Here is a 137,790-nt window from a genome sequence, read left to right as displayed (position 1 = left end):
GCCATCCCCACCTTCAGAGTCTGATACCAGCCTCATGTTGCTCATTCACGCTGTTTGAATGTGATGGATTGCCTGTCAGGCTGGCCCTGGTTTTATACAGCTATGATCCCATCTTCACTAATAGAGTGAGCAACTGTGCTGCCCGTCAGCTGCTCTGTTGCATAGACTAAAACCTTTTGTACAGTGGATTACTCTGAAAAATGTAAAATGTCACTTTATCAAACTCTTATTTCTATCATTGTCTTGCTTTATGTGGAAATTCAACCTTTTGTTGCATGTAAGCTAGCACACACCCTTATGGGTGTGGTAATTACTCTGTTCTGTGTGTTACCAATTCTTCCTCTGATATTTTCTTTTCTTGTTGATGATTTTATCTAGTTTAAAACAGTCTGGCATTCACACCGGCAACCCATGGCCACCTTACAAGGAGAGGACTCCTCTGCATCCATGTTATAAAGGCCTAACCAAGCTGTTGCACTGCAAGACCCTGCACATTGTGATATTCACTCTCCTTTACAAGGTGAGCCTTTTAACGACTAGTATTCATGTGGTATAATACAGGGCTTCCCTTGTATCTCAATTCGCTACTTGAGCTAAATTAGAAGTGCTTATTTTTGCTATTTTTAATTGGTGCACATGTAAATATGACTTGGCAATTAATTGATAATGGCATGTTACAAGATATAGGTACAAATGAAAAAAGGCATAATGTAGGAACAAAAAGACAATTAATTGACAAACTATTGTTTAACAACATTGGCATAGTTGCGGGGGATAATATCTGTCTGTTTTCAGTATAAACTAATAGTTTGATATGTTCTAGATATGGATGGATCATCAGAACATGTCGGAGCATGTGCTGTGCATGGTGCTGTACCTTATTGAGCTGGGCTTGGATAACCAGGTTCAAGACAACAAGGAGGATGAGGTGAGATGGATGTTTGAGTTTCAACCACTCTCCTTGCTGTCCAGACTTCTGGTGTCCACCAGTGTCTTACAGGGTCTTATGCTTCCAGGAGCCTTGCATTGAGGAGCACTGCCATGACAGCTGGTTCCCTGGCACAAACCTCCTCTCCAATCTGCACCATGTCATCAACTTTGTGAGGGTTCGGGTTCCTGAGACGGCTCCTGAAGTGAAAAGAGAGGCCCCTCCCAGCACCAGCACTGAAGCTTCTTCCTATGGCCAGGTAAGATGTAGCTCTGCATGTAGGCTGACCGTGGATTTCCACAGGATGCAGAACGTCTGCGGACCGGCTCCGCTGCAGAACGGCTACGTGCTCCGCCGTCCGTCAATACCCACCAGGTCCGGATTTGTTGCGTAACGGCTGCGGCCAGCCGACCACGAGATCTCGCGAGTTCACGTATGTTCGCGCAATATAACAGGATGTAGTTTCTATAAACAGAACCACAAAACCAACAACCGTTTGTTTCCATCCAGGGGAGTAGAGGGGAAACAACTCTGTGCTGTGTTTTCAAGGTGTAGTGCAGGAAAATATGACCCGCCGTGAGCACGGTGTATTTTATTTTGAAAAGTAACCGGATGTTTTATTTTGTTTCTGTGCTCGACTTCCTGTCCCGCACAATCTGAATTGTGCTGAATTGCTGCGGAGCTCTCCGTCGTCCGTCAAAAATAGAAGCTCTGCGTATCTGCTCCGGAGGGCTGCGGACTGACGGAACTGGGACGGAGTAGGGACGCAGACGTTCCGCAGTCAGTGGAAATACACACATTGACTTTAATGGAAACCTAATGACTCCGGAGACGTTCCGCATCGAGTGGAAATTGCCGGTGAGATGGATTACAGTACTATTGATTAGAGTGCGATGTCACTGTATTAAAACAAGTGGAAGTGAAACTTCTAGTGACTATACTGACTCCCAGTTTTTTTTTATTGACTGTATGCTTCCTGCCAGCACAAATGGCACTGAATTAAGCTAGTGGCTGGGAAGGTAAGTGAACATCTAAATGCTCAAGACCCAGATATTTTTCACAGGGGATCTAAGCTAAAAGGCAAATGATTATTGAACTGGTGTCCAAAAATACACTTCAATGCCAATGTTGCTGTGTATCTGCTCGATTGTAAGGCAATTGTCTGCCTAAAGGTTAGCCATTAACACTTGATAAGTGTAGAGCATGCCAGACTGCAGGTTGCTGTCAGTTTTCCGTTCTTTTGGTGTCTTTTTGTCCTCCAGCGGTCAATGGACCAGCGCAGTGCCAGTCAGGCGTGGTCTCCAGTCGTTCAGTTTGGCATACAAAACACACGTTTGTATTATGCTGATTTGAAATGATGGCTCTGTGCGGCAAGTAAACAAAACACGATGTGTACCAACAGCATCATAAACAATATAGATTCATAAACACCTTTTTTACATGGCAAGTAGTGGCTAAATCTAAATAGAAAAGGTGCCGTAGTGTCTCTAACAAATCTGAAAGGCTGTGAAAAGTTAGAATTTGCTCCACTGATATTTGATTATCAGCTGATGGGACTAACATGATACCTGCCGCTTCTTATGCCACTTGTGCTTTCATTCAACTTTCAACTTTTCGCCCTTGCTACTACAGTAACAAGCAGCACGCCGGCACAGCCAAAGGGAGCGTAGGAGCAATAAAACATGTAAACTATAATAATAAAATGAACAAAGAGTGACAATTAGTTCAACATAACATTAGCACATTACAGCAACAAAAACAATCTCGTCACATATTCTTTGAGCTCTACCCTGACATGCGTACGGCTTATTTATCATCTTACATTGTTTGTTTGGTTGCCTTCATACTCATATCACTGCTATTATTGTTTGTTTTGCTGTACTTGCTCCACAGAACTCCAGGCGTCTTACAGGGAATTGGAGAGAGGTAGCTATCTACTTCCTTTTATATAAAAAGGTTGATGGCTTTGATGCCACTAGCAGCTGTGTTTGTCTACTTTTTGTCTTAATCATGAAAGGATTTCTTTGCACATTTGTTTTGTGCTTTTCAAAGGAGGTCTGCCTTGGTGTGTTATGGTGTGTGTTCAATGCTGCGCTTCAGCAGTTTCCCTCCCTCTTGACTGCTGAAACTAATTACATTTGAAATGCAGGTTTGGGTAAACGCTTTTTAACCGCATGTCAGTATGATTGATGTTGCCTTGACTGAGCAATATTTTGTATGTTTATTTAACAGTGCAGCTCAGGTCCTTTTTGTCAGGTCAGGTCATGGCTATCTTTTAGAAGGCTTGTGTTCCCATCAGGATGATTTGAATTTTCCCCAGGAATATGGTTGTTCTGTGTGCTATCAGCAAAGGTATTCATGAAACCACGTCAGCTGAAATTTTATAATGGACATTTAATTTGACTTTTATGTGTATTGGGCTTGTCTGACTATGGTAATGAATCACCCCTCCAATCCGTCAAAGTCCATCAGACTACTAGTGATGCCATTTTAGGAGATTGTGTTTGTGCTCAAAGACAGATCTGCCAAAGCACCCAGATGCAGGTGGAATGAAGGGATGTTGGTCACAAGAGTTTTCTCTTCATCTGTTTGCATATTTTGCTGATGTGATGTGGGCTTGATACTTAAAATTGTGTGTGCTGTGACAACTTTTGTATCGGTGGGACATAATTTATTTATGTACCACATGGGTTTACATTGTGTCCATATAGCTTTAATCATAGGGCATGGTATTAACAGTGACAGACTTGTAAAGGTGTTAGATCACCCATACAAAAACAAAGTTCTAATGATGTTGTAAGGCACAAACTAAAATATTCACCATTCGTACTTTCATATAAACAAATAAATTGTTAAAAATGCTTTGCTTTCTTAGAACCTGCGTGAAGCTCAGGTGTTCAGCCTTGTAGCGGAGCGGAGGAGGAAGTTCCAGGAGATAATCAACCGCAGCAACACTGAAGCCACCCAGGTTGTCAGGCCCAAGAGCTCCTCAACACGCTGGGTCCCACCAGGCACACCCCCTCAGCTGGTGACCGAGATCCTGGAGATCCGGGAGAGCATGCTGTCTCTCCTCATCAAGCTCCACCAGAAGTTGTCGTCCAAGCAGAATTCTCTGTCGGCATCCTGGCTGGAAGATATGGACACGAGCCGTCACACTCATGGCGATGGCATTACAGCCATTGAACGCATCCTTACCAAGGCAGCCATGCGCAGCTGCCAAATCAAGCGTAGCATCCAGGACATTTGTGGAAAGGTGTGTCCTCCTGTGCCACCAAAGAAGAACAGTCCCACTGACAAGAAAACCATGGATAAAGAAGAGAGGTATTTAACATATTCACCACTATGGATTTACATTTACACAGCTGCATATTAATTTTGCTCATTTTCACTTAAAAGCGAGTTATATCATCATTTCTAATTTTATTATCAAGACATTCTATAATTTTGTTAACACTACAAGAATTGTATTACAGTACAATTGCAACAATAGCTCAAAGGGCCATGTCATGTGTGCAAGGATAATCAATGTGTATAGGTTTCCAATCACACTTGTTTTTTTTATATATGTGCTGAATGCTAAAGGTTTGAGTCAAATATAGTGCAAATCAAAGGAGGTGATAATTCTTCACTATCCTCTCAGCCTGTCATATTATGTCTTTTAAAAGCATGGCACAATAAAACCTGTTAAAAATGTGTAGGCTTGCTTCTCTGAATAAGAAATCTGAGTAATATTGTCTGGGAAGTACAGAGTGGCAAGAAGCAAATCTGTATAATACAACTAATATTTATGGGTTGTTTTAAGCTAAATTTACTGAATTTAAATGTATTTTACCAGCTTTTTAATTTTGAAAGAAAAATAATCTACACAATTATCGTATGTGTTGCCATTAACACTGTAGTATACCTTTGCACTACCATTAAAATGGAGTCCATTGGCTGTTTCAAAAAAATCAAACTCATATGTTTTGACTCTCCACCTCACATTCACCCACTAGTCCGTGTCTCCCATTTCCCTCCTCTAATCATGATGGAATGGGCTATAACTGTCTAATAATTGCCTCCTTTTGGGGTTGGCTTCACCCCACAGACAAAAGTAAAGGTAGAAGATCTCCTATTCGCACAAACTAGTGCTGTTTCCAAGGCAACCGTCAGGCAGCAGTGTGGTCAGTGGCGGTGAGAAGTGAGAAGCTGCTGCCCATTCCTCATGCTGGTTGTCGGCACCCCTTAGGCCATCAGTGAAAATTATTGAGCTGTGACGCTCCTGTCAGCATTTGTTTATGTCCTCTTATTAGGGACTTAATTTACAGTCAGCTCTCACCCTGTAAGTCTGCAGAGTGGAGTTCAACCCGCCATATTTCAATAGTTCAATAATTAATAATTTCCAACTTTCACAACACAACCTTGTTCAAATCAGACATCTGCTCTGTATGTAACAGTATATTCTGCTTCATGGAATGAATCTGTTGCACATACTGTGATTGATCAGGGTAAGCATGCCCTGCACAACAAACAATGCTTATTTCCACGTAACTGTAGTGCATTTGGTTAGTGGAAGTGCAGTGATAAATGTTTTTAAATGGAGGAAGTGGGTGCCAGGAACCTATTATCTGGAGCAGTGCTTGTTGTCAGTGTATGTAATCCCAGTTTTCACTTACTGAGTATATCTTTTCTCATGGAAATTATTTCATTGCTTTAATATAATCCTGTCATTAGAGTTTCAATGATGTAAAAGGTCTGAAACTTGTGTTCAGTTGGTTTTAAACTTAAGTTAAATACTGCATATTGCTGCATATTCATCAAATAGTTAATCACTCTTCTTTCTTTCAGACGTCAGAGGGCTAGAGAGAGACAACAGAAGCTGCTTGCTGAATTTGCATCCAGGCAGAAGAGTTTCATGGAAACGGCCATGGATGTTGGTAAGAAAAGGCCAGCTCATCTTTTTTGCCAACTTGTTGCCTTAGTTTTATGGTCTTAGAGTTTTAAATTACTAACGCATCATTCGCAGCAGCCACTGCCCAAATTCTGTTTGCAAACAGTGTGTTATCATGGCAGTATGCTCTGTGAAAGCAGGAACACAGCAGCAATGGGGCACACAAGCTTTACTTGGCATACTTACTGTAACGTAGTTGTAAATCCAAGCGCAGTATTCAGTCTACTGTCTCTACCTTAATGCTGCACAGCCGAAAAGGCAAGCCAAGAATAGTTAATGTATTTTTTTTGAGTTGCTGACTCCCCATCGTTGCATAACACATGCATAAGGTAATGTGTGTGGTGGAGGTGCTTCACAAGTGCACCTTCACTTCTCCTTTGGTTCTAATCCAATGAGTTTTAAAACATGCAGTGTGTTAGGACGGTCACTAATTGTGAGGCAGAGTGCTCATTGTCAAGTTTGAATTTCTTGAAAGATATGATATTAGAGATATTTGTTTTGTTATCAGTATAATAGAGAAATAAAACATTTCTATGGACTGTCGTTTATTAACTGTAGGCCTCCAAAACTGACTAAAATGTAGAATGAAAATCTGCAATTTTCACAGAGCACAGTTTTGGATATTTATTCCTTCAGCAACAACTGAGTACAGTGGCAACAACCTCTGAAAGAATGCTTATGCTTACCAAACTGGGTTTGCTCTGACATAGGTGTACAAGACCCTTTTTATTAAAGCACAAAACACAGTAACACTTTTTGTTTGAAGGACATCTTGCTACTGTAGCCCTTGAGGAAAAGCGCTGTTGGCTGAAATAAACATATCATTCCTATACCTTTTTTCATTGGGGCAAGGTGACAGTGGGCCGAGTCTTTGCTTGTGGTCTCTGTAGGCCTGTTAGGAGAAATTGAGAGGAGAGCACTCCTATGGGAGTGTGGGTGGCTGCTGGCTGAGGGCACATAGGATCAAAGCACTAATAGTGGGCTGGACTCCCAGGGCCCACCTTGACACAGCATGGTTAGTGAATGAATTATAGCTGCTGTGATCAGACGGACCATTCCGGCAGGACTCTATTATGACCTCTTCTGCACACTTCCTGCTGAGCAGTAACTTTAGTTGCTTTACTTCAAACTCACTGCTGGCTTTGCATCACCTGTACCGATTTAGATGGGATGTGAAGATGACAATTTAAATCAAGTGAATGCAGTGTAAGTTGTTTGCAGATGTCTTTAAATGTGCCTGCAATATAGCATTTGGTATTATTTTCTTCAGGAAGTATAACATAATTGGGGTATTTCTCCTCAAGGCTGCCATTCTCCTGCACAAGAGGTCTAATAAAATTGGCCCACATCTCAGTAATCTCAGATTACATTTCAGTAATCAAGGTCGTAGGATTTCAAGACGTACCATGTCAAAGGGAGCTGGACTTGCTGTTTGCTCTTGAAGTCTGCCTTGGAACCACATTTTGTCATATAATAAACCAAAGGTCACTAAAGACCTTGAATTATATTTAGGATATTAGTAACTTATGTTCTTATTTTTAACTTTGTATAACTTCTGTGTCATTGGTGTGGCTGATGCAAAAAATTAATCTTAGATGAGGAATTTAATCCAAGAGAGGCAGACCGATAACCTGTATACCCGTTTTTGTTATTCATTCATCTCTACTAGGTAACAAAGGGTCAATTTCATTGTCATTACTTTGTTTTATTTGCCCACCTTTTGAGATATTTTCTAAGATTTTCGCCTCCTTTCCCTTAAATATTTTTTTATTGATCTTTTTTGTTGTACTCATAGCAATGAAAATCTGATTTTAAATTCTAAACAGCAATGTGTCTTTCTTAAATCACTGTCCCTATTACTCAGAATAATCAACAGAACTCACTGAGAAGAGTTTTCATTGTATCTTTAGATATAGTCCCAAGAGTAACCTGGATGCTCTTTCTAGAAAATGTTGCAGTTGAAATTTTAAATGTCATACTTCAGTGCACCACCGGCAGAAATCTCAAAGACAGATACATGAACAAACACCTGAACACATACCAAAGTTATCTAAAAGGAGATACTCCGTGTCATCATTAACCTAACCAGCATTCTTTAAGAACAGACAAATGTGACAAATAAAATATGACAAATTAAAAACCTATTCAGTGCGAACAATACTTTTAAAAGAGTATTCAAAAATGTATGCAGTAAGAGGCATAAAACAGCAGCACACCAACATTTAGTGTGTCCTTGTCGTCTTACCTTTCTCGGTGTGTTTGTTGGTTGGTGACTTTATGTGCTGGGATGGCCTGGGGCTAAAGCTGTGGTGTTGACATCTAATGCATCTTTCATTTCCCCAGGAACACAGTGACCTCTCTTGAAAACATATTTTCCAAAAACGCAATAATTCCATTTCCAACATAGCTTGACATTTGTCCACAATATTTAATTGAACACGGTTCTTAACATTTAAAACTAATTTCACATCAGTAATTAATTTCTAGTGCTGTGCCATCATGCAGATGCAGGGGTGGAGAGTAAATGTATGCATGTCCCCAGTAGGTTACATTCTCCATTCTTCATCCCATGACTGATTGTAGTAGGGAAACTACTAATAGGAATTATTGAAAATACCAAAAGATCAGTCGGAAGTATTGTTCTTAGAATCGGTTATTTTCAGCGTAAATTAGAAAGGAGTAGTGTTGTGCAACTGAGTGTCGTATTTGTCGCCTCAGTAAGAACATGGCTTGCAGTCAGGGACCTCCCTACATCATGGGTTGTTACCTCAGTTTCTGATCTACCTAAAGGAATGCCTTTCAGACCACATTACCTCTAAGTGTTTTTGTTTCTCACACAGTTGGATGCTTTTCATTCAAGCAGAGGTGAATGTAATGCTTACACATCATTGAATATGAATGATACGTTATCAGAATTCTCTCAAAATTGCTTATCCAGGTTTCTAGTAATTATTTGCCTCAGCTGTTTATGTTCTAAGTTTGAAAGTTTTTGTGGGGAAGCTTTTACAAACCTATATTAAAGCAGCCATATTATGCTCATTTTCAGGTTCATAATTGTATTTTAAGGTTGTACCAGAATAGGTTTACATGGTTTAATTTTCAAAAAACACCATATTTTTGTTGTACTGCACCGCTCTCTCACTGCTGCAGCTCCTCTTTTCAGCTGGTCTCTGTTTTAGCTACAGAGTGAGACCTCTTTTCTTCTTCTTCTTCTGTACTATCTTTGATTGCACTCGCACATGCGCAGTAGCTCAGATGTAGATCATGTCAGCTAGCTAGCTCCATAGACAGTAAAAGAAAGGCTGTTTCTACAACTTCGGTCAGTTACAAGGCAGGATTAGCTGGGAGACTTCTAAATGAGGGCGCACATGTAAGTAGTTCTTTTGTAGATTATGGTGAACTTGTGTGTGTTGTAGCAGTGCTTTGCTATTGAGAACGAGGTAGCATGCTAGCGTTAGCATTAGCGTTAGCATTAGCGTTAGCATGCTAACGCTAACGCTATGAGCTAATGGTTGCGGTTAGCCTGCTCGTTTCGGCTTGTGACGTCACAAGCCGTGCCGATTTTGAACAGCTCACCCAGAGACTGAAGGCAGGACACATTCAGAAACTGTATCTCACTTAAAACAGCATGGATGGATTTTTTTCAAAGTTTGTATGTGTGTGGAAGCACCAGAGACACGACATAACACCCCAAATCCCAGAAAAAGTGATTTTTTCATAATATGGGCACTTTAAGATTTTTACTTTTGGTACTAGAATCCCCTGACACTGAGGCAGCCATGGACCTAGGAGCGTCTGAAGTGATGGAGTCCGAGGTTCTTTATGACTGTGTGATCTGTGGCCAGAGCGGACCCTCCACCGAGGACAGACCCACTGGCCTCGTAGTCCTCCTCCAAGCATCCTCAGGTACTGCATGTCCCATCATTCTCCCCTTCCATTCTCGGATGCTAAAATGAATAACTTCACCTGCATTTGTTTACTGTCTTGGTTTGGAGTACAATTTAAACAAGCACACATGATTATTTTATTTCTCTGTTGGAAATGTTGTATTTTAAACCAAAACAGTTATTCATAGCACCTTTAATCCACCCATATTGGAAATCATATTTTTAATAGGTGGGTTAACTATTTTTTTAATTGGTTTAATTATTCTTTCATGTTGATTCCTTCTCACTTGTGCATGAAACCTATCATTGTAAGGATCACTCACTGAAATTGTGATGGCTGCTATTCACTATTTTTGGATATTTTGAAATCTAAATGATTAATCAAGAAAATAATCACCAAATGAATCAATTATTTGTAATTAATCATTAGTTAGTAGCCTTAATAATGTATGAACTCTGACCACAATCTCAATCCTTGACTTTTATGTATGAATACCAAACAAGTTAGACAGATTTATAGTCCTCACATCATAATTCATAACTGACATCTGTGATTGGATTTCAGTGCTTGGGCACCGCTGCAAAAGCAAAGAGGCTAAGAAGCTACCGACTAGTGATGAAGAGCACATCTACGCTGCAGACACGTGTGGAGTGGCTCATGATGTCAGGCTCACGCTCATGCAACAGTTCTTCAAAGATGTAGGTGTCAGAAAATATTGTCAGCTTTACAGAGGACAGGAAAAAGGCCAAAAACACTTAGAGCACTATTAGCGATACATATTTTTGTGTGTTAAAATTACAGCTCTACCATCTCTAATAACAAGCTATTTAAATTTATTGACATTTAGTTTATAATGTGTTCAAGTCAGCAATGTGAGCATCTGCACTGCTGAAGTCCCTTTAAGAGACTGTAGGATGTTGGATTGTCTTGTTATAGAATACATTTCTTAAATGCTTGTGTGTTTTTTTTTTTTAAAAGATTCTTTTTTGGGCATTTTTAGGCCTTTATTTGACAGGACAGCTGAAGACATGAAATGGGGGAGAGAGGGGGGGAATTACATGTAGCAAAGGGCCGCAGGTCGGAGTCGAACCCGGGCCCGCTGCGTCGAGGAGTAAACCTCTATATATGGGCGCCCGCTCTACCAATTTAGCTATCCGGGCGCCCAAATGCTTGTAGTTGACTACCACTGGTGGTTGCATTATAGACCAGGCTGTCACGTAAAATCACTTCAAAGACATTGTGTGACAAACTGCAGAATAAAAATGCATATACCAGTAGGCAGCATTTCCACACAAAAAAATTCAAAGACATCACTAAAAAGTAAAACCAAAAAGCGTCATTAAAAATTGCTTTGACTTAGTTGCTTTCATTTGCTTCTCATGCCAATGTTGTGTATTGATTAGCTTGCAACACAACTCCAAACCAAAAATGATTACACTAGTTGAATTGGATATAGTCTAATAAAAAGCAGGTGATTCACTCATGTAGTCTAATTGTCCGTTAAAAGACGCTGGCTTTAAAATACCTCATCAATAGGTTGTTTATTGTAGTTTGTTAATTCACTTTGAAGAATATATGTATCAGCACCACAATATAAACAAAAGGTCTAGAGGGTTGAATGTCTGAAGACATATTTGCATACTCTAATTGATGTGGTTTTTCTCTTGTGAATTCTGCAGAGCTCTTGTCTGCAGTCTGTGTCAATAGGTTGGGATGGGGGCGTCTATGTTCAAACCTGTGGACACACTTTGCATATAGATTGTCACAAGTCATACATGGAGTCTCTGAGGGTAAGACAAAGCTTGACCTTATGGAATTATTAGTCATCTAATTGCAGTAGTTATTTAACAGACAATCAATGACAATTGATTCATTATTAAAGTCATTAGTCAAGTGAATATACCCAACATTTCCTAATTAGACCTATATAATGTGAGAAGTTTCTTACTTATCTGCTTCTTGCTATAATAAATGTAATACCTTTGCATCTTTTGACCTATGATTGTAAGACAGCAAAACAATGGCATTATTTTTTAGCTCTGGTAAATGCATATATGAGCGCAAGTCCTTTTTTTTTTTTTTTTTTTTTTTTTTAAGAATTGCTAAGACTAAATGTTGAATTGATGAAAAGCATTGGAGTCTTAGATCCACTGTTCATTAATGTTTTCCTTGTGTAGATGCAGTATGGACTAAAGACTATATATTCAGAAATTGTGCAATCCTACCTGTCACGTTCTACTTATAAAAGGTCGTGTGCCAGTTGCCTCTTTCGAGTTTTGAGTTTAGATTGTATAGGTCAAATTTAACTTTTATGTGTCTTTTCAGAATGACCAGGTCCTCCAGGGTTTCTCTGTTGACAAGGGTGAATTCACGTGCCCACTGTGTCGACAGTTTGCCAATAGTGTCCTTCCCTGTCGCCCTGGGCGGGAGACAGAGGCTGGTGCCTGGCACACACCCACAAACAAGAAGACATTTGTGCTTGTAAAGGAGGTGGAAGATCTTCAGGAGAAACTTGGCCCGTTCCCAGTAAGTTTTACAATACAGCCAGGAGTTTATCACTAAAAGCATCATGTATTTCAAACACACTGTCAACCTATTACTGGCTGGTGGTAATATATATAAGCTAAAGTTATCAGCTTACTCCAAATTGTAGGGAGCGTTGAACTTTGATGCAGATGGAAACAGGGCTGTTCTATATAAGAGAGACGGTTCTTCTAGTGGAAAATTCATCAAGGGCCTGACATTCTTGAAGAAACTACCAGCGGCACAATTTTGTTACTTTGTTCTAATTTATATCTTTTCCATTTCCAGTCTCATGATTGGCGGAATGCTATATGCTGTATTGATTTGCTCCAAATGACATAAATTTCCAGATCAAAAAATTACTCTGCTTTACACCTTCTGTAGCCTTTATTAAACACAGTTAAGAGGTTAAAGGACTACACTAATGTCTTTGCCTGTTTTGCCATAATTATTACAAATCCCATATTCTTGATCAGTAAAATAACCATTTTTACATCATGGTTTAGTGTTGTATTTGGATCACGGTCTCTAAATGAGACAACGTGATCATTTAGTCTCCTTTCATTGTGTTCAGATGTGCTATTTTTGCAGTTCTAAGTGCAGATTGATTCAAAATCTCTACATGGCAATACCATGCAATTATTAAGTCACTTTGACAAACTAAAATTATTATTATTAATTAAAGTTTTGTGAAAGGAAGAGCTGGAAACTGCTTTAGTAAAAGTTACGAATGGCCATTTTTCTTTGACTGTATGTTCCTGTATTACAGTATGCTGTCTGCAGTCTCTTTGTGAGGCAAATAGCTGCGGCATTTTGATGCTAGAAGCTCATTGTATCAACTATGCCTAATTTCAGTTTAAACTTCCTATGGAGGATAATAAACAAGAGAAGGACATGTCTATAAGATACATTGTACTAAGTCACTTTGTCTCACCTTGCTGATAGCTTATAACAGAAAAGCAAGTACTGTTATTAGATATGTTTGATAACACCCTGTTTGACATTTACTCAAAGTCTCCTTTTCCAATGTAATGCATTTTCTTTTGCCAGATCTTGAATTGTTTATGTAAATGAAAAATGTTTTTCTTAGCTTGGGTTAGCTTCCCAAAATCCATTCAAGAAATCATTTTGACTTAATTCTATTATTTATTTTTTAGACCGAATCCAACTTGAGTAAAGAGATGGAGCTGGTTATTAAAGACATCAAGAATACCACCCAGAAGAAATACATGGACTACGGCAAGAACCCTGGCTCCCCTGACAATGATTTCCTCTTCATGTACTCCGTGGCAAGGTGAGGCTGTGGACAGTCAAACTGACTTTAGATGGGGCTAAGCTAATAGAACCCTCCTTAACAGTGATTATTTAAGTTTTACATTAAATGTGGTTCACAACTTCTTTGAGGAGATAATAAGGCGTGTAATCACTCGAGTGTGGTCTGTTCCTTTACTAGGATCCTGACAAAATATTACCTCAGAAGTTGTTGTGCATGTGTATGTGTGTGCATCAGTGAGTTATGAGCAATGACTTGGTCATATTGGGTTATCTCTTAGCAAGTCTTTGTCTACTGCCCTCTGTGTCTGCAGTCCTTGAACTTGGAGGTCCTCTTTCTGCACCACCTCACACATTTTTACACACGTGCATATACCACTGACTGCTGAGACCAGTGGGATTGTCTGCCCTTTCTTTCGCTTGTCTGTAATGCCAGTTCCTCAGCCTGAATAACAATGATTGCAAAAAGACAATAGTGCCCTTTCTCAGTGTTAGTCTTACTTTGTTAGCATTTTACTCCAGGAAGGCGCCTTGAAATGGAACTGAAATCCAATACTGCAGTTGTTGCATAACACTTGCACCAAATATATGGATTGGGTTGCATTTTTTAAAACTTGTTCAGGGAGCAGTGAAGGTGTGGTTGTTTTTTACTTCACACTTGTCATTATATTGCTGCATTGGTCCTGGAAGTAGCATTAGCAACTTTGTCACTCTAGGCCACAGTAAAATGGTTTTGACTCTTGCTCTATCTTCACTTATTAGGTCTGACTGAGTATGGATTTATTCCACCTCCTCTGAATTAATTTTAGTACCACTGGTCTTTTAAGTGGTCCTTCACACAATCCCTTTACATTAAATTGTTGTGGAGCATCTAGGGGTGAGCTAGTGGTCTAAGACGCATATGATGCAACTGAGATGTTCCAGTTGGGCATCTCACCCTCCCCTCACCCTCTGGCGAAAAGGCCAGAAACATAATCTTGAAAAAAAAAAATTGCAGTCCTTTCTCAGGTATTTGTATCTTCTCAACAAATTGGTCACAGGTCAGAGAAATGACTGGCTTTCAGTTCACCTTGGGGTCTCTTAACTTCTCGCCACTCCCATTCCAAAAACTCTCCCCTTCCTGGAGCGTAACCATTCAGACCTTTTGCCCACCCAACGCTGTGGTTCCCTCAGCCCTCCACCCTGAACAGAAAGATCCCCTGAGTGTGTCTGGATGCCTGTTGGCTCTCTGAAGTTCAATGAACAGCGCAAATTGCCTGAGGAGTGGAAAATTCCTTTGTCACAGGGGCACTCTTATCAGCAAAAGCCAGATGGAGCTTCACCGTGGTTGCATTATCTATGTGAAATTGCTTTTTCTCCCAGGAAAACCAAGGATTTGCCCCCACCTCTCTGGCCCATAGAAAGAAAAGGCTGGTGGTGAGATGAAAACGGGCCCAGATCAATCTTATTTTAGAAATACCTATCTGTTTCACCATCTATGTACTTTGTTAGAGCTTTTAGTTAATTTTTTCACTGTTTTGGTATTGGGGAATTAAAATTCAGGAGTGAAGTGTGTTTGGATATGCATGGAAAATGCACATTGGGGATTATGCATGACTTGTGGTTGGAACAGTTTTTATGCTAATGGCCCAGTTTGTGTAAAATCAGTCTTGGAAAGCTGTCAATTACTCGATACGGAATTGCTGCTGCAAAACAGGAACATTAAATGGCAAATGGCTTGACTAGGCAGCATCTTTCATCTTCCTAATCAAATTGGTAAAAGAGGTAGGCTACTTAACCCAAATCTGAATATGATCATATACCAATACCTCCATCCACTCTGTCACACATGCACAGTCTCTGCTTTAATGGCTGTTTTCTAAAGGAATACTGCACACAAGATTGATAGTTTTTTGTGTCACTGACCATCCCATGTCACCTGTAATACATGTCAAAGAACTTTTTACTTGCTTGGTCGATTATGGAGATGTTTTAAACCAACCGTATAACTTTTAGAAAAATAAACCTATTTACCAAACCAATTGTGCTCTGTAATGCACATCTGTTATAACTTTAATACATAGACATATATTTTGACAGAAATATTTAGATGTAAACATTTCCAAAAACCCTGTAATGTACAACTGCGTAGCACACTTGGGCCCACTTGAATAACCGCTTCCAACTTGTTCTTTGGCAAGAAGTCCCACACATTGGTTAATGATTCACTTTTACTGTGTGCATTAACATTACATTACATGTCATTTAGCTGATGCTTTTATCCAAAGCGACTTACAGTTGCTATATATGTCAGAAGTCGCACACCTCTGGAGCAACTAGGGGTTAAGGGTCTTGCTCAGGGACACATTGGTTGATGTATCGCAGTGGGAATTGAACCCAGATCTCCCACACCAAAGAGGGGGGCGTGTGTGTCTGTCATATGCACCTGTTTAACTGTATTCATATGTGTAGCTGCTACCTCATAATAGTCATGGCTCTGTCTTCTCAGGACCAACCTGGAGTTGGAACTTGTGCACCGGGGAGGAAACTTGTGTTCTGGAGGGGCCAGTGCAGCCGCCAAACGCTCATGTCTCAGTAAGTAGTTACTCCTATACATCTTTATCTTTTATATCAATACAATTTCTCCTCAAAATCGTATAACTTCACAATGTGTAAGTCTGATGCATTATTTCAAGTGGAATACCTTTTTTGGTCCCTTTTAATTTTATGCAGAGTTTTGATAACCTGACTCCGCCAGATGGATTGCTTCGCATTTGCTCGGCATATCCATCTGGGAACTGTCCGTTGGAGAACTTTTGGGAAGGGGCGAAAATACTGGTTAGCTGATTGGATAAACCATCTGTCTATCGTCACCTATGTTACCACCCATTTTCTTCACGACTAGCGGAGCCAGTTGATATATCAAACTCTTGCCGAAACCAGTCGGGAGAAGAGCAAAAACATCTTTTCCTCCGAGAAAAGCCTCCAGTGCCGTTTTTTGCTCTTCTTTCAATGAAGGAATACTTTCTAATTTGGATAAAACTTGCGCGAAAGCTACGCTCATCTCATCCGTGGAAGCCGCTATGTTGTTTAGACTGAACAGTCGCTTCTCGTTGCATCACACCTAAACCCGCCTCAAAACCAATGCTGATTGGTCGATAGGCGAACGGCTCCAAATTTTCTCTATCTCAAGATGCCAGACTGATCTGCGAGTGGAAAACTGGAGCTCGCGAGATCAGGTCAGTCTCACGAGGCTAGAGTTTTGACTGTTTAACCATGCTTTGTCTGTTGCTTTTCAGTGACCTGCAGTGTTTTCACTGTTTAAAAACAAAATGGTGTTGTGGTGCTATGTCAGATGTGTTCTGCTGTTAGGTTGACAGTTATAGTAACATGTGTTAATGCAGGGAGCTGTATATATTTCCCATGAGCCCCTGTCTAATAAAGTGTCTGACTTGAGATCAAACCCTTTCTTCCGTGTTACAGCTGAACCATTAAAATCAAAAAATCAAAGGGTCGCTTAGCAATGGCAGGCAAGGATAGATGCTGTCCCAGGTGAGCTGTTGGGAGCAGTCGGGGTAAATGAAGCAGACAAATGGGTCAAGTGCTGTTTTAGTTGATTGTGTCATAGCTGACAAGACCATGCATCAAGGGGAGGATGAAAACTGGGATCTTAGTTCCTCAAAGACAAAGCTGAACATCAACCACTACCAGCATTCATTGTATTGTTGACTGATTAAAATCTTACTAAATATTTCTGCATGAAGGCTGGGATATTGCAAAAGACAGTGTATATGAATGTGTCAGAGTTAAGATTGTTGTACAGACTACACCCCATTTTCTGTTTTGTTTAATTATTCTGTCAAAGTTGGGGCTGCTGCAGTGAAATGGCCTGTCATCCTTGAGTGGCTGAAAAGAGATTTCACACTGGAGGTTTGCCATTTTTTAGCTACATTAACCACGTAGCCATGCCGACAGCCAAATTTACTCAGATGCAGTACATTAGTGTTCGTTCTTCTTAGGGAAATGGATTTGAAGGAAAACGGCAGACGTGTGCTAACTGAGAGCTCATGGGGTTCCTAAGCCTGTTTCCCAGTAGGCACTTTTTCTGTTCAGCTGATGAGGATATGATAGACCACAGAGGCAAGCTGCCTGCAATTCCCTTGAAAAGGGCTAAATCAACTCTATTGAGAGTCAGCCTCCAAATAGCATGTCATTGGTTCATTTAACTGCAAATATTTGAATCTTGGGGACTATGTGGCTGCTACTGTGTAGGAGTTTAAAGGCAGTTATTAATGTTGACCTCAGTCATGCAAACTTGCAGTACTTGGTGAGTGCTGAACAGCTGTATTTGCATTATTTAACCCCCCTCATTCTTTTGTGTAGCTGATATTATTTTACATGTAGACCACTGTATGATGACCTGCCCTGAAAGGACACATGCAATTGTCAAATATTTGCAACAAAAAAAACACACATTCAAATTGTATTCAGTAAAAAAAGTGTATGGTGATGGAGGACAGGCCTTTTCCATGAAATGAAAGCAATATATGTCACAGTTTGAAAGGCACAGGTTTAAATAATTAAATGAATGACTGTTGAATTCATCCTCATAGTTGAAGACTCTCGCACAGAGGGCACCTGTAATTACTCTAAAATGCTTCCTCGTTCACTTTACTATTTTCTCTTTTCCTTTTGTTGCCCAGTGTCTTACAGTTTTCCCAGTAGTGTAGAAAGCAGAATAACACATGTTGTTGTTTGATTTATAGCAACTTTGTCAGAGCAGACTTATTGTAACCTTTTAGAAAATGTTTTCGCATTCTACGACACCAGTGTCTTTGAGTAAGCTCTTCTAATGGACTTTTAATGAAAACAAGCTATTTTACTTTAAATTGGTTTGGCAGGACAGCTGTGATCAAATATTGGACCTGAAACTTGAAATAAGCCTTTTCCATCTGTATATATTTTGCAATTTTATGACAATAGCAGGAAAAGACATGCCTGATTTTATTCACCTCTTCTCTATTTCTCATTTACTATTTCTCCCTTCCCCTTCCCTCCTGGTGAGTGGTAGTGAGGGAAGAGAGGAAACAAGCCGTAGAAAGGACAAATGGGATGCAACGAAGGACTGACACTTTGCTTTCTTTATGTCTTTATTTACCTGTAGAGGGCAGTGTTGCATTAAGTATTGGCAGTTCACACAAGTCAAGTAGCAGAGCTGATTATTTGAAGCACTTTTGCAGCATTAGAGCATCATAATTCCCTGGAAAACTAAATAAAATAGGATTAGTGTTGCTTATTGAAAAAGGTTTAGGTTATACAGAAGGTTGTTGAGTTCACCTGAAGATGAAACTGATCAGTTTAGTGCCGCTGGTTTCAAACACTGTTGATATGTGATTTAAATCTATTGCTCTTGTGCTCTTTTAATTTCTGGCTTTTAGAGGAGGTAGATTGAGTTCATAATCAGAATACATTGTTAAATAATTTTCTAAATTAATAAGAAAGACAAGGACCTTTCTTCACTTTGGAATATATTACATCTAAAATGACTCCCTGTCTTTTACCCATGTTGTGGTTTTCTATAATGTCATAAATTTTGGTACTTGTAACAGGTTTGCTCTGGACAAAGACAATCAAGGTTGTAAATTGTCCTGCTATTAAAAGCTAGTGTGTACACGAGAGATTGGGCGTGCACAGGGGGTCTCTCCTCATGTTCCATTAGTTTCACAATGAACAGGTGTGACCTGACCAAAGAGTTGCTCAAGGCTATCAAGCACTCCATGTATCCATCTGGCTTGGCCTGGTTTTATCAGAGCCAAACCATTAGCCTGCAGTCAGTTCAAGTCAACTGCTTTCATCATTTGAGCTACACTGGTTGCTGGTGGGCTATGACAATGAACACTGAGATGAACAGACACCTGCTAGTTTTGTTCCTGTTGGACCTTGTGGGGAACATAACAATGATGTGTTTTTTTTTCTTTTTTTCTTTCAGATCAGCTATTCCATGTGCTGGCCATGCACATGCGTCTGTACAGCATTGACTCAGCCTACAACCCTTGGACTAAGCTGACTCAGGTTACACAAAGCAAAGAGGCATAGTGAGTGACTTTCTCTGCTAACAGTAAATCTATAAATATGTTCATACATTTGTGGACCACCCAGCCACCCCCCACCCCCACCTAGTCTGTACTTTCCCCACACACCTTTCCTTCCTCACATAAACATGCAATCAAAGGGCCACTTTGTCCCCTTTCTAAACGCTACCATTTCATCCCGCCCCCAACAGCTCTTTCTCCACACAAAGAGGACCTAAAAACAGAAAAGGGACCATGCGTGGTTTCCATAGATACCAATAATTGCTGCATCTTGCAAATTACTGGGCACTCCACAGAGAGCAAAACCGCCCTGTCAAATACTCTGTACAGAAAACGACTGCACCACACCAACACTACTCCAGCACGACATTTACCAGTAGTTAGTAAAATACATAGTTTCTACCACACACACATTCTTTTTTCGTCTTGAATCGCTACTGTACATCAGAACATTTATTTTATGCACAAATGTGTTTGGTTGTCAGGATTGATGGTGTTAAAAAAAAAAAAAAAAACTACTGGCAGCACTTAACAATACAAGATGAGCTTAAACAACCTTTCCTCCCTGTTAGTGTTGTAAGACAGCTTCTACACCTGTTACTATTAAAGTGCTCACAGCCCTGCAGTATTCTCAGAGGAGCCATTTGGTGTTTAAAAATACTTTGTTTGGGTTACGGGAGGGAGCACTGTCATTGACACCCTTAGGCAGTCAACCTGATCCAGCCCAGTTAAATAGGACAAAGAGAAATGTTTCTGCATAGACGCAAAACATTGCTCTTGCCTTATTTTATTGGATGAACCAAAGAGGAATGCATGGATGTTTTATAGCGTGCAAATAGTTTGTATGCAGTGGTCATAGCAGGGTTGTAAGCTCCATCCTCTGAGGCTTTCCTCCGATGCACAGTGGAATTAACCGGTGAGTGCTTTGGTAATGAAAGGTATTATTCTTTAAGTGCAGTTTCTCTTATTCCAAGCCGCCTGAGGCCTTTCAAGAGTAGAGTGGAGATTGGAACCTCGCTGAATTGTCAACAGAACAAGAAGACATTTAAATAGAGAGGGCACTCACTGCAAATATGTAACCAGGGCTACATTAAGGAAGTCGGTGCAGCAATGCAAGGAATGGGCCTTTTCATGCCATGTATTTGTTAAGCAAATTTAAAACAATATACACTGCAAGACACTCCAATATACACTCCTTAGCTCTCATGCCTTTTTAAAGACCTTGCAATACATGCCATTGCTGCCTTCATATATATGAGAGAGAGACATATTTATAAAGGGTGTGTAATTTATATTAAAGAGTACCTGTATTTCACTATTTGCATGAACTAATTGGTTTTCGTTGATAAATAAATACATGATTCTTGTTTTTCCATCACAATAGCTATTTGATATGAGGCCAACTATATACAGTACCTTCTGATTAATGAAAAGCATTTTTGCATATTTTGCAGTGGCTTTGATGAAAAGAGACCTGAGGTACCCATGCTGTTTCGAGATGTCCCATCCCTCCTGATTATCTTTGTGCTAACAATGCCACAGCCTCTGCGAAAAGGTACAGTTCCTATGTCTGCATTATGACACTACAAGAGAGTAGGGAGTGTCTCAGTGGCTGCTTTACAAGGCTCCCATTATCAGTAGAAATCAGGGCTGAGAGCTGGAAAGAAGCATTTCACATCTCTTATCTATGCTTTTGTTGCCATTATTTGGCCTTGAGGATCAGAGAGACACGACCCCAGTGATGAGAGGGCTGCCCCTCCTTCGCATGCCCCCCATCTGTGGCTGTCACTGTATCTCCTCCATGTTAGCCCTTAACCAGAAAAGGTAGAGGGCCACCTAAAGATTTGGCCCAATTCACTACAGTCATGTTTAATGAGAGAAGTGTCACAGCAGGCAGATCATTTAGTTGATGACTGAATTAAGTTGACCGCTGGCAGGGACATTTGAGATTTTTTGGAACATAGTAAATATGGATTTATTGAAAGTGTAGCTTTTGACTAAAACAGGTAAGGTTATAGTAATATGTAGTGTGTATATATAGATATCCTTTGTGTGTGTTTTTTTTTTTTTTAAATTATGATATAGAATTCATCAAGGAATGTTTTTTGTTTGTCAGATTGTTCATAAGGTGGTGCTGTTTCATAGCATGTAGCGTATCATTGTTACAGGCTCTTTTTTCTTGTTAGAGAAATAGAAAGGTTGAGGCATGATTAGTCCCCTGAGGAGTCATTTCCACTGGATTGCTATAAAGGGGATGGCAACCTTTTTTTAGTTCTACCGTTTAATTGTGTGTACTGACACTTGTCACAGTGACCAGGACAGTGGAGCTGTCAGCAGCCCTTTGAGAAGAATAAAGCACAGTTGCACTCTTTTGTTGTTCTTTTTAAACCAAACTTAAATATCCTTCAGGCTACATTTTCCACCTGAAATGCTCTGCCACTTATCCTGCATACTGTTCGCTGAGGCTCTCTATGCCGAACTGAGAAACTAAATAAAATGCCCCGGCTGTGAATAGCTGCCAGCCCACTTCAACTGGCTTTTTTATGCTAGAAGATCTTTTAAATTCACATATTGAAGTAATGTTGTGAATTAATTCTTAATTAATTAATTAATTAATTATTTATTTCATATTTTATTTGTGTAAATTGTGCTTCTCCACTTCTGTTTGTTCCCACTTGGTTTATATAATCAGTGTCACCTTCTCTCCCTGTGTAGAGCACTTTACCTGTGTGGTGAAGATGCTGTACAACCTGCAGTTCACCCAGGCTCTGGCTGCACTTTCAACCAAGTTCAGCCCAGAAGAAAGGCAGGCCTGGAGCACATCTGGAGCACTCAAGAAGGTAAAAGTGAGGTCACATCGAATTAGCCTGATTCATAATTACATTATGCTGGTGCTAAACTTCCTTATTTTCCAGTGTCTAGCATACAGTAGGTCTTTTTTTCATTTTTCTTTAATCACTGTAATGTTTAGAGGCTTAAATGATGTAGACGAGGTAATATAGTCACCTGGGTTGTTGTGACCTCGCTGATAGTGATGTAATATGCTGCCTATTACCTACTTCTTTTGAATGCATATGTATTCTCTTTTATTGGTATTGTGCTTATTTCTGGGCTTGTACTTATTTCTTGTTGTTTCCGATTTGTGTGGATTGCCTACATGGTCCTCTGTAGTCAGTACTAGTGGTCGACCAATAAAGGTTTTTCAATGGCTGTCGGTACACTAGTCATTATATCTCAGTTAATCCCTAATCAGTTTTAAACAGAACTAAAGAAATTGTCAAAAAAAAGGTCATACTGTAAATGATATAATGGTCCAGCACTTAAGACAGCATAAAACCTTTAAGTACTGCTGAAATAGTTGTGTAAAGAGAACCTTCACTGTACTTCCTGCTCTCTGTGCAGTTCCAACGCTGCTGGGTACGCTGCTGAGTAACATTTTTAAAGGGTGTTAAAAGTCTGCTTGTGTCCCCTGCTTGTTGAACCAGTTGTATCCTCTGATTGTTCCCTAGAACCAGTCTACAACAACAGTAAATCATTGCGTATGACTTAGTATTGAGATGAATTGAGCCCCTTTTGGTTTCATTTACATGATTTCCACAGTCGATCTTCATTATCTTGAAAAGTGTGATTGCTGGAGAGTGTTGCATTAATTATCTATCTGTCTTCAGTCTATTAAATCTGTATTAGTGAGTAGCTGGCTTGAAATTCAAAAGACAAATAGCTGAAACCATCCCCTTTAGGGTGTTTCTATCTGTAATGGAGGTTTGGATTAGTTTCTTCCTACTACACTGTCATGAACATTAGTGCAGGCATTCACAAGCTGCCATTAAGATGGATTTCAAATCCACAATGAGGACGGCATCCATATTTGGTGGAACGCCATTGTAATTAAACTGAAGTTGTTAAAAATGATGCAGTCTGAACAAAGATCCGAGCCTAGAGGAAGGAAATCCGTGGACTTGAAATTCCACCCCTATAAATCTATGACAAAGGACAGCAGACGAGATAAGACTGCTGTTTTATATTCTACCACCTTCAGCTTGATAAATGCATGCAGCTTTTTTCCGATATATAAAATACTAGCTAAACCAGTTGAATTTTTTTATCAGAACACACATTCAGTAATGTCTTTACCACTTATCATGTTATATTGTAAGGAAAGAATGATTGTTTGCTGCTCTTTCTGCATAGGTCATTATATTTTACAGTGCAGCACCTTTTATACCTACTGTAGGAGGAGGACTACAGTGGCAAGATGCACCCGTGAAGCTTTCTGATATGCGGCATTCATATATTTGAAAACTGACAATAGATTGATAATACCATGACTATTTTATTTCTTTTTATATGTTTTTGTCCCTGGCTAAGGGTCATTTGATTGTCTTATCAATTTTATCAACAGCGTGTATCCATCTGTGAAATCATTCAACGGGATGACTAAAGAATAACTGTCTAATGATGAATTCCGGGATGAAGGGCTAATTTAGACTGTTGCAGACCCATATTTGTCATGGCTTTATCAGTTGGAGTTCATGTTAATACCTAGTTTTATAGGTGTACCAGAGTGTTACCATCCTCCTTTCCTATTAAAAGACAATGGCTTTTTTTAAACATAGATAAGCCTTGGGAGGGACTGCAACAATATGGAAAGAGTTTTTTTTTTTTAATCTGCAGCTAAAAAATACTTTGGTTTAATGTTTTCCCCTCAATTCAGTTCAAACAGGCAATTAATTGACTGACGCTGATGCTTTTTCACCGTCAGAGGAAATTGTAGGCTAGATTAAGTGTAAATCTTGGTCTTTTAATGTTTGATTACATATTGTCAACGTTTTGATTTTCTGCCACAGAATGCTGCAAATGCTGAGACATCTTTTGAAGTGCTGCTAAGTCACGTTATCAGTGAGCTCTCGAAGGACAACAGTGTCTACAAGGTGAACGCTGAAGAAACATTAATGGTGAGGCACTAAAATGACTGTTTAGCACTTCGGCCTCCAGGAGAGTGCTCTCTCTTCCCTCAGTCTTGTCTTTGCTCTGTTCCTTTTCATTTTCTTTTAAACAATGAATTGGCCATTACCCTGAGAGATAGTGATCTAATATCTCCACTAATCTCCAGGGGAGATATACATCACAATGTTATCAGCAAGCCGTTGGCTGGTTATTGATCAAGTGTTACTGTTGTTTCCCTCTCCAGCTGATCTCCAGTGTGTGGTCTCCACAATCTATCGAGTTTAGCCTTCAACAGTTCTGCCTGCCCTTCCTACGTCTCTCCTGCCTCCTGCAGCATCACCTCTACGGAGACAACCTAACTAGCTGTCTGGTATGTTTTATCATAAAAGTCATCCTACCTGCCGAAGCTACCCTACCCTTGTAGCCTTATATGGTCAGTATTTCTGCTCATCTGATCTTGTCAACAATTGTTATAAAATTTCTCATGATGATGACATGAAACCAGCATGATTGTTGTCTCAATACAAGACACATGAGGCGTTTCAGCCAAGTGGCAACCTCCTGAAAAAATGAACGTTAAAAAATAAAGCCAATGCTGAAGTGCCAACAATTGCAGTTCCATGAATGGCAGGCTCCAAAAGCAAGTCAATCCTCCTCCAAAGTGCGCTGAAGGAGGGTTTGGCTACCACACATATCATTCGGGGATGGGAGGAAAACGTGCTCTGGTTTAATGGCATTTCTTTAAACCAATCGGAATCGTCAGATAGCTGTCTCAATTTAACATGCAGAGATCTGAGGAGCAGTCAACAATAGCCCTCATAAATCCACCAAATTTACAATTCCAACCAAAGAAAGCGGAAGGAAATGGAAAATACATGCATTCGGCGGAATTTCCTGCAGCACCGGAGCAATCCCAGTAGAAGTAGAATGTCAAGGATATAGACTAATCCCCATAGACCCCCATGTTTAAATGCCCAACTTTACAGCAGAAATAAACATGTTACAAGCTGGTACAAAAAAACATATTTTGGTCTCTATTGCTAATTTCCCCCTTCATGATAACTGTGACTGGTGAATTGATTGTATATCTCACCCGTTTAAATTATATCAAGGCTTAAAGTTATGCATAATTAAAGGGATGCTTTGCTGATTTTAATTGTGATCTGTGTCATCTTTGTGTGGGCAGTGTGTTTAGATGAAAGGCATGTGGCTTCCCTCTGTGGCGCCAGTGCACGTAGCTCGGAGCAACCATGCACGGCCAGCAAACCACTCATCTTATCACACTGGCCACACTGCCATGACACAGAGCTGGATTTTAATCAAAATATGTCTTCAAGGGTGGGCCCTTTAAGTGACAGGTGGATGCAGTCACAGGTGGCTAGCATAGACTGTAGGCTTCATTCGGCCCGCCTCAGCTCCTCCACGCTTCACCTCTTTGCCCATTTTTGGATTAGCTGGTAGCAGGCAGCATTAGGCACTGCCAAGATGGCGACTGCCCAAGCCACCCACTTTGAGCTACATTTTTGTTCTTCAGAAACCTGTAGTGGAAGTTTTTCTTGTTAGCAGCAGGAGTGCGTATCAAAAACACCAGATGAAACAAATAAGGACGATTTGAGGATTAAACCAAAGTTTGGTCTTTGAGTATTTATTTACATTTGCAAATGCAGGAAGCACACGGTTCACAAAAGGCACGCAGCGCTGGTGTGAAAGGTCTCTTCAACGAATAACAAAAAGCACACAGTATATATGCATCTCCAGTGAGATAGAAAAACATGCCCCCCCCCTTTCTAAACATGACTCAACATTTCTTACAATCAAACATAGTCAGACATTCAGGAGCCACTTCACTCCTTCCCAGTACCTTCTCAGTACCACTTTCTACCCCAAGATTTAGACATCCCGTTTATCTCAACTATGTGAGAAGTCTCAACTATTCAGGGAGAAATAACAGACAGTTTAGGGTGACCTTGTAGTCCCTATCTGTTCAGCGTACACATTACGTTCCCAGACTTTGTGGCTCTTACTTTCAACATGTGAGAATAAGAAAAACTCACTTTCAGCATTGTGAGACAAAGTAAAACAGAAATAAGACAAGAATATAAAGAATCATGCTTAAATATAATTTTGCCACTACAAACCAATGGCTGACGTCATGGAGATTACTCCATATTTTATACAGTCTATGGTTTCAGCACATTGTTTCAGTCACATTTCTTTTGTTTGTGTGTTCTCAGGAGGAGGAGGAGTTCTCGTCCTTGGCTGTGTGTTTGGGGCTCTTATCCTCGGCCCCGCCCTCCAACACTGTGCACAGTGCCTCATGTCTGAAGTGGGCAGTCAGCACCTTTGACTTGGTGTCACAGTGGTGCACTGAGGTCACAGGGCTCTTTCAGATGCAAGCTGAGCAATCATTGGTATGTGTGTGTGAATTTCAGACCAGAGGATTTACATATATGTATTATATATTATGACATAAGACAGCAAGTATATACCAGTAAAATCACATGTGGATGAGACATTGAAAAAACTCTTATTTACTCTTATTTAGCAGTTAGTCTGTCCATATGTTCTTTTATTTAAATTGTAAATCTGGACTCAAAGCTGAATTTGAACATAAATCACCGTTCAGTATGACTATAGTATTTCTGCCTCTAACAAACTAAAGCTAATTCCCAGTGGATTTCATTGTGCAGCATGGGTTTAAATTCAGAAAATATAAGTATAATGAGAAGTTTTAATTGGCTTTGAAGTTTCAAATAAATAGTTTGAATACTCTGCAATAAATATGCAAACCATGTATTTTGAACTTGATGTCCTATAAACTACTCATGAAACTCAAGTGCTATTGACACTTTGAAATTAGTTTCAACCTTGGTTGACAAGGTCCTTAGCTGTTAGTCTCTGAAGAGAGTGAGTGCATAACTAGCCATGTGCCTTATGCCCTTGGCAGTCAGCATTGCAGTAATATTGGATGCTGTACACCATTTGGTGAAAACTTACTGTCTTGCATGTCAATTTAGGTTGCTAATACTTAAAAGGACGTTATTTATTATAACATTTCAGAGCCGAAGGAAGTCATTAAAAACTGGGAAAGCTGAGACCTGGTGAATTATTTTAATTCAGTGCAGGCTAACAACAAGTTTGATTTATTTTTTTTTTGCTTAAGATATTGTATCTTTTGTGAGCAGTCAGTCTTTTTACTCAAGAGTTTTGGGTAGAGCAGGGAAGAGTTTGAGGACAAAGTGTATTAATGACTGGTGATGATTTTAGTGCATTTTACATATTTCTGTCTTTCTTCTCCTCTGAAGACCTTGCTTGTCCAGGAACCTCAGTGGGCTTCCCCCCGCCTTCTCCAGCTACCCGACAACTACAATATCATCTTCCAGTACTATCACAGGAAGGCCTGCACTGCCTGCAAAAAGGTGCCAAAAGACCCCGCACTCTGCCTTGTTTGTGGCACCTTCGTCTGTCTCAAAGGCGTGTGCTGCAAACAGCAGGGTATCTGTGAATGTGTTTTGGTAAGTTTCTCAGTGCTTCAAAAGCAGGCCCATAATGTTATTTATTGTTGTTTTTTTTATTATTCCACGTGAGGGCCAACAACCTAATTTGGAGCAAAAGTAATAATTGTAGGCATCATTGCAAGCTGAATTTGCATAGCTGTATGACAGTGTCAGGATCATTTGTAAATCTTTATATTTTTTTTTTTTTTGACAGCACTCCCAACATTGTGGCGCAGCTACAGGCATCTTTCTACTGATAAATGCCTCAGTCATCATCATCATCCGTGGACATCGTTTCTGCCTGTGGGGTTCTGTTTACCTTGATGCCCACGGAGAGGAGGACCGCGATTTACGGTACGACACAGCCACACACACACACACACACACACACACACACACACACACACACACACACACACAGTCATAAATGCCACACAGTATTATGCGGTTAACTTATACAGTTAAAACATTTTAACACTCATGTGCTGTGTCCCAGTTCCATTATACATACTATGCAGTATGTATCTGTACTGATTGTCATAGTATACTATTTTTGCAGGTAGTGGACAATAACATGACATCATCATAATATGCTTTTTTTTTTATGCATACATTTTTTTAGTACATGTAAGCGTTCAAGTTCAAACATTCAACATACTCAAAACCTTCTTCGAATTAGGATCTAGTATGAAAATATATGAAAATGGGACTCAGTTTGTTTTTAAGAATGTGTTGCTGGAGAGAAAACAAACTCTCACACTTGTTTTCCCCTCTGGCTTTTCTCCAGCCGTGGCAAGCCTCTCTTCTTATGTGAAGAGAGGTATCGAGTGTTGGAGCAACAGTGGGTTTCACACACCTTTGATCACATCAATAAGCGCTGGGGGCCTCACTATAATGGACTCTAAGATCTTCCAAAGTCCACTGAAAACAGCAACCTGTGACGGAGAAGATTTCTTTTTTTCTGGCTTATGTGTCTGCCTCGATTTAAATAAATGGGAACTCATAACGTGATAAACACAAACATCCCAGTGAGGGTATTGCTGCCACAGCCTTGGTTTATGTGAAGTTTGGTGTACAATCATGCCTAAAGATTAACACGTGTGTGTGTTTAAGTGATTTATTGTGTGGTTTTCAACAGGGAAAAACAGAATTCGGTAAGATCAAAGTAAAAAGCACAACTTTGCCCAGAGGTTTTTTTTTTAAGCCTGTCATATTTATTTGGGTTAACTATATATATATATATATATATATATATATATATATATATATATATATATATATATATATATATATATATATATATATATATATATCAAGTGCTGAATGTCCCTGCAAAGTTTGATTACTATTTGCACCATTTCTGATGATGTTGATGCATATCCCTTTTATTTATCTAAATGTGCTCTGCTGTGCTGGCATGAGTTTCAAGCTCCTGATGAGTGTAGCGGTGATATTGCAATGTGCACTCATTGTCTGCTGACATGTGAGGGTAGGCAAGACAAGTCCACCCATCAACACACTAGAGTTTTTTTGCAGACATGCAAAGGCTCTTTTTAATGGGTCTAGTTGCAATCCATCCTCAGGAATTTCTTTTTGTTTTTGCTGTTTAAAATGTTTTAGATATTTAAATAAATGCTGCTGCTCATTGTTCAAGTAAGTAATTTTAACTTTTGTGACAATTTTTTTTTTTTTATGGTTGTGCTTTGAGTTTATGGTAGATGGCTGGAAATGTTGACTCAAACTCACTTTGTTCAAGGAGGTATGCGGTCACCTCATTACGCTCACTACAGATCTTGTAGTCCTGCCCTATCGCATAGAGCTTCTTGTTTCTGGTTGGTTCTGAAGAAGAAATCTAATGCTAACTCTAACAGCTAAAGCTACAACCGGTCTATGAGAGTCATTGTCATCGCTCTACAGAAACCTGAAGTCAAACATACAGAATTTAAAGTAGCATACATTTTAAAGAAAATGTCATTGCACAGATAGGGTGTCCTGCTGCACTGGCAAAACTGAACACTATATGAGAGCAGAAATATTATATTGGTTCTGTCAAAGTTTTCTCTCAAGATATAAAACTCCATGAAATTCAATGAAATGTGAGTTGCTTTTGAGAAGAAATGTCAATACTCATGTCTGTGCTGTCAAAAAAGCTTTTTTCCTTTTTATGCTTTTGATTGTCAACTGTCGAGTCCTAACTTGCAGCACAGAGCATTTATTGTGATGACTATCCCTAACTCATGCATCATCCAGTTGTGATTAATAGTTGCATTCCAACATAACAAGATTATCAGACTTGAGTATCCGTTATACACTGTGCATGACATCCTTTAAGCCACCATTATTTAAGTGTCTTAGCTACTTCATTTTCTGATTATATCATCTTTTTTTTTTTTGGAAGAGAGGAAATGTATCCAGTCGTGCCTGCAAGATAAATGTTTTTGAGTGATAAACAGCACACTGCTGATATCCCTGACATCTGGCTTTAGAATTCTGGGCCACATCGTGTTGCATCAAGGATTTTTTAAAGGAACAAGTTAACACTTGAAAAACCTTTTCTCTTGAATTCATGCATGCTGCTTTTCTGTTTACCGAGTTTCTCCTCTCTTCTTTGTTTTGCAGTACCCACTTTGTAAATGACCGCAACCGAATAGCCAATGAGTAATGGGTGTAAATTGTAACAGAAAGCTCTTGTGTGTTCTCCTGTATGAATGAGGAGAGAATACAGTACATTACTGTAGGTGCTGACTCAAACTTTCTGAGTTTGACCAGAAAGTATGATTTGGACATTTAATGCAAAATGTAACATATGTGAATAAAATATAAACACTGATTTGTGTCCTTTTTATTGTTTTTTTGTTTTGTTTTGCCAGTTTTTGAGCACGACAATGAATTACCTTCTCTACTCCTTATGTCCACTGTATGTGAGCAGTGATGCTATATTGGTTATGTCAAAGTATTCTCTCAATGTCATAGTTGCTTTTGTCAGATATCAAAACCACTCCTCTACCGGTGCTGTCAGAAAAAGCAGATACTATCATTTTGTATCTAAACATGACCATAATTTCTAGCAGGTGTAATTGAAGTAATTTCCAAGAGACATGAGTGCTAGAGGGACAAGAGGAAAAAGAGGGTTCCATGCCACTGCTACCATCTCAGCTCCACAAAGCTCAAATATTACTTTCTGTAATGACCTTTCTCTGGTCTCAATCCACTGGTGTGAGCTGTAGTGAGGAAATGTGGCTGGTAAGAGACAGACATCCAAACTGTGACCACCAGGGGTCTCAGTTCACTGGAGCTCATCAGATCATCATCTGCACAGACCAGTCCTGTGACCTTTTTGAATGAATAATGTGACTAAACAAGAATACAGCTTGTGTGAAAAGCGGCTAAATATTTTCAAAATGCAGCTGAGCAGATGCATCAGTTCTGAGATCACTGAAATATCAAAGTGTGCCATTTGTAAGTGGGTTGGTTGCTAGTTTTATTTAATGAAATGAAAAAATAAAAGAAAATCTCATGTATACATGTATGCTGTATTGGTGATTTCTGTATAAATACTGTTTGTCCTACTTGTCCACTGCCCTTTTCTGAGTACCAGAAAGAACTTTCATTGCCATGTGACTGAGCACTTTGAGGATAATTGGGTTGAAGTTGCATAAACACGGGAGGCCCTCTCATTAATGACCAATGGCCGCACAAATCCTCTCTTTTCTGCCAAATTAGGCAAAAAGAAAAAAAAAATAGTGTGGGCCAGCGGAGGAATTTTATCCGGGTAAAACCACCGAGAATGTGCGAACAGTTTCACGCTGAGAGATGCTGGAGTGAGAGGCGGTGCTGCGGCGAGCATCACTGCACATTTCCTCATTTACCTTATCTTCCCTTGATTTGCCTCGTGTCCAGTTAGGTATACTGCCGCCTCAAAGATCATGAATATACAATTGAAGGTGATATTGGTCAGCTAAGAGCTTCCGGTCAGCAGGACAACATGCTCAGATATCTATACTCTTAATAATTAAAACCCTTCACTGAGTAAACCGGGAAACCCGTTCGGATTTGTTGCTATGGACGGTAAGGTGCACACAGAATTGTTAGTTAAAGTAGCAGACTAATTGTAAGGTTTGTCTAAAACTATCAACAGTGTTGGCTGTGTTGACCCCGATACACAGAGATGGATACAAGACTGAGCAGTAATCAGCTGATGTCTAAAAAACTTTCCCCTGTTTTGCAGATTTTAGAGATGGAAATACAGAGGCTGCAAACTCAAGGTAGGACTCGTGTTTTCTCATAAGTAGGCCACACGGTCATCTTCTGGACGTCTGGATTACTGTAATTTTGGTACAACTTCTGGTACACTTAGTGTAGGCTATAGGCTTTACGTTGTGAAATAATGGCATACTGTGGTGTTCACAGTATAAGCTGCTTTGTTGGTAACGAGTAACTGAAAATATGGGATAATGGAGAAAAAAAAAATCGGTTTGGCTCAGTTTTCACTACATTTTAATTTCATAAGCAGAACTTTGAAAACAAAGTTATACTCCGCCAGTAATATTGGCCTCAAAATCTCAGGTAGCACACAAATGAAAACTGCTGTATGATAATACATTAGCCTACATAGTAAGTTTAACAACGCATCAAAACATTGCGTATGTTTATCAGTGAATTTAGATAATTGCTGCATTTCAAAGTAAAAATGTTCCTCATCAAATACTGCTGTCAAACATGAACTAATTCTCATCAAAACAGTTTACAATAGTCATTCTGTCAGGACAATTAGCAATGACAAAATGAGTGCAATGATGTAGGGTACAAATTACTTTAAATGCTATTTTTACTTATTGAGTATGCTGTGTTGGTGTAAATACAGTCTACAGTCAGATTTTACAGAAAGTCCTACATTTATAAAGGCAAAATGATGTATTTCACTGTATTAGTTTAGTTTTTCTGTTCAATATCAACCACAGAGTTAGTTTTTTTTTCCAAGACATCAAACAATAAATATTTCAAACACTTGTAGGTTTAATCATCTTAACTCCAGAAAGCTACGGTGATGATGTAATTCTGTAGAACATAATATTAAAACCACAATTTACATGACCATAACAAACACTCAGTACAGTGCAATTTGGAATATATTTCAGTGGTGGTTAAGTAATCTTGAAATCACCAGGGCAATGCTGTTACATTATGAATAATATAAATAAGCTAACATGAGGTGGTGTTTACTTTAGAATTTGTATTTAGAGGTAAGATAAGAAGTTATATGGGCTCTTTGCATTGAAAGTTTTGCACTTTGAAACCATATTTGTTGACAAAAATAGACTTGATTCTTTGAAAAATATTCATCTTGTATATCACTGTATAACAGTCAGTCGGTTAGTTTTGTTTCATTTACACAAACAGTATTGCACTGTACAGTATTGCACCACATTATATCACATTCGCTGCTAGAACAGCTATGATATTTGTGATTAGATGACAGAGATTCATTGCTCCGTTTTTTTTCTTTTTTTAAAGGTCCCATGGCATGAAAATTTCACTTTATGAGGTTTTTTAACATTAATATGCATTCCCCCAGCCTGCCTATGTTCCCCCAGTGGCTTGAAATGGTGACAGGTGTAAACCTGGGTATCCTGCTCTGCCTTTGAGAAAATGAAAGCTCAGATGGGCTGATCTGGAATCTTGCTCCTTATGAGGTCATAAGGAGGAAGGTTACCTCCCCTTTCTCTACTTTGCCCGCCCAGAGAATTTGGCCCGCCCATGAGAAAGAGAGAGACATCATGGCTTTCAAATGAGCAAAGTGGCAGTTGGTCAAGGCCACACCCCCACCCTCCACCTTACCCCCCCCCCCTCTCGCCTCCTCAATAGCTACAGACACAGAAATGGGACATACTAAGGAAAGCTCATTGTAGGACTGGCTCTAGTGGCTGTAATTCTGCACCAAGGCTGAATTTCGGGAAAGAGACTTCAGATACAGTATTAGGGAACCACTAAGGTCTATATAAAAGCATCCAAAGAGCACCATGTCATGGGACCTTTAAGATATTTTTTGGGCATTTTAGGCCTTTATTTATATAGGACAGATGAAGAAATGAAAGGGGAGAGAGAGAATGACATGCAGCAAAGGGCCGCAGGTAGGAGTCGAACCCGCGGCCGCTGCGTTGAGGAGTTAACCTCTAAATATGGGCACGTGCTCTACCAGGTGAGCTACCCAGCCACCGTTGTTCTGGTTTTTAGATTGATTAATTTAATGCTGACATTGGCTTCTTCTTAATTAGGTTAATGTTTAGTGTTTCCAAAGTTGGAGATTATTAATCATGAAGGTGGACTGCTGAGATTCGGGGGTTAAACTACAAAAGAAAAAGAGGTTTGTTTCTGGTCGTGTGAGGCTTTGGTTGTCCAGGGTTACAACAAGTGCACAGTGCTTTCAGCCTGGCTCATGGCTAGTGGTTTACTGCAAAGCCTCTTCATATCCCCTTAAAAGGGATTATAGTCCAGAGTTCTTTCTCTCCACAGATTTACCAAAGGGTTTACCAAGTGAAGTTCCCGCAAGGCTTTACCAGAGAGGGTGGGATTGTGCAAGTTTGATGGAAGCAGAAAATTAGATTACTCACTTTCACTTTCCACTGTTTCTGGTGATAAAGATGGTCCCTGTGCTGCAGCTGTTCACATCATCTAAAGCTGTTACCACCTCCAACCATCACTGAAAGTTGGAATTATGCAGATGCACCGTAAATGCATATGTTGGGGGGCATATTATTTAGCTCAAGAGGCATCTGCATGCACTATTATCACAAAACAGCACGTAACACATAACCCAGTTTTTACATAAATCCCTGTGATTTTGATGTGTAGTTTGATGATGTTGGATTTTTTTTTTTTTTACTATTTCAGTGTGTCAGAGAGGAGCTCTTGATCACCAGATACAATGTTCCTTTTTCAGGTATGCTGACAGTACGGTAAACAAAGGGTAACCTGAGCGCTGCCATCTAGGACCAGTGGTGTCCTGTTTCTAAAGCAGCAGTGATGTGTCTCATGTCCATTGCAAAGAACAGCATTTGGGTTTTATCTTTGCTTTGTCACAAAAAGACAAAGCATGTTTTTGTGGATGGCAACCAAAGTTAGTGAATCTGATTAAAATCTAAATAAACAAGAGTGCTCTGATGCTAGCAAGGCTGTCAAGACTCAGGTTAGCAAACACATCATTTAAACTGAATTGAAAAAAAAATTTAGTGGTTCCCAATTGTTTTTGTTTGTGACCCCTTAAAACGATACTATGTCTACTTGCTACCCCTCTGCAGGTTGCATATGTCTACAGAATATAACCAGGGCGACCAAAGATTAATAGTCAATTCAGATTCTTTTTTAAAGGAATATCATAAAGAAAATGATGCAGTAAGTAGGAACATTTCTGCTTTCATCTTGCGAGACCCTTAGATTTATCTTATGACCCCTTAAGGGGGTCCTGACCCACACATTTGGCATCACTGCCCTAGTTCCCTGTCAATATACAGTATATAGCAGAAGAGCCTTTTGTGTGTAAAAACACGTTTTATTTGCAAACAGACACTCATGCATAAAAATAAACATGTCCATGTTCTTTAAAATGTTATTTCAATGAAATTAAACTCAACTTTTGTTACTAGTTTCTCCAGCATTGTAACAAGCTAATACATTATTTATTTGCCCAGGCAACAATGTGCTTCCAAAGGTGGGGCATGATAGAAAAAGTTTGGAAACCACCAATATAAAACATGTATAAAAAAAAAAAAAATTCTAGGAGCATGTTCTGGCGATATTAACACTCTTTACAGCTGGTGTGACTATCTTCCACTTCATTAGATCCCCAGGGCTTTAAACTCGTGGAGGTTCTGTTGTTGTAGATATAGGTATGGTTAAGGTTGCCAGATTATAATAATAATATAAGATCCTACAATGAGTGTAAACATTGGAGTTCTGGATTTATATTTGATTTTATGGACAGTTTGTTCTTAGCTCAGTGGAATACTTTTGGCACAACACCGTCCCAGCAGGCATGTGACCTAGCAACTATCACGAACTTCCTGGTAACCTGCATGCAACCTGAGATGCTTAATATCAGCAACCATTATGAGTGGATACATCTGCCACCTGAATAAGTAACAGTGCTGCAGATCAGGTTGCAGATTACTGGTGAATTATTAATCCCTATAGATTAGCATGAATTAGACTGGAGCCTTTCAGTGTGAGTGAGAGACAAACACTCTGACAGAGACAGGTATGTGTGACTCTTGGTTTTATGATCTGAGCTTTATCGATCTTTAAACAATTATTTGAATAATGAATAAATGTGCAGAAGAGAAGATGACCACATTGGTTCTTTGTGTGTGATGGTTGCAGACTCTCGCTATGAGGTAAATGTTCTTTTTTATGATTGATGTTCAAGCAGTAGGTGACATAATTTGTGCTGTGTAACTTTAAATTATGTGTAATTTTATGATTGACTAACACATATCCTGTTGTTAAAGTCTAGTTGTTGTTGTATTTTGCTTTAACAGCTTGTACTTGTTACTTCTTTGAAAGCTCTTGCAGAACAAGACGCTTGTACAGTATTATACATCATATGATCTGCAGCTGCACATTCGAGGCTTGAACGTATGTTTTTAAGTCACAGGAAAAAGTTGATATTTTAATGCAAGTCATTGGAGACAAAAAGCTGCGGTTGAGGAATATGAGCTGTCAAAAGTTGGTGAAGGTCTCATGGCAACAGGTGACTGGTGATGTGTTCAAGGCACAGTGTAGATGCAGACACATGTTACAAAACAGGGCAACAGTTATAAGCGGCAGGTAAACAGGTTTGGATCTGGTTGATTAATAAGGCAATCATTATGCATTATTCAGAAACAGTTTAAGATGGGCGATTAACTTCAAAACAATCAATGATGGATTATTGGACTGAAGATGAAACCATACTTGTAACTAAGTGATTCAGTAGTCACCTTGTGTAATAATTATTTAAATGTGTGTCATAAAAACGCACAATTACAAAAGGTACTTTGGCTAGTGCGCTATCACATGTGTCTCCCTGAAGGACACGGTGAAGGATATCAGTGCTGCATATCTGATCGTCCCCCCAAAAAAGCGGCATATCCATCGGTTATCTACCTGGATGCCATTGCTCAACCTGCATGCACAACAACTGCGTATAAATCTGTCCTCACGTGTGAGTGACCACAGCTCCTGAGGGTTAAACATCATTCACGTTTTTTTCACATCAATCTTCTGATCTCGTCGCCCCTCCCTCAGGGTCACACAGTCTCTGTGATGCATAACACGTTTATGACAAGTGGCGCAGCTGTGAGATCTTACACAAACAGTCCTCTCCATCATGCTAATCTGGAACAGGTGTCATTTAAAAAAAAAATAGGATGCATGTTTCTCAACATGGCTATATCAGTTCCTAAGCCAACATGTTTTTTTTATCTCAGCTGTTTTGACACTTAATGTTTTGCATCGTTGAACGTGTTCTATTTGTTCACAGAAACATCACTTGTAGACTTAAAGGATGACTTATATTGGGATTATGCATCGCTGTTCATTGGTCCTGATAACCTTATAATATATAGTGTAAATCACTTTAAAAAAAACACTTAACATACTGATCATTTCACAAAACAGTGTGGTGCCGGTTCACTGCTCGTTCAGGAGGCCACTATGTCAAGTTAATCTCTGTCCAATCCAATTGATCTTGGGGAGATTGCACTTCTTAGTGGGCAGTGACGAGGTCCCTATGGACATGGCTAATTCAGTGTCTGTGAAATGCCACTTGTTGCACGTCCTCTTGAGGAAGCAATTGCTGTTGCTATTGGTGCTGTTATATTATGATCACAAGAGACTCTTTAGTTGTAATTTTTCTCAGCTCTGATGAGTCAGAAGGAGATAACACTTGCCATGTAAGTAGAGTACTATCATCTACACCTTCAGCTGTCTGCCTTGTTTTTACTTTGATTTCCCCTGCTTTAAACCTGCTCCCTTGGCGGATATAGTCGTTTCACAGAGCTGAATGAGAAGGCTCATGGGAATAAATGTACTGCTCTGTGCTATACATAAACCACTCAGTTCATTCTTTATTTTAATTACTTCTCTGTGACGTTAACCAGGAAACAATGTTTTTCTGTCTTGTCGCGACATGTAAAAGTCTGTTCAGGCTCAACTGTTAAGTTATTCACAAGAACCTTTTTTTGTAGGACAAAGTATTAGGTATTAGAAAGGGATTTACATTTTTCATCTTCATTTCTATTGAGTTTTCACTTCACTAAAGAGGTATTTCAAACAAGAATTAATTTGTTATTTTGTCTTTGTTATTGATTTGAAAATGATCTGTATTTTGAAAAGTTTTTTTTTCATCTGGGATTGTGTTAATCCTCTAGGAGGTCACTGTATGGACTGTATCCTCACAAGCCCAGCATGATTGGCATGGAGAACCTGGGCGATCCATCAAGTAACTGGGATATAGTGGAGACCATTGGTAAAGGAACGTATGGGAAAGTCTACAGAGTGACCAACAAGAAGGATGGGAGTCAAGCAGCTGTGAAAGTGCTGGACCCAATCAATGTAAGTCATGTTTACTGAGAAACCTTTTGCAGAATTCGAAATCCCTGTCGCTACTGCATGTCGTCTATTTTCAGTTGTCTGCAAAAAAGTTGATTTGAATAAACTGCATTTTACACTTTGCTTGCCAGCATAACCCTAACCCTAATAACCATCACCTTGCAGACCACACAAGCTGTTTGAACTAACCCTTACTGTAGGGGGAGAAGAGCTGACTCTATGGATGATGCAGAACCAGCTAGGGATTCATTAGTGTATTCTAGTATTTATATAGTCCACCAGAGTATCCAGAAAGTCATTCACTCAGTCGTTTAATGTCCTCCTGGTTTCCAACCTTTTGGGTTTTTAGCCCCATCATCAAAGGTTGTATGGGTTAAGACCAAAACAGTTATATTTGATTCATATTTAGACCTTGTTTTTAGGCCAGAATATGAAAAATGTTCCTATAATTATTAAGACCAAAAGCAAAGATTAGAGTAATATCTGTTAAAACTAAAAAATGAATATCATTTTTTGTAGCAATATTTTTTAGCCATGCTAGTGGTTTGGCTTCCATGGAATTTAGTACAGATATCAATGGTGCTCAGATAATGAATCCTAATGACTTTGGTGACCCCTGCTTTTTCATCTAGCAGCTATCAGCCTTGTGATTTGTGTTTAGTGCTAATTAGTAAATGTTAACATGCTAACACGCTAAACTAAGATGGTGAACATGGTAAATATTATACCTGCTAAACATTAGCATGTTAACATTGTAATGGGAAACATATTAGCATGCTGACTTTTGCATTTCTTTCAAAACACTGCTAGGCATAAGTACAGAGTCGATTGCATGGCAGTAGACTCTTAGTCTTGTTTCCTGCTTTACTATCTCTTAATTGTCTAGTGAACAATTGGATTTATCTTGTGACCCCTTTTGTGAGTCCTGATCCCCGGGTTGGGAACCACTGATTTAATTTAAGGTGCATTATTGTTGTACTTGTGCCTCTATGTTGGATCTCCTGCATTTAGCTTCATAACAAGTTTCGGGCTGCATGTGACATGACCGCTTGTGTAAAATTAGCAAATCTGCCACTGGTATAAGGCAACAGGGAAACATAAGATTTTGGGACAGCTTTTTGGTTAGTGCAAAGTCACCTAAAAAACACCTCTGTATTTACTGTGACTTTTCTCATTTACTAACCTGCTGCTTTAATTGAGCCTTTACCTTGATCATTGTCTAATATTCTGTTGTCTTTATGACTCAGGCCAACCTATCCTATACATATAATAGTATATAATAATAAAACTGCTTTCTTACTTTGTAGCTAATTTAATTGAACACTTGATAGAACAAATGTAGTGTTTACTGTTTTGTTGGCTAAATTAGATAACTGGAACACTAATCTGACATCATTCTGTGTGCTTCCCCGTGTTAGAGTACCCCATAACCATTCATTTTGACAGTTTTTTTCATGACTGCAAGAACTCATAATATTGTGACAAAACAAAAAAAGCAAAGACTAAAACCATTGTGTTTTTCTTTATAACTATGTGACTTGTCTCAGCATGCGAGCCATTCAAACAGAGTAAGTTGCCAGATCTTTTTCCTCCTCTCCATCTTGATGCAGTTGTACTTGTATTTGCTCCAGTGATATATATCAACATATCCCGTTTTCATTTATTTCCTGTCATGTTAAGTCTAACACACTCTCACCAGAAAATGTAGCTGCTGCATTGGCTGTATCCTTTCTGTATATCTGTTAATTTGTCTGTGTGATAAGACTTCTGTAGCCTCTGCATTGGCAGCGCATTGTGCTAGTGAGACTTGGTCTGAGACATGGCTGTGATTGTGTCAATGGAAGAATCCCCATCCTGGCAGTGCTATCCACCATGATGCTCCCCTGATGGCCATGAAGATGAAGATGCCTCCTCTCTCATCCCTCTCCCTGATTAGACTGCTGACACTATCACTCAGACGTACAGGAAGAGAAATTCTGCCTCTCTGACTGCTGCTTCTCCCTTCCTCTTAGATTTACTTTGATAGAAAAGCACTTCCAGAAATAGTTTAGCACCCGGGCTCGTCCCTTTCTTTGTTACTGACTTTATAACCCTATCTGTACGAGTCTAATTATAGTCAACCTATTATTGGGTTTTCTGCTGTGTTTCAAATGAAACCCAACTTGAAGTATTTAGGCATAAATGTTATTTGTTATTACAATCCTCCTTGTTATTTGCTTCTCATTTGCATAGCATCGTCTCTGGCAATTCTATGTTCCAACTTGGTCTGTTTTCTGTTGCTGTTTAAAGGATGTGGACGAGGAAATTGAGGCAGAATACAACATCTTGAGGTCCCTGTCCAACCACCCTAATGTGGTGAAGTTTTACGGCATGTTCTACAAGTCAGACAAAGTATCAGGTGGACAACTTTGGCTGGTCCTTGAGGTGAGCTCTTTTTATCTCTTAGTCTCTCTATCAGTGCCCTAGATCACAGTTTTCTGGTTTCCCCAGAATGCATCTTTGATTTGAATCCTTTACAAACTACAGTATATAATTTCAGCATTAACAGTGTACCAGTGCTAATAGTTTTGTATTTTACTTAAAGGAATAGCTTGACATTTTGGGAAATGCACTTGTTTGATTTTGTTTTTGCTGAGAGTTTGATAAGAAGATTGATACCACTCTCATGTCTGTATGGTAAATATAAAACTACAGCCAGCACAGCCTTTACACACCAGGAAAAAATATGCAAAATTCCTTGACTATTTTTCATGTTAAAACCATAGACTATATAAAACAGGTTAAAACCAAGCAACAACCTCTGGTGCTGATAAATAATGCCAATGCCTAAGTGCCAAAAACTGCTGTTCCTCAAATGACCACTTGAGGCGGGCTCCAAAAGCAAGTCAGTTATGTTACAACGCCCAACTTTACAGCAGAAATGAACATGTCTACAGCCTGGTACAAAAAAGGTTTGTAAAAAAAAATAATAATAATAAAAATAATGCTGCACTGCGAACTACAAAAACAAGTTTTGGTGTGGTCAGGCTCATAGAAATAGATGGCTTTGAATTTTAAAATTGAAGTAATTATTTTACCAGTTGGCTGTAAACTTTAACTTAGAGATATGAAAGTGGCATCAATCTTCTTATGTAGCTAACTCTTTGCAAGATAGCAAATATCCAGATTTCTCAAAATGTCAGACAATGTCTTTAAAGGTACCCTGTGGAGTTTGACCACTAGCACTATGGTTGCCTGCATCCAGACCTCTGAAAACTGCCGGTCTTTTGATTTATTGTTTTGTGCCATTGAAGGTTGTTTTCCAAGGTTCAAAAAACAATTAGACCAATCAGAATGGTGATGTCATATTTCTACATAGCTAGCTTGCTAGTTATGTAGGACAGAACATATGTTCATGTAGCGTTAAAAATAGCAGCAAAAAATGGAAACAGGCTTGGGTGAGATTGACGCAGTTGTACAGGGTGTTGTAAGTCGACTTACAGAAATATAGTTACTTTGTATGTAATATCTCATGCTCTACTAGTATATTTACGAGCATGTGGGTAACGCCATCCATTTCTGAAACTGCAGAGGGCAGTATTGCAAATATGCAGTGCACGGAAGTTGTAACAAGGAAGAAGAAGACAAACTAAATGCCAAGGAGAGTTGACTAATGTTTTAGGATATTTTTCGTCAGCTGGAAACATCTCATTGTTTGAACTTCAATTTGCCACATGTAATGCTAAATAAAACTGGCATGTACCTCAAAGACTGGCCAAGAATGCAGCGGAAACTCTAGTTATGTGCTAGGAAATGGCAAGAAAGAACAAGACTGCTAACCGATGTATCTGGATGTAAATGAACAAAATATTTAAAAAATAAGTTTTACAAATCTCTTATGAGGAAGAAACTGCTTGAAGAAGACACTCTGAATGTAAACATAACTATTTGTTTACTAGACAACTCCACAGGGTACCTTTAACTCTTGCATGTCCAAATACTGCATTTTTGTGAGCCCCAAAATATTCAAAACTTGGTTGCTTAATTGAAATTAAATACCTAAGTAGTTAAAAAAGGGCCTCAGTTTGTCACAATAACCCATCTACATGAATGTTGATGCTATCATGCTACCATGTGATGCTGCATTGCTTCCTCTGACTTGTGTGTGTGGGCTACCTCTCCCCATGAATCATAATCTAGAGTGTTGAGTGATGGACGAGTCACTGGAATTTCTCTGTCTCCCTCCCAGCTGTGCAATGGCGGCTCTGTCACAGAACTCATCAAAGGCCTACTCATGCGAGGCCAGTGTCTGCAGGAGCCCGTTATCTCATACATCTTATACAGTGCCCTCTTGGTAAGATGGCCCGCTGCAAAGCTGCTAATGTTAGGGAGGAGGTGGGATGCAAACATGCAGAGAACGTGCTGAGCATTAATTTTCAGCAGAGGAAGTATGGCAGACGGTAATGAATGTCCCACTTCTGAACAGCTGTGGGAGTTCTTTTATATAGTTTGTACTGCATAACCTTTTGATGCATCATATTCTAATTTATACTAATGACAAATGACTAATATTTTGATGATGATTCATGCTGAGCACCTTGTGTTTTTTGTCCTTTAACTTAAAAGGGTCTTCAGCATTTGCACAACAACCGGATTATCCATCGTGACGTCAAAGGCAACAACATCCTCCTGACAACTGAGGGAGGAGTCAAACTGGTTGACTTTGGTAATGGTCTTTGAAAGAGGCAATTTAGCCAATTCAGGGACTTCTGGAAAGAGACAAATGGATCAAGGTCTGAGAAATGTCTCTCGGCTTTATCTTTTCTCTGAAGTGCATTGTCAGATAAATAAAGTATTTTTGGTATTTGACTGATCTATGGGAAGTGTCAGCAGCACATCCCTGCAACGCTGTTTGTGAAGGAGAACACAAGCACAAGATAAATCATTTTATGTGCTCCACACTTTAGTCCCTTGCTCACCATAACATCTTTTTATTTCATGGACCGTAGCCTTAACCCAAGGCTATTATTGCTCATTTAAATTGCATTATTTGATCCTTTGCATATTAAAAGAAAGCTGTTATGGCAAATGACTTTGAGTCACCCCTAGGCATGTTTATGTCCTCTGTGTCATGGAGATGAAGTGGACTCATGCTGATAAAAATCTGTCCTACATAATTTGAAATGATTATAGCCCATTATTATTGCTGCTTGGCAGGTTGCCACACTAAATTATATGCAAGGATTTATTGATTATTCAAACATTTAGTCTCTATCACAAATTGTATTTTTATTCTGAGCAAATTCACACTGATAAACATACTAATATCTAAATCTGAATTACTATTAGAGGTGATTCAATATTACTTTTGTTTTTTTTAGGTGTTTCAGCTCAGCTGACCAGTGCACGATTGCGGAGGAACACATCAGTTGGGACTCCGTTTTGGATGGCTCCTGAGGTCAGAGACCAATGCCAATGCTGTCTACTGTATACAAATGCAAACAGTTAAACAGCACACATGTTTTTGTGCCTAATTTAACATTTAAAATGAGCAAAGTCTCTTATACTGTATGTGTCACAAAGAGAGAGGGAGAGAAGCTCAGATATTTCAGTGTGACTTTCCCCCTGTGTCATTGTGTATTCCCCTCCACGGGTGCAGCTCTTGCGGTCGCCTCAAGGTTAATAGCTGGGAGGCTGTGGCCCCTCGGCTTACTCTTTGGCAGAAATGAGCTGTGGTGATTGGGCTGGTAGGAAAGGACCTCAGGGGCGCTTAGAATAAACTCAGCTGTAAAATGTAATGTCAGTTATAATTATTGACTGTGGAAAAGAGAGGCTCGTAGCACCAGCAACTGAAGTGTCCTACCTTTTTATTGTTTAAATAGTCCATAAATATAGATTGTAGATAGATATAGATAGATGTTTGTATCGCTGCCGGATTTTAGGCAGCAAGTAAGAGAGTTCTATGACAGGAAGTCAAGTTCAGCTTTATGATCCTTTTGAAAATAATTTTCTTCATATTATTACTTAATTTATCTAAGGTGATATTAATAAAGTGCTTTATTTCAAGAATCTGACACAATGTTCACGTAGTAGTGAATTCAATGTTCACTGTTGTGTTGTATTGCCAGGTCATAGCCTGTGAACAGCAGTATGACTACTCCTACGACGCCCGCTGTGATGTGTGGTCGCTCGGCATCACAGCCATCGAGCTGGCAGACGGAGATCCCCCGCTGGCTGAGATGCATCCAGTTAAAGCCCTCTTCAAAATCCCGCGGTGAGTCCACTAGAGGGCGCTCCTACCACACAGCTGGAGGCTGCCCACACAAGCGTGCTCAAAAACAGCTTTCCATTATGTCAGGAGGACAATGGGCAAACTGAATTTGACAGTATAGGTGATGAAAAGAAAAAAATAACAGTGGCTTTCTTGACAATTTAGAAACAGAAAACTGGATATTTGTGGTTTGATAAATGTTTGTTGTTGCTATTGCAGTTTCATTTATTCTATCTGAAAGACAGCATCTGCTAAATAATCAGATGTAGTAGTGTTTGGCCTTAAAATTAATACAGTGATTCAATCTGTAAAAATATTCACTGCTGGAGACGGTGTGTGTCTGATGATCATTTGAGAGCTTAGTGGCTACACGCGGTTGACCTTTTGTTATCAGCACAATTGCGCAATTATCTCTCAGTTAGGTAGAGATATGCCCTTCTGATTGCAATTTGCATTGGTGATTAGCTCCATTCACATTGAGATGAGGCTGTCACCTCCTCCCCGTCACAATGTTATCTCCTCCCTGCCAAGCCAGGGGAGGAACATGGTGACTTGTGTGGCAGGAATTATGGAGCTAACGCAGCATTTCATCAGCACCAAATTCATCCAGAATTTAAAATAATTACAAGAGCAACTCAATAAAATGAATGCTACTAATTCAGAAATAGGTTTTTCTCAGATATGCACCTTATAACACATCACCTTTTTGGAGGAGTGGATGTAGCTTAGGGGTAGTAGGTTTGAGAACATTTTAAAAAAGTAACCTGAAACTGGATAAGTGGTTTCTGTCAAGTAGCAAGCATGTCTCCTTATCAAACAGCAGCCATAATAAGAGGGGGCATATGCATTTCCCATGTCAATGTCCAATCCTATTTCATTACTGCAGATCTTATTACTCAGACTCTTTGACTTTGGGGATAACTAGGATGTTGATAGAATTGGACATATATCTTTTAACTGACATTCCTCTGTCTCTGTTTGAATCAAAATAGATATTTTGCCCTTTTGATATGAATTGGGACCTTAAAGGCTTGGCGGTTGTGGTATATATCACAGCAAATGTGTTGAACCATGAAATGATTCTGTTAATATGTCATTTATCTCAAATATATTTTCCCATCACTGCTGCTCGGCAGACAAAATCATGAGGAAAATGTGGTGTAAATTATGACTCCTGTATGAATTACTTTCTAAATAGGGAAATGGGTTTCACCTTTGGGCTTTTAGTGGCGGTGAGAGTTATGCATGATGAAATCGGAGAGATTCATCTTCGGTTTTGATCATTGCAAAGTTCCAGATTGTTTTTCTCTATTTAATACGTAATAAACCATTACCAGAGAAGTATTGTCCTTGGGTAGTACATGTTTTATGAAACCATACAAGCACTAAAACATGCAATAAGCATTTTCATCATTCGGATATTTTACAGTTGCACACAGTAATGCGTTTCTAGGCTCTAAAGGGTTCACTGTCATGTTGTTAATCTTGTGTGTATCATCCACTTTATCATCCCTCCTCTCTAAACACATCTAGATAGTAAACAAGAAATATATAACATATAATACAAGATTATATTCCATATACGAGAAACATTCACCCCAGTTTTGAATCATGATATACATTTTCTTACATGTTCAAGCAGTGTGTGGTCAGCTCTCTGTCATTGTACTATTTCACCTGTCCATGATTACTTTTTTTTTTCTGAGAATACCACTGTAAGATTTTTCCCTTAGCAAGCTAAAGATTGAATGGCTCCTGGTGACGACCAAATAAACACTCTATACACTATCACCACTTTGACTACAGGGGCTAGCAGCAGATAACCATTATGTCACAGTTTTGGTTGTGCTAAGGGAAACCTGCACAGGTGAAAATGCTTCTCGTCCCAGCCGGCTATAAACGATAAGAGGAGCTCTGATATCTGTCAGATGAGCTCCGTGAATTAGGGTCACCTTGATGCGTGGTCTGTTTGTGCTTCAGAAATATCTGATACTTGATGAGCTGTGACATACCACCGATGCATGCATATGTTTAAATCCCAGGTAGATCATTCTGATATTTTTTTTTAGCTTCAGTTTTATTTTTAAGATAAATTCAAGGCTTTTATGAATTTATTCTCTATGATTAATAGCAACTGAGTGTGTTACAGTGTGTATGACAGATACGTGATGTCTATGGTGACCATGAATAAAGGCAACTGAGCATGTCAGAGGGTAAAGTTGTTAAATCATCAACTGCAAAATGAATTATGCTCAAGACAAAGATGCTCTGTGATATTTAATATGCGGTAAGAGTAATTGCTTGCACCAGTGCCCTCTATGCTAAACAGGCCTTGAATGTCCATGTAAAGTCAAATCAAAGTGTATGTAAAATGCATTGTAAAGGTTAGAGGCAATTGCCAAAGACATCCCAAGGTTGTGTTTATTCGGCCAGATCCCTGTAGATATTAGCCACATATTTAAAAGTACGTGTATCTGTCTGAGCGGAGACCAGAACGAGCGAGATGAAAGACAGAGGTAAATGATGGCTTGTCAAAAGCAACAAAGGCTAATCAAATCATGAGGCTCAGGGAGAGAAATCCTGACCAGTGTGCCTGTAAGAGACAGCTCTTCAGTGAAAAAGCCAGAGTTAAAATCTGTGGAGCAGAACAGCCAAGGGTGAGGGATATCAGTGCGGTTTCTGGTGTTTCTGACACAGAATGAAATCTTTTAAAGGGGTGAAAAATCAAGTTGGGACTAACGTTATTTCTTGCCTTTGTGTTGAATGATACGTTAAATCCATGCATTACTGAACTACAGTATGTAGATATATACTGTAAATTGCAGATTTGTTTGCATTTGCTTGACATGTATTTTTAAATACTCTCCAGGCAAAATTGTTGTTCACAAATCTTTTATTCATCAACAATACTAGGAGTCTACAGCCATGCTAGCAGCGCTAAGGTAAATACGTCAAAACGCAAAGTACAACTGAGGCTAATGGGAATGTCATTAGTTTTGCATGTATTTGGTCATAAACCAAAATATTGAGCAAATTAGAATAAAAAAAAAATACTAGTTAAGAAATCCTCAATAGTATTACATTTCATGAATATCTGAATGCGGTCCATCCAATAGTCCACAAAAATTTCACTCAAAAAGACAATGTCATTAGGTCAGCAGATCATCTAAATCATTAGGATTCATCGTCTGGGGACCATACATGTCCATACAAAATTTCATGGCAATCCATCCAATATATTATATATATTTCAGTCAGGACCATAGACTATCTATCTAATCTAATCTATTAAGTGGTGGACCGACCACCTGACAATGCCAACTATTTCGCCATGGCGCTAGCATGGCTAATGATTGCAGTTTAGTATACATTTGCTTTCTCTGAGAGTCTTTGGCCAAAAAAAATCCTTTATTCATAAACAACAGTGAACATTTTTACTTCTGGATGATTATGATTGATAACTTGTCGGCTTCTCAGTCTTCTCGGCTATCTTTAAAGAACGGGCATGCCTTTGATTGTCTACATCTCCATTTCATGTATACAAAAGTGTCTTTGGATAGATTTACACCTTACAAGCCCTGCAATACACCATACACCTTAATGTCACAGATTTCACATTATCAGACACTTATGCAGTCTTGATCCTTGACAAGAGATCATTGGCTGGTTGGAGGATTTTTCCAATCATGCTTAAACATCTCCATCTTTGATGATGTTGTTTTACTGCTCTGTGTGGTGTCCAGGATGGCAGCATTTGGCGATGTGGCCGCCAGAGACATGATAAATATAGCAGTAGTTCTGTGTGTTCATGCATGTATGAGCAAAGAAGTGCTGGTGCTCTGGCTACGGTGATGGATGAGCTGAAATTTTAAGTGGGTAGTCCATTCGCTGAATAAGTCTTTATTTTGGACCCTTGTAGTCATTCTCTGTTAAGCCTGATGTTTCTGCTTTAAGACACTAATTCTCTCTTTTTGCTGAAAACAGGCCAACAACCAAAGATATACATGAATCGTTCACCAGTTATTCACAAGGTCATTTTAAGATAGATTTACAGTATATTCAGTGATTTTCCCTCATAACTAAAAAGAAACAACTCAACATTGCTGTGTTGTTTTGGTAATTGAATCACCTTTATGTTGTCTGGTATAGTGGAATTTGAAGACTGGAGATCTGGCAAAGAAAGAGATATTTACAGTATGTCTCGATGTGAAAATAGAGAGCTGTTGGAGAGATTTTAAGTAAGTGAGCACTGACAATATTGAATAAAGTGGAGCAGTGAAAGTTTAAGTGTCACACTAAAGAATTTCTTGAATGAAAAAACTGTTTTGCTACATATGGGAAGGGGAAGAATTATAAATTCTACATATGATGTATTCAAATATTTCATTGGCCTGATTTTTGTCATCCTTCATGGCTTAGTTACAGCTGTCAAGTGCTGCTGACACCTCTGTGATTTTGCCTCAATCCACACTGAGTAACGTCTGACAGTACACGCTCTGCCTGGACCTAGATTTGAATAAGCCATTTGTGTTTACAATATGAGCCAGCACTCTCACAAATGCTGAAAGAAAAAACTGCCTGAATTTGCTAAGCACAATGAGGGCATTTGACAGTGTTATCAGCAGTGTGCTGCTATATTGACTTTCTAATATATAAGCAGTATGCTACAACATCAAGGCGAGAACGTGTCTTCAGGCTCATATTAGAGGTTGTATTGAAGCAGTCAGTTACTGGCTTTGATCTGCACTTTGGAAAGGATTGCCTGTCTGAATCCTTATCAAAGACTCTACTAACTTAGTGCAGCGGAAAATGACAGATTTTGCACCCCAACGTTCTCTCCTCCTTCCAAAATAAAATTGAAAAAAAGATGTTAAGTATGTTGTCGTTTAATGTCTAGATGCATCTACCTCTGGTTTGTGATAAACAAAATGAACCAAATTCATGCATTTCCTTTTACACAAAGGATTTCATATTCTACCTGTCTGTCAGCTTTGTGAAACAACACGTGTGAACTAATTAATGCAGTTAATAAATGTCTCGACCAGGTCTGACACTATTTGTCTGACAGTGACAAAAGGCTCAGCCTCCAGCTGTCAGACCTGCAGCTCCCTGTAAAGATGACTGTACTCAGGCCCGTCCAGCCTTGGCTCCTCATACAGACCTGCCTCCTGTCATCGTGCACACTTGAAAAGTATTAGCCTCATTATAGATGGCCTCCATAAATGCTGCTGACAGAGGTATAACTAGCTCCCATAACTTTTGGCTCCCAATGGCAGATGCTTGCTGCCAGACAGTGGAGGAGCTGTTATCATTTGTCACTTTTTCTGTGGCTGCCACAGACCTGGACCCCGACCAGCTCGTCCTCGGACCAAAAACTCTCACAGGAGTCTGACGGTCACACTCTGCTTGCCAGCGATCATTTGTCAACTTACTCAGGAGACGAGTTTAAAGTCTTTCATTTTCAGCGATGATCATGATGTCATTTGAATGCATTTAATGAAGTCAAATTTTTTTTAAATACTATGCTGACTTTTGTATGTGTGATTTTTTTTTCAGAAATCCCTCCCCTACATTACGAAATCCAGAGCAGTGGTGCAGAAGTTTTTGCCATTTCATCGGCCAGTAAGTGTCCTCTAACTTCAACCTGTCAACCGACCTATTCTGATGAACTGAGGCTGATTCAGATTTTTATTATATATATATATATATATATATATATATATATATATATATATCAGTAAGAATCCCACACATTAATGTTAATTAAGACTTTGATTTGGTTACTAAATATGAATATGAAATTTTAACTGTTGTCACTGGGAAACAAATTATTGCAAATAATAACCTGAACCACAGTAAAATATAATAAACATGAAATAAGAAAAGTTCAACATCAAACATTAAATGTACATACAAATGTGGCCTGTATATCATTTTCAACACCAATTCACTTTTAAATCTGCTTGAAACTGTGACTGAAAAGCAATGTTGAACATCTGCTGTTGATGCTATATGCAGTACTTAAGATGATACACATTCACATTACTGAGCAGCTACTCTTGAACATATTATAAGCCAATTCTTTTTTTTTTTATATAGCATTTGTCCAGCATGAAATGATAAAACGTACATTGAGATAACTTTTTTTTTTTTATCAGGAAGAGCTTAACATTAGCTTTAGTACATTGTCAGCAGGCGGTAATGTGCATGTAAACATAAAGGGAATTGAAATTGATATTTTATAGCCAGATTCTATCAACCCTCTCATCTTCCTGTTCATTGACTTTCATTTGTGTAAATCTGCCGCAGAGGAACAAGCTAATTCACCTGAGTTATCAGTTCTATCTGAGGTCCATAACTTATCATTTCCTTCACTGTGCAAAGCTAATAATGTCAGGGGTGGCTCGTAATGGTTGCTCAGAATATACAACCTTAATATATACCGCGCAGAGGTGTGTGAGGCTGAACCATAATGAGAAAATGAAATTCAATTTGTCTGGAGAATTATTTGTGTGGGCTTGGTTTCCAGCTAACATTTTTGTTTTAGGTTTACATTGAAATGCATTAACTGAAATGGAGTAATTGAAAAAAACAAACAGACCATCTGTTTTGAAGGCCTGTTGGCTTTTTTTTGTGTCACTTGAGTTATTAACTGGTCAGGACAGAGTCAAGGCATATTACCCCTTAAACAGCCAACACACATTGTAGTGATATTAGTTTTTTCTACTTTTTACAAGTGTAATGGCAATGGTGTTCATTGGATACTTTTTGGATTGCAAGTCTGTAATTTGTGTTAATGGATTATGTGATAGCATTTCAGAAATAATCTCCCTGAACAAAGCCCAGCAGAGTTTAATGTTTGGAGGCTGGACAATGCTATCAAGCTTTGCAGGCTGTTTGTGAAGCCTTTTCAGCCCTGTGTGTGTGTGTGTGTGTGTGTGTGTGTGTGTTGTGTGTGTGTGTGTGTGTGTGTGTGTGTGTGTGTGTGTGTGTGTGTGTGTGGTGATAATAAATCCATCACCAGTGTCTGCACTTGTGCAGCCAGGAAGCTGACTTCTGTGACAAAGTGGCCTGCCGTTCAGCATCCCGCCAGCACAGCCCTGCTAATAGCAGCAACCTCTGCTTAATGTCCTGACGCTAATGAATTCATGGAATTAACTTTCAGAGCCAAACAAACTGATAAAAGAAACAGAATTCCAGTGTAGATTAAGTTGTAGGAATTAGATTGGTGTTTTTCTCCTATCTCGCCTCTGCCTGCAATTGTTGGTGTTGTAGTGCTCATGCACACATTCAGACGTTTAAAGTCTTTAGCTGAACAAGTAATTGAACAAAAAAAGTGAATTGTTGATGGATGAATCGTTGCGTTCAGGTGGGAATTTAAAGTGTTTTATTTTCATAGTTTTTGTTTCACAATATAGCAAAACTGTCAGAAATGAAAGCCAATTTTGTTCCCCTGGGTGAGTGGTGCTTAACAGTCAATATTTTGCAACCATTTGTATCAGCAGCTAAATAATTGTGGGCATGGGGCAGTATCACAAAGAGACATCACCTATTGGCAAACACTGCACATCACAGATAGGAGTTACTGCTGTGCCATTGCAGGGCTTGTTTGGACTTGGGGGGGGGGGGCATCGTGATAGTGTCCATGTGGTATTTAGACTGAGAATGACAGATTAGTGACCCCAGACTTAAGAACACAAGAAGCTCCCTACCAGATGTCTGTCAGTACTGATCCAGACAAACCAGCGTTCTGTCATGTTCAGGTGAGGAGACTGTTTCTCCTCAGTAGTTTAATTCATTCTGATTTTAAGATAAATAACAGATAGACAATGTTGGAGGCTACGTCTGTCTGTAAGTGTTTAAAGCTTTCTCTATTTTTGTGATTGTAAGGTGTCTGATAAAGGATTTTGAAGCACGTCCATCTGTGACGCACCTCCTAGAGCATCCCTTCATCAAGCAGGCCCACGGCAAAGATGTGGTACTACCACAGCAGTTAGCTGCTCTCATCCAGGAGCAGCAAGAACTCTGCTGCAAAACCAAAACCAAGTAAGTCCCTTTATATTACATTCTAAAATTGCAGAGTAAATAAAATGCTGCAATGACAAAGCTAGTTGCTTCATTTGTGTGCTGTCACTGGAGATCTGTGTTGCTGCAGATGGGCACCGACTGAGTGGTGATATTCTTTCTGTCCAGTAGGGGGCAGGGTCTCATCTTCTTACACACAGTGATGATGATGACACCAAGTAATGGACATTACAGTATGTGATTAGAGAGAAGTTAGGGGAGTGTGACTAATTCAGGGGAGTGATTGTGCTGACTAACCTTAGATTAATAAACGTCATTTAGGCCAGTGGATGGAGCAACCATCTGATGGGGAGTCCTTAGTACAGAGCACTTTCCCACCCATTTGATTAAACCAATGATGGAGCAAAAATTCTGTTCAAGATTGATATACCTTTGAAAATAAGTGACATTTCAACTGTACTACCTTCTTTTTGCTTGGTTTTGAATAAGATAAGTTGGGTTATTTTCTTCACAGATTTTAAAATAGCTACTGTACAAATTGCTTGGAATAAATAGATAGATATGAAGAGGCAGGGACAGTGATTGCAGGAGTTTAAATCCTAAAATGTGTAAATATGAATAGTTTACCCAGACGGAGGAGTTCGCTGAACCTGCCCTTGACTGAGAGTCTTGATGTTGTGCCAGCTCTGTTTACTCCCGAGAGTGTGCAGAGTCGGTGCCTGAGCCTGATCCCGAATTCCTGTCCACAGTGGAAGTGGATAATGGGATTAGGAGCTTGTAGGGCAAAAACTGGGCTCGCCTGGTTTAGTCTCTCATGCCACAGATCAGCACACAATGACTCCAGATAAGAATAAAGACAGAGAACTTAAAAGTAGCTGCCGTAGGTGGAATAGTGTGATTTACTTCAAAGCAGAGAGGTAGAGGCTAGAGGTCTCAAGTCCTTCTCCAAAGGGACACGATGACTTAGAGGGACCACATATTGAGCATGCAGCTTATATTTCTGCACTGTTGAATTTACACTATATTCAGAATACAAAATGAATACAACGGCAGAGGAGGAAACAATTCCTAACCTGAAGCTTGAATATTGTTTTTCATTATACGATTGATTATTTATTGTAATAGAATATAGATACATCTTGTGAATGAGATATTTTATTTTTTTGAGAAGTAACAAGAAGTGTTCGGATGCTTTTTCAGTAGTTGCCATACATACCAACAGTAAAAGACATTGATGGTGTTTTCTATTTTTATCTTAATTGTCAACAAATCCCATGAAAAGACAAAAGCCAACAATTTGTTAATCTGTCTTTAACTACTTTCTGACTTCCCTACACTGTGGCACTTAGCCCCAAGCCCATTTATTCCTAGTGAAGACATAAATCTTTAAAACAAGTATGTAGTTTATTTTTTTTAAAGTAACAAAGTCATTTTTTTAGCAAACATTACTCAAATAGGAGTAAATGCTATTTCAGTTGAGGATTAATACACAATCGCTAGTATTGTGTCGCCCTTTTCAGTTTCCATTGTGTTGCCCATGGTGCTAGCATTTAGCCATGCTGCAAGAATGGCAGGTCTATCAAAATGGTGGTTTCCAAACTGGTGCACAAGGCCATATTGAGTGACTATACGTGAAACATAACGTTACACGCCGTTGTATTTTGTGTATAGATACACGTGATGTCGGGTTGTGTTTCTCCAAAAGTTTAATCTGTTTTACCTTTTCCCCGCAGGTCGCTTTGTTTGTTTTTTCACTGTTATTCAAAACTGTTATTTTTGGCAGTAATGCTTCGGTTTTTGCTGTACGGGGACTTTCTGTTTACATAAGCCTTTATTGGTCCTACCAGATTTAATAAATTAAAACTAGCTAATCATTTCTAACGTAGGAAGGACTTTATACACAAATGTAGTGATGGATTTACGAATAGATGATGCAACCCAATCCTGCTGAGTATTGACAGCAGCAGGACAGCGAATGCTCGATTGACTCAAACCAAACTACATGTTCATCATATTGACACCCAGTGTAACTATTTGGCTCATTGTTGTTGTTTTGATATGTTTTGACAATAATTGAGCTCTTTGACAGATGAATAAGCTATATCAGACTTTGGCTACACAGACAATACATGTTTGTAGGATCAACTCAGTGTTGGTTTGGGTCTTTTCATTGGATTTGATGAAAATAAGACAAGTATAGAATATCACCAACCTTATCCTTTGTACACACGTGTAAAGCCGTAGGCACTCACAGACACAGCCCTCTTTCACACACTCTCTGGTGTCCCCTGAGGTTTTCCACAGTCCCTTGGAGGCAGCTGGCTCTGTGTTGACCTCTGCCCACAGGGGCTCTTTGGAGAGTGATAGGTCAAAACACAGATGAAGTGCAATCACAGCCTGTGATAATGGGAGATGTGTCCTCTGGGAGAGCTTTAAGGGCTTCACACAAACCTTGGAAGTGACTGGGTCTTACACCAGCCAGTCAAACTACTGTTTCTCATTTGGAGGTCACTTTACAGCTTTCTGAGGCATTATCATGTGCTTGGCTTCATACAGGCAGGAGCGAATCAATACTCGTAAAACCCTCATAATAGAGAGCTGTCCTGATGATGATCTGGTAAACCTGGAGTTCTTAGATGAGGTATGGTATAATATGTTCATTTCATCATGTATTGATCAATCAAAGGCACAATGTTCTTAATGCTATGTGTGTTTTTCTTTTCTTCTCTTTAGGAGACAATAATCAGCCATCTCCAGAAGCGGTATGATGAGCTGCAGGTGTACACTTACGTTGGTGACATCCTCATTGCTCTCAATCCTTTCCAGAATCTCAGCATCTACTCTCCCCAGGTTGGTTATTACAAATGGTCACACAAATGTTCCCAGTGGTTTCCCAATCAAAAGGGAAGTGATGTAGGGCTTCTTTTTAAAGTCAGTGTGAATCAGTGTTTATTTTTAAATATTAAAGCAGAATAAGAGAACAACAATACATATAACTAAAATGTAAAACAAATATACTGCTTTCAACACAAACACATTATTTATTTATTTTCATACTAGTGGCACGTCTCGAGGGATAGCAATGTCATTCAGTTGTCCGGTCCACTACTTTGGTCAAGACTGAAATATCTCAACTATTTAATAAATTATCATCATCAGCTTTTTCTTTAGCACAACCATGAGGTTGACATTATTTGTTTTTAGTTAACTATCCCGAGCTATTAGATGGATTGTCCTGACATTTGGTGCAGAGATCCTGTATATGATCCCCTCGGGAATTATGATAACTGATGATGATCCCTCATCTAGCACCATCAGGTCATAATTTCAGTTTGTCCAATATTTCGGTTTATGACCAAATACCTGTGAAACTAATTACATTCCCATCAGCCTCAGTTTTACCTTGTGTTTAGTGCTTATTAGCAAATATTAGCATACTTAGCATACTAACATGCTAAACTAAAATGGTGAACATGGTAAACTGCTAAACATAAGCATGTTGCATGCAATTGTAGCACACTAACATTAGCATTCAGCTAAAACACAGCCTCACAGAGCATGGCTGTAGACTCATGGTGTGTTCACACCTTTAGAGTTAGTGTTTAATATAAATAATAACAAACAGGTGAAAATTGAGTTTGCATAATTATAACAAAACTCAAATCTTGGATCTTTTTTTGTAAAAATCTGTAAAATTGAAAATAATGTGCCTTTTGCATGTGCCTTCTCTTAGTTCTCTAAGCTGTACCACGGTGTAAAGCGGGCTGACAACCCTCCACACATCTTTGCTACTGCAGATGCAGCCTACCGAGGCATGGTGACGTTCTGCAAAGACCAGGTACTACTCAAAAAACATTTGATGAATGGAGACTCAGATTGTCTAACAGATAAAATGATGATGGAAATCTGTAAAGGAAATTATGTTAAACAATTTACTGAAATGTTTGGGAGGGATGTTCTACACATTTTTGATCACATCTAGAGGTTGAATAAACTTTGTAGCATATGTACTCACTTTTGAACAAAAGCGGTGAGGTCTGTCTTGAAAAATAGATTTCATTCTCTACAAGACTTTTACATGGTTAAAAAAAGGGAAAAAGTATGTGATATAATGTAACTGTTCCTTGTTTGATGTTTTAGACACTAGATTTTGTTTCCTTTTGTTTTAGTGTATCATAATCAGCGGGGAGAGTGGTGCGGGGAAAACAGAGAGCGCTCATTTGATTGTTCAACATCTTACCTTCTTGGGAAAGGTATAGTAGCTGTGTGGCTATCCTTTTATTGTTAAATTGGTTAATACTTATGCTGAATACTGAAAGAATGTCAAAGTATAGTTCTATAATAATTATGGTTTATTAAAGAAACATGTTGCTCTCAGGCTAACAATCGGACGCTGCGAGAGAAGATCTTGCAGGTGAACCCCCTTGTAGAGGCCTTCGGAAACGCCTGCACAGCTATCAATGACAACTCCAGTCGCTTTGGCAAATACCTGGAGATGAAGTTCACACCCACTGGAGCGGTCATCGGGGCCAAGATATCCGAGAACCTGCTGGAGAAGTCGAGGGTCATCAAACAGGCTATGTATGTGCTGGTTTGGCTTGGTCTGACTGGAGTTCTCTTTGTCACACTTCTGACTGCTCTGTTTGTTTTCTTTCAGCGGGGAGAAAAACTTCCACATATTTTACTACATATACGCTGGGCTTTACCACCAAGACAAGCTGAAGACTTACAGGCTACCAGACAGGACACCTCCCAGGTTAGCACAGCAGTTTGACTTTGACATGTTCAGAATACATATTTCCATTCCCATCATGTTGGAGCATCAGCATTAATACTCATGATTGCATCTGCAGGTACATTGACAGCCAACACCGCAAAGTGATGCAAGACATTGTCTCCAGCAAACTGTACACGGAGCAGTTTGACGCAATTCAGGAGTGCTTCCGAAATATTGGCTTTACTGAAGAGGTACTTTAATACTCGATCAAATACAGTATTTGGTCGCAGATGAATGAAATGCTATAATATTTGTATTTTTTCTTCTCTTTTTTTTTTTTAGGAGGTCAACTCTGTTTACAGAATTCTCTCAGCCATTTTGAACACCGGCAATATTGAATTTGCTTCCATCACATCCCAACACCAGACTGATAAGAGTGACGTGCCTAACTCAGCGGCCTTAGAGAACGGTGAGATACAATACATTAGGTGATGTGTTTTCTAATACTCAGCGATGCTCTTCTTTTAGCCAAAGAAACAGGTAGATCTAATGGTCTTCCTGAAGAAAAAAGAGTTTGTAAATGTGATTTAGATGGGATTAAAAAAGGAAGCTATTCTATGTTTCAATCCTCCTTGTGTGATGATTTAAGGACTGCACTCTGTAGCAAAATGTTTTAAGAAGGAAACCCTTTTGAGAATTGTGTTCACAAGGTCTCTGTGTTATGTTGTTTTGTAAAGTAATGATTTATGTTTTGTGTAATAGTTATTTTGTGACACATGTTGTGACTTTGTGGCCACTTGTATGTGCAAAATAAACAATCTATCAATCATGGCTTGTTACCCAGAAAATAGGGGAACATTTTCTGTAAGCAGTAACTATAATATATCTGAAAGCGCAGAACCCCTTGCCATTTACATAAAACATGTAAATAAGCTGAAAGACATCCACAGTAATGATAAAGGTAGATGAGCTCCTGATTATCAAACTGATTAACTCTCGTCTTTTCTCTCAGCTGCATCTCTCCTCAGCATCGGCACTGAGGAACTCCAGGAGGCGCTGACCTCCCAGTGTGTGGTCACCAGGGGCGAGACCATCATCCGCACCAACACCGTGGACAAAGCTGCTGACGTCCGAGACGCCATGTCCAAGGCCTTGTACGGACGCCTCTTCAGCTGGATAGTCAACCGCATCAACTCCCTGCTGCAGCCTGACATGAATATCTGGTGAGCGTGTGCCGATGGTGAAGATCTGTGTGGACGTTCACTGTTTCTCTCTCTTCTTCGATTATCTTGAGCGATTGCGCAGAGTTTCTGCAAAGCTGATGACCTTTATGGAAGTCTGTAGAGGTAGACGCAAACATGCAGAGGAGAATATCAATGGACAAGCACAAGACAAGCAAAAGGAGAGCAAAAAAAGTTTTAATAAATTTTTGATACAGAGTTGCGTGCAGGGAAAATAATGTTCAGATGATTAAAATGACTTCAGAGAGACTGCAAAGAGGCTGTTCATTGATCCAAAAGAATTCCATGATAAATATGAGCGTTGACTGTCAAGGAGTCATATAAAAGCCAGAGTTCCTGTCCGCATTCCAGTCATCTTTGCTGTTTCCTTATTGCCATTAACAACCCGGTAGCACAGGCTAAAGGTGACCTCTACATACAGCGGGTAATGACTGATCATGAAAAGTAACAGCTCCAAGCACTGAATATGAAATTCAGGGTGTTAAGTCTTCATGCTGTGTCTTAGAAATAAGTACTGTTTTTGCAGATATTGAAAATGACTCAAGGTTAAATCAATAGAGATTGAAATGAACCCATTTAAGAAGCTCTGACTTTTTGAAAACTGATGTTTATGATTTCTCATCAGACTACAGGACTCTGTATTTGGGTTGAGCTTGGATTATCATTAAAGTTTTATCAATTAATATGCCTGCTGGGGATTTGCTTGTTCTGTAACATAGAAGAATAAGTTTGTTTGTCCCCTTTTTCCTCCTTTGAAGTGCCGCAGAGAGCGTCATGAATGTAGGAATCCTGGACATATTTGGATTTGAAAACTTCAAGAAGAACTCATTTGAACAACTGTGCATCAACATCGCAAACGAGCAGATCCAGTTTTACTTCAACCAGCACATTTTTGCCCTTGAACAGGTACGTTTGACATATAGAGGGAGGTTATTGATATAGTATGTCTGTGCAAATACAGTACATCATGGTTATTCATGTCATGTCATCCACACAACACTCCTCAGCAATAATACTGTGTATAAACAATCCCTTTAAAACACTTAGAGAAGTCAGTCATTTTAGTATTATTTGTGTTTTCGAATCCATCAGGGCAGAGATGCTCTCTAAATGAACATTTTGCTTTTAGCCGGGCTGCGATGTGTAAAGGATTTCTTATACCATTACGCACCACCAAATCACACTCTTAATTGATTTAATGAAGTTGTTTACCCTGAAGTGTGAGAGGTCTTTTTTTTTCTTGATGGAAATGAATAGACATTAATCAAGAACCAGTTTGCTATAATGCATTTTGGTCTGTGTAGTTTTAACTTTGCAACAGTCCTTCTAAAAGGAAAAACTAGGTAAAGAAGGGCAAATTTATTCTTTTACTGTAGCATACAGTAACACATGCACTGAAGAATACACAAAATAAAATACAAATGAGATAATTTATTGAGGCAGGATTTCACACATAAAATCTGATAATACCCTGCTCATTGATTTATATTTTCCAGCTCTCTCCAGGACCAGAACTGGAAGCAACATTTACCGTTTACAAATGAATCACAGCAGATAATTGAAAATAAGGCCTTTAAGCCTGTGGAAAAGTTTCTATTCTACAAAGAAGTGCGAGCTGGAAAAGGGATTTTTATTTGGTTTCTAGTCTTGCTGTACACAGAAACTGATTATTCTGAGTTAATGACTAAAACATGAGGACAGTTTAGATCCATTGGTTCCACTTTATTAGTAAAATATATATTTAAAAGAACTTTTTGATCCAAAATTAAATAGATGCAATAATATGATAAGACTCGGGGTTATTTGCAAAGTGAAATAAATTATGAATAAGTAAGTGGCTCTATTTGTTAGTTCAGAGCTGTTCTGTTTTATGCATTCAGTAAAACCCTCTATTATGCTGTAAACTTCAGCAATAGACACACTCAGCCGACTGCAGCTGTTTGGTTTTGTTGATTAGAAACTTTTTTTTTTACCCCCAAACAGGCAAAAAATAATATTTAGCCCAGATTGTTTAATTGGGTCATTTAGAGAAATCATTAACTAGATTGTTCTACATTCACTGGTTCTAATTAGATGGAATACCAGAGTGAGGGGGTGGATGCCAGCCTGGTGGACTATGAGGACAACAGGCCCATCCTGGACATGTTCCTGCAGAAGCCCATGGGTCTGCTGTCCCTGATGGACGAGGAGAGTCGCTTCCCTCAGGCCACTGACCAAACCTTAGTGGGTAAGACTGGAGCTACTCCTGCAACATGCTCAGACATCAAACAAACAAAAATCATGAAACATGAATATAAGAGTTCATAAGGTCACTCCTTCTTTGAATGTAGCTGCAGTTCTTGCCACACAGCTTAGATACTTTAAAATGTTCCTACCTGTGCTGCTTAAAGCATCATTTTGTATATTTAACTATTTCGCCTTTCTGCCAACAGATAAATTTGAGGACAATTTGCGCTGCAAGTACTTTTGGATACCAAAACATGTGGAGCTTTGTTTTGGGATTCAGCATTATGCAGGAAAGGTATCAAATTAGTCTATGAATCTGTGCAACAAACTGCCTTGTTCGTTGGTGTGATAAAAGATTTACCAGTGTATTAATAATAGTTAAAATGTTTAAATGTCTGTCACAAATGTCACTTGATTTCATTGATATCAGAAAAACACAAGGCCTTATCAGAGGTAAAGACTAATCAGATTGGCTCCTTTAAATGTGAGTAACATTTAGAGTTTATGTGTAATGTTGTGTGTCCTTCTCGACAGGTAATGTACAACGTGAATGGTTTTTTGGGGAAGAACAGAGACACTCTTCCTGCAGACATCGTCGTAGTTCTGAGAACATCAGAGAACAAACTTTTGCAGCAGCTGTTTTCCAGCCCCTTAACTAAAACAGGTATGCTATGATATAGGCCTCAGTGAAAAATATACTGTAGCAATGTGAAACATCTCAGCCACTAACAGGAACATTATTCTACCGCTAACCACAATGGAAATGGTAATGAAAACTTTTCTTTTAGAGGAACTATTGTTAACAATGCAGGGTTCTGACTGTGGTATTCTGTGAATTGTGCTTGTGTCTACTGCTTCCATAAATGTTCAGGTAAGTGGGTTTCTTAAAAACGCGGCTCCCAGGCATCTCCTGGTCCCCCTTCGTTTCAAGCCTCTGTGTGCCGTGCTCGGATAAATCTGCAGTCTCCATTATCTCTTGAGAGGCTCAGCTCTCTGCACGGCACTCTGTTTTTATTTTCACTAAGCTGTCCCTCTTGGTTTCCCACTGCTGAATGCTATCTACAGATTGTGGGTGCAGTGGGATATTTTTATGATAAGGTTTCTAAATACCCAGGGGATGAAGAAACAGTATTTAGAGAACACAAAAGAAACTCTTCCCACCGCTTTTCTGTTGGTTAAATGAAGGTAGAGTAATGTGCTCGTCATTAGCCGTGGCTGAGGCCTCCTGGTCACTTGACTTAGCTGAAATGCTAATAGATGTGTTACATTATCAGAGTCCCACTTCCTACTTTATTTCAGCTAAGCCACATTATGTGATTCACTTCCTTTTTAGGGACCTGTAAATGCCTGCTTTCAGTCAGTGGCATTAAAAGGAGCTTCAATTCACAAAAGGCACCTTAGCTGAGTAGAAATCTGTGTGATGTGTCTGTAAACTTAAATTGCAGGTTGTGCACATGGGAGCCTTCAGCCATTTCCTTTTTGCAATTAACAGCTTCAGAGGAGTACACTCTATAAAAACAAATTCACTGAACACTTCATTTCAGAACACAAAGGCACTGAATAGATACTAAGATGCTGAAATGTTTACTGCTGCTGACATAGTGTCTGTTAGATCTAAAAGCTTCTTTATTTCCTTTTTCCTTTACTACACTTTGTGTGTCCTGCCATTCAGACCAGTGGATCAAGTTAATGTGATGATTTGTCACCGAAATAAACTGTTACTGTGTTGTGCAGTTCGAGCCTTTTTTATCCTAAAAAGTTCTACCAAAGCTCACAGTAATTATATAGATTATTTTGCATGTTCATGTAAAGGCAGTATGGCTGCTATCTGCTCTTTGGAGTTGGAGGTCCAATTTTCTTATTGCAGTTTGTAAAACTGCAGATCATCTCATTAGATAAAAGCTATGAAACGCTCTGCTCTGGCTTATCATTCAGATACAGTATATCATAGGAAAATTATAAATCTATTCTTCAGGGTAAAATTTGTGGGGGGATTTAATTTGCATTTTACTTCACATTATAGATTTACTGTTATCTGTGAAATTACCATTATCTGGAGGGATCTGATGGAAATCTGGTTTACAGCAGGGTGGTTTTACACTCTGGATCGCCTCCTCACAGTGTAACCACTAGGGGACACCCTCGTAGACCTGCAGCCTGACACTGATGGAAGTAAAATAATGGATCTGGGATGTCAAACTAGACACTTACATGCAGTGAATGTTAATGTTTCTGCTGGCACACATAACAAACAGTGCAGTGATGCAGGAACAATTCCTCTAAACCACATATTTTTCCTCTGTTATATTTTGTTTAAAAAACAACAGTTTAAAACAAGGACACACAGTCCACATTTATGTAATATTCAGTAGACTACTCATTTATTCCACACAGTAGATTGAGAATGTGATAGTCTGAGTATCGATGAAGTTAATATTTGGAGAACAGCAGGAAACTAGAAGGGCCCCCACAAAGTATAACGCTCCCAGGCGGTGAATAGAGAGTCCACTTGAGCCTTGCAGAATGTGGGTCCTTGAGGCTTGGACATGGTGGTGTTTCGTCAGAGGAAATAGGATGTATTTGCATGGACAAATTCATCAGAGCCAGGGCCTTTCCCAGATCAGGGGGATCACAGTGTTTGAATTGGCTGAGCTCAGTAGGGCCTAGCAGGGCTTGGGCAGCCACTGTGTGTGTGTGTGTGTGTGTGTGTGTGTGTGTGTGTTGGGGGGGGGAGCAGAGGGCTGCCTGGCCATGCTGCTTGTAGCATAGCACATCTGTACACACACACACACACACACACACACACACAGCACCTCGAGACTGTCAGTCCTTTGTCAGAGCACAATGACAATGGAGGATGTCCAGAGTGATGTGTACCCTGTGAAAAGTTCACAGACAGTGGAGTATAAAGACATATTTTATCTTTGCCAGGGTTTCGACACTTTATAATGGATGCTATATGTAGAAGGAAAATTCACTGGTATGAGCAAGACCTGCACTACACTGGTGCAATTTGTTGTCGTTTTTGGATTATCAGTACGTATACTGTAGGCCAGCTGAGCATTTCACATATTCATGGAGCATCAAAGATTTTTTCACCTGGAACATAGTATTATTTCGATTTAAGATGACTTTCTGTGGGGACTTAATTTAATATCTTTACAACTGCGTCACAAATTGGTTTTATCAGGCAGAAAAATCCTCCCTGAGATTTTTTGTATGTATGCTGTTATTGTGTTTTAAAAAAAAACTCCTAAAGCCATAAAAAGCAGACAACCATGACTTAAATCTGTCTCATTAAGGAGGGAAACTGAATGCTGTGAATGGATGTGGCTTTACTGTATATATATATATGTATAAAAAAACGTGATTAGGTTGTGATATAATGCACCATCTAGCAGCAAATAAAGTAGGTAAATCAGCTTCACTATGATCTGCTATACCATTCATTTACACAGTAATGCATAAGTAATAATAATTAACATGACATACGTGATATAACTGACATTTTACTGCTAACTAAAGATTTTAAATGCAGAACTTTTACTTGTAACAGCTTATTTTTGTTGTTGTGGTATTGCTACTTTTACTTAAGTAAAGGATAGGAGTACTTCCTATACTTTTACTATAACCCGTATAATACTGACCCTTAAAGCATTTCTTATTCCTATTTTACAATTGTACCACTAGGTGAGTTAACAAAACAAGCTCCACAATATTCTCCAGTGGGATATCAGGGTTTATAAGTTTAAGACCATCATGTATGTTGAACAATTTACATTGTTTTTACATCTTCACATGAAGCCACAGTTGCAGTTCTGCCATCCTCTGCATCTCCCTCCATCTCCCTTCATGTTAGGAGATCCTCCTGTGTAGAAATGACAGGCATCTCCCAGCGATATGACACATTTGGCTCTTTGTTCTCTCCCAGTAGAAGCCTTTTTCATCCCAGTGGGCAGACACCCCAGTCTTTCACTAGACTTCCACACATTCTCACTACCAAAAGAGACACTCACCAAGTGATACTTTTGTTCAATTTCTCCCCTAATCGTGGTATTGGAGAATGTTTTGAGTCAGCAGTGGGATTTTTGACGGCCCCACACATCAATAGCTAGGAGCCTGCTCTCCTAAGTCACATGGTACAACATCCTTTGATAAATGCAACACTGTGTTGTGTCACTAAAAGCCAATTACACCATGCTTTTGATGATTGATCTGCTCTGACAGTAGTGGATGGCATTTAAATCAACAGCCCCCGGAGCCATCTCTAGGCATAAATGGTGGTGGTTATGGAGGGTGGCGGAGGGTTATGGGTGCTTTAATCTCATTTGCTTGGTTGCTGAGTTGAGTTTCTAGATCACATGTTTTCAAAAAGAGAGCGGGAGAGTGGCGGAGATATCCAGCAAGCCTCTGCTCACTCAGCTCGGGAAGGCTGCTCTCTCTTACAACTTTGATTGTCCCCCATGTCGACAGCTCGATCCACAGCTTCTGAAGTACAAGGCGCACACTGGCACTTATAAAAGCATGTTGGGAGGTGTCATATTGAACGCAGGATTGCTTTTTAATCCCAAGCACATTGACTATTCTTGTCAATAGAACCCCAATACAACTGCCAGCTTGAGCTTTTTTTCCTACAGGATTCTTGCTGGGCTTAATTTTCAAAGTGAATGCACAGATGCCAAGGAAGGCTTTTTCTTTCTCTGCCCCCCCCCCCCACATCTCCCCCTACACACACTGCTCTGCCTCACTCTGTGTTTGTCCTGGAAGTCTATGCCAAGAGCAACATGCGTGAAGCAGAAAAGATCAGTGGGACGCTCCTCCACCGCCTGTTTCTCAAGACTGAATGACCTGATGGGAAATATTCCCCTCACCTGCTCCTCTTTTAATTAATAAGCTTTTATATTAAAAACTCCTCTCTTATTTTATTTTCATCGTATGTCTATTTAAGAGCATTGACAAAAGTAAAAACTGCCTCAGTAACTAAAACATATGTGGCCTTCTTCTGAAACTGAATCCACTGTCAAAGAACAAGTCTTTTTTTTGTCCTGCTCGTCTCTGTGTTTGAATAATTATAATCCACATCATTAGACAAGTTTCCCACTGTATCTAAATTAGAAGGTCTTCTTTCAGGCCGGACATCACAGGTGTTCCCTTGGTTTCAAGTCTCAGGAGATGGAAATCTTTGAGGATACTGACTATTAACCCATGCTCTAATCATCTAGTCAGGAGGGGGTATGAAACCCGCCAGAAGAATGAATTAATACGACCCGCCAAGGAATACATGAAGAAAGCAGTGAGTGTCCATTTGCAAGGCTTAGGTACAACTGTCATAGTTTCTCTCATCACGGCGCAGCCCCTTCATCTCCCCTTGATGGTGTCATGGAAGTGAGAGGCGTGAAAGCACAGTGACACTCCATGAGCCCGTTCCACTCGCAGCCGCTAATTCATCATGACAAATGTGCTCAGATGATCTGGCCCAGCAGCACTAATGGGGAGAGGAGAGAGCGCACTTCATTTGCACAAGACCCACTCCAATTAATCCATCCAGCTTTACTCTGGGCTAATTGGAGCGGGGCCCTCCCTGCCTGTGTGCTGGTAATATACCCGACACAGTTTAATGGCTCCTGTTCTCAAAGATCATACTTTTTTTTGCATGTGTGTGTTTTTTTTATGTTGATTGTGCCGAAGGGGAGTTTGAGGATGTAAAATCTGTCTCCGTGATCCTAAAACACAAGGCCCTCTCACAAACATGTGTTCATAATGAGCAATTAACTGCTCATATTTCCATGTTATCATATTTTACACTTTCCTTTCTTCTAGTTTTAGGTTGAGATTCAGAACCTGTGGATACTCTTTCAAGCACATTATTAAGTGCATATTTTATTGTGACAAAATATCTTGAATTTAGTTTGTTCACTAAATGCTAAATGTATTAATGGCAGAATAAATGAGTGGATAAATAAATAAATACATATTAGCAGATATGTCATATGCCAAAAGCAGTATCATCACTAGCTTAAAAGTACTCTCTCGTCATATGTTTTGGCTTGTTTTGACTACAGCTCTGTGTGTGTGTGTGTGTGTGTGTGTGTGTGTGTGTGTGTGTGTGTGTGTGTGTGTGTGTGTGTGTGTGTGTGTGTGTGTGTTGTGTGTGCGCCACATTGCTTTGGCTCACTTTAAAACCTTTGGCACAAGTAGGACGTTCTTTGTCTAAAGTTAGAAGTGGTATTGCTGTTAATTAATCCATCATAAATGGATTTTGATCTCTCCAGTGTTTGATTGATGCTTCTAAAACACACTTGGTAGTGCAGAGTCCTCCGAGAAAGGCAGGCGCTGATCCAGTGTTTAAGTTTTTGGCTCGTTGTCAGACCATGTCTTTAAGAACTGACGTGAGTCTTGAAATGATATAGCAAAAGCCGACTACATATTTGCATTTTAGAAGTTCATCTGTGTGCGGTAGAAAATCTAGAACAATTGTTGGACTGTCACTTCAGCTTTATCTTAAAAAACGTACAAAGGTTTTCCTCCTTGCCATACACGGCTGCTTGGGTAATGCTGCCTCCTGTGTCTGCAGACGTATTTTTCTAAAGGTGTGTGTGGCACATCTGTGCAGCTATTGTTTATTCATGGAGTAAACCCTTTGAAATGTGTTAAGATACTTCCCACTCATTATAAAAATCCTGCCACCCATGGATTAGGACTTTGATGTCACCAATCCTGCTTCAAAGGCTTCTTTCACTGCTATTAATCACAGTTTAGCCTCTGAAGATATAGCCAGAGAAAACATTTGGACATCTTGTGCAGAAACTTTGAAATGTTCAGACTGTCTTGCATATGCTATGTTCATATCCTTTCCGCTGTGTGTGGGGCTGTTGGACTGCTGTGCACGCAGCTGCACTCCTGAGTCCATGGGATTCAGCTCAGATTTAGGCTCCCTCTGAAATGTCTCTCATACTGTGCTGCAGTATGAACACTACTTTTTACAAAGTAGTGTACCTTTGATTTCCTTATATCTTGTATGTTAAAAAGGAATATCACCCCAAAGTGTTTATTGTGTCTACATGTTTGATAGTTCACTCTCAAGAATGATTTCTTCCCTATATTTCACACAGCAGTTAAAACTTTTTCTCAGCTTTCAATAAGACCTGACAAGACTACTTGATTACTGTTTTCATGTTTTGGTATTGAACAGGAAATCTGGCGATGTCCAGAGCCCGAATCACAGCTGCCTCCAGATCTCTGCCACCACAGCTCGGTTCCGGGCGCACCAAGGTGAGGCTCCTGTTGCACAAATCATCACATCTGAGAACATAATGTTTTTTTATTTGTTGCTCAGAGGCATTGCACCATAAGAAACCCAGTAAAACTTGTGCTGTGAAGCATAGCCACATTAATTGACCACCCTGTTATGTTTGCTGTCTTGCTTGTGGTAATGCAGCATGGCCATCTGGCATTTGGTATCTACAGTATAAAAGTAGTTTTCAGAGTTACTAACTACTGTTGTTTTGTTAATGTGCACTAAAGTATTTGAAAAATGTGTAGGTCCTCTGAAATCAGCTCAAATAACTACATCAACATACTTAAATAAGAGACCAGAATAGTTTTTATGAGTCGTATATTCCACAATAATTCTTGATGTAGCCACATTCAAAGGACTTACTAAGAAGTACACGGACAATGTTTGCATCCAATATTGTTTATCAGTTATGTTCTTCATGCAGTTTCTTTGAGTGCATTTTTATGGTGTGACACACACACACACACACACGCACACACACACACACACACACACACACACACACACACACACACACACACACACACACACACACACACACACACACACACACACACACTATACTGTGTTTTAGTACAAGAAAGCTAGCCAAAACGTTTCTTGATAGCAGAACTTTCTCACTCTTGGACTCAAACTCCAACAGTTTCATTTCACTGTCTATTTTACTTTATTTAAGGGGATTCATTTGGTCAAATCATAATGTCTGTATGAAACTGAAATATCTTTGTCCATTGTGGAATTATTTTTGGTTGGTCTTTGTTAAACAGAAACATAATTCACATTATGATTTACAATGGAAACCCCCTTAAAGGTGAATTTCAGCTTCTTGTCTTTCCACTTCTCTCTTCCTTTATTTGCATGTTATTCACCGACGTGGCATACTCAAAGTCTCCCAAATACCTATTGAAGGTAAGACTTCTGTTTAAATACTAAATTAGTCTAAATCTAAATATGTTTCTGAATCATAGACCAGTTCCAAATTCCAAATAGTCTTTGAAAAACATAATTCACTGAAATCAACTGATCATCATTGTAATCCAAACTGAAACTTCAGTCATTTTGAATTGTGTGTGCAGCTTCAATCCTGTGACATCAATCACAGTCTGGCTTTGAAAAATGTAAATCATTTCCTTTCAAGTATTGTTTCACGCAGCCACAATTCTGCAGCAATAATGTAAACAAATGCTCTGTTTTGTATCTTTTTAAATTATAGAAATACTTAATATGGAAGACAAATACAGGCCAACATAACTGTGGAGAAACTTTGTTGAACTTCCCCTAAGCACCTACTCAGTTAGTCTTGAACGAGAAAGGGCTTCTTAATAACAACTCAGTGTGATTGATGTAAAATGTATGCAGTCATGTTCTCAATCAGAGTTGGGCAAAAGTTTACAGAAACTGACACTTACAAAAAGTTACCAGTACGACCAGATTAAAGAAGTGTGACAGTTGTTCGACTAGTGGAAGTGAGTCCTGGATAACTATTTCTGTGTGATCTGCTTTCAAAATAAAGTGTAAAAGCATCCGATTCCTCTCTTCATATAAGTCAGAGAACGTTTGACGTACCTTTCTTTCTCTGCACTGGGATGGAATAAAGAATTAAAATATGCACTTTGCTACGTAGACTTACCATAAAATATCCATTGCATCATTAATTTTGATGAAACCATGAACTGCAAAGGCCATTAGAAAGCTTATATTGTGTCCTCGTTAATCCGTCGTTGTCGGGATGACTGTCTGCTTGGTGACGGCTGGTCTCATTACTCAGAATGCTCTGCAATTTCCCCATGCCCCACAGCAATGCAGAATTATTCTCTAGATTGTTAGCTTTAAGTGTTTATGGGGCTATGCTATACAGACGGCACAGTTAGTACAGCTGTGTATTCCCAACTGGCCCATTTAGAGGAAGAAGACCTGTTGTAATAATACCTTTATCTCTACAGAGCCCACAAAGGATGTCAGGTTGCAAACAAACTGAATCTCGTTTGTATCTGCTGCTTTTGCAGTGATGCTCTTGGCCTGAGTCAAGGCAACATGTTCATTGTGACTGTTTGTGTTCAGGTGGACACCATGGAGATGATGCGTCACCCAGAAGAAACCACCAACATGAGGAGACAGACTGTAGCCTCCTATTTCCGTGTAGGTGTTTTCTCTTTTATGCTGCTCAACTGTCTGACAACAACCCGTTTAAACATGTTATGAACTCTTCTGTTCAATTTTAAAATCATAATTGTGTTGACTCACACAAACGGTTCCACAATTTTTCAGAAATAACAATTTGACTCTTGAAATAAAGCAGAAAAGGGCACCAAACGAAATGAGTTGTGTCAATGTTAGACTACTAGCCAAAATCCATTGATAGTGTTGGTTGAATCATATGTTTCTATTTATTTCAGTTTGATTAATTTTAAATTAGAATCTGCTAATTTCTTTTAATGTATGTACCAATCTGGGAGATGTACAACATGACGTGTTCAGTTCACACATTCTTGTTTGCCTCTAATGATGACATGGAGATACCCAACCTAAAGAGAGACTGTTAGTAGTAGTATTAGTAGTTCATACAAATGTGATTACCTTCAACCTACTGTATATGCTTAATCTACGGTAACACCTGATAACAAAAATGCATAGCAGTAACAGCAGACCATAACAAAGCAAACAGGAGCTCAGGGTGAGAACAGAAAACAGGGAGGCTCCGTACCATATTATGATCAAATATATCTTTAGAAATAAAGACTAATAATCAATATTTTTATTCTAACAGATTGAATGACTACAGTATGTGTACGTCAAAGATGTTGTAGTAATGAACAAACGGAAAGTGATCATCCAACTCTGCAGTTCGCCTCAGCTCTACTGAGCGTTTTAGCATCTTTCAGCTTATTGTTTTGGTTTTCTGCCTTGCAAATCTGTTGGCACCAAATGGCAGACAGACAAAGTTGCAACTACATCATGGAGCATTTAGCAACTAAAGAGCCAGAAGTTTCCTCAGGAGTTGGTGGAGACCAAAACAGAGTTAAAAGATGAGTGAACATTGGGCTTACTTTTGTTAGGTGGCCAGAATTCCTTCTACAAATGATTGCTAATGTTGGTCTGTGTCTGCTGGATATGTAAATAAGCAACATTAGCCATAATAACTTTATATGGTGATGATATGTTGATAAGATGATATATACTGTATGCTCTGCTGCCTCCAAAGCAAAACAACTTAATGTATGCAGCTTTAAACAATCAGTTTTTGTCTTGCCTCACCATTTTTAAACATTACCACAATTGGTTATTTGACTGTAAATAACAATTGCAATTAAAAAAAAAAAAAACTCTGCTAATTCAGTTATTTATGTTTGTTATATGAGAATGAAAAAAGACAGATCCTGTTGGGACTTATTAATACTGTTAATTACTATTCGGCTCTGTCTGTAAAAAGTTGAAGTGCAAATCTTTATAGCTCGACTTACACCACCGGACTGTGATAATGTGAATTCATATGATAACTTATCTTTTTTCTTGCCTTGAATCTGCCCACTGTTTATCTTTTTTTTTGTCATTGTATATCTTTAGTACTCCCTGATGGACTTGCTGTCTAAGATGGTGGTGGGTCAGCCACACTTTGTGCGCTGCATCAAACCCAATGATGACAGGCAGGGACTGCGCTTCTGCAAGGAGAGGGTGATGTTGCAGCTGCGCTACACCGGAATCCTGGAAACAGTGAACATCCGTCGGCAAGGCTACTCCCACCGCATCCTGTTTGAAGAGTTCGTCAACAGGTAAAAGCGATGTTAAGACAGGCAGTACCTACACTCTGCAGCATGCATAAATGTGGAGCGCCGACTCAACCCCAGAGTGCAGAACAAGTGAGCTGTGCTCTGCATCACACACAAACACAGGTTCTTTAATTAGACAGGGGTACAAGTTGAGCAGGGCAAAAGGCTGACTAATTGGCAGTCATTAGTGATAGTGCAAGACAAAATTCTACAGCTCTTTTAACTGGGTGGATATTCCAGTCTTGAAAATATGGATAAAATTCAAACAGGGAGGAACTGTGATTATAAGGGGTGATGCATTAATGGATTTCCTTTTACTATTCATAAACAGTTTGTTCTTTAATTCAGTGACCTGGAAAAGCTCAAATGTAGTCTCATATGTGTCCCATTGGTATTACATTAGAACACAACTAAAACAAGATTTCATCATTAGCGGGACTTTACGTAAGGGTGTTGTTTTTGTTTTTAAAAATGTGGGACAGGATATGTTAACGTTAATAAGTGTTACGTATCCCTATTCAGGGTGCAAGATCCAATACTTTATTGCCATTTCATTTCAACAAAGTTGATATGAATTTGGTTTGGTGAGCTCAAAAACAACAAGAACCCCACTCACATACTGTGACCAGCTCAGGACATAGAAATAAAGTAAGTAATAATAATAAATAATTAAAACAAACATTCCCATCTGGATGCTGTCAGTACCACACCAGCTATGATCCATACCATTGTATACAGTACAATACATACCGGTACATACCCTTGCATTGTCTTACAGACGTGAATAATAGCAGCACATTAATAATTAAAGGGATACTTCACTGATTTAGCATTGAGCTTTGTATCAGTAGAAACACAGTATTTATTGTATTGTGTTGAATTTTTGAATGACTGTGCTTCCCTTCCTCATGTCCCCCTGAGACGAGAAATCTCTGTATTGTGGGTCTGGAAAAAATCTTCCAATGACACAAAACGACGATTTTTGCGTCATCGGAAGATTTTTTGCCCAGAGGCAATGGACTACAGCCAGTAGTAGGAGCTACTTCCGCATGTTTTCAACCCGCCCATAGGGGGTTGGACTGTCGTCTTCAACCAAGCTTCCCGAAGGAAAACAAGCGTCAGCCATCTTGAAGCTTCGCTAAACAAAGCTCCGTCTTCTTAGCAGAAAACTTTTAAAACAATTATGTGCATTCAAACTACCGCACATGTGTACCACCGGGATACATTGGTACAGATCAGAGAATATGCAGGAAACTTTATGACAAACGGAATACTCAACACACTACGCGAGCTTCGCCTGTTACGGAGACCAGCACCTCAGCCTGCGGTGTCGCCCGATGGTTACTCAGGCAGCGGTTCGACCTCGGTGGAAAGCTAACGTTAGCAATCCTGCTTGCAAGTGTCCGCTCATTAGACAACAAACTGGACTACATCCAACTTCAACTAAACTCCCAACGCGAGTTCAGTTTATGGAAACATGGCTGAACAACAGTGTACTGGACTATCCAGCTAAATGCAGAAATGGGGTGCTTGTATCCAACAACTGCTAACCGCTGGTAGAGTTTGTGACTGTTAAATGCAGACCATTCTATATTCCACGCAAATTCATGGCTGTGTTTATACTCAGTGTTTACAGCCCACCAAGCGCTAATGCTGTGCGTAAGCTGAACTTTACGGAGCCTATAATGTGTGTGCACTAAATGTAGCCTGTTTCATATGTCGTTTTTATATAATGTCGTTTTTATATATTTTAAATGTGTAACACCACTTGAGCCACAGTGAAGCGTTGTTTCGTGTATATGGTTGAAATGACAATAAAACACACTTCAGTTGAGTTGACCATCTCACTGTCTGTCTGTCTGTAAACGGTAGGTGTGGCTTGGGAGTGGACTCTAAAGCAGCGAAGCAAGTGCATTCTGGGATTTGGTGTCTTTTATCCACATGAGCCAAAAACACATTTTCTGGCTTTTCTCGGCCTAGAAGCCACCAATTTCTAAAAAAAAAAATCACATTTCTACTACATAAGTGACCTAATTTAAAGATATATTCATAGCAAGGGATGACGGCTCCTTGCATATGACTTTTTTATGCTGTGTGTACCATTTTGTCCAGACGTTTACTGTCTTGTGCTGAGGTGTTTCCATACCACACATCAAATGTCCAACCCCAAATTTAAAAAAGTGTATGCCTACACATCCCAAGGCCTGTTCAGGAAAAAAATACACATCCTTAAGACAAGTCTGTGGGAAAATGCAGGGAAACTTAAGTTTGATCAATTCTCCTTTGAAATATATTCTCGCCCCTTCTAATGTGGAGACTTTAAGATGATATAACATTTAATTAACTTGGGCTTGTGGCCTGTAGGGAAAAAAACTTTGAGAGGGATAGTTAGTCTCACTGCTTTAGGAAGGCTTTAAAAATTGTGCCTAATTTTGGTGTCCTAAAATTTTGAATGTCCTAGTTTTGGTTACAATATTTAAAAGTGTTTGATTATTGAAAACCATCAAAAACCTGAACGATCATTTTACTGTTTTCTCTACAACACCTGAAGTGTTTGTGAATGAGAGTGTGTGTTACCACTTCAGACTACATTTTAACCTTGCTATTGAATCCATAGGATGCTACCTGAGCCAGGCAGAAGTCATACAGACGGAGCTGAACGGCTAAACTGCACCTTTAGTGAAAACTGATTTAAATTTGTGCTCTCATATCAAAGGCTCGTCTGATGTTGCCAAGCAGTGCTTTGTATTTACCATCAAAGAAATAACAGGTATCAACAGGAATTAGAATGAAAGGCTGTAGACTGAGGTGGGGAGGGGAGTTCAAAGAAGTTTTTCTTCATGTTGTTCTTCTTTTTGACCAACGCCAGAACACAAGAGATGAACCAGTCGTTTTTGGAGCCTTTATGTCCCTGAGCAAACAGTTAGAGCCACTTTGTCCTATGCTGGTATTTTGTAAACTACAACAAGAGGATCAGTGGACGGATCCAGACAATGTGAGCGATAAACATGCAGTGGAGCTGATGAACACCGATAGGCCCGGGCTGATGGGCATCTTCTGTGGCCACTGAAATAAGAGACGATGATCCATTCAAAAGAGCTCAAACAAAGGGCCTCTGTTGAAGACTCATGTCTCAGTCAGGCTCATTTTTCTGCCCTGACTGAACAAGCGATTTTCCAGCTGTGGCGATGCTTCTAGTAGTTGTGGGGGGGAAATGCAAAGATTTCTAGTCTCTCCTTGACCAATGTTAGATTAAATAACTTTCAAACGTGGTCAGTTACTACAGTGGAGCTCCATGTTTGTAATCAGTTATGTAATCGACTGTGTGACCAAAATACTTGTAGTTTACCTTTGGATTATTCACCTGTACAGTAATCCTAAATCTTCCAGTTTATACTAAACTACACTACACTTTTTTATGTTTTAAACAAAGAATATTTTTTTTTATTTAATGAGCCGTACAGGTGCTAGTAGGCAGATATTGTTTACCTTTGGGAATTGCCAAGCTAGCTGTTTTCCCCAGTTTCCAGTCTTTATGCTAAGCTAAGCTAACAGGCTGCTGGCTGTGGGCTACTATTTACTGGACAGTTATGAGAGTGTTATCAATCTTCACATCTAACTCGAATCGTGAATAAGCGTATTTTCCAAAATGACAAATTTGAAATTGAAAAATTGTATTTTACTGGCAACAAGCAGTAATCCATTACTAATCAATAATTAATAATCCAATGTGTCTTTGTTATTTATGGATCAATTTCTTGTTGCAAACACCAAATGGTGTCAGAAAAAGATGACAAGAAAATTGGTACACTTGAAAATTAGTAATAGTTTAGTAATCCCTAAATGGTGATTAGATATATATATATATATATATATATATATATATATATATATATATATATATATATATATATATATATCATAATCTTTAAAGTTTTTTAAAACTTTCATTTTATGATCTGATCACAAAAATCTTGCTACAACTCGACTCTGCTCTTGAAGTGCTATAACTACATTAGATCAAACATTTCATTGTTTTCCCCTCTGCCTGTTCTCATAGATATTACTACCTTGCGTTTCGGGCTCACCAGATGCCTGAGACCAGCAAAGAGAACGTTGTCGCCATACTGGAGCGGGCCAAACTGGAAGCCTGGGTGCTGGGGAAGACAAAGGTAATGTAGTTATTACACCAATAAATGAATCAATAAATACATTTGTGTTTGTATTATACATTTAACCTAAAATCACCAATAATCATGTATAGAAACAGCAGTACAGAGATCTAGACTGAGATACTGGGGATATCTAACCTGGGCGAAACATTCTGTCAGGTTTTTCTTAGGTACTACCATGTGGAGCAGCTGAACCTGCTGCTGAGGGAGGTGATAGCTCGGGTGGTGGTGATGCAAGCTTACACTAAAGGCTGGCTGGGCGCCCGACATTACCGAAAAGAGAAGCAGAAGAGAAACCGTGGGGCTGTCATCATCCAGTCAGGTACACTTGTATTAATTAAACCGTAAACAGAGGAACATAACTTGAAAAAGTAAAAAAAAAATAATACAAAAATGCAAAAGAATGTGAAAATCCTGATGTATTCTTTTATCACGTAATGATGAAACAGGTGCAAATTTGATGAATTTGAACATGTGAATCTGACTGCTGGTTTCTTAATGACCTCTAGTCTATTATTTGCCTGTGAGTCTTCATAAAAGAGATGAGTTTGATAACCACAGCTTGACCTACATGGGTTAAGAGCAATGCTTCAGAGCAGACAATAAGACCTCAGAGAGTTCAAAGGGATCCATCCATCTGCCACCTGGTTTAGCAGTGTTTTGAAGTGGGATCTTGTGTAATATGTGAAGTCTATTTTGTTTCACAGAGGCAGGTCAGCGATCTCTTGCACACACACACACACACACACACACACACACACACACACACACACACACACACACACACACACACTGTCTCTTTCTCTTTCTCTAGCCTGGAGGGGCTATGTTGCTCGGCAGAACCTCAAGCAGATAAAAAAGGAGCGGGAAGAGGCCGCTATCTGCATTCAGTCAGGTAAAGAAATTTGTACATGTTTCTTCTGAACTTCTTTATATTTCCAAGTGCAAACCTCTGGAATTTCCCATGGGTCCGGTGGAAATACACGCCACTTTTTCATCAATTTTCAAAAGGAAAATGGATAAAGGCCTGAAAACCTTACGTCTTTGTGAAACACCTTTTTGATCTCAACGAGTGCCCTACGAAACAGTGATAATTAATTAATAATGCATAAAGAAAAGCTTTTGAAAGTTTGGGCAGCATTTGGTCCCCATGTTTCAGAAGAACAGTGCATACTGAGATCCTTTTTTTTCCTTTCATCTCTTTCCCAGTAAAGGCAAGAGAGGGGCTTATCCCTTCTGTTTCCTCACGACTTCCTCTCTCAAATTCCTGGCCTATTACACAGCTCTCACATACCAGAAACAAGATGCCTTTTTATACTGTCAACCTTTTCATCTGAAATGTAAATTAATTCTTACTCAGTGTGCCTTGACGAAGATCAAAGTGGGCACATTAACCTTCCCGGGCCCCCCCCCCCTTCACCTCCTCCTTGGAGCCTCTGACTGGAGGACAAGGGAGGGTGCCAAAAGGGGCAGGAGAGAGGAGGGCAGGGGGAGGAGATTTGGCATTGTTTCCCCCGGCTCTCCTAAGGGCTGCCCTCATCTGGCACATGGAGCATCTCAGTCGCCTGCACACCTTGTGTAAATGTCCTCCATTAAAACCCCTTGTAAATAAAGCTGCAGAATAGGTAAACATGGTTTTGGTGTGAGAAAAGCCTCTCTGTCGCCGCTGTCTTTCTCTTTAGAGAAGTGTGTTTGTGTGTGGCCGCTGGGGTTCAGGGGGGGTGGGGGGGGACCTGAACCTGACATAAGTGGGGCCTCAGCCCCCCGGCGGAGCACTCCAGCACATTCACATTGTGTGTTCTCTGCAGCTTATAGCCTTTGAGGTGGGCTGCATTTGCATTCTGAAAATAAACAGATGCCTTTCAAATGTATGAGCCTGGTGGCTTCTCAGATCTCAGCGGGGCCTGGGGGACATGCTCACCATCGATCAGATTAGACCATGCAAAATAGAACCATGGCTCAACAATGTACTTGAGCTTTATTTTCCTGCGCATATAATTTTACAAGAAAAACACAAAGCCTGTTGACGGAGTAAGTCATCAGGCTCCGTTTACTATCCATCTGAACCCAGTGTGTCTTAATAATCACACAGTGTTTTCCCACTGCTACACTACACTCCTTTAATGGATGATAAATACATTTCACAGGTTGTTTTAGTGCTTTAATACGTTGCTGTGAATTGTGTTAATTGCAACAATTATATTTGATAACTGCCTCAGTGGACTATGTGTATGTTGTTTAGATGAATAGCAGAGGGTTTTCTGACCATGTGAGCGCATGTCTGACATTCATATCCTGTGCAGCTTACAGGGACCATCGGGTGCGTCGGGACCATGTACCCCAGGGGCACATATGCCAACCTGAGGCTGGAGGAAAGACCACCAAAGAGGAGCATACGGGGTGAGCCTTGACATTTTTTGTCCTTCAGGATCGATTCTCATTGAAAGAATGTTTTCCTGCGGTTTTGATTTTTGTAATGTCTTTATTGTTTCTTCTTACAGCACAGACAATGGGCTTCACATATGACCTAAAATGAGACTATTAGAGACGGCTTATTGAGCAAGAAGTCTCACATACCTGTCACTCATATTCAGCCCTGCTGGACGGGCTCCTCTTGCACTGTAATGTATTGTTGTTTCAAGCAGAAGAGAAAGCTCCTCCCTAAGCACCACCTTTTTTCAGTTTTATAAACGTAATAAATATCTTTCCACCAAGATAGCACACTTGTCTGACCACAAAAGGGGCTGTGGCTGCGCTGGTCTCCAGATGTACGAGCTGAAGACTTTGTGTTTATTCAGCATATGGGCAGGCCAGTCATTAAGAAAGTATTTGCTAAGCATGAGAGCAGCCACCGACTGAACAGCAGCGGTGGTGTTGATGTCGGCTTTTAACTCCGTATTTAGCTTTTCTCCGAACCACAACTTACACATATAATTTATTACAAATACCCTAACGTTAGGTTTGAGATGACTAAACATGTATCTATAAGGAAAAGTATAAAATTTTTCTTTATGCACAGGAGTTTCAAAAAAGAACACAAATAAATTATGATAATGACAAATGTGTGTAGAGTTGCGTTGCCTATCAGCGCTCATGGTAAACCAAGTCATGCTTATACGAAATATCGTTCAAATCTTGGGTGACTTTTGGTCAAGCTGTGCATCTTTCTTCAGACTCAAACTCCAAAATACTAGATTTACACATCTGAAAATGTTATGCTTGTTGTATACTCAAATTGAGTGGAGCCTCATCTGGGATTTTTCTCTCAATGTTTACAATCATATTCCTTGGTGAGAAAAACTTCAAACCTCCACTTAACAATTCTGTTTAATCAGTGTTGGAATCTCTCCATATAGATTTATTTTGACATGATCTGGCCCATTTTCCTCCTGTAAGATCTATGTTCTCACCTACATGCTGTTCTTTTCCCTTTTGATATCCCTCCTCTCTGCCACGCATGAATTCTGTGTTTGCATCCAAATAACAGAGCCTCCGGTTGCATCACCAAGTCCAAACTGGATGAGATTTTGTTTTTCTGGACTTGAAGCATGACTGGCATGCATCATTGTGTTTGCAGATGTCTCATTTGGTGTTTTTTTTTCTTTTTTTAAATAATGCAACATTGAGTGATCATACACAGAAACATGTCTCTGTCTCACTCTCTGCAAATTGCATAATCATAAACCAGAGCTGTTTTTAACCATTAAACATGGAGACATATGCAATTTGTGTTCATTTCAGTTAGAAATGCTTGTTACTTTTACAGGTCAAACAACTCAGAAAGCAGGGAGGCACATACGGATCACATACATAGAGGAAATGTAAGTAACAGAATATCAATGAGCATTTTCTTATGCCTGACTTTAGCTGTGTATGTAAAATGCTGCTATTCTACAAAGCAGCTTTAACCCAGATTATTCTTTGGGAATTTTCTGAGTCCTTGAGACAAAAGACTTCTCTTGCTCCAACCTTCATCTCAGCGGAGAAGACAGGGTGGTACGGGAACGAGAGAATCAAAAGGCTGGAAATTCACGGCTGAGAATAAATGCTCGCTCTTCCCTGAGGTGATTTGTCTTTGCGCTCCTCTTTCTACAGATGTTAGACCCCTTTTTTAGTAAAGACCTGAGGTTCTTTGGTAGCACTTTGATATCCTACTCGGATTCAATATGTGAAATAGAAGAGCCACTCCGTGACTTGGAGCACATCACAGTCTTTGAAGTCTGATCCAATTTTTGCTGCTCACCATTTGATGTTGAAAGGATGAAATGAGGAAAATGTACAGTTTTTGCCAGTAACTCTGCTGAGCATATGTAAGATTAAAAAAGCAAAATCCTTTGGAGGATGTACTTAGAAATGTTAAGCAGATTAATACTTTCCTATAGCTCTTTTATTCAAAGATAAAATTAAATATGAGAGGAAGTCTGAATGAGCTGTTTTTTACCCTCACAATTAAGTCAGTGTGGTGCTGTTTGCTAGGAGGTAGGGCTAGTAAAGGGGGATATGCAATTGCATTAGCATTTGATTAACATTGCAAAGCACATTAATGGGTTTGAGTTATATGAGTGCCAAATTGTAAATTGTAAATAAATGAATACAGTGTCTACATGACTAAATTGAAAGAGAAAAAACACATTACAGAGCTTCCTTTAACTTGTGTCTATTTATCCGCTGCTTTCATTGACATTGCTCTTCTGGCTGTGTTTACGTCTCTTTCAAGGTTGGCCTCGACAGCCAAGACAGACAAGTGAAAGACTTCAAGAGAGACAAAGGCAGAGCAGAAGACAGTGTAACCAAGCCTTGCCGGGAGACAGCTAGACTGCGAGACATGCAGTGTAAACAAGGTAAGCCCAAGCAGAGCTGGCGGGTGCAGGTAATTACACAAAGAGACAGCAGAAATCCCGCCTTAATGGATAAAGTGCCAATTTTAATACAGGGCCCCTTTCAACCTTTCATCCCAGCCAATCCTCTGTTGCTATTCTTTGTTGACAGCAAAAAGAGAGCAGTGTTATGGGTGATCATTTCTGCGGTATTTTAATAACCCGGGTCAGCTCATCATAAACGTCTTATGGCATGTGTGGGGGGGGAGGGCTTTCGAAGTGGCAGGAGCACTTCAAAGCTTTCATTCTTCTGCACGGCGAGCCCTTCACTAAGGATCTCATCAATGACTCTAATAGACCTGCACAGTAACAGTGACAAGAAAATACACAAACCCTGATTTGTTGAACATATGTTTAGTTTGCTTTTTGCCCCAGGCGATGAATTACATTAATTCCTGCTGCCTGGGAGGCTGAGTGGGTGGCTGTACAGGGGGCCTCCGATTACGGCCGTCACCTAGCCCACCACTGGGGTAGCCTGGGTAATGGGAGCCCGGCCCTTCATTAATGTTATTAAAGGGGTATGAGGTAAGAGACGGAGGTGAAATAGCATTTAGTGGCACGGCTGAGAGATTATAGGGATTAGACATGAGAATGTAACACAGACAGGGCTCTCCAACGGGCCTGGGATTAGTGTCAGCATGCCACAGCAGGTCTGGGTTAGATAGCGGCTAATTCGGTAATGCTGCATACAGGTGACCCCCGCTCCCAGGCATCACTGCTGCTGAAGGGAGCCAGTGTTTGATGAATTTGTAATGTCAGGGTGATTATAGAGGGAAATGTTGCAGTAAATGCCAGTATGAGGGCATTTTGCTCAAAAGTATGTTTTGTCCTGTGTCACTGGAGCTTCCAGTCATTTTCTAAAAGACTTTTTAGATAACGGCGGAATTACTTTCTTGTTTTAATTTGTAGTTTGACACCCAGCTACCTAAGATGAGGATGTAGGATGTTTAATTTGATGTGTAAAAGTCACATTCCTATGCACTTAGGATCCCCTCACCATGAAATGTAGCCCAATGATCTACTTTTTACTGTATCACCTAATGCATTGATCCCCCAACCTTTTAGTCTGCTTGTGACCCCTGTTTATGGGCTGTGGCCTCATTGTGGAAATTACTTTTGAGCAGTTTAGATTGTTTAATTTGAAGGATTTTTCAAGGCAAGGTGAAAGTATCCAGAAAAAAGCATCTGTATTGCCTTGTTCATAACTAGTGCAAATCTCCATCATAAAATAACTTCAGTGTGGAATTGAAGATAATTTCAACCTATTTCCAATAGAAATCAGTTTGTTTTTACAATCATTTTCTAGAAATAAGGCTCTGTCTAGAAACAAGAAGTTTCTGCTTTAAACTAAAGAAAAATGATTTTTTTTTTGACAATTTATTTTTTTCACAATTGGTAAAGTGAAAATCTTCTCAATGCACTAGCAAATAGTTTCACTTGTTTTAAGAACTTTAAGACTTTAAGAGTGGTTATTGCATTGGTCAGGGACCCATTGGGGGTCCTGACCTCCAGGTTGGGAACCACTAATTGAATGCAACCTAAAACTTTTCTAGTTAAGTCTCACTGGCATCATTTATTGCAGCAAGTCAAACACTCCCAGACTTCTTTTTGTTATTAGGTAAAATGAAGGTTCTCTGTACTGAGTAAATTAGCCTTTGGCACATGAATAACGTTTCATATCTGACAGTTATATTCTATTTAAATGTCCCGACAAAAAGAAAATCCTCTTCCTCTTCTGCCATGGGCTTATTCTGTGTGGAGAGCACACAGGTTTTCAGGTATTCACCGCCGCCCCTTCTCCTGCCTCGTTTATGTTCTGAGGTCTGCTTGTGGCTCCAACTTCTTTCAGGAAACCCCATTTGAATATGTTAAGGGAGGCCACAGTGGCTCAGGCACCCAGGGCACACTTTGATCGCTGCAGATCTGAGGGCCTTTTTTTTCATCCCGAGGTTGAGCGAGTCATGGAAGCCTTGCCCTGCCAGATGTTTGGAGACCAGGCTCCTTCCTGTGTCTCATCCTGCTGTCGCCTCTGGTGATCGCATCGGTTCTCTCGGGCTGGAGCTCGACCTGGAGTGTTTGAGGACACCAGTGGAGAAAAACAGAAAATTAGCCATGGAAATCGAATTACCCCACCCCTACAGACACATGCACGCTTGCACACACTCTGTTCCCATTAATGCCAAAACACCGGGGCGTGACCTGGAACCTCTCAATGTGTTTGACGGACGTTGGGTCTTTTCTAAGTGATTTAACAAAGCCTAGTGTTGCACTCAGTCCAATTTACTTTCATGTATGAAACAAAGCAGATTAGGGAGTGAGAAAAATAGATAAAATAATATAATAAAATCTGTTTCACTGCATATGTGACATCAGGCTAGGCAACTATTCTCACTCTTTAGCAAAATACCTGCAGTGTTGCATTTTATGGTGGGAAGAGAGCATTAAAGCACTTTGTACTCCAGGCACTCTCAGATGTCTGCAGCACCAATATCTTTGATTTCCAGTGTTTTGTCAGTGAAAAAGTTACACATACACAGTGAAGTCATGTAAGCTGCACTCTCGAGACTATGTCACCTCTCGTCACCTGTCTCCCGAACCTGAATACATCATGTTTGGAAATGAGTCACAGAGGCGTGTGTAGAAAGAAAGCCTTTGCTAGCAAGCAGCAGATATGATCAGAGTGCTGCTTATGCTCCTCGGCGTGGTAAACAGGATGGTGCTGGGGATCAGTCAGAGCTGACTTTATGGTTTATGAAAGCTGAGCTACTTATGTTAACAGGCTTTTTGAAGATTATAGTTGTGGTAAACATACATGTCAAGAGAGAGACAGTGATAAAGTGGAGCAACAACACAGAGACCAATTACCTCTGCGCCTTGAAGATAGTTAACCTGGTCGTTTGAAGGGATGAGAAAAGAGAAAAACGAAAAGGGGGCTAAAGTAATTGAAGTTCATGTTGACTTATTGGTTATAGTTATGTCCCCTCAGTGCATAAAATGTTACAGTCAATAGGAATTGATTTTATTTGTAGCCCCGAGCTCTCTCTGGGCTTTATCACTGCAGCTGGGAGAGCTCATTGGAAATGTGAACGCTGTTTTACCCACACTGAGGTCAAACCCACACTCACCAGTACATCTCACTTTCCTCTCTTCTCGCTCCCTCCCTCAGCTCTTAAACGTCTTCCCATATGTCCTCCCACAAGGTTTGCAGCCACCAGGTGCTGCTCCACAACATACCACCACCACCACCTTCAAAGCAGCAGCAGCATCACCACCACATCAACATGCATCTGCCAGACAAATGATCCACCCTCTTCATGTTCTCTAGACAAATACGCTCCCACCCTCTCGCTGTCTCTCAGCCTTTTGATTGATCTGTCTGTCTCCACATATCGCAGCGTCTCAACCGGATGCCTTCAGTTATAGGCAAATTACAGGCTCGACATAGCGGCAGCAGAGATTTGGAAGGGATAGGAAAGACTCAACTTAACTGAAGGAGTTGCCTCTGTCTGACGCTACCTACGTAATCCTCTTAATGTCAGTGGGAGTAGTTAACAGGATGTACTTCCAAACTACTCATCATCACAATTCCAACAGAATAATCTCCTCAGACATAAAATCTAGGTGGAAAATGATACTCCAAGTTCTCTGTCATTTCACACATGTGGATTGACTCATTTGATGTAGTTAAACTAAGTTTTTCCAAACACAAAACCTTATGATTTTGTTATTGCTGTTGAAATACAGTTTTATATAGTTACATTTTTTTTATCTAATAAAATTACAAAGGATCACACCAATCAGAAGAGAAAAAGCTTAATGCCATCATTTACATATTTCATCTATTTTTAGCCTGGTTTCCTTGTAATTCATGTCTCCCTCCTCACTACTTACATGAATTATGTCTGTGACAAATGTTTGACTTCCACAAAGTTCCGAGATTTTTCCTCCACGCAAACATTTCTTTAGAAGTCAAAGTTCCAAAACTGCTGTCAGTGGAAATGATTGATTTCAGTGTGAAAAATTGTTGTAAGTAACAACATCCTCTGTTTGCATTAGTGAAAACAGATGCAGGAACAACTTTTTTTCAGCATTATCTGCAGGACTTGACCAGTCTGTCTTATAATTTAAAGCACATGAGTTGCTATTTTAGTATGATGTCCAAAATGACGAGAGCGGTAATAAATCTCAGGAGCCCTAAAAAGTTCTGGAAATCCTCTATAACCCTCTACAGTGATCTGTTTGCAACTGAGAAATTGTGTGTGTGTGTGTGTGTGTGTGTGTGTGTGTGTGTGTGTGTGTGTGTGTGTGTGTGTGTGTGTGTGTGTGTGTGTGTGTGTGTGTGTGTGTGTGTGAAGAGGCGGTTGTGAGGTAAAGAGAAGGTCTGGGTTGCACATGCCTCATTTAGACATCAAAGGCCCCTGCTGATGATTTTTCCTTATAATCCATGCCTTTTGGTGCCTCTGCTCCCTCCATCTGAATAAACAAAGCCCAAATGGTTCTCTGTGGTCTGGGAGAAGTCAGGTGATTGCAGCACGTGATTTGGGAAGTAAATCGATACATCTCTAATTTATTCCACTAAAAATCTTTTAGCAGCTCTTTTATCTTGTTTCTGAAGAGCATTCTGATTTTGAAGGGATTTCAAAGTGGTATTTAGAGATGTAATACGAGTCATCTGATGCTCTTTGAAAATGAAAGAAATACCTATCTCAAAAAGAATTCTAGCCCTTTTTATCTCAAGAAGAAAACATGTACAATATGTAAGTTTCTCACTGAGAAGAGCAAACTCTGCTTGGCTTTCTTTTGATATGGAGAAATCAATATTGTATGAACCGCGCTGCCTCTGTATACCCAGTTGACCATTATTCCTCCCCACCCCAAACAGCAGACATTACCCACCATCATTTAGCAAACCCCCGGTGTGAGCCACTGATTGACCCCTTCCCAGCTCTGCTGCTCATGTCCAAGCCGTGCTCCCCTGCCAGAGGCCAGTTTGGCAGCCTCCTTGCCTGTAATATATCTGTGGGAGCAGCATTCCTCTGGGGCTGGCCTGGATCAAATGGCAGTGATTTCCCAAACAGAGGCACATAGATGGGAGTTCTGACCCATCCTCTGATCTGCTACACGCTCTAATCGCTGCAGGTCAAAATGGATAAATGGTGATGCTCAACCCCCGTGTGTCGTGTTTCGGGCTCCAGATCTGCAGCGGTATATCCAGCAGCTGAGCTATTTTAGGAAAACATCTCAATTGCGATTTTCTCAACCAATATTGCAATAGTGATTTAAAATGCAAATATTTTTTATAAACGTAATTACAGCCATGTATTTGTGTTTTTAAACAAAATATGATCGTACTAACCACAATCATAAATTCATCTTGTGTCTATAAAAAAACAATAAAGTAATGCAGTTGAATGGTGTTGAGCTAAATCTTAACGGCAGCATGCTGACAATGACCATGTCATTGCTAAACATCAGAACCATAGACTGTTTTACAGTCAATGAGCAGAACACACCATGTATCTTAGTTTGGCATGTAGGAATGTTATCAGTTTTGCAAGTATTAGGTCATAAACCAAAGTATTACCCTAATTCAATTTTTGACCCGATGATGATGAAAAGTCCGGCAATCACCAAAGATATTATAATTCATCCAAATGTGTTACCAAAGTTCACGGTGGCGCTGGAGGAAAAGTCAGCAGGATTCATCCTCCAGGGATAATGGCTATCTGACAATCCATCTAAGAGCTGTAGAGCTATTTCAGTCTGGACCAAAGTGGTGGTCCGAGCGACAGGCGATGTCATCCAGCAATGTCGCTAGTGGTTAAAAATGATGGTGGTGTTACTTCCTCGACTAAACCATTTTAACTAAAGTGTACAGACACCAACTTGCAGAGAGCATATTACTCTAGAAACAGCCATAACTTATTTTTTTTTAGCTTAGTAAATTTACCGGCGACAGTCGTCATTACATAGCCAGAGAAAACAGATTTCATCTTTTCGGTACAGCAAAGGGTCTTGCTTGTACTGAATACAGTTCAGACTCTTTTATTTTTGTGAAGTTGCTATTATGTTATAGAAAAACAAGACAAATGTTGGTTGAAAACACAGGCTATGCAGTCTATTTTACAAAGCGATTGAATTTTGAAACTTTGTTCAAGGGCGTTAAGATTCATTATTAGTGATTGAGTGCTTTGATGCAATTTCAGGGGAATAAAACATTTGCTTATCAAATCCATTTCTGCATCATTAGCAGAACAATGTCCTACATACAGATACTGTTTAACTTAAATGTAAGGTGCAAACATTTTATTTGTGCTGGTTTCTTTTCTTTTCATCCCAACATGTCAACAGAAACAGTAGCTCTTTTAGGTCTCTCAAAGCAGTGACGCTGTACAATTTATCTCAATGTAATATTTAAACCTAAACGCTTTTGATGCAGCCAAATCAAGCTACTTGTTCAGAAGAAAAAAACACAGCTGTTTTTTCCTCAGTACATGAGATCTATCCAAATATCCTCTAATACTCAGGGGTGACAAGGATTCACACAGTGGACGGTTAGCACCTCTGAGGCATGGATAAATAAGATTCACGGTAAAAGTTAGCTAATATCTCAGAACAGACTGGAACTTTCTGGGCATTTACAAAGTGTGACTTTAGTAAACCTGCACTGGTTTGAATAACATCAAGAAAGCCGAGGAAATATGGGGGGGTGGAGGTGGGAGCTTGCCCTTTGATGTATAGGATTGAGATGTGATGAGGTCTGTTCAAAGTGAGTACAAAGTAGTGTTAAGATGGAAAAAGCAAATGCAGCTTTAGTCAAGGTAGAGAAGCCGAGGTAGCAAGAGATGATGAAGAAATGTCCTGTCTCACCCGAAAACGTAGGCAAAGAAGATGAAACGTTATCTGACATTAAATATAGATGCTTCCTTGTAAAGGTGTCTTGGCTTTAAAACACACTTTTGTAACCTATGAATTTTGAAACCCTGGATGTGCTGTAGTAGAAGAATATAATAAGCCTTTCTAATTGACTTATGTTTGAATAATCAGGTTATCACGTAGCTCGTTATCTTTAGTAAGTCGTCATTAACTTTTCTGTGGGGAATGAATAATTAATTCTTTAGTACACTGTTTTGAACAATCAGGGAAAACGTCATTCCGCCAAAGATTCGGGCATCTGCTGGAAGAAAAGCAGCAGAGAGTAGAGAAGAAGTCATTCAATGGGTGGGCAGTGATAACTTAATACTTACTCTGTGTAACAGATTAGTCACAACTCACATTTGTGTCTTTGGGTTCAGAAGTAGGAGGGTGAACTTCTACATCTAGAGTCCTGTAGATCTGCTGAGTCAGCGTATGATTTTTTTCAGGTCCTTTGTTCAAATGTGAATGGTTGTCACTTCACTTTAAAGGGTCAATTTATCCAAATCGCCACAAATCAAATTCTAAAAACTTTAATTGAATTGGGGTGGCAGCAAACATCTCAGATACAGATATCTTATGACCTCAACAATTAAACCAAACCTATAAGAGGCACCACAAGGCCCATGTGGAAAAAAACATTTTGATTTAGGTGAACTCAGCCTTTAAACATACAATATGTAACTTTCTGCTGCTAGGGGTCTCTCAATCAAAACAATGTATGGTAATCACAGACTTTTGATGACGTTGTGAACAGGGTTCAAAATTAACTTTTTGGTCCACCACCCGAATGGCTAGTGAATGTTCACATTTGACAAGCCACTCTATAGATTACCATTGCTTTTTTTGGCTGGTGAGTGAATCAAATCTACCAGCCACTTGCATACTTTACTAGCATTTGGCTGGTAGATGGTGCTAATTCTGAACCCTGGTTGTGAAGTTGCGTGGAATTATGGGAGTTGTAGTTTTAATTGCTAAACACTATCGCCGATTAGAATGCCTCTGTTTACGGAAGAGTTTACGCATTCAAGTTTATTCAAGTTACGTTTATTCATGTCATTCTAATAAAATATCTATATCTATTAACATATTTCACATGTCAATGTCACCTTTTGGATGTTTTCAACACCGGGGTGAAAGGGGTTTGTTGTAACGTTACCCAACGACTTTGAGAGACGGGTTTGGGTGGGGGTAAGTGGCGCAATCTCCGGTCTGGCGAGGATGGCCGATGTTGTGCAGCAGCGGAAGATCTCCCAGCTGCCCAGAATTATCTCCCTATTCACTTTTTTGTAATCTTAACTAGCTGGTCATTTTGGTGCCTAACCCCCGTTTTGTCGGGTTAATTTAGCTAACTGTAAAGACAACTAAACGCGAAGGGTGAAGAAATTCTGCAGGGAGGAGATTTTCGGCATGCACACCGGTAACTCTAAAGGAGAAGTAACGTTACGGATGGCCGCTGTTCTGACACGGGTGCCTGCTGATATGGTCTGTTTCCCGACGGTTCATTAAACTGCCGTTAGCGCTGGAGTTAAATGCTGGCCAGGTTTGGATTGCTGTAATGATAGTGGCTTACTGCTAGCTGGCTGAGGACTAACGTTAACTAGCTATTGGGGATTAATAAAGAGTATAAAATATGTCCCGGGGCTGTTGTCAGCGCTCATCCCGACTGAAGTCTCTTAGCGCTGCGGGAGTGAGGCAAACAGACCGGGGTGTGCTAGCTGGCTAAATTAGCATTAGGTTAGTCATCTATCTATACAGCTAACGTTACTGATGAACTTATTCGTGGGTTAGCCCAGTCCTGTTAACCGTGGTCAAAACAATTATACTAAAAATAACTTTATGAGCGTGTTGAATGATGTCATAACCTTATAATGTTACCCACCAAGCATTAGCATTAACTGCCTCTCAACCAGCACATTGTAGTAGCCTAACAGTAAGCTTGATCGATTTATATCGAAATCAATCAATATCAATAAATAAGGTCTCTGCTGTATTACTGTGTTGTAAGTGGCATGTAATCAATGAAATAATTATGCCATGTGGCAGAAAAAAGCAGTATTACAGTAACTGAGTGTAACTCTTTCTGTGAGATTGTATGATTTACAATTACTCTCGAACGTATCATCTGGGTGCCGGAGTTTTGACAAAAGTTACAGCAAAGAATTTCTAATATGGGAAGAAGTTCCACTCTCTCGTTACTTCCGGCTTCTGAACTGGTTGCAGTTCCACCAGAGTTCCATATAGGGGGCGCTCACAGGCCAGTGCAGAATGAATGGGACTCTATGGAGCTATACCCCTCAAAATCCACTTTTCTCAGGATATAATTTTTTGTCTAGTAATTTGAATGTTGCATTTGAAAGGGGAGGCTAAGAAAATACACACTGCTGGGTGTTAGATTTTTTTAAAGTGGCTTTTTTGTTCTAAAAAGCCTTTTAAAATGTCAATGACGTCATACACATATACGGCCAGAGATTCTGCTTTACGGCAAGCTCTGAGTCGCTTCCTTTTTTCTCTCGAGGCCTCGACAACACAGCTAACAGGTAAGGCTCTCCCTGTCAATACACGTGCTAGAAAGAGGTTTGCTAATGTTTTAAAGACCACGCCGAAATATTCACTCTGACATTCTGATTCTGATGCCGTCAAGCGGGATCTCCGATCGTAATCAGTCCTTCACTGACCAATCAGCATTCATTAGCAGAATGCTAGCGTGTTATGGGCAACAACGACTCAACCTGTAACAAATCGAAAGGGCATAAGTACTCGTTCATTCAACTTTTGACCTATAATCCATGTTGAACTTGCAAAAACTACAATCAAATCTGAGATTTCTCAACGACAATCAGGCGAAAGAGACAAATTTAGCCGTCTAGTTCCATAGAGTCCCATTCATTTTGCACTGGACCGTGATCACCCCCAGTGGAACTCTGGTGGAACTGCAACCAAAGTAGGTACAATGGGGCTTAATAGGGAGTGGAACGGCTTTCCGTAGACGGGCTTTGGTTACAGGAACCACAGGGGTCAAAGGTTATATGACGCCACTGACAGGCGACTAAACGAAAAGTCCTGTGTCAAAAATAAAATAACAGATTTCTCTGGGTTTGAAAGATGTTGGAAACATTTGGGATAGTGTAAGTACACAATTCAACAAAATATATAACATGGGTATAGTCATTTTTAGACATTTTAATGCAGAAATGTTACATATTGTACCTTTAAAGGAATAGTTCGACATTTTGGGGAAATACGCTTATTCACTTTCTTGCTAAAAGGTGATGACAAAATTGAAGATGACAAAACTGATACGATTCTCATCCTGTACACTAAGTATGAACTAAAGCTGGCAGCAGGTTAGCTTAGCTTAGCTGCGTTGTACTGCTGTGCAGTGATTTCTGTTCCAATACATTAAAATGTGCAACTTGACCCTGATCTTGTTAATTGGCAAATAATTACTTCCAAACCAACAATATCCCATATTGCTTACTGTTGGCTCTACTTTTGTTGAATATATTCCAGAAAACTGTCTTCAGCAGAAAAACTACACCTTGTAAAAGACTAAACAGCCACTCTAAACAACTCCCTGCAAACTTCCTCATTAAAGCCTCCCACCACAGCACATACTAACTACTTCTTTAATTACAAGATAAAAAATAAACATTTAACTCCTCACTGAGACAAATGTTTGATGCATTGGAAATAAATCCTCTACTTAAACTAAATGTATTGAATTGTCTCGCCGATTATTAAGTGTGTTTAAAATACTTTATTTACTCTCAGACTCTGACTACACATCCACAAAATATTATTATAATATTACAAATACGATTATCAGCCCTTTTTAAAGTTGCCACTCTTTTTCAGTGTCATCACTCTGCAGTCAATGTTAATTTTTGCTAGCTTGTAGCAACTTTTGAGATGTCACAGCTGTAACAGGAACTACATTAGTTTTCACTTGTTTCTATTGAAAAGGAGTGGTAAGATCTGATCTGAGCCTCAGTGTAAACACATTCCAGTCTCACCTCTGCCTCCTCCATTGTAGCTATTTAGCATATTGAACTCTTGCTTGTTGTTCACCTGTGAGGAGAGATATAATTAGATGTGGTTTATATAATGTTAAACTGTTATTGAGTCAGCTCATCGATGAAATTACATAATCTTAAACCTAAACCGAATATAAATTTAAAATATGTTTCTACCACTTTGTCACACTAGGGTGCAGATTTAAAAAGTGGAGGGCAGAATCTGTTTACTGCTCCTGTCATCACCATGACTATCATGTCGGTGCTTGTTGTTGTTTTGCTTGGTTGGCTCCCTGCCCTCATTTTTCCTCTGTTGCAGGTCCAGTGATGAAGCTGCAGCAGAGAACTCCTCGCCGGCGGGGCCAGCAGCCCAAGCTGCTCAACAGCCCCGAAGACAGCCTGTACTACAACCAGCTAAATGTGAGTTCAAAGTGCCGATAAAGGCCTTTGTCTGACTTTGGTTCCACATGATAATACAATTAAACCTACCTGTGCCAGACCCTGGAGCCCCACCCCCACGCTTCTCTGCCTCTTGTCTTGAACATGTGCTTATGCTCTTTATCTGTTGCTTTCATGTCAGGATGTCTGCCTTCACGGTGAATAATTGATGTGGTTTATCAAAGCTGAGCAAGATGCATGCTTCATCAGACTCACTTGAGCCCTTTGATCAGAAAAAATTATGCTGTGACTTCTGATATTATCAGCATCTGCTCGCATTCAACACAAAATCACTTTGAATTAAAAATTAATGACTCTCTGCTCATCTTTTGACTGTGTGCTCTTGGCCCTTTCCTCAGAGAACTCTGGATTACCAGGGGAGCAAGAGGAAGCCGAGAAAACTTGGGTAAATAACTGCTTTCCTACTTACAGCAACTCTAAACAGAGCAGGCCCTTTGTGGAATAGGAGAATCCAGAAATGGAGTTGTTTTCTTATAATGTAAATGGAGAGCCGAAAATAACAGGCTTTTTATGAGCAGTTGCTCTGCGTCATTAGAGAGGGGGTTACATATTAAGGCTTTGTCAGCATGCTAATTTTAATTGTTGAAGGTCTGACTTGGATTTGTACTATAAATTACATCGTGGTTCAGCTCAGTATACTTAAGAAAACACATGTGCCTCATCGCTGCATCTGCAAATATTGTTTTTATTCTAAATGTCTAGTTTTTCACATCAAGACTGTTCTGTATCACAGTTACTTCTCACCACTTTCTTTCCTATCACAGTCAAATCAAAGTGCTGGATGGAGAAGACGAGTACTACAAATTACTGTCAACTGTGGAGTCAATCCCTGAGGAAGAGCATGCGACCGCCCCCCCCTTCCACTCTTTCTAGTGGGCCTCTCGTCAGTCAGAGCTGAGCCTTAAAACCATGTCAACCGGTAAGACAGACGCACAAGACATGCAGACAGACACTCCAAAGAACATCCTCAGTGTTGGATGTGCTGTGGTACTGTATGTGGAGCAAGTAGCTGCAGTGCAGAATAAGTGACCTATACAGGTGATGCCCTCAGCTGTTAATCCGAAGTGGTCGGAAAGTGTTTACAGGAACGATTTTCTCATCAGTGAAATTATTACAACAGTTTTCTCTAAGCATTGTCCTATATTTTGTGTAGTTAGCCACCACAGTTTCTCCATTTCAGCTCAGGTTTTATAGCCATAATGCTTGCTTATAGATGTCTGCAGATGTCTCTTATCAAACATTTTTTCTATTCCTGTGCTTGACTTGCTGCTATTGTGCTTCTCAATGTGGCAAAAATGTGTAATGTTATTATGGTGTTTGTCATTTTTCCAGAGGCTTTTTCGGAGTCTTAAAACCTGCATCAAATAAGAAATTATCAATCATCTTACAAACTGCTGTGAAATGGTACAGATGTTGTATCAATAAAAGAATTAATGACAATCCATGTAATGTGAGGGGAGGTTTCATTAATTAAAAACATTTTGCAAAGTCACAATGAAACACTTACATGCTGAGCACCATTTGTTTAGATGTTGTTAAAGTTTTAATGTCAGATGTTTAAGCTCTATGCCAGGGCTGCAAGAAATGATTACTCTTATTAGCCGTGTATGTACTAATTAGTTATTGATTGGTTATTCAGTCTATGATATGTTGAAAACAATGACAAATGCCTGAGACAAAACAAATGTCTTCAAATTGTTTCTTTTGACCGTGTGTTTGACCATCAGTCATACTATTACATTTATAATGACGCAAACTGAAAAAAAGCAAACAAGTCCTTTGATTTTAAAGCTTTACCCAGCATATGTTTGGTGTTTTATCTCAATAGAAGACAACAATATCAGTTTGTTTCTTAAAATTAAAAGGATCATCGGTTATTTTCTGTCAGTTGACAAATGTTATTGTTTCTGCATTGCTCCACATTTACTCTGAGGAGCCCCTCATCTTGCAGGCCGCACGTTTCTTGTTAAACTCAGTGGTGTTAACTTGACTTGGTAACATGTACCTATTTTTGAGCATTATGTCTATTGTTTAAGACGGACCCAGAGACAAATCCTTCTGAAACTCCAAACTCTCCCTACGAGTTCTCCCACAGCGAGCCGCTGTAGTTAGAGGGGCTTTGTGCTGTCTGAGTGCTGGAATCACTACATATAGCCTCACAGAGGCAGAACTAGACCTCACTTTTAATTTCACCCTAAATACAGGAATTTTCTTTTAAGATATGAAGTGTCGGAAATACAGGGCTGGCGAGTTGATTTGTAGAGTTTTTTTTTTTTTTTTTTCAATTTGCATATCATTTACTGCATCTCCCTTTGTTGACACCCGAGGGCCTGAGAGGAGATTTTGATCTTAATAGGAAGAGTAGGGTGGTATGACTGAGGATCTCATCCTCCTTACATTCAGCGGGGAAAACATTAGAGCTCTGCCTAGATAGCGAGACAGAGATAGGGGCTTCACTTAGGTTGAGGTTCACACAAATCCTCGTGGGTTTAAAGAGACCCAAAGTGTTCATCAAATCCCACCGCTCAGTATTGTGAGGGTCAGACTCAGGTTGAGACACTGAGGAGTGATTCATGACTTCAACATCACTGGTTAAATGTGTTATTTCTCTTTTTTGAAGCATGTGAAATATACGGCATTTCTTTACATGACTCTTTAAGATGATAGATGGTTTCAAGTCCACCGGTTTTATCATTTGCCAACACTTGTGGTTTTAACGCTGTCATTTTCCGACCATAATTATGCTGTTTGTTGTGTTGAAATGCCATGATGTGTTTCGTGGTAGTATGGTTAATCCAAAGTGTTTTAAATGTTACATATATCCTGGAAGTAATGTAACCTCTACACAGTGATTGAAGAAGTATTCAGATACTTCACTTTAAAAATAGCAATTTAACAATGTAAAATACACCAGTACAAGTCCTGCATTCATGTCACAAGGATGTTATAACATGTACAAGAGTACTATCAGAAAAAGTTACAGATTTCTATACAGAAAATGGTTCCTGAAATTGTTACATTATTATCTACTCAATATTAGATTATTATTACTGATGAGTAATTTATGTAGCAGCATTTTATGTAGCAGTTGAGGTGGAGCTAATTTTACTACTACTATATACTGTTGGGTAGTTTATTCTATAACAATGCATGCAAGTTCATCATAGGTTTTGTATATAGCAACTTCATATGCAAAGGAACTAGTCGTGTTAGTAAAAAGTACAATAGTTCTCTCTGAATTGTAGTGAAGCAGAAGTATAAATTTAATTTAAACTTTTTATTGATTTACACTCTGTTGTCTCTCCGTGTCAAATGGAGGGATGTCAGAGTGAGTAGGCTGCCAGTGCTGGACCAATGCCCTGAGCGGTTGGGGGGTTGTGGTGCCTTGCTCAGAAGCACCTTTGCAGTGCCCAGGAGGTGAACTAGTATCTCTCCACATACCAATCCACACTCCGTACTTTGGTCCGTATGGGGACTTGAACCAGGCACCCTCTGGTTTCTAACCCAACTCCCCTACGGACTGAGCTACTGCCACCCTACACCCAACAATTGTACTTAAGTACAGTATTTGAGTATACTAAGTAAAGTACATTTGTAAATGTACTTTGTTACATTCCACCACTGCATTGACAAGACTTCAAAGAGATGTAACACAAAAGCAGTCCTTCTTTATTGAAATTTTAAAACAATATTTATCTAAAAATTGTCGTTATGTTCCTCTTGTGGTTGTTGGAGATATGGTTCCAGTTATCTGTGGACAAGTTTTTCTCAAAAAAAGACAAAGTAGAAATCAGCTGTTTTCATGCTCACATAATTAAGCTGCATGGATAATAAAGTCCTAGTCTTATATTTAATATTGTCATATATAACTCAAAAGAAAATCCAAAGAGTAATACCCTAGACCACTATCAGTGTTATAATGTGGTGTCACAGTTAGTTCAGAAGCATTTCACCTCCGGTCGTAGCCACAGATCCTGCAATAATTAAAATCCTCGTTGTGCATTACTCCCTTGCTGGGATAGTTGGTTCCTCTGAAGAGCAGTCTGAAATAGGTCACCCCAGCACCCTGTAGTGCATCTTAAAAGTACACTGAATCAATTAAGTGTGATCATGCTCCCTTGATTATTTTGGCCCTGTTTTACCACAGAGAGGAATTTCAAATAGGCTCACTAGTTTGAATAACAAGGTTGGACTGTGGTGACAAATGGTTCCAGAGTGGGTGTTTCTTCCCCTGTTTTTCTCTGCCAAATTAACTCCCTGGCTGATTGCCTGCTTTAGCATATGAGCGGAGGTGTGTACGTAATTACCTTGGTTAGCTGATTATGTGTTGCAAAAGGCAAATGTTATGAAATACTGTTGTCACTCTCATGAAAGATGTTCTGACCTAATGAACTAAAGCTTCTGTTTGCTTGGACTCCTGGTTGTCTTACGGATCTGTAGGCAGGACGCTGAGGGACAGACGCAGTGTCAAGTTAGTGTTGGAGGCCTGACACCTGTGTTTTCTTTAATACGTCTGCGTAAATCCTTCTCCCTCTTGTTTTCCCTCATTAAATCTGACAACATCTGGTGTGGGAGAGAGTACTCCTTTAATGTGGCTAACGTTACGGCTGTTGTTATTCTTGCCATTTTAGCTATTTGCTTCATGCGCCGCACTTTCATTAAAGCTACATCCAAGGTAGCCCCAAACACTGTTGTCCAAAGTTTTAAACCACCTTTATGAAAATCGCTCGAGCTGCACCCTTAATAAATGATGAAAAGCTTTTATTTTCTAAAGAAGCATACTTACCTTTTCACCTAATAGTGATGTCTCACTTCAAAGAGAGAACACGATTAGGCCAACATTGTCCTGTTTCTATATCCTTTGAGTTCAAAGGAAGAGTTTGAATACCAGTATTTCACGTGCAGCCTTTTCAAATACTGTTTTAATGTAGTTTACGTGCTTTTGATACCCCAATGTCAGATTTCCACCACAGCAGAATATATCGCAGTACATTATGATTGCATGCCACAGTTTTATAAGTAAAGAATTAATGGCAAGTCTTGTTTTTGTAATAGTTTTTGTTCCTACCAACTGTGAGGCCAGGGGACGAACAGATGCCAACCTGCAAACTTAGCGTTATGATGCTCTTTGCTAGCAAATGATTGGTGCCAAAGAAAGCGACGTACATGAGTTTCAACCAGATGTCAGATGTGTGTTGAGGGCTCTAAGCAAAAGAACATTCACTAAAGACAGCATTAATAAAGAAAACTGGTTAAGCCGGGTAGAGACAAGGAGAGTAAGAGGAAGAAGGAGATAAAAGAGTCTGTTGAGTACATACATCAAAGGTCTCTTAATGACAAGGGATGCCATTAGGGTTACAGTGGCTTTTGTTTCAGCTTCCTCACACCTGCTGTTTGTTGAGGGCACTCTATGCACTGTTTTGTTGTTAACATTTGCATGAATATAAAATGCATGCATGAGGAGATAAGAGTTTGTTCCTGGCTGCTAATCTTGGTGGAGACCAAATGTTTTGGTCAGAATTACAGCTTCCTTTTCATTTGCAAAAAAAGAAAGTCAGTTGCTTCCTTGTGTAAAAGCTAGTATGGAAGGTTGACATAGAACAATAAAAACAGTATGGAAAAGCTGTTATCCTGTACGCCATGGAATTTATTGGCTTAAAAGTTTTCTTGGTGCCTCCGGTGCTGGAATGGGATTTGACAAATCAGAGCGTGAAATTGTGATTAGCCTCTCTCAGTTTGTAGACGGAGTGGGGCACTAGCAGACTTGGCATGGCCAAAGGTGTAACCTGTTTTGTTTTTCCCCGGTGCTGCTTTCCCAGATGGTGGGACCAGCTGCCATTGAATAAACGCTGGACGGGTAACAGTGTGAGAATTACCACGGCCTTGTTTCAGTTTTGGGATGCATTGCAGAAAGCTTGTCTTTTTGCCACTGCCAGGAGGAGCAGGGACGTGTCACCCGGTGTTCAACCTTTTGATTAAGGTCACAATAAAGTAATGCCCAGTATTACTGTAAAAAATAAATAGATTTCTCTTATTTGTGTAGTTGTCCATGGAGACCCCCCACTGTCATTTTACAGTATTTTCTTTACATGCCCCTTAAGATCACCTGCTTACATAGTTCCTGCATGCTCTTTCCTTCTTTTTTTAACTTTTTCCCCTTTTTTAACCATTTGTATTGATATTTTAAAGCTAAATAAGTTGGTTGACATGGACCAGGAACAGGGTCTTTCACTGACAGATGTAATGAGTTACATATATATATATATATATATATATATATATATATATATATATATATATATATATATATATATACAGTATATGTGTGTATGTCAATTCCTTCCTGTATTTCACATATTGTATGATAGTGTTAAGATAAAGGTTACATTTCTCCATACAGTTTATTTCACTCTCTTGTGTTTTTATTGCTTCTCCAAAAACGTAAAATTTATAATTAAATACTTACTAAAAGGAGCACATTTAGATTAGCTCACTACAACATGGAATTGTGTTGTAATGTTAAAAGAAAGTTACAAACCTGAAACAAATTGATGTTAAAAGTATCACAAATAGCATTTTGCAAATATTTGCCGTTCTTATTGTGTTCTGGAGCAGCAACCCCCTGGAAAGTAGTCACTAAGTGAACGAATATTTAAAAATGTAAGTATAAATAACCACCTGTTCTTAAAAGGTGAAAACATGAGAATCGTTTTGTTCATGGCATCACAGTATATATGCTGATTGGGGATCTTTTTATTGTATAACTCCTGGGAGAGCGCTGCAGGCTGTAACCTTGTACATTATCAATAGAGGGGGAGAGTTTCCCTCTTTAGGGCTGGATTAACGCATCCAGGGTGGGCTGAGAGAAGGTAAAATGACCTGTCCCGCCTTACGTGACCCCAGGCCAATCCTGCACATTGCCAAGGCTTTGCTCTTTGCTCTTGAATATGCAGAGATCCCCAGCTTCATAGGCTCGGAAGAGAGAGAGAAAGAGAAAAAGAGTTGTATCGCATTGCAGAGAAAATTAGTGAGACCAAAGTTGGAGTTTCTGTGTGTTGGGGGCTGCGAACAATGGCAGCTTTCTGTCAGACAGCAACTTCAAAGGTCTGCTGAGTGACTGCTCTGAGTTATACATTGTTATAGATCACTGAGGAAATTCACAGATGTTTTCTCATACGAGACACCATTATAGCTGCTCAAGTACCCAGTAGCCTCGAGCATTTCTCCCTCTCCCCCTCTCTCTTCCACACACTAGAACTCACTCTCACTCTCACACATGCACCCTTACCACCTTCCCTACCACCCCCGTCCTCTCTGATATCTCTCGTATGAGACAGATGTGGAACCTGTTTTCTCCCCAGCTGTCCAGAGAATATGAAAAGTTAAAAAGGGTTCGTGTTGTGGAATTGCCCCCTGACTCTGTCAAATCCACAGTTCTCACTGTCAGTTGCTCAAAATGTCACAATAACATGCAGCTCCACTTTCTCAGATCCCTTTGGGGTCAATAAGTAGTGTATAATTTAAATAAATTGATATGAATTGAAAACTGCAACGGTAGTGTTTATTATTTAGAGTGTGCTGCATAATGAGAATTGACAATGTAGTTTTTTCCCTTTTCCCTTTTCTGCAGATTGCCTTCTTCAACTTTGAACTGCACCTGAACCAAAACAAACTCAGCAACACACATTATATCTGTTGTAAATGTATATTTATTTCTAGTAAATCGACATTTTATATGAGTCAAATAAATATGTTTAAACTACTCACTTTGACTATTGGTGTATTTTTTCTTCTTCACCTGTTGAATTTGAAAATGTTTCATATCGTTTTAACTTCAGGAAATTCAGATTTCTGAGGATTATGAGCCAAAAGTGCAGAAAACCAGAAACTGACTCATGGTTTTGTCTGACTATCATATAGAAAAATACCTGCTTCAGGTTCCTGCCCTTTAGATACAACAACTGTGTGAGTTTTGTTTCCTATTACAACTGCATTAGTCCCTAAATGCAGCTTCATGTACATCTCCACTTCTTAACAGTATTTCCCTTGATCAACTCTCTGTGTTATGCTTTTAAGTACTGTATAAAATAGATAAACGGTACATACTGATTCCATGTTCAAACGTATGTACAGGCAGAAAACTATTGCGTCGGGGGTTCCTCTAAGTTAATTTTGCCATCAAATGCAGCAGGAAAATTTTCTTTTAGCCAACCACTGCTGAGGTGATCCTGTATAACTTGAGGCATTGCCACAAGACGGTGAAGGTTTGGAGAAAGTGAATTACCTTGGGGACTGGACATTGTGTCCAGCACACAGTAATGAATTTCTTACAAACTATATCAAAGTCCTGCTCAGCCAAATCCATCTCTCAGCTGGCGTCCCATTGAGATTCATTAAAATGTAAAAACTTGCATTTAGGGCTGAACCGAATATCTCAAAGGAAGATATCAACAATTTGGTAACGCTGATGGTTCACAGAATTCAGTTGTCACCTATGTCTGAATTTTGCTTTTGCATAGCATGACAGCTCACATGCAAAGCTGATTTAAGTGAAAATGCACCCTAAATCAGAATTAATATTACCTACTTTAAGTTCCTCAAATCAGTGCTGCTGTTCAGGATCATGGAAAAATCTTAGTTCTGTTTTAGGGTGGATTTCCCCTTTATTTTTAACAGTGGTCTGGTTTGACATAAGTGAGCAGATTACAACATTTGACATTTATCTGACATTTAAACCTGCATGCAGAAACTAACTGACAGTGCTTTTCTGCACAAATAAATACTTTTGGAGTCGAGGAATGGAGTAAAAATGTTTACTGTGGGAGGTTTATGCCTCGACGCAGAGGTCCAAGGTTCGCCTGTGATGATTTCTTGCATGTCTTCCACCTCTCTCTCTCTCCCCTTTCTCACCTAGCTGTCCTATCAAATAAAGGCGGAAAAGCCCAAAAAATAATCTTAAAAAAAAAAAAGTTTACTGTGGCATCTGAGCTGGTCAGTAATTTAGTTGCTAACAGCAGGTTAACTAAGTACACAGCTTTCGGTCATTTTATAATCCTCTTTTCGCCTATTTTTTTAGTGTCAAAATTCTGTATGCATGAAGTGTACAAATGTACACCAATACAGTACAATTCACAGTGAAATTATATTTTGGTACCACCTTCTTATCATCCTGAAGCAGTAACTAACAGTTTTATAAATGGTTAATTAATCATTTAAATCATTTACTACTGCTTTATGAATCAGATATAAGCCCACAATTTAGGGATTGCCAATGTAACATGGATTATTGTAAAAACCCTTTATTAATGAATTATTAACATACTGCAGACTGCTGAAAAGAAAGTGAGAAACTGCGGTAGTATTTATATTATTAACATTTACAACCAACATCACTCAAATAAGAAAGGATGAACACCAGTCGAAGGAATTTTTTACAACCTGACAACCCAAAACATGTTGTTACTGATCTATAAACCATTTGGCCATTTTATAATACTCTTTTTACCTGTTTTGAGCTCCTTTGTATCACAAATCCTTTCATACCAAAATGCAAAAAGTGAATTCATCCAATACCGAACAATTCACAAGTATTAACTAACAGCTTTTCAATGGTTAAAAAAATAGTTTCATAGATCATTCAGAATCCCTTAATATGAGCAAGTGTTGGGTGGCCAGATTGAGCAAAAATCCCTTTGGTGGTTGTTTATCCTTTCTGTCTGGTAATAATTTAGTTATAAATGTTGGTATAACATTAAGAAATGTTCATAGGTTTCTCATTTTCTTCTCACTTTTTTTCGTGCTGGAGGAGGATTTATCAGCAAAAGTGGTTTTTCACAACTTGGCAACCTGAAAGTTGTTCTAGTTGCTTATAACTGATTTATAAAGCAGTGGTATAAACTATTAGTAAAGCAATTAGTTTTAAACTCTGTATAAAGGGTTTATTAAAAAGTGATACAAATATTTATTGATCATGAAAAGACTTCCATCCATCCACATTAGAAGGTTGAAACCATTTATAATATATTATAATATGACCTCTGTATAACTCTGGTAACTTATAAAAGTACTCACACTCTTGTAAACTGATCTAATACGATGCGGCTCAGGATTCAAAGTAGTGACCTTGCTGTTTTCTGCATATTTTTATATGCTCTACACAATAAACTTCGTCATCCATAACTTGATGTAAACAAGGTTAATCTCTACTAGTTTTTTATCAGTCAACAGTGTGACTACACCACTCCTGTAGCCAGTTTTGTAGTTTAACATGGCTCCAGTGCAGCTCAGCAGGACCCCCCCTTACCCTCATGACTGTGTGTAAAGCCGTGGGAGAGGACTGGGAACATTAATCCCTTCAAAGGAACAGATCTAATTCAAAATCTGCCGCTCCAAACTAGTTGAGAGGACAGTGATTGTTTCTTCAGGGAAGTCAGATAAAGATCAGAGAGTTGATATAGAAAACTACAACTTCCATTCCGACTACTCTGCCACAAAAGTTTGAGTATTATCTTAAGAAAACTGCATACTTCTGCCTTCATTAAATGTTCTGAAACAAAAACACGACAAAAATATGATATATGCCAGTTTAGCCTTTGTGCGGAAGACCCCTTACATTATAAATACCTCTGTTTAATGCTTCAGTGTGAGATCCTGTGCTGAACTTCCTCCCCAGACACATTGAAGTTACAAGCAAAGAGGTTATAACCTCTTTGTTACAAGTTTAAGGAAATTGAGGCATCACCATTTCAAGTGCTGCTTTTGTCACCTGATTTAAAACAGAGGTTTCCCTTTTGTGTCATGTTAAGTAACATGTTATAATTTGAATTAGCTGCAGGGAATTTACCCTAAGGCTCTAAGCTTAGGCTACATGTTGATGCTCAACAAAGAGAAGAAAAAAAACAAAATTAAGAATAAGGTTCTGATAAAACAATGATTGAAATGGGTGAAAGGGCATTACACATTTAAATAATTCAGAGAGGGCATAATTAAGTGTTTAATGCCATGTTGTAGTTAAAAGGAACAACAAAGGAAATTTAATTCAAATTACAAATGTAAAAGAGACGCAGATTCTTGAGAGATGAGAACTTTGTGTTGAGTCACTTGATTTGGTCTCTTTCCTCCATCAAACAGTCAGGCAGAGCTGGAGATCTCCAGAGATAACAATGTCACATTGTCACATAGGGTTCTGCTACAAATCCTTAATTACAAAAAGAGGATCAGATGACTACAGCATCCAATTCCGGGGTCTCCAGGCGGCATGGGGGTCTTTGATCAAGAAAATCCAATTATTTGTGTATATACATTTCCCACATAGTGATTACTTCATTAATTGTCCCGCCTTTATCTCCTCCCTTCCCATCCCCCCTAATAATCAGCTCCTTTATCCAGACCAACAAACACACCATAGGAGCTTTGTGGATTCAAAGGATTTGCTTTCCCCTCTCAAAGAGCCGCTATTCTTTGATGATTGGGCAGCGGCAAACTTCAAAGTAATAAATCTTATTTCTGACTGGCTGGCGGCCCACCAAAGTCCTTATCAAATTCTAAGAAGTGATCCCTCACTCTTCAGATAGACCAAGGATATCTCGGAGAGAGGAAGCACTGGAGAGTGGAGACCTGCTCGACGCGATATTTTACTGCGAATGCACATATTTAACTAAATTAGTGCTTTTATTTTTATTTGTTTTCATCGAAGAAGGAGGAGGACGTTTATCATGGCAGCAGTGGCTGTACTGCGGAATGAAACACTCCAAGCTTTTCTTCAGGTTTGTGCGCAAGTTTCTGTTTACTTTGACGACTTTAATAAGTTGTGAATGTACTCATCCGAGTTGATTTACGTTTGGGTAACGAGTCTTTTATAGTTTACAAAGATAAAAGCCGTGCTACTTTGAGTCCAGTGTCATATAATTGTATTACTAACGCTAATTGTTTGCGTCTTAATGACTTCTGCTGCAACATAACGCCAACTTTTATGTCACATCATCACGATTCAAGCGATAGGATCGATTTAGTGCAGATTACATTTAAACAATTTTTTTTAATAACGTAGCACGTTATTTGTGTTTTTTACCTCATAGAGTGTGGTAGGCTAAATAATGATTGTAATATAGAAAATGTGTGTCTCGGTTATCCAGGATCGCACTCCAAACTCTTCTCCAGAGAACTGTAAGCACTCTCCGCTGGCTCTCCTGGCTGCCACTTGTAACCGGATCGGGCATCACCACGGATCAAACCACACAGATTTCCTCCAGGTCCCTTACGACCCAACTCTGGGCTCCCCTTCGCGTTTATTTCACCCGTGGACTAACGAGGGAACCCCTCAGAGCAGCCTGGCCAGCAACTCTACTTTCGGACTATCCTCCAAACCCCAGCTGTCTGCGCACATCCAGAGCTCCTTCAGCTCGCACCACGAACTGCCCCTCACTCCTCCGGCGGACCCCTCGTACCCCTATGACTTCTCCCCTGTGAAGATGTTACCTTGCTCCATGCAGTCTCTGCAGTCTTCCTGCCCTCCCACCTACGTTCCCGCCGTCAGTTACGCAGCCCCGACTCCTATTCCGCCTACAATGCCAAGTTTTGTCACGGGACCCTCCGGCCTTGTGCATCAGCAGCAGAGACAGTTATCCCCAAACCCTGGAGAGGATATTCCGTGGTGGAGCCTCCAGCAGGGGAACCATGTCAGTCACTCAGCCTCCCTTGGTCCCCATCGTTTCCAGCTGCAGAGGGGCTTGGTTCTGGGACATACGGACTTTGCGCAATATCAGACGCAAATCGCGGCTCTGCTGCACACAAAGTCCCCTCTTGCAACTGCGCGGCGGTGCAGAAGGTGCAGGTGTCCGAATTGCCAGTCTTCCACGTCCAGCGACGAGCCTGGGAAGAAGAAACAACACATTTGTCACATACCGGGATGCGGGAAAGTTTACGGGAAAACTTCTCACCTCAAGGCGCACCTGAGGTGGCACTCTGGAGAGCGGCCGTTTGTGTGCAACTGGCTGTTCTGTGGCAAGAGTTTCACCAGGTCGGATGAGCTGCAGAGACACCTGAGGACTCACACGGGGGAAAAGCGCTTTGTTTGCCCGGACTGCTGCAAGAGGTTCATGAGGAGTGACCACTTGGCAAAACATGTCAAAACTCACCAGAACAAAAAAAGCAAGTGCCACGAGAAGACACTTGACCATGTCAAAAGGGAGGACACGAGGAATATGTTGTAACACACCTTGTAGTCATTTAAAACAGTAGAAATCACTAGTGCAATACAGTCAGTCTTACATTAGCTAAGTACACAGTGAGCTGCATTTTTTTATAGGGTATTTTGTTTATTTTGTTGGTTGATTTCTTACATCCTGACAATAGTCTCAAACATTGCTGGTCTGTGTAGCACATATTTGTATATAAAGTTTCATAATTTAATTTGGGACCATGGAGAAGTTATAGCTCATGAGTTTGAATTCACTGTCTATATCATACCAAGGAAGACAAGTTTTCAACTTGTGTTTGATCTTTGTCTTCGGTGGAAGATTTCACTCCCCTGTAAATTATATTTAATAGCTTTTGTTGAATGAAAGTGTCCGTTTTTTGCTCCATATGGGGTGTTTTTAAGCATGCTCTTGAAAAGATCTGCTATTGTTGATATGACCCAAATACTGTGTGAGAATAAAGATTATAACATTTTCCTCAACTCTAAATGTGAAAAATTCATTTGATTAGTTATAGGTGATGAGACAAGCAAGTTTTATATTTAAAGAAATATATTCAGTATGACCTGGATTAGTGTGAAGTGGAAACCCCAGTTATTAATTTCCAATTACTTTATTTAGTAATATCTAAAATGTAAGTGATATGAGGACTTGCAGAAAACTGTGTGCTAATATTTAGCTTCCAGCTGTTGGTTGTGGTCTAAAAGAGTATTTCAACCAAAATAAAACAATGTTTAATATTACTTTGACTACTGAAAATGAAAAAAGATGTTGCATTTTTTTAATCCAATCTTTTGACCTACTGCTGCTGCTGTTTAACCGTTAACATAAGCTAAGCAATGTTTAAGTAGTAACAGAAGATTAGTTGGTCTGGACTGTATTTGAAAATCTTTACAGAAATCATTAGAAATGTACATACGCTGTCTAAAAATCTACAGTACAATGTTTAACAGTAAAATGTAGTTGTGCGAACCCTTAAATGTGTCCGCCAACTAAGACTACAACTGACATTAAGCATGTAAGAGATCCCTCTCTATCATACGTAGACCTGAGCGCTTCAAAGGTGTATACAGGTGTTAATATTCTTCAACATAATTTAAATAAACTCCAAACCCTACCTTTTCATTAAAGCGGTATTAACGTCAGTAAATTATGAGGTTAGAGGTTTTACTAAAATGTTGCTGCTTTTCAGAGACATACCTCAAAATAAATATAATTTTACATTACGTTCTTTGGAGAATACCACACATTTTCTTCAGTTGATGTTAATTTTTCTACTATTAGACTCAACTGTGGAAATGCTCTAATTTGTTAATGCACTCTAATAGATGTGGTGTATTTGTTTTTTTTCTGCCACAGTTTTTGCGTTTTACATTTACATCTGAGGACTTTGAAGTGACACCGTAGACTGAGATGAGACCCATTAACTAGAAGATCACTGGATTCATGTTACACACTTGTACATACAGTATGTGCAGCAAGTTTAAAGTCTCACCTGTCTGACTAAGTCAATCAGAGCCTTAATGGGCAGTTGTCAACAGTCAAGTTTTTTGACCAAACCAATTGGCGAAGAACTCTTCATCTTTTTTTTGTCCAACAGAGTGAAAATAATTGCATTTGTATGGCAGATTGCACACTTATTACACACAAACACCTACATTAAGTTTCATATAACATTAAGTAAACTAACTACTACTTGCGGATCAGTATTTTATGTTGATTTCCTCCACCCACATGTTCCCATGGCGACTGGGGATTAAAAGTGACCTTCTGGGGACGAAATATCTTGATTTTCTAACCTTGAAGCAACTACTTCCACATAACTAATCAAAACAGAGAAGTGATGAACTCTTCAGTGTCGAATAGATCTGAACGATGACACAATGATCCAAACATCCAATTCAGTAACTTAATTATTAGAGAGCAGCCTTGCTGCCTGTCAGCAGTGACACTGTCTGTTGTTCTGTCTGTCTTATGAGGGATCAGTGAAAATGTCAGTATGAAGAGAACAACCGCTGCCATTCAATGGCATTTTGAACTGTCGGTTTTCTGCCTCAACAGCGCCCCCTTTTGTAAGTTGCCTCAGTGGTTCATCAGAACAGACAAATATTTGGACCACTGTAAAGGTCCTTTTATATTCAGAAAAATATCTTTTTCCATTTTTTGCATGTTGTCGTACATTATATCCTGGAAGGTTCAACAGGTTTAAATCAATTTGTTTTACTCAATTTTATTATTACGCTTAATTGCTCAATCTTTCTTTAACAGTGCAAATATAGTTTGTTTTGGCTACCTTGTTGAGTTTGCTGCATTATCAGCCAGAAAGTTCTGCCTGTTGGAAATCCAGGTCAGTTTACTTCATTATCTTGATATGTTATATGCTTAAAAGGTGCAACCAAGTGACTTTAGAATTCAATTTAACGTCCATATGTAAACATACAATAGTGGTTGCCTCCACACCAAAATTCAAAATATAGGATTTTAACTTGCTCACTCCCAAACTGACTTCAACCTGAATTTAAAGGCCTATAACCAATGATGGATGCTGCAACTTAGCCTCAGCTAAACGCCCCATAAACCTTATATCTGTTGCACCACTTCTCTTTACAATATACAATGTTGTCCCTGTTAAAAAAAAACTAACACATACATTATAAATTCAAGGACCAACACTAAACAACAATAAAAATACAAGTTAGTATGTTAACTAGTGTTGTTAAAGGTTTGTTTACATCAGTATTATTTGTGAATAGCAACAAATCAGTTCTATATTTTTTTTAATGATCATTAAATAAAAAACAAAATACAGGTTTTCGTCTATGACTCAGTTATATAATGAATGTACCTATAATTTATATGGTAAAAGATTACTGATTGGACAAAACTTTGTCTGCTGCAGTTTTATGTTATATTTAGCAACTATAGTACTTGGACCAAATTTGTCATGTCATTCCGCATTGTATTTGTGTACATGTATTTTATATATTATATGCACTTGGTAGTAATGGACTAGTGAGAGTTTTCAGTTTTACCACATTCCAAGAATAGACAATCTGCACGGATATTAACATGCATTCATCACAACAAGATGAGCTATGAAGGGAAAACCTAGTATGATGAGATGTGACCCTTTGAACTGTAAAGTCTTTATCCACAAATGTTGTGATCCTATTAGGAAATGATGCCTGTGGATGGATATGTTAAATGCACCAGACTAGCTGTTCACAAAGGCATGGTTCGGCTCTGATTTGGCTTCATTGTCCAAAACTGAGTCACTATTCCTTAACACAGCAGGCGGCCATAATGCTTAATTAATAACTCAAAGGATATCATACCGTGGCTTAAGTTTATTTTCTAAAATGAAAAAGATTTAAGAACATTTAAATATTCATATTACAATTGCCTGTCCATGTATGATTTAAAAAGATTTAATTCTACTTTCAAATAGAAAAAATAATCGTCATTCATATTTTTATCATAAGCATTATTGTAGATTAAATGCTCATTCCTAATTATCTTTTTTGAATGTAATTCCCGTCAGGGTTTCACTCTTTTCAACCCCCCTTATATGTATAAACAATACAACAGTATAATGTAGTTGTACAGTAAGCATATATGTTTAAGTGTTTATTAATGTTAAATAATGTCAATAACTATAACTCCTGTGAAGCATCTATAACTGGTGTATATACACTAAAAGTCAATATAGCACCAATGCAATACCCAGTACCATACAAACAAAGGGCTGTTTTGACCCAGTATTAGCGTTTTTCTTTTTGTATTTCAGTTGGGTGATTTACCCAAACTAAAAGGGATGCTTGTGAACTATTATGATCTACTCTAGCTCTTTTTAAGCTTATATGTCACTATTTGTGACCGATTGTTATTAATACATGTATCCTTTGCAGTTTTGAATGTCACATGTATATCATTTTGTTCAACTAATGATACATTTATGATGGTTTTAGGGTGAAACTTGAGCTTTTTGTGTCCAACACTGAGTCAAAAATAACCATTTTGATACTGTAAAGTAAAGTTAATACAGTATTGGATCCATGCTGTATTGACCCAATGATGTGTAGTATGTAAACAGAAAATGAATGATTGACTATGATATAATTATATAAGCTGTCTTAATTTATATGGATACAAAGTAATTATGTATTATGTATTGATAATATTATCATTTTAATTATGTTTACTTCCAATATCTATTAATTAAGTATTTATTTATAAATACTTTTTCTCTTTCCACTTCACAAACACCTTCCACTGATGAAGGCCATGGGATGCAACTGAAAGCTCCAAAAGCAAACTAATCAGTGGACCTTGAGATAAGACTCTTAGTCAAATTGTTTTGAACTTTGTGTTTGTGTTGAGTGCTGAAAGAAGAGTTCTTTATTTCACTTCTGGTTTAGAAAATAAATTATTTTCAAATGTTAACTGACTGAATTAGACCCTCAAATGTAAAATATATAAATTAAATAATTCATTACCGTCCCGTGAGCTTTGGGGATCAGGTTCAGTCAGCACAGGGACAAACTCTTTCATCAGACGTGATCCTTCTTCACTGTGGCGTTGGCTCTGCGGAGGCTGTTCAAAATAAAATGACTGACAAGCAGTGGCATGAATCAAATCCCTGATGTCAACAGCTCTGCTGCACTCTATGGAGGATAGTTATGTACTGCCTGACATTTTACAGCTGGTGTTACATTTAGTGTGGCAAGTGAAAAAGGTTTGTCTGGACGTTTAGATAAATAATTATTAAACATGTGAGTTTAAGCTGGTCTATCTGAGAAGCATCTTTGTATTCAAGTCAATGCCTCTGTGCAACTCAGTTTAAAGCCACTGGAAACTACAAAAGTATTTATTTCTAAGTATTTGTCTAAATTGTTATCATTAAATGTACAATCGAAGTTAGAGTTCAGAAAAGAACTTGAGAACTAAAAAACAAACCTTTGGTGTGTTTATTAAAAGGTTAAGAGTGCAAAAGCTCTGATTGGTGCACAGAAATAAGATAAAATAATCACAGTTTTCCAAACCTAGCACCGGCGTCCACCACGAAAAACAAAAACTGCCAGAAAAAGTTTGTGTTCATGTAGGATCTTGTAGCTTACAGTAAGCTGATTGAGAAAATAGGTTTTCGGATCTTTTAAGTAAAATATGACACTGTTGGTGAAATATTCAGGCTTGTCTGCTAAAGATAGACAAAAGGGTGACAATGTGTAAAACAAATAAAATAAAATGGCAACTATATGTTTGGAAGCGTGTGATGTGACATAAAGGTGAGTCAACCAATTGTCCTCAAAGGGCAGTTTTTATGCATTAGTGAAACGGAAAGAGTAAAAAACTGGCAGTAGTTTACTTTGCTTTAAAGCTGCCCATGTCTGTTCTGCTGATGTCTGTCTGTGTTTTACTTCTATAGCCTTCTGTAACTATGTTTTACATCATATAGTTTTAAACAGGTTACTTTGATCGGTGCAGATATTTACATATTAGTACTGATGGACAGACTTAAAATTTCATATCAGTTATATTTGTTGAATTCACTCATGGAGTTAATATCAAGGGGGTAAGCTTCGCTTCAGAGCTCGAATCTCCTATGGCGCCATTTTGATGCTACAAAGCGATCACCCGACGTTAGCATTCCATTGACTGCCATTCATTTTGACGTCACTTTGACAGCGAATAACTTTACATCTGAAGCGTTTAAAGACTTTATTTGTCCACTGTTTATTTCTAAAGAAACACGACAATGTATAAAAGGCTCCATTACCTTGTACCTCACGTTATGGCTCCGTAGCAGACGTTTTTGTAAAAATAGGCTAACGATTGTGTCATAACCACGCGACTTACTGTCGCATAGTAGAGGAATTACCGTATAGTACAGGAGAAGCTCGCAGGCAGTTTGGACTTACATTAGCTGTTTAAGTGTAATTACTAATGTTAACTAGCATTTTAGTTAGCAATAATTAGCCTGTGCCTATGTTATCTCCTTACATATACCTACGCTCTCCTTCTCTGCAAGATTGGGAATGATTGAGATTTCTCTTGGCACAGCTACCAGAAGACTTACAACTTTCAGACACGTTGCTCACGGCACATTTACGTCGTTTCTCTCAGTTGGAGGCTGCGCAGTAACGCTCAGCCATCACCAGAAAAGTGCTTCTAATGGCCTTCACTGGTCTCCGTCCAGAGCAACGGGATCTGTTGGTCCATTCTTATATACAGTCTATGGTTAATATAGGCCTACTATTCAGCTAATTTTGCTTCTAAACTATGCCAATAGTACAAGTAAGCTAGCTCAGTTTTTTTCACTTGTTGATTTAAGGTTTATAACCTAAACCTGGACTATTTCGCCAGGAAGACAGCGAGCATCAGCTCTGGAGACGGACCTTCGGTTAGTGGCTGTATTTACAACAGTAGTGTAACAGACTGAAACTGTATGGGGTGCCAAATCGTAAAAATACCAACTCTTGCATAGTCTCGCTTTGCCAGACCATCCACACACTGCGGAGCGGAGGAGGGTCTGTCTACTCCACACAGCATTCCGGGATGGGAGAAAAACGTGCTCTGGTTTATTGGCATTTCTTTAAACCAATCACAATCATCATGGGCAGCACTAAGCTCTGCACGGAGCCGCTGCAAAATAGTCGTGCGAGAGAAAACACAAATTGGACAGATCTAGCTAGCTGACTCAATTAACCATGCAGAGATCTGATGAGCAGTTAACCATAGTCCTCATAAATCCACCGGAGGTTAAAATTCTAACAAAAAAGAAAGCGGAAGGAAATGGAAATCAGCAAAAATATATGCATCTGGCAGAATTTCCTGCAGCACCGGAGCAATCCCGGAAGTCGAATGTCAAGGATATAGACTAACTCTTGCATAATGTTGCTTTAAAAGATAGCATTTTCACATCTTAAAATGGATTTACTTTTTAACAGTAATTGGTTACAGTTTTGGAAGGACTAAACAAATTATGTCGTCCTGTCAATAAAGGCTTCAGATCAGAAAACGCTACTATGTGTCATGGACAAAGAACGCATTTTGTTGTTTAATTTGGAGGATTTATTGCTAATTGAAATGTGTACTTAACTAAAGACAGCGAACACATCACCGTTATGAACAGTGATGTGTTCATTGTTATACATACTGAAGTGTATTTGAACAATGATGCGATTATTTGGCTTAGATAAAACTGAACAAACTACAAAGTCAGTGACTACAAATCTTTACACTGAACTGAACTAAATAATTTGAATTAGCAAAGTAATTTGTGATTTTCACCTCTACCCTCCACTAACCTGCATTGGAATAAATGGGTAGCTGCTTTCACAGATACTCTTTGAAGTGGACTATATGTAAGAGATTTAAGCTCAGCTCTTTTGTGTGTTCACACAGGAGCGTTAAGAGTCTCTAGCTGTGAGACGGTGATAGAAGATTTTAATGTCTCACAGGAGACTAGTTTAAACTGCACCCAGTGGTTAGGTCAACACAACAGACTCATTCCGTCAAAGACAATAAACCTTGTTTTAGAGCAAGATGACCTTATATTGCATCCCATGCCATCTGCAAAGCACAACAGCAGGAGAATGAAAAAGTAAAAATCCCAGTTGTTCCTTAGTTCATTTAATGTACATGTGTTACTTTACTTTAGAGATGTCATTGCTCTATAATTTCATGGAGACTTGAAGATTTATTTTCCATTGTTAAACAATTCCTCTGATTGTAAGTAGCCATTTTGAGTCATTTACATTTTTATGAGAACATTAAAGGATGGTACTTTTGCATATTTTAATTGGCTTTTAAAGAAAAGAGGGTATTGGGTATTAAACCATGAAAAATTAGTAAATTAGATTCTAAGTTTGACTAGTTATAGCTAGACATTGTTGTAATAAAGAGGAAATTTCATGCCAGTTCTGATTAAAAATAGCGACTCTTGGATGGAGGTTTGAGTGTAAGAGGTCAGAGGAGTCATTTATACATTTATACATCAGTGCACAGCGATTAAAATGTAATTAAAACATGTTATGTTTCTTCATAACTGATTTCCATCTCTTTATTGAATACATACATATATTTAGATTTAGATAAGCATTTACAGTACATAGCTTCACAGTGTACGTCCAATAATACAAGGAGGCAGTGCTTGAACCAGCTACTCCCTGCAGATGTGTTTTTATCCCGAGCTTTCAAGATCCAACTTGTTTACAGTCTGTCCTTGACCCTCTTTGAGGTTAAACTTTAGTCAAAACTTCTTAAATCATGTGTTATAATAGCCTCCTATATATCTTTGGCCTTCTTTCAAGCTGCCAGGCTCTGTTCGAAGGTAATAAAACCCACCTACCAGCACCTGTAAAGCTCACTTATAAACATGTTATTTGAGTCTAAGAAAATCTATCTTTAGCTGTCAAATGAATATAGTGGAGTAAAAAGCACAATATGTGCCTCTGAATTGTAATGCAGTAGAAGTATAAAGTTGCAGGAAATGGAAATATGGGAAGTACAAAACAGCTAAATTATACTATAAGTAATATAAGTACAGTACTTTACTAATTGTACTTAGCTATTTTCGACCACTGTCATTATCTTCACATTACTTTTTTTTAGTGCCACCTCAATCAAAGCAAAGCCTCATCCTACAAGACCAACAAGTTCTTACAGGGGGATTTACAATAATGATAATAAGATTGTCCTGTTTCAGTTTGTTATTGTTCAGGTTACAGATTTTCTGCACTTCCTAGTGGCGAAATGTTATATCCTCACCATTGTCATGTGACATGTACAGGAAGTAGGTGTAGGTGTTCAGAATCACTGTTTTTTAGCCTCATCTGGATGTCTGACATCAATCCATTTGTTCCTGCTCGCATCCTCAGTCCTGTGGTCGCATCATCTGTATGTATTGGTTTATTTTCATTACACATATTTTTCTCAAGTGTTATTAGTAAAATATGTTGTATTTAGTGAGTTTTGTATTGAAATTAGCTCATCTGTTTAATGTTTTCTTACATCTTATGTTAAAGCTGGGTTAGGCTGTTTTGTTTTGGCATCATTGGACAACTAATCCATAATAAACTTTCAGCATATTGTAATTCAAGTGGTCTGAGAGAAAACTAGACTTCTGCAGCTCCTCTTGGCTCTGTTTTCAGGCTTCAGACAATCTAGCTATGAAGGAAGACTTTGGCCAATCACAGGTCATTTCATAGAGAGGGTGTTCCTATTGGCTGTTCTATAAATGCAGATGCACATTCACATCCACATCCCTTTCAGATGGTGAAAGCCAGAGTTAATGGCAAAAAAACCTTTCTATTCCAGCATTGGCAACAACTGCCTACACTGCAAAGCAACCCCCCAGAAATAGAAGATGGACAAATACAAAAGAGTCTAAAGAGAGTATGACAGTAAACGCAATAAAACAAGTGTCAATATTAGCAAAGCGTTTCAGAGATGGAGAGAAAATGTTGCTCATAGTTAAAGGACAATTCCGGCGCAAAATGAAACTAGGGGTTAATAACAGATGTGTACCCACTCTGTCATTCTCTGGAACATGTTTTCATGCTAATCAAATGTGTTTGTAGCTTGAAACAAGCTAGCGCGGACCGCTGATTAGCTTACAACGCTAGTATTTGGGGCACAGGGAAAGTAAAAACAAATCACTATTTATACCATTAAAAAGGCTCAAAATATCACCACACTTCAACGGTAGCATAATGAGGGTCCCTAAATGTTAAAGGGGTGGTTCAGAATTTTGGACATAGGACCTAATTTCCAAGTTAGCCAGTGTGTTATTTATCAGTGGAGACCGTTTTCAACACTTTTCATCCAGTCCTTCCAGTTGCAGAGTTCGCTGGTGCTAGGCTAGCGCAAGTCAACAGTATCTGCTAGCCTGCCACTAAAAACAATCTTATCCACTCCACAGTAGACCCGAGACAAATACGTTATAACACCAGACTATCAATGTAAATGTCTGTGTTGATAGAATAATGTTAGGAATAAAATTACCCTTGCATCACAATGATCGCAATACATTTTGAGGGACTAGTTTCTCAGCAGCGGCGGAATTTTACTTTGCTCCGGTTAGTAGTACTGTGCCGAAAAGTAAACAGAGAAGCGCACTACTTGTGTGATTGTCATGGAAACTAGCCTAGGTAATATCAGTCCGCCGCTGCTGTAACCTATGCTACCAACTACAGGGAACAAAGTATTGCAATAGTAGTATACAATATTGCAAGGTAGTTTTATTTCTAATATTATTCTATCAACAGACATTTACATTGATAGTCTGGCGTTATAATTTATTTGCCTCGGGTGTACTGTGGAGTGGGTAAGACTGTTTTTAGTGGCAGGCTAGCAGATACTGTTGACTTGCGCTAGCCTAGCACCAGCGAACTCTGCAACTGGAAGGACTGGATGAAAAGTGTTGAAAACGGTCTCCACTGATAAATAACACACTGGCTAACTTGGAAATTAGGTCCTATGTCCAAAATTCCGAACCATCCCTTTAACCGAAGCATTGAGAACTTTGTAAGTGTACAGACAGTCTATTAAAAGATAGATTATAAAGACAGTCACGTTCTCGTATACAGGCGGCCGCCGTCTTGGGAGCTACTGTCTTCCTAAACTATCTTTTTAATAAATTGTGTGTACACTTACAATGTTCTCAATGCTTCGGTTAACATTTAGGGACCCTCATTATGCTACCATTGAAGTGTGGTGATATTTTTAGCCTTTTTAGTGGTATAAATAATGATTTGTTTTTACTTTCCCTGTGCCCCAAATACTAGAGTTGTAAGCTAATCAGCGGTCCGCGCTAGCTTCTTTCAAGCTACAAACACATTCGATTAGCATGAAATCATGTCCCAGAGAACGACAGAGTGGGTACTAGGGCTGCAACTAACGATTATTTTCATTGTTGATTAATCTGTCGATTATTTTCTCGATTAATCGATTAGTTGTTTGATCTATAAAAATGTCAAAACATGGTGAAAAATGTGGATCAGTGTTTCCCAAAGCCTAAGATGACATCCTCAAATGTCTTGTGTTGTCCAAAACTCAAAGATATTCAGTTTACTGTCACAAAGGAGAGAAGAAACTAGAAGATATTCACATTTAAGAAGCTGGAATCAGAAAAATCTTTATTTTTTTAATAAAAAAATGACTCAAACGATTAATCGATTATCAAAATAGTTGGCGATTAATTTAATAGTTGACAACTAATCGATTCATCGTTGCACCTCTAGTGGGTACACATCTGTTATTATCCCCTAGGTTCGTTTTGCGCCGGAATTGTCCTTTAAGCCTTCTGCTAATGGTAGCCAGGAATGACTCTGCAGGTTACTGTATGAAGCGTGTGCATATGCCCGTGCTCATCTGGTCTGAGGGGCTTAGGACAGAGAGGGGAGAGCTGCCGGAGGATAGCTGTTTTTTCAAATTCTGGAGATGTGTTTGCCTTTTCCAGAAAACTGCCTACCACAGCTTTAATGTGAACTCACTGGGACACATTTTATTTGTTATTGTGTTTTCAGTTTCACCCTTTCCTATCTAATAAATGTGTTGATAAAAGGCCATCTGTACCAATATCACACTGTAAAAATACTCTAACAAGTAAAAGTCTTGCTTTTAAAATCCTACTGAAGTTAAAGTATTATGAGCTAAATGTTCTTCAGGTATAAAAGTAAAAGGACTAGTTTGGCAGAAAAAAATCTGCCCCTGTGACTGATATGATAAATTATATTATTATGACATCAGGTAGTGCTGAGCGGTATGACCAAAAAATTTTTTCACAGTATTTTTTAAGATTCTGGCGGTTTCACAGTATATCACGGTATTTTCTTTCTTTTGCTTGACTGGGCCTTTATATAGGTTTATAATGGCTTATTCTACTGTCAGGAGTACATAAAATATCACAAAACCATTTTAATGTCATCATGTTTACTAAAAGTTTTGATTACTAAAGGGTTTGCTTGGCTCCACAACATTATACAATTACGTTATATGAAGGAGAATGCATGAAACAGTTACAGAATCTAAAGTATTTTTATTGTGCAAACTGCAAAGTAGTAAAATAAACTTAAATCAAATACAAACAACTTTAACATTGGTTCCCTTTCAAAACAAAATAGTTGTAAGATAGTTGTATAAACACTACCTTGGCCACAGGTAAGTTGGGTTGTTGTAGAAAAGTGGGCGACTGAACATAGCTCTGCTGTCAGCCTCCTTCGGTGTTTGAATAATGTTAGCAGGTTGGCGGACGTATTTCAGCGAGGCAAGACATCTGTTTTAATCATTGCTCTGAACCTGTCTTTCTCCTGTCTTTCTCAACGGTCTGTAGCGGGACCGTAGGTGGATTGTTATTGCATTCATAATGTTGCTCCGCTGCATGCTTGAAGTGACATGTCTTTAACGTTAGCACGGCCGAGTAACGTTAGCGCAACTAAGTAACTTTAGAGCGACAGGCAACAACAGTTGCTAAATTATGTCAGATTTTTTAGAAACAAAAAACTTTGGAACAACAGACGGCTCCTCTCTTGAGCATACGTTGTTCTGGTGTATCTCCGGTCTTTCATCCTCTATCTATCTTTGTTCTTGAATGTGCAGTAGCCACCGGAGCCTCTCCCAGCTTAAAGGTGCATTATGCGTTCCTGCATGATGTTACTTCTGTTGACGTTCCAAGTAAATTTCAAACAAAACAGAGCAAGCTCGCCCCTCCCTCCCATGTTTCCGTAACTTTCATGACTTTCACTGACTAACTGTCACTAACCCCCACCCCCTCCCCCAACCATCTTGTCGGTGATTGGCTGGAACGTGTTTGTTTTAATTTGGTGCCTATCCTGTGCCTCTAGTGTTTGTTTGACGTTTACGCCCCCTGTGTTGTCTCCCGAGACACAGTGTGTTCAGGGGGCAGGCAGCTAGCGGATCAAGGAGAGATGCCTACGATTTGAGACAAAAATTAAATCGCGCTGAAACCATGCAGGAACGCATAGTGCACCTTTAACAGACTGTTATGCTACCTGGCTAGCTAGCAGCTATAATGTTACCCAGCATGCCGTCCCACGGTGTAAATTTGTAAATGTAAAATTATTAGTGTTAGAAATTGTTTAAGTCACAAATTGTTGTGTGCAATGGTGTTTTATCCTGTTAAAGAGAGTTAGTTGTGGGTTATTAATTGTTGTGTTATAAAGGTAATACCATGAGTGAGAAGGGTACGCAGTTAACAGGGGTCCCTTTCTCAATTTACTCCCAGATTATTTCGGCTGTAGCGCTCTCTGCGGCAATGCACCGGTATTACGGCATATGAATAATTAATATCATACGGGAAATGAATACCAGTGTACGGTAAACCAGTATACCAGCACTAACATCAGGTGTAAACACAATTTTATTGTTGTTGCTGGTCCACATGTAGCTAGTTTTAAGTACTTGATATACAGTTGGATAGTTTATTCCATTGGTTCCCAACCTACCTATGTTAAAATAAATCTGAGAGGTCATCAGCTGATTAATGGGGTTGGAACAAAAAAGTCCTGGTATATAAACTCAGATAACTTTTTCATACTTTTCAAAACCTTTGCCTTTTGGTTCAATGTATAGGAGAGCTTTACCTCTTTGGTCCTCAAAACAGATGATTACATGATCCATGTAAGATGTTTAGAGGAAATGTCTCTTTTAGAACTCATAGACATCTGAAACATGACAAGGAGCCGTAACTAGACACTACTTTTTGTTTGTTGGAAACCACTGATTTAATATTTAACAATGGGCTGTACTTTATAAGATGATCATATTTGTTTTATGCAGAATTTAAATCTGAACAACAACTAGTAACTAAAGCTGTTAAATAAATGTGGTGGAGTAAAAAGTACAATATTTGTTTCTGAATTGTAGTGGAGTTAAAGTGTAAAGTTGCATGGACTCATGGCCACAGCTCTTCTAAAATTCTAATTACAGCCCTAAAACTGTCCCAGATGAGACTGCTGATGTTATCACAGCTTCACCTGCTTTAAAAAGATCAAACATGGCTTTTCACACAGTGCAGCGTTAGCCCATTTTATCCTCGATCCTCAGTGCTGAGCTCTGGGTTAAGAGTTGAACGTCACCATCTCAGTGTCTTATCTCAGCAGGGGTCTGTTTGCTTGACACTGAGTTTTAGAATTTTTTTGTCTATAGACTGATTTTTGGATATAACTTTTATCAGACTTACAGTGTTTTAGTGATTTATTTATTAGGAGTATTTATTCAAAGCAGACCCATAAAGCCAGATTAGTGTTTCTTGAGTTGAAGACATGGCTGAAAAGATGTTAAGTTTACAAGATGAGGGAGAGACCAGTGACACCAGTGATACACCGTGTGACAGTGGAGGGAAATTCACTGACAGCTGCAGGCTCAGAGAGAAACAAGAACAGGACCAGGCATTGTTTTTCCTGTCAAGGAGATTTCTTATTTCTTTTCACAGGCTTATTTTCCAGTCACACTTCAGACAGCTAGACTTGTTTAAGTCAGATTTTGCTCAATGATTGCAGTAAAAAAATAATCACATACACAAATACTGGAATAGTCTGTCTCCCTGGGACCCCTCCTCCTCCCTGTTTTTTTTTTTTTCACTCTTTACATTTGCATTATGCCCCATCTTGTGGACAGTTTCATACAGCTACTGGTAAAAAAAAACAACCACACCCCTTTTCCCTTTAGTTTTTACATCTTTTGTTGTATTTGTACACTACTCCCTTGCAGCTGATAAAAAACAACAACAGAAAACCTTCTTCTGTGTCATTGCAGGGTGCCGTTTAAAGACTTCATGACAGATGTTGACAGAGGACAGGCACACAATAGATGTGTGACGAGGAGAAATGCATTTGTTGTGAAGAGTATTGATTGTACACCAAGCTGGACTATCAAGCAGACAAAGTGGGCAACTGCCCTGCTGATAACTGTTTCAAAGTATGTGAGTATTGCTTTAAGATAGATTTAAGAAATGTGAACCTATCCTTAAAGGCATGTCCTGCAGTTTTACTATTTTCATCTTGTAGATGGGCCCTGCTCAAAATCTAGTCTTTATTATTTATTTTATAATTTAATATTGTGCATATTCCTGGAATAGATATATGTTTAGTCAAATTACAAAATCCTAACTGACACTGATAGCAATGATGGCAGCCCCTACAGGGAGGAACCAGGAATTCAAGGAGGGCCCAAAGCTGAATTTTGCCTCTGAGCACCTTTAGAGAAGTCAGGACTGGACAGCAGCCTTTAGACGTACAAGCAGGCTAAGGAGCTGTCCAGTGCTGAAAACACTTAATACTGTCCCCAAATGTAATGTACAGTTTGATGTGCTTTATATCAACAGCGTCACATGACCTGTAATCACATCCATGATACAAAAGATAACAAATGCCCAGAGACTGATGTGTGATTGCTTGTGATTGGCTTGTCTCCTGTGTGTCCCTCATGTCCCTGCGTTCAAGTATGATGGTGACGTGTTCCATATTAATGGGTCCGTTTATTATTAGCTTCATGAAGTATTTCTGGAGTGGCCCATTTGTGTTTCTGCTCCTGCAGGAGTCATTCTTGGTTTCTCACTGCCACCTTGTGGATTTCGTGTTTTTCGTCCTTTCAGTGTGTCATGATGTTGTCGGTTACATCTTCACCATTCAAAAACCTCGCTGTCTGCACAAAAAGTGGGAAAATAAGATGTTTATGAGACAGGTGTTTATTCTATATGTAACGACAAATAGCATTAAGATCATCTGCAAAAAAAATCATCTCTTTTTTTGTCGATCTCTTCATAATATTGACATGGCAAACTCATTCATGGTTGGAGGGGCTTAGTGTTAGAATAATAAAATAAAAGCAAAGGAGTATTTAGGATAGTGATTGCGTCTTTACGGTTGTCCTCTTGTTTTTTCCCTCAAAGAACAAAACCAGCGACCCTCTCCCCCTCCCCTCTTCGATCCTGATCTCACCTCACGTAGCCTAATGTGTTGCTCATATCATCAAACTTAAAGTCCACGTCCGTGACCAGGATTCAAACCAGAGCGATATAGATCCGAAGACAATCAACACTTTCAAAAAAAGTCACACTTCAGGGGCCGAAAGCGGCGCCATTCAGTGTCAAACCTGCGGACTCCCCTGCAGACGAGTCTGCTCCACAAATATGCAGCACCGATGGAGGTAGGCTACTAGTGACTCATTCGTGCGCAATGACAATAAACAGACAAGGCTTGCTTTAAATGTCTGCTATCAAACCTACTCCATCAAAAGCAAGGTCACCTTGTGTGGGTTCTAGCAGAGAGCTGAAGCTCAGGTCTGTTGTTTCTTCTTCTTCATCTCGGAGTGTACCAAAGAGCGAAGCTCTCTCTCCTTCAGGACTTAATTTGGTGGTAAATTCACTTTTTTGGGGACTGCACCTGTTCACCCTGACCTACATCATCACGGTAAGTGGCTTTATTCATTTGTGGAGTCTAACCAGTCCAAACTAAACGAACTATTTCTTAATTGTCATTGAAGATGCTCTAACAGGTGTTTTATAAGGTTTCTCCCTGCAAAGAGAATAGCATTAAGTGACAGAATCAGCCTGTAGTTTGTGTATGAATTGCACGTGTTTATGTTGCACGGGATTATTGTTCCTCTGAAAAAAATCTCATTTAGCCTTTAATAACCGGTTGGAGGTTTGCAAAGAGGGAGGGATGCAAGTCGTGTTTTTTTTCTGTGGGCGACTTTGATCAACAATGCAAATAATCACCTTGAGCTGATATTTATCATGCAAGTTTGTGGATCCAAAGCCAGGCTTCTTATGACGATATAGGCCAAATTCTTAATTGGAGTAAAGTAAAATTTTGTCTGCTCTTTGTAGGCTTTTATTTGCTTATTTTGCACATACCCTTAACTCCAGATATTCAATATTTGCGTATTTCATAACCTTAGAACAATTAGTGCTGTGCTATTTATTATGAGGATGACAAATATGAAGCTGTCTGGCGGCTGTAAACCATTATCAATCCTGAGCAGGATCAAGATATGACACTGAAATAACGTGCTCCTGTCAGTGGCTACCCGTTCATTGGTGGGATTTTTCTTCTGTCAGTGAACAGTTGAACAAGCTGAACTTGGCATCTTAGATTCATCATGTATCTTTGTGCCGACTAATTGAATCTCAACTTGTAAGACAGGCTGTGCCCTTGTCATCTACAGGTCTGTGCCTCAGACTTAAGCATCTCTTTTCAAGCGGCCAATATTTAAAATACTATTTGTTCTTGGGGTTTTTCTCTTTCCCTGCCAGTGAGTATTACTTCTTATTTTGGATGGTATAAAGAGAGATTTTGGTCGCATTAAAGAAAAAAAGTGATCAGGCTTTTTGAGGTGAAGACTTTGGCACAGGGTCTCTGGAGTGATGGCGGCGTCTGCACCCTCCTCCTCTGGCGGCGAACCGGATCCCAACTCGACAAATTTACGACCACCGGGCTCAAGTAGGTCCATCACAGATAAAATGCTATTTCATGTGTGCTATTTACTTTGTGGGCAATGCCATTAATCATTTTCATCGAGGGAGAGAGGGGGGGGGGGGGGGATCCGCTGCCATTTGAGAAAGCTTCCTTTGCCACAAATCACCGCTGCATTTCATTCACCACACCGACCTCCCGGCATCTGCAGATGAATGCTGCTGTCAGAACCTGATGTCCTCTACTAACAGTAGCAATTAGCATGGAAAACAAGCCCGAGGCTGCACCACCGGAACATCCTATAAGAAAGGCTAAAAAAGATTATTTTTTTATTTTCAAAAAAATTAAACGATTATTATTATTATTATTATTATTATTATTATTATTATTATTATTATTATTATTATGGATGGTGTTTAATGCATTCATTTTTTGTGTGCATTTGGCTAAATGTGCTCGGGCTAAATAAAGTGCCTGCATGGAGAAATGAAAATTGCCCTGAAGTGGCTGTTAATTCAGCCATATTAAATTGCCCCTAATGGTACACTTAAGCATTGTAGCTTTTGAGAGAAGGGGCAATGTAGAAACCATACAGCCACCACAGTCCTATTGTCAGCTGGTAGAAAGAAAAAATAAGCCTGATCCTCTCAATGAATAGAGGTCTAAAATCATGTTAAAGGTGATATGCTTCTGACACAAGAAATATACAGATATTGGTGATTTTTACCTTTTTCTTTTAAATAAAACATCATGCACTTACATTTCTGTACAGTGCAAACATGAGCTATTTATTTTTACAAATATTTGATTTAAGTATCGGAATGGCTTTGCATCGTCTTTGCAAGTGTCTGGTAAAACACAGTGATTGTATCAAGTTAGGTAGGCCAATGCAGACATTGCCTGCAGCTACCCTTCAAGCTGCACCTCTGCAAATGTCTATAGTCTGGTCTGAATGCTGTTTGTCAGCACATCTGCTCTTGTTGCTTTTCTTCCTTTTTTTCTGTTTTTAGTTGTCCCTTTGTTGCCCATCTCATTTCCTCTGGCTTGGAGAAAATCATTGTGGGGACTGAGTTAAAGTGCGTCCAATGAGCTGAGCAGGGCAATGATTTATCTAATGATCCAAAGCAAGGGGTTAAATTGGGATGTGGGACTGCTCTCCTCCCCCCGCCCTCCATCTACCACCCCTCCTCCTCCCATTCCTCCCCTCCCCTAAATTGCTGCTTTTGAGGATTTTGTCTATGCTTCCCCTCCAAGGTGCCCCAGCCCCTCTCTGGCTGGAAGCCCTTGATAACGCAGTAATTCTCTATCTGTCACTGGCCAGCCGGCTCATGTCTACTGATGCTCGCATTTAAACCAGCACCTATTCACTCAATTCGATCTTTAGCTTGGCGTGATTCCAAACGGCTAATTAATTTGAAGTCCTCGCCTAGGTCATGAACGGTGACATATACAGTGGAAATAGGCTAATCCAGATCCAGGGGCCTGAAGAGTGCCGGTTTAATGTTTAAATAATCCCAATAGACCCATGCGGGCTATTTTTGTTTCATCATGCGACATCACTTGACCTCATGCGTCTCTCCATTTATTTTCAACATTAAATTGTTCAAGATAAAAATGTAGCCTACACTAAATCGGATTTTTTTTCAGGCTTCTTTGAGGCCCTTTAATTTTTTTTTGGTTTGTTTTTGTCATTTTAGGCTATGATGCTTGGTGTGGAGTTGCTCATGGATGTACTAGAAAATTGGGAATGAAGATATGTGGTAAGTAGCTCTATTTAAAAAAAAAATAAAAATATGCAAAAACTATGAATTGTCAAATAGAGATTTTAAAAAATCAGGGGTTTTTGTGTCCACAAGCGCGACTGTAGGCTATTCATGGCCTGCATCATATTACTCGCGGCTCAATGGAAACGGATTCCTCGACGAACAGGATTTTGAAATATCATCTAGACAACGATAAACTATTTAGGTTAACCGATATTATTTAGTTTATAACGATCACACCTGATCTAGCTAATTTAACCAAAATGCAAAATATGCGAGGAGCATCAACTGCCAAAACCATCAATTTATCTCTCAGTCGAAGCTGATGAAATTGAAGAGGGAATTAAGCAGGATGGATTTTCCGATTTCTACTTTGAGAGTCTATTCCTGATTTCCCGTCTTCTACCACACTAACCAAGGGCGGACTGACATCTACCATAATGGTGAATGCCATGCACCAGTGCGCAGCACAATCTTCTGGTATTTTTGACCGACACGTTCTGCTGGTTTCATTAAGGCCATTTAATTCCAGGACCGTATAAAGCTACACAATACAATAGGGGTAAAAACAAAAACAAAGGTGTGGTTGGATTAATATCACGGGGTAAACAGGTTGAATGTCTTCAAAATAGCTTGTTGCCCAATCTTCAGATTAGTTTTCTGTCAAGTAGCCTACATATAGGCTAGACTATATTTTCCCCAGCAGGCTTTATTGATACATTCACATCACATTATCAAATGTTCCTTTGGCCTGTGTTGTTATCGGCTACGTGTGCTGTTTGCTCCTCACTGTCGGAGGAGCTTTAGTAACAATTTACAGTCGCTACATAACGGCCAGTTGTTTTTGCGTGGCTGAAGTTTGGTGCTGATGTCATCGGGTTTAACCTCCCACAGAGCCCTCCGCCCATGACTACCTGAGCAGGATGGGACCCGTTTGTCATGAAAAAAGTGTGTGTGTGTGTGTGTGTGTGTGTGTGTGTGTGTGTGTGTGTGTGTGTGTGTGTGTGTGAGAGAGAGAGAGAGAGAGAGAGAGAGAGAGAGAGAAAGAGAGAGAGAGAGAGAGAGAGCAGTGTAGATCCTCGGAGATAGACAGAAGACAGAAAGGAGATAAAAGTCAGAAATGAGAGCGGAGGATTATTAGTGGGCCTGGTAGAGTCAAAAAGCTGCAGCTCTCAACATGTATGGGGAGTGTAATCACCCTGCGGATTCCTCTTCTTGTAATCGTTTAGGGTTTTTACAGAAGAACAACAGTCTGGAGGAAAGGAGCAGAATTGTGAGTTCCTTCAAGGAGCGCGCAGCCAAGAACCTGCTCTCCTGCGATAACACTGGAGGAGATGTGCATTTCAGACGCACGGAGACCGATTTCTCCAATCTGTTCGCCAGAGGTAGGCTACTGTATATGCTGGAGAAGAATGCATATGTATTTATCCTTTGGAATAAATGTTATACATATATAACACATACAACTTTGAGAAATTCAACATTGTGTGGACATTTGAATCTGGATTCTAATGATCAAATATATGCTAGATATAAGCAGATACAATCATAATAAATAAAAGTTAATAATATGCTGATGAATCAGATTGGTAGTGCCAAAATAATTATTTATAAGGTCTTAGTGGAACTGTATTTGTTTGTGGGTGTTAGTTCCTCAATGCTGCTTTTAACCCAACTGTTGGAGGATTTGCACAAAATAAGTGAGTAAAAGTAATTAACAACATGCTGAGAAACCCAGAGGTCACAGGACGTTCAACAGTAAATAGAGAAAAGGACCCTAAAATCTCCCCGCATGATGTACAGGAGGTTTACCAGAAGAGACACAAACAAACATCAATTTAATGGATGTATTTAATTTTGTAGATCTGTTGCCCGCCAAAAATGGAGAAGAGCCAACCATGCAGTTCTTGCTGGAGATTGTGGAAATCCTCACCAACTACGTCAGGAAGACCTTTGACCGATCCACCAAGGTCCTGGACTTCCACCACCCTCACCAGCTGCTGGAGGGCATGGAGGGCTTCAACCTGGAGCTCTCTGACCAACCCGAGTCTCTGGAGCAAATCCTGGTGGACTGCAGGGACACCTTGAAGTACGGAGTGAGAACAGGTAAGAACAAAGATGCCTGAAGGCGCGCAGCATGGCCTGCTGCAATCAAAAACTCTCATTAGCTTACATGCCAGTGTAATGATTACAGATAAGCCATTTTCTCGCTCACATTCTCAAATGATGAATTGTTTTCAGAAGATTATGTTGCTCTGTTGTCTCTTTATCAATCGCAGGTCACCCCAGGTTCTTTAACCAGCTGTCCACTGGATTAGACATTGTTGGGTTAGCAGGAGAGTGGCTTACCTCAACAGCCAACACTAACATGTGAGTGCTGTGATACAGTGTCGTTTATCACTTGTTTCTTTTTTTAAATAATATGTGTACTCCATAAATACACTCATGCAGCAAATATTTGACATATAAGCAATAATAAGTGGATCAAGTTTGGAAGTCATTAGGTTCTATTCTACCTTTTTAAATATTTTATTTGTACTTATTGTTTTTTAAATGGCCCATGTAAAAGAGAGTCTTTCAGTTAGATGAATAATTGAAGTGACATACAGTAATTACTGTCGCTGGCAGAAGAGTACCCTGCATGCTCTAAATAGATTGTCAATCAAGCAGGAAAATAAGAAGCACAAAAGAAGACATTTGTAAAGCTACTCCCCCACAGAATTGTCAATGTTGGCCTGTGCTCAAGCTGTGGTCACATAATTCAGCCTTGCAGGCAAACTAAATTGCATATTGATTCGCATTTACAGTTTACATGGTGTCTTTGTTTCATTCTTGTGACATAACAATGCCAGGAGGGGGAAAGAGCCTCTCCCCCTCAGACCATCTCTACACAATATGGACAGCCATCAGTGGGACTCAGTGATGAGTTTTGCCATTGCAATGAGAAACTATCTTTAGTTTTTCATGACTGCATCAGAGGGTGTTGAGTCATCTCTGTCGTCATTCTCTTTCTCGATTTTATTGCATTTAATTGTTCAAGTTTACCTTATAAACTGGTAGCTCAGTGTATGACGATTAACTTAGGGGAAAAGACTTGACCCAAACTCTGGGACGTCCTGGCGCCCTAGTGGTCCAAGGTGCATACCATACATCCCAGGTTTGATTCCAGTCATGGTCCATGTTTCCCATTATTGTAAACCATTAAATAAAGGTGAACTGCTGATAAAAAACTTGACCAGTGGGGGTCATATGCAGCTTCAGGGAACCTTTTTGATTATTGCAGCCTGTTTGTTAACCTGTTAATAGGTTGTGAAAGTCCCTATCACTGATTTAACTGTATGGCCACTTACCATCTGGAAAATACATTTATCACAAAAAAGAAGCATTTATTAATGAATTACTAAAATGTATAACTGCAAGATTTACTCCTCGACTCCGGTCTGCGGCCCTTTGCTACATCTTAAAAAAAAAAAAATTGATAACTGCATTATTACCAGATAAAAAGGTTAAATAGCAGAAAAAAGGGATTTGTTCACCTCCTTTTCTCTTTTTATAAAGGGAGCCTTACTAGAAACTGGTACCATACAGTAATTTATCAGTTCTATCAGTACACAGTGGTGAAGCTTCTGAAGATTATATTAGGATTTTAGTGTAACAGAGGTGGAGCCTAAATCTTTATTTTAAAACTCTAACAAACTAATAGCCTCATTCCTTCTAACATGGTTCAACCACCAGTCTGTCTCCCACAGCCTGCCTCAAAGAAGCACTGTAGTCAGCTTTTATGTTATTGGCGATATCACCAAGGATGACTTGAATCAGAGGGTGGAGGTTGCTTACATACTTGTAATTTACCTTTATTAATTACTCCATCAACCCTAATTACCCCTGGCAGATATTGACTGACACTAATAGACTGACAATCACATCCAGGTCTTACATAATCAGAATGAGTGAGCGTTGTCTGCATGAATGAATGCAGTGAAATTAATGTGCGACATCTGCGGAGTGGCATCTGACTTGTTTATTTTTTCCCTCTCCATATTGCTGTGTGTGTGTGTGTGTGTGTGTGTGTGTGTGTGTGTGTGTGTGTATGCTGAAGATGCTGTGGGGCACAATGCGACATTCTGCAATGTTGCACTGATTAATTTACTTTCTTTGCGTGAATAGACAGATACTTATGTAATTAGAAGAATATTGGTCAGGAGAAGATGGATGAGCCTACCTGTGTTGTAATTCCAAATTGACTATGCTCTTCTCTGAGGCAGAGGGGGTTTAATGTACTTTGATTAGACGAGAAAAACATATTTGCTGTGTCATTTCACTGCATCAAAAGGCCATTTCTAAAAGAACAAGATGGTGTTATCATTTAAGTGTGACTGTGTCCACAATGCTGTGTCTGTTCCCTTTCTATCGAGAGAGCAGCATGCTCAGTAACCATGCTGTACAATTAGAGTATACAAATGCATGTTGTTAAATATCATTGTATTTCATATTGATCCCATCAGTCTCTCCTGCAGTCTGTAGGTGAAATGGAATTTGACTTGAATCAAACGGCAGAGAGAAAACTGTAGTAATTTGTTTACTTAACACACAACAAAACACAAATGTTAAGTTATACTGCATGTTCAATCAAATGTTGTTTTTCCGGTTGGTTTCAGGTTTACCTATGAGATCGCCCCTGTCTTTGTGCTCATGGAGCAGCTGACACTGAAAAAGATGAGAGAGATTATCGGCTGGCCTGATGGAGAGGGCGATGGGATATTTTCTCCAGGTGAGAGACAAACCAGTACCTCAATAACTCAAGTCCTCATGCAAACATGTCAGACTCTTGTTATTATGCCATACTATAACATATACCACTAGATGTTCTGGGTTCTGAATTTGAAGTTTTCACTTCTAAAAGACCTCATCTGGTTTCCAGTGGTGAAAGATATAAAAAGATAATAAAGTACTCATGATGCAGATTGGCGCATTTCAGAATGATATAATGAATTTGGATTATAATTATTAATGAATTAATGTATAAGCATCACTTTAATGTTGCAGCCCTGTAAAGCTGGGGCTCATTTTAACCACCTTATATACTGCTGAGTAGTTTATTCTATAATGATGCATCATAATTTATGTGTTGATTACATTTTATTTTAATAATTCTAATCTGCAGTAACTAGTAATTAAATTAAATGTAGTGGAGTAAAAAGTACATTTTGTCTCCAAAACGTGTAGTGTAAAGCACCTTAAAATAAAATTACTCAAGAACAAGTACCTCAAATGTGTACTTAATTACCGTATTTACTTTTTACAGGAGGAGCAATCTCCAACATGTACAGTGTGATGATTGCCAGATACAAGTTCTTCCCTGAAGTCAAGACCAAAGGCATGACAGCTGCACCCAGACTGGTCCTCTTCACCTCAGAGCATGTTAGTCTTAACACTGTCTCTGTATAACTGTACCTTTATCACAAAGTTTGACAATCAATATCTTAAGTGTAAATCCAGCCTGATATGTGACTGATCAAACATCCATTCTTGCAGAGCCACTATTCCATCAAGAAAGCCAGTGCAGCTCTGGGCTTCGGGACAGAGAACCTAATTCTTTTGAACACAGACAAGAGGTTTGCTTTTTACTGAACCCACATGCAGACAGTCTGGTAAAAGATCCAATATCTGGATGACTTACTATTGCATCTTTTTCTTTTACAGAGGGAGAGTCATTCCTGCTGATTTGGAAGCCAAAGTCATAGAGGCCAAGCAAAAGGTGAATGTCAACAACAATGACTCAGACATCGTCCCCTTTAACTTATTCATTTGCTTCTATCAGTGTACATTGAGAAACACTTCTCTGAGCCGTGAAGTTTACTTGTAGCAAAGGAAACACTTATGTGTGCCAGAGCAGCAAGGTTATTTCAGTGAGGTTAATGCTTCTGTCTGCTCACATGTCATGCTGCCCCGGTCTAAAGTACCTCTCCTCGAAGTTATCCTTCAAAGGCAAAGTGATGTGCAGACTAGAGGAAATGGCAAAGCAGTAGATGCAAACAGGAAGAGTGCATTATTAGAGAATGTGTTTTAGTCCATCTCTCTGATGTCAACAGTCACAGGGAGAAAATTAACAACTTGAATTCAGCCCACAATTGTAGCCAATGTTTTTTCTCTCTCCGATGCTTCCGGTTTGCAGGGGTATGTGCCGATGTTTGTGAATGCCACCGCTGGTACTACCGTCTATGGAGCCTTTGATCCCATCAATGAAATTGCAGACATCTGTGAAAAGTACAACATGTGGCTTCATGTGGACGTAAGAGAATATCAATAGTCTTCAATACAAAAAAATAACATCAGCTGTACCTATTAGCCACTGTAATAGACATTAGTATCCTTACTGTTATAAATGTGTTGTTTCCTGTGCAGGGTGCATGGGGAGGAGGTTTGCTGATGTCCAGGAAACACAGACACAAGCTGAATGGAGTAGAGAGGTAAAATAGTGCAATTGTTCATATAAATGACGATTATTTGCAGTACAGGAAAACATGTTTTTTTAAGTGTGGATCATTTTACGTCTCAAGTTCAGTTTACGCATCACAGAGAACACTACTCAGCCTGTGAAAACAGTTGTATCATGTCTCTGGATGGTAACCCTGACATCATAAGGATAATTCTAAACCTCATGATGTTGTCAGGGTTATTTTGGCATGGGCTTGGAGTGGAGACTTCAACTTTTTAGGGAAGAAAAACTGCGTTAAACTGGGGGCATTGAGTTTGAAAGACATGAGCATTTACCAGGTAGGAAGGGTCTTACATAGATGCTAATGAGTTGCATTATGAGAAACGTAGGATCTGGTGTTTTGGTGTCTTGACCCATACTTGAGAATGAATGTCAGGATATCTTGGGCTTTGCTGCTTGACATTGATTTTAAAACAAAATGAATCTCTGTCTTTTCTCATATTTTGTTTTACATTCTAACCCTTTATTAGATAGTAGACAGTAGAGGGATGACAGGAAATGAGAGAGGAGAGACAAATGGTGAATGACACAACAAAAGTCCCTAGGAATGGAACACAGGGCCTTGTGGCTCATAGTCGGCACCTTAACCTCTTGGCTACAAGGGCAACCCAATCTGCCCTCATGGAAGTATAATACCAAATTGCTGCAGTGCCTCTTTAAAATCTGAGTCAAAAGAATCTGGTGTACAATCTCAGATTTGTAGTCAGCTTGTTCATGACCACAGATGTCTCAAACTCTATCTTTCAAAATACTCATGTGCACAGTTATTTCAATAAAATTGAAAGGATCAATTTGTTCTTACACACACACACACACACACACACACACACACGCACACACACACACACACACACACACACACACACACACACACACAAACACACACACACATACACACACACACACACACACACACACACACACACACACACACACAATCACAATAACAGAGTTGTGTTTACTGTTTCAATATCTGTGCAGGGCCAACTCAGTCACCTGGAACCCTCATAAAATGATGGGAGTGCCTCTGCAGTGCTCTGCCGTTCTGGTCAGAGAGAGGGTGAGTTTTCTTCACTTGCCTGCTGCTCACAATATCACTCCTGCACTAGCAGGATAAGATAACTGTTTTCGGCCGGTGGTTGGTAACCTTGCTGTTTCTTTCACCGTGACTGTGTCCATTTCAGGGATTATTAACAGGCTGCAACTCCATGTGTGCTGGTTACCTCTTCCAGCCAGATAAACAGTATGATATTACATACGACACAGGTGACAAAGCCATTCAGTGTGGGCGGCATGTCGATATCTTCAAGTTCTGGCTCATGTGGAAAGCAAAGGTGTGCATTTTATTAGTTGTTTTCCAAAGTCTGTACTAACCCTGCTGCCATATATTTAGAATGTAACAACACCTTAGTCTTTCTTTTTCAATCTACCTAAAAGGGAACAGTAGGATTTGAGCAGCATATCGACAAGTGCCTGGATCTGTCAGCGTACCTCTACGATAAAATAAAAAACAGAGAGGGCTTCGAGATGGTGTTTGACGGAGAGGTGAGATAATTATTTACACAGAGAAATCAGATCAATATAAATCAGAATTTATTGGATACTCAAATTGTCTATACTATTCTGTTAATACTATTAGCTATCTGGGCTTTTCTGCTTTACAGAACACCTGATTTTTCTGTTTTGATAAATGACTACAATATACAGTATTTCATATCTTAACTTGCTTTTAGGATTGATTGGACCATTTTGCATTGCTGACAAGTTGACACAGAAAGCTGAAATTACAGAAGGCTGTTTTTATCGGCACTCATTACAAATGTTGTTCCCATTTTCTCTTATCAGCCGCAGCACACTAATGTGTGTTTCTGGTATACTCCACCGAGCCTTCGCAGCTTGCCTGATGGTGACGAGAGGCGGGAGAGGTTGCACAAGGTAATGACTAATCAATGTCCTTTTTAAGCTACATTTCTAGTTATCCCTGCCCTCTGAGATTAATTCATATAGTGTCTACTTAGATTTAGGGATTCACACAGTAAAGCCGTTTACAAATTGTTTGTGCATATGCTTGTGTTTTGTGGAGTTTGGATGGTAACACATCATTTTTTTCCACAACAGGTGGCCCCAAAGATCAAGGCAATGATGATGGAGTCTGGGACTACAATGGTGGGTTACCAGCCACAAGGAAACAAGGTCAACTTCTTCCGCATGGTAATCTCAAACCCCGCTGCTACCAGGTCAGACATCGACTTCCTGATAGAGGAGATTGAGCGACTGGGGCATGACTTGTAAAAGCCACACCTGAACTCCCCCCCAAACATTTCCAACTCTGGAGAGACTTGAGCTTGGCGTCATGTCCCTTTTGTCTCATAAAGACGTTGACATTTTTGCTTACAGGTCTTTTCTGGCAATGCACAAGAAATAGTACGCCCTGTGTGTCTCTGTCTCTTCTGTCTTTAGCAGCGATGACATATTCAAAACATTTGCACACAAGGTTATCTGAGTAAAACAGGACATAAGTCAAATCTGTGAGAGAATCACAAAAGCACTGGTATTCTTGCTAAACCATATGTTAACAGGAAATGGACCTATTTACTGTATAATAATGTTGAATAAATGAGATTAACACTGGTTACTTTTCATGTAAATATGAAATAGCAGGAATATCTGAGCACTTGAATGATTCTTTCTATAGCAGCTATAAAAAAAATATTTTACTGTAATGATGGTCGGAATTTAAAACAGAATTACATCAAAAACAACTCACAAGTATCAGAGCACAATGTAGGGAACCTTATAACATTGACATAAAGAGTATTAATGTAATATATACATATGGTGTACTGACTGTTGGTGCTCCATGTCGTCTGTATAATTATCAAGCCAGATTGTACCCTAGCTGTTATTTCCTTTTGATATTATATAGGTGGAAATATATAACACAGTCATTGTACTTGATCGCTGTGTTTTCAGAGATTTTTGTGTAGATTGTGTATAGTATTGTTACATTGCCTTTGTGCCAAATGTGTCCTAGTTTTACAGTGAAAAACTCCTATATATAAATCGACCATACAGTATAGAATGTAATAGATGAATCACTTTATTTATATTCAGAGATTCGAATTGTGAATAGGTAATCTGCTGTTCTGTTCCATTTGTAATGTATTATCCTTCCTATTTGGAAACTCTGCTGTATGATATCACAATGTTTTGAATAACATTGAATTCTTTTAGTGTATTTGTGAACCAAAGAAGGTTGATTTACATTTATGAACATGCCCTTATTCTCCCTTATGGATGGATTCAGATGTTTATGTAAGAATACTTAATTTACCGCCCTTAACTTTAGTGCAATCTATGTTGTTTAACTGTGCAATGTCATTGTGATTCATTGACTGAATGTTGTCCAGACACTTGGAAGGCATGACTGGCAGTGCGGCTGCTACTGCCGGCGCTTTGTTCATGCTAAAAAGCACAATGCTTAACCATGATCACGGGGCAGCTTTTATTCTACAGACATGATGATTGTCTGTATTATAATGTGTTAAGTGGAGTAAAACTATAATATGCAAACTTTTATTTGTCTTAACATGCTCAGTATAGGCACACTTTTATGTTGAGAAAAACAATGTGAAAGAAACTGGGATTATTTATCATGCAGAATTTAGCTTGAACAATGAAATGCACAGCATTTGCTACGGTGATAATATTTGTTGAAAAATTGTACATAACTGAATTAGTGGGATGACATATCCCTTGTTAAATTCAATGTAGGCACTTTAACTTCATGCCATCATTTGCAGAGTAATATTGTTGTATCCACAGCACTAGTAAAGACAAGAGCTGTAGAAAATGTGGGCACATTTTTTTTGCAGTTTGTAAAAGGACAAATAAATATATGTATGTTGAACAATACTCGAGAAGACTTACTTTGTTTGACATTATAGGTGTAAAAATAATTGCAAAACCAACTATTTCTTCCACATTCTTCTGAAAAATCCCCCACAATATATAGAAAAGCATTAAACTGATAAGCCTCCCCTTTGCTATAAACTGCATTGCAGATTTGATTCACGTCATCAGTTCCAAATCATGTTTATTAGCAATTCTCATAAAATTAGGAGAAGTATCAAAATGATAAAACAATGCTAGAGAGTTAAAAGACACTGTCTATTGTTCTGGCTATTCATCAGTCACTGCCAAAGACATGTTGAGTGTGAGAGAACTGTCTCTGTACTGGTATCCAACCTCTAGACAAATATATGCAAATAAATAATCTCCATATATGGAGAAAAATTCACGATGTGGTAGTATGATTAATCAATCTTGGCCTGATAGTGTCTATATGAAACTCCACAGTCGGAAACAAGTTTGTGTAAATGTGCATATTTTCCATTTTCTGTCTTTCTTTTTTTCTTGTACATCTTTTCAATCCACCTGGCTGTCACCAGCTATTGGTCAAATTAATCACCCTGGAGGGACTTTTTATTGGTTGATCATCTCACAGCTGAGATTTCATGAGCACCTCCTGCCAATTCCCTCACTCCTCTCATTACTCACACTTTTCAGATATTTATCATAAAAAGCATTAGACTGTGCTCTCTCAACATTTTTTTCTGAGGCGCCTATTTCAAGGCTCTGCCTGGCTGGGTTTTATTTCGACACAGCCAGAGAGGGACTGGCAGTTTCCACTGGCTCTCCTCCCATCCTCCACCAGGGCAGACACTGCTTCTTTGTTTCATGCTTCAGTGCAGCGATCATTACAGACCCGGTGTCACTGGCTGCTGTGTAAAGTTACAGGGAACAGAGGATTCAAGAGATAACTACTCATATAATGGGGTAATAGAAATAATAACCCCTGACATCTTCCCACATCTAAAGGGAGAGTGATTTTATTTTTTGCTGCTCTGCATTGTCAGTGAAGGTTAAACGTGCCAAAACGTAATGACATGGCTAATTTGGAAGCAGGTGTTGGAGAATCTTATAATGATTGAATGTAAATGAAAGCAGGCCTTCAGCTCCGGTAGTTTGTCACAGTCACAGTAGTAACTCGCAAAACATGAACAAATGGCCACTGAAGTATAAGTATACAAATATCAGTCTATTCAGTAAAATGCTAAATGTATACATTTGGTATATAATGGTAAATAAAGTTTGAAAAGAAGAGGTTTGTTAGGGTTAGACAATAAAATTGATAGTATTATTTTAAGGGGTTCATCACTTTAAACAACAAACAGTATCTCCATTAATTCTAATTACGAGCATAATTCAAATTTGATCAAGAGGAGATCAGGCCAGTAAAATAATAAGGAGCTGAAGCAGTTCTGTTTTAGCAGTAGCCTCTGTCTCTGAAGGGGTGGGTGGGCTGGCTCTGAACACCAGACTGTGAAACTCTTAATGTCTGTCTCTGCACTAGTCTGTTCACCCTCCATTTCACACCTGGCACACTCACACACGCACGCACGCACGCAAGCACGCACACACGCACGCACGCACGCACGCACACACACACACACACACACACACACACACACACACAGACCATCACATTTATTGAGCTCGTTGCATTGCCTTTTTCTTCTTGTGTGTTAACTATACTTTCATTAAGGACACATTTTGTGAATATTTTAAGGTTGAAGCAAAGTTTTCCTCACATTCACATTAGGTCGCTCACCCATCTAGCCTTTCTCAGCTGTGTTACTCCTCTCCCTTATATATCCACGAATCTCATCAGTGGTTTCCAAAGGAGCCAAATATATCTCCCGCCCCTGGGAATCACTGCCACATTAGCTTCCTGATAGATACTGACGTTCCCATTGTGTAAGGCAAGTCTAATGAAATGATGATGATGATATTGACTGCGGGCTGCTTGCCAGCCCTTCCCCCTTCCTCTTCTCCACACATTGTTAATACACACATACAGCTATGGCCACAATTTAGCCTGAAAACTATTTGCTTTTTTAAACCTTTTCAACCGTATTCACTTAATGATCCCCAGTTCAACATGGGCAGCATTTTTGCTCTAATACTTGTTCAAGTTAAAGGTCAATAGTTAAGTGTTCTTGTGCTATAAAAGGTGTTTATTTGCCACCGCAATCTGCTCATTTTGTTCTTAAATTCAAATAGCAAGCATGCTTGACATAAAAAAAAACAGAATCAATTGTAACACCTTACCAAATTATAATTGGTTACACTTATCTAAATAGCCTCCTCTTATTGACTGTGTGTCCACAGCTTGATTAATCTTGGCAGAAAATACATTTTAAGCAGGAGATTAATAGTCCAGAGA

General features: G+C 39.3%; 4 protein-coding genes across 15 annotated transcripts in view; all 4 read left to right on the top strand.

Moving 5' to 3' along the window:
• ubr3 (ubiquitin protein ligase E3 component n-recognin 3) overlaps window positions 1-29,077 on the top strand; it is a 42,496-nt gene extending 13,419 nt beyond the window's left edge. Inside the window, exons 20-40 of one of the 2 annotated variants that reach the window (XM_031297884.2) lie at window positions 379-520; window positions 824-928; window positions 1,017-1,187; window positions 2,822-2,854; window positions 3,804-4,249; window positions 5,756-5,844; window positions 9,615-9,764; window positions 10,311-10,444; window positions 11,426-11,536; window positions 12,072-12,272; window positions 13,427-13,563; window positions 16,030-16,115; window positions 19,510-19,615; window positions 21,067-21,167; window positions 22,328-22,452; window positions 24,460-24,567; window positions 24,804-24,929; window positions 26,794-26,970; window positions 27,865-28,074; window positions 28,271-28,410; window positions 28,844-29,077. In XM_031297884.2, coding sequence (XP_031153744.1) covers window positions 379-520; window positions 824-928; window positions 1,017-1,187; window positions 2,822-2,854; window positions 3,804-4,249; window positions 5,756-5,844; window positions 9,615-9,764; window positions 10,311-10,444; window positions 11,426-11,536; window positions 12,072-12,272; window positions 13,427-13,563; window positions 16,030-16,115; window positions 19,510-19,615; window positions 21,067-21,167; window positions 22,328-22,452; window positions 24,460-24,567; window positions 24,804-24,929; window positions 26,794-26,970; window positions 27,865-28,074; window positions 28,271-28,410; window positions 28,844-28,961 — 3,016 coding nt within the window. In that variant the 3' untranslated portion in view covers window positions 28,962-29,077. The remainder of the gene's footprint in view (window positions 1-378; window positions 521-823; window positions 929-1,016; window positions 1,188-2,821; window positions 2,855-3,803; window positions 4,250-5,755; window positions 5,845-9,614; window positions 9,765-10,310; window positions 10,445-11,425; window positions 11,537-12,071; window positions 12,273-13,426; window positions 13,564-16,029; window positions 16,116-19,509; window positions 19,616-21,066; window positions 21,168-22,327; window positions 22,453-24,459; window positions 24,568-24,803; window positions 24,930-26,793; window positions 26,971-27,864; window positions 28,075-28,270; window positions 28,411-28,843) is intronic. The other variant, XM_031297889.2, reaches the window with a different exon arrangement.
• A 2,721-nt stretch (window positions 29,078-31,798) lies between these two features.
• Window positions 31,799-100,371, top strand: myo3b (myosin IIIB). Of its 6 annotated transcripts, none has more exons than XM_031297849.2 (39): window positions 31,816-31,956; window positions 32,285-32,321; window positions 34,948-34,996; window positions 38,463-38,646; window positions 40,191-40,211; window positions 40,933-41,067; window positions 42,872-42,976; window positions 43,249-43,348; window positions 44,004-44,080; window positions 44,751-44,896; window positions 50,450-50,515; window positions 52,784-52,939; window positions 55,475-55,559; window positions 55,652-55,768; window positions 56,652-56,756; window positions 57,088-57,171; window positions 57,297-57,499; window positions 57,576-57,674; window positions 57,772-57,886; window positions 57,978-58,104; window positions 58,648-58,858; window positions 59,635-59,782; window positions 60,950-61,103; window positions 61,309-61,397; window positions 61,637-61,766; window positions 68,295-68,374; window positions 69,288-69,308; window positions 70,461-70,538; window positions 71,964-72,169; window positions 76,227-76,338; window positions 76,498-76,660; window positions 77,153-77,233; window positions 78,642-78,738; window positions 80,105-80,159; window positions 81,056-81,179; window positions 92,466-92,566; window positions 92,944-92,990; window positions 93,370-93,524; window positions 100,236-100,371. In XM_031297849.2, exons 2-38 carry the CDS (start codon window positions 32,294-32,296, stop codon window positions 93,476-93,478), a joined length of 4,008 nt encoding a protein of 1,335 aa, XP_031153709.1. In that variant the 5' UTR covers window positions 31,816-31,956; window positions 32,285-32,293; the 3' UTR covers window positions 93,479-93,524; window positions 100,236-100,371. The 6 variants fall into 6 exon arrangements, with proteins under 6 accessions (XP_031153737.1, XP_031153709.1, XP_031153718.1 ...); XM_031297858.2 differs by lacking the exon at window positions 31,816-31,956 and adding an exon at window positions 31,979-32,124; XM_031297877.2 differs by lacking the exon at window positions 34,948-34,996 and having other exon boundaries at window positions 31,799-31,956.
• A 3,102-nt stretch (window positions 100,372-103,473) lies between these two features.
• Window positions 103,474-106,290, top strand: sp5a (Sp5 transcription factor a). The gene is made up of 2 exons (XM_031297837.2): window positions 103,474-104,370; window positions 104,740-106,290. The coding sequence occupies exons 1-2, from the start codon at window positions 104,320-104,322 to the stop codon at window positions 105,814-105,816; spliced, it is 1,128 nt and encodes a 375-aa protein (XP_031153697.1). The 5' UTR covers window positions 103,474-104,319; the 3' UTR covers window positions 105,817-106,290.
• Window positions 106,291-114,592: 8,302 nt separating this feature from the next.
• On the top strand, window positions 114,593-135,354 carry LOC116048647 (glutamate decarboxylase 1). Of its 6 annotated transcripts, XM_036004410.1 has the most exons (19): window positions 114,593-114,699; window positions 120,580-120,741; window positions 121,715-122,234; window positions 123,080-123,266; window positions 124,937-124,999; window positions 126,232-126,387; window positions 126,866-127,108; window positions 127,282-127,372; window positions 129,661-129,773; window positions 130,308-130,423; window positions 130,538-130,617; window positions 130,706-130,760; window positions 131,178-131,294; window positions 131,408-131,472; window positions 132,483-132,561; window positions 132,686-132,835; window positions 132,939-133,046; window positions 133,347-133,436; window positions 133,620-135,354. In XM_036004410.1, the coding sequence occupies exons 4-19, from the start codon at window positions 123,191-123,193 to the stop codon at window positions 133,791-133,793; spliced, it is 1,776 nt and encodes a 591-aa protein (XP_035860303.1). In that variant the 5' UTR covers window positions 114,593-114,699; window positions 120,580-120,741; window positions 121,715-122,234; window positions 123,080-123,190; the 3' UTR covers window positions 133,794-135,354. The 6 variants fall into 6 exon arrangements, with proteins under 6 accessions (XP_035860303.1, XP_035860305.1, XP_035860304.1 ...); XM_036004412.1 differs by lacking the exons at window positions 114,593-114,699; window positions 120,580-120,741 and having other exon boundaries at window positions 121,624-122,234; window positions 123,178-123,266; XM_036004411.1 differs by lacking the exons at window positions 114,593-114,699; window positions 120,580-120,741 and having other exon boundaries at window positions 121,625-122,234; window positions 123,122-123,266.
• Window positions 135,355-137,790: the final 2,436 nt, after the last annotated feature.

This window comes from Sander lucioperca, chromosome 8 (genome assembly GCF_008315115.2).
Source record: "Sander lucioperca isolate FBNREF2018 chromosome 8, SLUC_FBN_1.2, whole genome shotgun sequence".
Taxonomy (NCBI): domain Eukaryota; kingdom Metazoa; phylum Chordata; class Actinopteri; order Perciformes; family Percidae; genus Sander; species Sander lucioperca.
Note: the sequence above shows the minus strand (reverse complement) of the source record. Positions and strands in the feature narration are given on the sequence as shown.

Bases quoted from the DNA above. Each gene is read 5' to 3' on its own strand.
- LOC116048647 (XM_036004410.1), top strand. From the start codon at position 123,191: ATGGCGGCGTCTGCACCCTCCTCCTCTGGCGGCGAACCGGATCCCAAC. The intron at 130,761-131,177 runs GTGAATGTCAAC...TCCGGTTTGCAG, and splicing joins TCATAGAGGCCAAGCAAAAG to GGGTATGTGCCGATGTTTGT. The intron at 132,562-132,685 runs GTGAGTTTTCTT...TGTCCATTTCAG, and splicing joins CCGTTCTGGTCAGAGAGAGG to GGATTATTAACAGGCTGCAA.
- myo3b (XM_031297849.2), top strand. From the start codon at position 32,294: ATGGAAATACAGAGGCTGCAAACTCAAG. The intron at 42,977-43,248 runs GTAAGATGGCCC...TTAACTTAAAAG, and splicing joins TCTTATACAGTGCCCTCTTG to GGTCTTCAGCATTTGCACAA. The intron at 58,105-58,647 runs GTGAGATACAAT...CTTTTCTCTCAG, and splicing joins CTCAGCGGCCTTAGAGAACG to CTGCATCTCTCCTCAGCATC.
- sp5a (XM_031297837.2), top strand. From the start codon at position 104,320: ATGGCAGCAGTGGCTGTACTGCGGAATGAAACACTCCAAGCTTTTCTT. The intron at 104,371-104,739 runs GTTTGTGCGCAA...TCGGTTATCCAG, and splicing joins CACTCCAAGCTTTTCTTCAG to GATCGCACTCCAAACTCTTC.